The 121,896-nt window shown below is 39.6% G+C and overlaps 1 protein-coding gene across 2 annotated transcripts; it reads right to left on the bottom strand.

Moving 5' to 3' along the window:
- Nucleotides 1–3,909: 3,909 nt before the first annotated feature.
- LOC132823210 (polypeptide N-acetylgalactosaminyltransferase 10-like) lies at nt 3,910–100,898 on the bottom strand. Of its 2 annotated transcripts, none has more exons than XM_060836816.1 (12): nt 100,640–100,893; nt 66,216–66,321; nt 63,628–63,766; nt 45,868–46,034; nt 31,270–31,455; nt 30,241–30,424; nt 26,744–26,861; nt 24,661–24,768; nt 18,809–19,030; nt 15,275–15,391; nt 11,863–12,012; nt 3,910–5,829 (listed from the first exon to the last, which is right to left on the bottom strand). In XM_060836816.1, exons 1-12 carry the CDS (start codon nt 100,769–100,771, stop codon nt 5,665–5,667), a joined length of 1,794 nt encoding a protein of 597 aa, XP_060692799.1. In that variant the 5' UTR covers nt 100,772–100,893; the 3' UTR covers nt 3,910–5,664. The 2 variants fall into 2 exon arrangements, with proteins under 2 accessions (XP_060692799.1, XP_060692800.1); XM_060836817.1 differs by lacking the exon at nt 3,910–5,829 and adding an exon at nt 6,132–6,226 and having other exon boundaries at nt 100,640–100,898.
- Nucleotides 100,899–121,896: the final 20,998 nt, after the last annotated feature.

The raw sequence follows: 121,896 nt of genomic DNA, 5'->3' as shown, positions 1-121,896 counted from the left end.
GGCTTTCTTGAAGCCCAGATAGATAACATCCATTGACTCTCCTTGGTCTAACTGTTCATTACTTCCTCAAAGAATTCTAACAGATTTGTCAGGCATGACCTTCCCTTGATGAAGCTATGCTGACTTTGCCCTATTTTACCATGCACTTCCAAGTATTCAGAAATCTCATCCTTCATAATGGATTCTAGGATCTTATCCACGACCGAGATTAGGCTAATCTGTGTAATTTTACATCTTTTGCCTTACTCCTTCTTTAAACCAGGGTGTCACATTAGCAATTTTCCAGTTCTCTGGGACCCTCCCTGATTCTAATGATTCCTGAAAGATCATCACTCATGCCTCCACTGTCTTCAGCTATCTCTCCCTTAGAACTCTAGGGTGTAGTCCATCTGGTCCAGCTGATTTATCCACCTTCAGGCCATTCAGTTTTTCCAGCAACTTCTCCTTGGTGATGGCCACCATACTCGTCTCTGTCCCCTCACTCTTTTGAAGTTTTGGGATATTACTCATCTTCCACTGTGAAAACTGACATGAAGTAAACATTTGGTTCCTCAGCTATTTCCTTGCTCCCCACTCACGTCTTTTTCCAGCAGCCCAATGTCAACTTTCACCTTTTATATATCTAAAAAAACTCTTACAGTCTTCCTTTATATTACTGGCTAGCTTACTCTCATATTTAATCTTCTCCCTCATTTTTTTTTTGTTGCCCTCTGTTGGTCTTTTGAAGCTTCCCGATCCTCTCATTTCCCACTGTTGTTCACATTATAAAATTTTCTGTATTGCTTTTTTGCTATACTGGACATCCCTAGTCGGCCACGGTTGCCTCATCCTCCCTGTACCAGGCTTCTTTTTCCCTCCGGATGAATCTCTGCCATGTCTTCTGAATTACTCCCAGAAACTCCTGCTATAGCTGTTCTACTGTCTTTCCTGTGAGGCTCCTCTCCCAGTCAATTCTACCCAGCTCCTCCCTCATGCCTCTGTAGTTGTCTTTATTCAGTTGTACTACCATTACAGCTGATTCTATCTTCTCCCCTCAAATTGTGGAGTAAATTCAATTTATATTATGATCGCTGCCTCCTAAGGGTTTCTTCATCTTAAGTTCCCTTATCAAGTCTGCCTCATTGCACAACACTAAATCCAGCATTGCCTGTGTCTGATTGTGCAAGGATGATATTGACTAGCAAGGCTTAGTAACTGGTGGCTCTTAGTGGTTCAATGGACAAAAAAAATGGAAGATGGAAACAGAACATCAGTCAACCTGTATTGTGAACTGGCATACCAATCTGAATCGACTGGTAAAATCACTGCTTTTATTAAGTATTATTTCCCTTGAAAATTTGCTTGTGAAATAGTTGGTATGGGTCTTGTAACTAATCTGGTCAAGTAACCTTTTAGATTGGCTCTTTCAAACACAAACTATAATTGTAAGGGTGTTGGATCTTAAAATTAAAGTTTAAAAAGCGAATCTGAAAATCTTACAAAGTCCATTACCTTAAATTCACCCACTTACATGGTCTCTTGGATAAGCAAAACTCCAAATCTTAAAACTCATCTTTATTTTCAAGCCCTCACATGACCCTGACATTTTCACCAACCCCAGAACCTCATAGGGTAGTTGCAGCACTCTGGTTAAAGTCTCTTGAGCATATCTTGTTTAAAATGTTTCACTGTTGGTAGCTCCACCCTCCATTGCCTAATCTCTATTTGCAAATTCCATCCCTGAACCACTTTCGCTCTAAGCTTCCTTTAAGATGCTTCTTGAAACTTACCTCTTTGAATTATTGAGCAAGGTAATAGGACAGATTATGAAAAGCTTAATCATTGTCAAATTTTGCCTTATAATGTTTCTGAAGTGTCCTTGGACATGTTATTATGTTAAAGACATTGTGTAAACACAAGCTACTATATTTAACACAGGAATTATGTTTTCGAAACTTTAATTTGAAACATCCTTTAATGAAACACATTACAGAATTTACATTTCGTCCATCATTCAAGATTTTCCAGTTAATAAAACTGGGAGAAATTTAATTAAAAGTTGAAAATGATATTAGGATAAAGTGGTTACCTTAAAGGAAAAACAATTAGAATAATCTAGCAATGTAAGAAACATAATTGTGAACAGCTACTAGTCTTGCTCAGGAAAGCAAGCTCTGTACAAAGACTAGCACTCAGACCCCTTAATTCCAATTTTCTATTTAATGCAATGAGACTATTTATGGGCAAGAGACCAAATAAAAGGTTGGATTACCTCTTGTACAGTATTTGGTTTCTTCAGCCACTCAGTTTACATGGCTGGAATTCCATGGTAGAGGGCACCATTCCAGAAGCTCAACAGTGATTTTGTATTGGGGGGGGGGGGGGGGGAAGTTGGTGTCATTAAATGTAAAAAGAGGAAGTAGGCAGAATACTTAATACTTGGTTTCGATGCACTCAAAGGAGTAATGCTTGTTCTAATGTATATAGTTTCCTGAACAGACATCAAGATTAAAAAATGGTGGAAAATATAGACTTAAAGTCTGAAGTACTGAATTAAAATGGTTCATAGGCACAATCATTTTAAACAAGGAGACTTGGTCCACATTTAGGTTAAATATAGCATGAGTTACTGCGTCTACCCTGACCACCCCTTTTTTTTTCACTTTTCCTGTTCCGTGTTTGAGCCTTTGAGATGACAATAATGTAAATTAAAAATAAGACATGTAAGAATCAGTTGTAATGATAGGACCAATAATAATAGAATAAGATGAGAAGTGTTTGCTCTGGTAAACAGACTTGCTGAGTTCTTCACTGCTTTGAGTAATGGTGTTTAAAATGAGCAAGTTAGTACACTGGTAATGCAAGATCTTAGAACACCACTCAAAAGGATAGTGAACACAACCTACAAGCATGTATGCCATTTCCTTGGCTGAGCCAAATCTGAGGGACATGTCAAATGATTCCAGCATCTAAAGTTATGCAACATTATCATAACCATTACCAACAACCCATGTGTAAATGTTACAAAACAGCAGTAATTTTATGAAGTAATTTCAAAGACTAACAAATGTTGAAACTGAAGAACCATGTTTCATTTAATAGTACAATTTATGCCAATTTCCTCAGATGTTTACAATGAAAAAATTCATGCAAAGAAAAATTCTCAATGGAAAATACCAGAAAGTATTTACACAAGCTGTTTAGGAGTCAGTGGACTTTCAATTTGAGAAATGTATATTTGAACAGAAAAGCACTTTGTAATTCAAACATTGATTTTAAAAATATTTTGTCAGAATATATTCTGCAGTTGATACACACACCATCTTAAGTAACGAAAAAGTAACAGGGTTATCAACAGCCCAATTCAAATACACATTTTCTTACACATATAATGGTTGCATTCTCTTTGTATTGGTACATGTTAATGAGGCTGACTGATATACTTAGACCGTTCTCCTGCTCCTCGGATGCTGCCTGACCTGCTGTGCTTTTCCAGCACCACATTCTCAAGTCAGATATCTTGCATACATGTTTGATCCATGTGATATTATTGATTTTCCAAAGGCATTCTAAACAACAGACCAAAACTAGAAGGAAAATGTTTACCCAAGTTATGCTTATACAAATGGACTATTTGAAGTATCTACAAACCTTTAAAATTTATAAAAGCAGAAACTAGAGAATAGCTTAATATTTAACTCAGAGCAGTGCTTCCTCCAATAATTCTGAAAATAAAATAAATTCTGCTTATGGGAAAATCCAAAATTTGGGTCCATTAATAAAAGTTAAAAATGTGTTGCTGGAGAAGTGCAGCAGGTCAGGCAGCATCCAAGGAGCAGGAGAATCGATGTTTCGGGCATGAGCCCTGAGGAAGAAGGGCTCATGCCCAAAACGTCGATTCTCCTGCTCCTTGGATGCTGCCTGACCTGCTGCGCTTTTCCAGCAACACATTTTCAGTTCTGATCTCCAGCATCTGCAGTCCTCACTTTCTCCTAGCCCATTAATAAAAGTCAGTAACTGAAAAATCCAGTAAGGAATTCAAAAGAAACGTCTTTAGCCAAGAGTGCTAAGAATGTAGAACTTGCAACATACATGGAACAGTTGACACATTTAGTTGAATTGCATTTCAGGGGAAGCTATATAGGTACAGATGAGAGAAGAGATTTGGACATGTTGTTAGAATAAGACGAAGTATGATGGTTACAAATTTTGGTTCAGAGTAAACACTGGTCTGAACCTATTGGGCTCGGTAATGCATTTCTCTGCTTGAATTTATGTATATTTGTATTTTCATTGGACAAAAGTTCCATCATATGTGAACTAAGTATTTCAAAGAAGTTATTTCTGTGTAAGATCACTCACTATGGAAAAAAATGGTTGACTCATAAATCATGTAATTCCTATAATTATATCCTCTTTGTAATCCTGGAAAACACCTGATCATCTTGTACGGTGGTTGAAGGTTATCTTCTGCATAGACATAAATAATGAGCAAACTTTTAAATACTCCCCATAGCTGATCAAGTTTTTTTGTAAACAAAAAACAACAGTGCTTAATTCTTGCTCAAAGATTACCAGTTCAAACAAAAGACTTAAGCAACATTTCTCTGAGGGCATTCAAATTTTGTTACAGGCGTTGCATAAAGTTACTTGAATTCAGGTCCTTACACGTTCCTAAATCAGGTCTTTGCTAATAAACGCGAACCAAGGTTGGTTACATGTAGACAGTGTCATCTTAAAGTGCAAAATAAGACAGACTAGTAAACTCTGAATCCCACAGTAAAATGTAATACTGGTGTCAACATGAGAAACATACAAACATTACTTGATTTATAAAACCAGAAAATATGCAATCATGGAAGCAGCAGAGTACATTTTATGCTGTTCCATTTTATTTTAATGGAATTCTTCTAAAGGTAATTCCAGTAATTAGGCTAATTAAATTGTAAATAAATTATTGTAGTTTCTTTCTTTTTTGTCAAAGATCTTTGAAACAGCAGCAGACTCCACTGTGGAAAACAGAGCTTTATATAACATGGATACTTAGCCAGTTTGGAAAACATTGCAGTCACTTTTAATTGTTATTTTTCACTGCTTGGATCCCCTTAAAGTGCAATTAAATCAGCTAACTTAAATAATTGTTTGCAGGGAATTTAGCGAGATTAAAAGTTCAAGTCTCACCTATCCCAAAGGGATGTCATAACATGTCTGAACAAGTTGATTAAAAATAATTTAATTTCCTACATGACAAACGCGACTACATTTTGCAAGTACTTCATTGGCTGTAAAGCGCTTTGAGACATCCAGAGATTGTGAAAAATGCTATACAAATGTAAATCCTTCTTTTTCTTTAGTCAAATTAGAAAATGAATTGGCAAAAAGTAAGATGGCTAACTGGCCAGATGTTATAAGAACCATAGTGATGTGGGTACTCTCTGCCTTTCACCGGTCAAGGCACTAAAGAAGTAGCTCAAGTTTTATTACTTCAGCATACAAGCACTGGTGCACTGCAAGAGCACTTGATGACATCATTAACACACACCTGCTTATACCTGATCAGTCCTGAGATAAAACCTTTCAAAATACCATAATAATAAAAAAAACCCTGGATATAGCTATAAAAACATCCCTTAAAAACCACCCTCAGTAAAAATGATTACATCTCAATGCTTTAAATACAAGTCACTACAAGTTTCTGATGTTCATTTTTTCCAAAACTGTTGTATTTATATTTTCAAATAACCACTGTTGTGTAGGAGATGAAGGGTTACAGAGATTCATAAAAATATTTTTATCCGTGGCACTGCAGTCCAAACAGCTATTGCTGACTGGATGGTATAGAGTCTTGTCCTGGAAAATAAAACAGATGATAAATGGTTTTGGTATCAGCATGATAAAATCTATTATTTGTACATTACCTCTTGCTAACGTGATTAAACTATTTTGCTTAAGACAAATAAAAATTCCATAGCCTATGAGGGGAGAATGAAACCACCAATCTACAGTTCTTATTCCTGAACATTATTCTGTAAATTATGCTGAAGTGTGAACTTGCCTCAATGTTTGTCGAAGATACGACTGAGTACAAAACAATTGTATTGCACCTCCTGGCGAGAAGAAAATGTCAAAGGAGATCATAACTAATAAAATTAGAAATGATGGCAACACCGAACAGGTCATCAGCTAAAATTGTCCACTGTGGACATAAATTCTAAGATTCTTTTTGCTTTCTTCAACTTCCATTCACCTGCGAAAACAATTAGCCATTCAAACTCACATGCAAAATATTTATGAACCATAACATCAGAAAGCAGTTTTAAAAGTATTTAAAATGATGATTTCAAAAGGTATAGTTTCAGTGCATTTGATTAATACATCTGAAAACGGAGACAGAAGCATTTTTAATAAACAGTTCACCTGTGAGTAAGTTAAAATTACCGAAAATGGCTTTTACAAGTATACAAAGTTCCATTGGGGTACAATATCCAATCTTTAAGAAAATTAAATTCAAATGTTTCCAAAACATGCTTAGTAAAATCTTTGTACTCAAGGGCATCAGTTTAATTTATGACAGATTTAATTAAATTGAAATGTTAACTTTATTTTCTCCCCACTCTCCACAGATGCTGCCTGACCTGTTCAATGTAGAACAATGGAAACAGATTGTCCAGTGTTTTCCATTTTTGTTTCTGATTTTTAATACGAAACAAAAATATTATGTATGCTAATTTTTAGCACTTCCTTATAAGCATGGAATCAGTTACAAGTAGTGGAAACTTCCAAAAGAAATTCATTCCAGGGAAAGTGATTCATTTGGAGAAACATGTACATTGTAGACGGCGCATGATGAATTGCCATTTTCATGTGACTTCTGGTATCATTCCTATACTGTGTCGAGGCATGGAGACACAAGCCATGATAGCCAGCATACTGAACATAGTATCAGCAGTTTGCAACTGAAATTAATGTAGATTGTAAGTGCATTAACAGAGCTTGGTACTGTAAGAAGCAGAGTACAACTAAAAATCTCTAGTGTGCAACTTTATACCACTGGGTGAGTCAGTAAGGCTTTGAATTTTCTCATCCTTGCTCCTGTGGAGATAAAGGGTGATTTGAAACAGACTTGGAATTTTACCATTGAGACTGGAAGGTATTAAATAGCCAGAATGTTAAACAAAAAAACTTGAACAATTAGAAGTTACAACTTTGTTAACAATGCTGGGAAAAGTGTTTTACACCCTAGACCTGACTGAGCAGAAAAGTCAGACTGGAAAAATGTTGAAGGCTTTAAAGATCCGTTTTGAGATCTCTGCTAATGTTATTTATTAAAAGCATGTGTTTAAAATAAGAGTTCGGGAAGAGGGAAATATTAAATTTATTTTTACTGCACTTAAATGCCTAATTGAAAATTAACAGTTTGAACAATGAAAGCTTGATCTCATCAGAAATAGGATTATTTTAGTTATACGAGTACTTGTCATGAAAGCGCATCTGCTGACAAAAGACAAACTTATTCTTAAGAAAGCTATGCAAGTGCAGTGAAGCTCAAGTTGTCAAATGTTAGCTGGGGAGGATTAATGTGATCAGACTTTGCACTATATTAAAAGGCAGCTCAGGTCTGACAGGACCAAAGTAATGGAGAAAAGTGAGAGATATATACACACACACACACACACACACACACACACACACACACACACACACACAGTGTGATGAAAGCAGTGCTGTAACCACAAGGAGCTGAAGCAGTTTGCAAGAAAGTGTGTTGCAATGGCTGCTGGGGAAATGTCAGACAATTACTCTGCAGGAGTGCGCAACTTAGTTCCGATCAGTTGGTTATGCGATTGTTTATTTTGTCGATCACATACTACTTCCACTGTTTAGCATGTCAGCAGTCTAGTGTGGTAGCTTCACTAGGTTGACATTTTATTTTTTGGTATGCCTGGCATGCCTTCCCACACTCGTCACTGAATCAGATGTGGATCCTGAGCTGGAAGCAATCGCAAATGGTGCCAGTCCACAATGCTACCAATTACTGTCATCTACAATTCTGCTACTGGGACATGACCATACTCACAAATACCTTTTTTACTGGCAAAATCACTCTGTTGCTGGATTAGTCTTTCAAGAAACTCTCATAACGTTGGCACAAGCCCCCAAATCAATCAAATCTAAAACTTTAGCAGAAAAAAAACCTGTCTTGAGGTAACCAATATAAATAACTCAGCTGGAGCAGCCATGATTGATTTTGTGAATTTATACATGTTAAAAATGTTATATTAATATTATCATGTCAACTCATACCATTTGCATTAATTGTTTCAAATAGGATCTTTCTAACTGGTTTTCAACCATAAGTGCCCTCATAATGAAAAGATGGGAGTAGAATGGGAAGAAAAAAGTAAAATAAATTATTTTTGAAATTCAGTTCTTCTTAGAACAAGAACAAGTTTAGAATTGATAATGCTAAAAATAAGAGAAAGGAACAATAGGCAGAGAATAAATGTTTTTTATGGTTGAAATCGATTTGTAGTTTTAGTTATACAGGTAGTTCTTCTATAACGTGATGGTTGTGTTCTTGTGCAACACCGCATTATAGAAAAATCGCACTTGAGAAACAGCACTTAAAGTTTTGGCAATGTAATTGTGTTACAACCAACACACGTTTTAAAAGTTCATGCTTTAGAAACAGTACCCCCCAATTCATCAATTGCATTATAATTGAATTTGCATTAATGAAATGTGTATTATAGCAGAACAACCAGCATATATTTTAGGTTTAAGGTAAACATTAATGTAATAAAGATAGCTATTCTTGACATCTTCGTTATAATAGCCAAGCATTTATTTTGTTGCTAATGTGCAAACTGAGTTTTAATTTGGAAAATCACTAACTTGGGAAGTGCATACAATTATCTCAATTTGCTCCTAATCTAAAAATTAACATAAGTTTTATGCTGAAGCAAGCAAAACTTTCTCCATGGTAAAGTAATGCTTCATACAAAATGACTTTGGACGGTCTTCATTCAGCATTGCTATTGGAAAAAACGCAAATGTCTGTAATGGAGTGTTAGATGGAAAGAGTTTTATTTAAAAAGCAGCTTATACGTATTAAGAGTTTATGCAGGATAGATGCATGAACTACGTATCTCTGAAAATTAAGGAAAGGCACACTGGGGTTGGTGGTCTAGTTCTAAACACAACTGCCATAGAGGTAAATTGCACCACTCAGTGGTAATTTGAGAGTTTGCAGGTACAGTTGTTTACTTGACGGATTAGAAAATAACATAAGGCCAAGACAGAATTTTCATGCAGTTTCAGTGGGCACTTCCCAGTAGATGAATGTAGAATGGCTGTGTAAAATCCAAACCTATCTGTACCAGATACGTAATATGTGCTTGTCTGCTGTGGTATTATTTCATTATAAATGGCTTGTAATCAGCTTCTAGAATAAAAAGAATATCAATCTTTGTTCAATGTAAGAACTCAGTGACTGCTGAGTGGAAATCCAGGTAAGAATTAATCTAACAGATTAGATTAACAGGATGGGAATTGGAGATTTTTAAAATTAACTCATGGGACATGGGTGTCTGGCTGGGCCAGCATTTATTGCTCTCCAACCTTAATTGCCCTTGAGAAGATGGTGACTTGCCTTCATGAATCACTGCAGACTATGCCTGTGTAAGAATCCCACGTGCTGGGACCTTTGTAAATTCATTTTTTCTTTAAAGAGAATGAGAGAGGGGTACTCACTGCACTTTAATACAGGATTGGAGATTTTAGGATTGATTATAGTAAGTTCAGCTATGAACTCAGATTGATGGCTGAGTGAAAAAGACTTTTCACAGCTTCCACATTATTGTCACTTCTTCAGCTTTTAGCGACCACTTACTGACACAACTAGCCATTGTCACAACTAGCTTTTCGTACCATTTACAACCACCATGTTGTGTTTTTTAGGATTTTTAGCCCACAACACAAATGCCAGAGATCAGGTTCATGTTGAGACAGATGTCTTGAAGTATATTAACAGTACTAACAATGTACATGACTACAACACACAGACATGCACACAGTCTGGATCCTGTGCTAACTGATGTTACACACATTACTTGCAATTAGCTGACTAACTGAAGACATTATATCAACTCGACTACAGATCGAGAATGATTGAAGGAGAGACCAATATCATAGAACTGAGTTTAAGGTTCATGCCTGTCTGGTCTGGAATCTATGACATATTACAATAGGGTTTCTCATAAAAAGGATAGTGAGAGACCTGAAAAGCAAGGTAGTATTATCAGTGAACAAGTGGCAGATTACATTTAACGCAGATGAATATGGAGTGATATATTTTAATTGAAAAATTTAGGCCAAGTTTCAAATAGATTGAAGTTTGCAATTCCGGGCACCAACATTGTGGAATGTTGTCAAGCCTTTAGGGGGATGCGAAACTTCAAAGTCAGGGACAAATTAGGCAAGTAATTTACCCCAGACTGAGCTCTGAGATGACAAGACTGATGTATGATGAGAAGTTGAAACAGTTAGGACTATATTCACTGGAAATTACAAGATTGGGAGGGGATGTCTCTTTGAAACATATAACTTTCTAATAGGCGCAGAGAAAAAAATACAAGCAGGACAGTTATTTCTGATGATAGGGGAGTCCAGAACCAGGAATCATAGTTTAATGAGATGCAATAGGCCATCAAGGACTGAGGGGAGGAGCAATGTTTTCCATACAAAGAAGGGTGAGTTTGTGGAATTGTCTGCCATACAAAATGGTTAAGCTCTAAACATTGAATGCTTTCAAGGAGTTAGATATAGTTCTTAGGCCGAAAGAGATCAAAGGGGATGAGCAGAAATGGAGAATATGGAGTTGGATCAGCTATGATCATATTGAACAATGGAGCAAGCTTGAAGTGTTGAATGACTTAATCCTGCTTCTATTTTTTATGCTTCTCCAAGGCAATTCAAGATGAACAATGAATGCTGGCTAGCCAGCAATACTCTATGAATATGAATGTGAACAAGTCATTGGGTTAAACCAGACAATGGACTGTCTAGCATTCCCAATGCAAATATGCAGATAATTCCAAAATAACTGGTCCAAATCTCCACGCTATGCTCAGGGTTAGATATTCATGACAGATGCTGGATATCAGGGGATCATCAGGAGTTTAAACTTCATCGTAAATTTTATTGTGTCAGTGTGTCAGGCCTTCTACAGTGTGCTGACACACATCTCCCAACTCCTGTAAATGATTTGTACCATTATGTTTAAGGAAGGCCCAAGCACAAATACTTACAATAGCCCCTAAGATGTCAATTTAACTTCTTCCCTGTTCTCTTGCCACGAATAAATCCTCAATCCAGTTACTATATTACCCCCAATCTCTGCATACAAATCTTGTGTACCTACATGTCACTTACATTATGTCTTCTGAAAATCCAAGTAAACTATTTCCATAAGTTCCCATAGTATATCCATTTAGTTACATCCTCAAATATGTTAAATACTTTTTAGTCGTAGTTACAAAATACTATGCATTAATCAGGTACATATGACACACTTGAAAATGTGGCTCTTTGAACTGCGGCTCATGTGCTCTTAACAGACACGAGATCAATTCAGGTAATTCAATAATATTTTCATTTCATGTAGAATTACTAACAAAATTTGAGATTCAACTTCATATTCAAACTGTTCATTTTTTTCATACAATTTAAATGATCTAAACAGGTGATTGATTAATAGACAGTTCAAAGTTATATTCCAGGTCAATGTGGAGAAAAGATTCCCTGTCTGCAAATTTAACCTCTTAAATTTATTCCACATATGTTGGAAAAATTTCATTATGAATATTAATAAGTATCACTCACCTTTTTATACTTCCATAGCTGGTTTCCACGCATTCCATGACAATCAAATAATGTGACTGGACTATTATGTGAGACAGCATCAAAGCAAACTTTTCTCGTGTGCAAGGGATCTCCAGGGCGTATATCTTCTCGCCAACCCAATGTAAAGACCTGATGGGAGAAGTAAAATCAAATTTGAAAATAGTAATACAGAAGAACAACCATTTTCCATCAACAAGATGCCGACCATACAAATGAGTAATGTCGTTACATGAATTCAGTGCTGGCATGATTCCAGGTACATAGACCTTACATTCTCAACATATCAAGGACCAACAGTACTCAACCAGCCTGTGCTGACAAAATTTAGAACTTAGTGTTTAATATTAGATTGGATTCTGAAGTGGGTAGTACTTACACAGCAGTCCCAAGTATACAAGCAATTACCCGAATGATGTTGGCTTATTAGTTGGGCTCAAAGTGGCTCATTTGCATTTGCTAGAATCTACATATATGCAATAGTCAATCCACTACAAGAGAAACGACCTTTGGAATTTGTACTGGCATTGTATCTTTTTCAATTAAACTAAATCTTGGCCAACACATCTTGAAGATGCATCTCCCATGACATTAGTTGGAACGGACTTGCCTTTTTTAAGCTTTAAACAAAGCTTTGGATTAACTGTCCCCTGTGTAGTCCTCAAAAGCCTCAATCAGTCAGTATCCTGTCTCTTATGTAGAACAGATTATCATTGCCTTTGAAATCTAATATTCTTGTGTACAATCCTAATGAGAAGATTAAAAGCTTCAACAGTATTTTTTTTTCATTCCAACATTTCCCAGGTTTTGTACCATCAAGCGACTATTTGTACAAGTCTTCACTTGTGGCAGTTATTTCCACAAATCATGACTTTAAAAACCAGTACACAAGCCATCCTTAGATTCTGGAAGCTCTTTCTCAACAGAGAAAAATTTTAAAATATTATACCCTGTAAGTTTAAATACTTTATATTGTTAAATTCTTACATGTATAAGTGAAATTACTTTTAAAGTAAAAGAAAATTTAGCAATGTAGCAAAAAAAACTTTCTGCTCGCAGTATCTCCTACTCACTACCAAATCTTCTAACCAAGTCTCCTGCTTCCTGCAGACCTTACATTTCCTTGACCCCTTGACTTGCAGTCTCATCCTAGACCTTTCAATTTATGGTCAATCCCTTTCCCCAACTTGCATCTCTCTCTCTCCCTTTAGGAAAGGCATCCACTTATCAACATCCCTTTCCTGTGGTTTTGCACTTCTAAACATGCGTTTGCATTCAATATCTTGATTCAATACAGGAGCTCCAGAGTTATGAAAGCGAGAGTTTCGATGGTGCAGAAGTGCTGAGGCAAGGTTGTTATGATCCATGCTGCTTTTTAAAAATGATTGTTGAACTTGCTCTCCGTCATCATTCATCTTCAAAGCCCTCGTTCATAGCAAGCATTGAAGAGTGTGAAGCAGCAATGTGAGTACTTTAAAGGAAGATTATGATGTGGAGGAGCTGGTATTGGATTGGGGTGGACAAAGTTAAAAATCACACAATACCAGGTTATAGTCCAACAGGTTTATTTGGAAGCACTAGCTTTCAGAACGCTGGTCCTTCATCAAGTAGCCCTCAAAAAGCTAGTGGTTTCAAATAAACCTGTTGGAATATAACCTGGTGTTGTGAGATTTTTAAGGAAGATTATAACATCATCTGCTCAATAAGTCTGCACCATCGAGTCTCACATTTTCCTAACTCCGGAACTCTGGCACCAGGCATGATCTTCAGTGGGAACACAACGTTTAGGACTGGATGTGGCAAGAGTCTAAGTAAGGAATGGGGAAGAGGCAGCACGCTGAAAACGCAGGCAGGGAATGCGCAATTTCAAAACAACACCAATCAGGTTCATGTGGGGAAACAACATGAAAATAAATCTTGCCATTCAATTCAATTAAAGGCCTGATTAATTTAGCAACATTGTTTGATTTCAATGTTAGATATGGCAACAATAAATGGAGACTTAATGCATACAAAAGACTCAATGAAAATTTCTCCCAGTGTCCCTCAGGGATTTATGTGGGAGCCTCAATTAGTCACAATTTTCATTAAAGACTTGGATAATGGCATAAAAAGGTCAAATATCTAAATTTTGCTGACGACACAAAATTGAGCAGTATTGTAGAGAGTGTTGATGACAGCATAAAATTACAATAAAAAATTGATAGATTGGGTGAATGGGCAAAGCTGTTGCAGATTTTAATACAAGCAAGTATGACGTTATCCATTTTGAACTCATAAAGGATAGCAGGGTATATTTTTCAGAAGGTGCATAGTTAAATGTTGTGGATATTCAATGAGATTTTGGAGATTCAGGAGCATAGCTCTTTATGCCATGAATAGGGACAGAAAGTAGTCAAGGTGGCTAATGAAATGCTGGCCATCATACCTAAAGGACTGGAGTATATATGCAGATGTCACATAGCAATTGCATAAAATTCTAGGTTGGCCCCATTAGTGTATTAAGAACACAAATGGGCATCACAGCTCAGGAGGCTTGTTTTGGCCCTGGATGGAGTTCAGCACAGGTTTGCAGGGATGGTACGCAGACTTTAGGGATTAACTTATGAGGAGAGATTAGACAAATTTGGCCTTTATTTTCTGGAATGGTAGAAGGTTAAGGGGTGATTTTAATTAAGATTGTCAGGATATTAACAGGAAAAGACAAGGTAGATAATGATAAACTATTTCCACTGATTAAAGATTCAAGAACCAGGGCTCATAACCTAAGAATTAAAGTCAGGCTTTCAGTTGAGATGTTGGAAAGTACTTGTACATGCAAAGAGTAATGGAGGTTTGGAACTCTCTTCTTCAAATGATGAAGAATTCTTCTAATTCAATAGATGCATGAACAAGCAGACAATAGAGGGATACGGACTGCGTAGAAGCAAAAGGTTTTTATTTAGATAGGTATCATGTGTCAGCGCATGCTTGGTGGGCCAAAGGGCCCATTCCTGTGCTGCACTATTCTTTGTTCTTTAATTGTTAAATTTAAATCTGAGACAAACAAATTTTTATTAAGCAAGGATATTAAGGGATATAGACCAAAGGCAGGCATATGGAGTTAGGCCACACATTAGGAAATGATCTCATTAAATGGCAAAGCAGACTCCAGGGGTTCAATGGTCTACTCCTGTTCCTAAATGCAGCCTACAAGTGCTGGTGGCTCCTTTCCCACTACATCACATCATACCACCCACTATCCCTCTCTCACCCACAACAGAGAATGAACAGAGTTAATGGAAGAGGAAAACAGCAGGAGACGAAGTAGGACAGAGGAATATCAGCAACATACTGTAACCATCTGGTTCTTAGTTTGTTAAATGAAATTAAAGTACTGTTTCAGCTCACTAACCTGCTCGTGGGACCAGGCTCCATCTGCACCATGTTTGTTACAAACATCTAATTTCAGCTGTGAGCCAGAAGGCCCATGTTTACTGTCCACACACAATCCAATATGAACATTACGAATCTAGGGGAGAAAGTTGTTTACATGAACCACAAATCAACTCTTCATGGCTGCAAATAAGTGACCAAACACAAGAATAATTTTCAAGGTTGCATTTTTTTTTGACATGGACATTTCTGGTTTCTGAACTTTGCACAAAAAAATGGCCATGGACAATTCTGCATTACGTTGATTCAAATCTCCTTTTGAAAGTAGCTTAACCTCCTCCACATCTCTGTAACTATTACCTTTGCTCATCTACCAGCACGGAAGACAACATGAGGATACTCGGTCACCAGCACCACTCCTTTCATTGACTATATTCTATTAAAGTTTCTATTATTATTCTGTCCCAATTCAATGTTTCAAACTATTAACATCAAATCTTCAACATTTCCTTTCCCCCTTTCTTTGCTAATATTATGAATCTTCTATAAGCTATTTGCTTTACAGATTTTAAGATTCTTAATATCTGTCATGTCCTCAGCTAGCTGAGTAACAAGAAAAATCAGCAAAAATAAGAAATTAAGTCCTTTACAAAAAGTCATATTGGACTCAAAACATTAACACGGTTTCTCTCTCCACAAATGCTGCCAGAATATAAATGACAAAAAGCAGTGAACGCAGCACCGATCCCTGTGACATACCACGAGTCTGAAAAGCACCCCTCTACCACCACTCTCTCCCTTGCCCTCAAAGCCAATTGGATACAAAATTAACTTGAAGATAAGAGGCAGAGGATGGCGATGGAGGGTTGCTTTTCGGACTGGAGGCCTGTGACTAGTGATGTGCCATAAGGATCAGTGCTACTTTTTATTATTTAGATAAATGATTTGGGTGTGAATATAGGAGGCATGGTTAGTAAGTTTGTGGATGACTCCAAAATAGGTGATGTAGTGGACAGTAAAGAAGGTTATCTCAAAGTACAATGGGACCTTGATCAGATGGGCCAGCGGGCTAACGAATGGCAGATGGCACGTTTGCCTTCATTGGTCATTGCATTGAGAGTCAGAGGTGGGAGGTCATGTTGCAGCTGTACAGGACATTGGTGAGACCACTTTTGGAATACCACATATAATTCTGGTTGCCCTTCTATAGGAAGGCTGTGTTAAACTTGAGAGGGTACGAAAAGATTTATAAGCATGTTGCCAGTGTTGAATGATTTGAACTATAGGGAGAGACTGAACAGGATGGGACTTTGTTCCCTGGAGCATTGGAGACGGATGAGTGATCTTACAGCGTTTTATAAAATCATGAAGGGCATAGATGGGGTGAATAGCCAAGGTCTTTTCCTAGAGCGGGCGAGTCCAAAACTAGAAGGCATTAGGTTTAAGGTGAGAGGGGAAAGATTTAAAAAGGACCCAAGGGTGTACACGTGTGAAATAAGCTGCCAAAGGAAGTGGTGGAAAAAGGTAGAATACAACATTTGAAAGGTATTTGAATGGATATATGAACAGGATGGTTTAGAGGGATATGAGCAAAATGCTAGTAGTTGGGACTAGGTCAGATTGGGATGTTAGATCAGTGAGGTTGAATTGGACTAAAGGGTGTCTTTCTATGTTGTATGACTCCATGACTCTATGGTTTCATCAAGGGGAGGTCATGCCTGGCAAATCTGTTGAATTCTTTGTGGAGGTAATGAACAGGTTAGGCCAAAGATGTTGTTTATCTGGACTTCCAGAAAGCCTTTGATAAAGAACCACACAGGAGGCTGCTGAGCAAGAATAAGGGCCCAAGGTGGAAGAGGCAAGTTACTATCATAGATAGAAGATTGGCTGTCTGACAGAGAGCATAGAGTGGGGCTAAAAGGATCCTTCTCAGGATGGAAGCCGGTGACCAGTGGTGTTCCACAAGACTCAGTGTTGGGACCACACCTTTTCACTTTATACATTAATGATCTGGATGAAGGAACTGAGGGAATTCTGTCTAAATTTGCAGATGATACAAAGATAGGCAGGTCGTATTGAGGAGGTGGGGAAGCTGCAAAAAGATTTAGACAGGTCAGGGGAGTGGGCAAAGAAGTGACATGAAATACAATGTGGGAAAGTGAGAGGTCATGCATTTTGGAAAAAGAATAGAGGCACGGACTATTTTCTAAATGGGGAGAAAATTCATAAATCTGAACTGCAGAGAGACTTGGGAGTCCCTTGTCCAGGTTTCTCTTAAGGTAAATTTGCAGGTTGAATAGTTAGAAGGGCAAATACAATGTTATTCATCTCGAAAGGACTTGAATATAAAAGCAGGGATGTACTTCTGAGGCTTTAAAAGGCTCTGGTCAGACCACATTTAGTGTATTGTGAGCAATTTTAGGCCGCTTACCTCAGGAAGAACGTACAGGCCCTGGAGCAGGTCCAGAGAAGGTTCATAAGAATGATCCCAGAAATGAAAGGCTAAACGTACGAGGAAAGTTTGAGTACTCTGGGACTATATTCGACAGAGTTTAGAAGAATGGAAGAATGGTGGGGGAGAACTTACAGAATACTGAATGGCCTGGACAGACTGGACATTGGGAAGATGTTTCCATTGACAGGAGAGATGAGGACCCGAGGGGACAGCCTTAGAGTAAAAGAAAGACCCTTTAGAACAGACTTAAGGAGAAACGAATTTAGCCAGAGATTGATGAATCTGTGGAATTAATTGCCACAGAAGTCTGTGGAGGCCAGTTCATTGAATGTCTTGATTGTCAAGAGGATCAAAGGTTAGGGGGAGAAAGCAGGAAAATGGGCTTGAAAAAAATGATCAGCTATGATCAAATAGTAGGGAGCAGACTCGATGGGCCAAATGACCTAATTTCTGCTCTTATGTCTTATGGTTTTATAACTGATGAATTTCACCAGCATCTTCTGCTCTTATTTCAGATTTCCATCATCTGCAGTATTTTGCTTTTGGAAGAAATCACCATCTTTGGTGGAATCTTGTTTGCAATTTTATCTTCATATTCACTGTTAGAGCTCCACTGGCATCTGTTCAGAAAATAATTCCATCTGATATGTAACACTTTTGTCCTGCTTCACAGCCTTCTAACTCATCAATCCTTGTTTCTGTAATTCTTACACAAGGAAAACAGAAAAACATTTACCATACATTTCACTCTGCATCTATGTAACTATTCAGTTCCGCATTGCAATGGTTTACCTAGCCATCATCTGGTCTTCTATTACCTGTACTACTTCACTCAAATATTTTCTTGGTACCTATTACTAATCTGTTATTTCTTACCTAGTCACCAGTTCAGGAAACAATAATGTTACTGAGACAAAGGTTTCTACTGTCGAACTGCCTGCTGTGGTTATGCACACAAGGTGTATACTTATTGAGATACTTGTTTCCATTACAGTTATGACCTCACAAAACATCTCATACTTGTACTATCTTTTCTTCTCCAACACCTATTTACACCTGCCAATGATAATAGTCCTTTATAAATTTTTGCATACCCACCTCACCCCAGGCACTAGCTGGAGGTTCCACTGGTGGATAGAATTTAGGCAAATCCCATGCCACTTCAGTCATGAACCACTTAAAGCTTTTGCAATTAAGGGAAGTCCTCAGTTCTTTCTGTGTATTTACATCACCAGCAGAAATGTGTCTATACTCTGGTCTTCGTTGATAGAGATACTCTGCATATTCATCCATCCACACCTCAGCAACTCGTTTCAAATTCTATAATACAAACAAATTTATATGAACGACAAGTTATTGGTCCCTTCTTTGATTATGAAAATAATTAACTTGAAACATTGCAAATCCATTTGGTTAGAATTACTGCAGTTCAAGCAGGTTAGGAGATGAGAAGTTTTTATCAATGTGGATTGGTAATCAGTTGGAATCTGGAGTTTCTGTTTTAATGAGTCTTAATCAGTTAATTTTTTTGTTTCCTTGCTCTGTTATCATTTCTGTCCTTCAAGGGATCTGTTTGAGTGTACATAAACATGGACTGCAAACTACTGATGCTTTATAGAACAATGTCTAGTTTGGGAGACCTTTTTTTAAACTGCCAACTTCTTATCGAAAAGGTTAGACACATGGAAATACCTGAACATAAAGTAATCAGTCATATTGAAATTGAAGCTCCTCCAGCCCCCAATTTTCATCTTAATATAATATGTGTTAATCTGAAGTCCTCACCAGTAGCTTGTTCTGGATGCAAACTTCAATTCACCCAACTATGACTGCTGATTGATTTCAAATGTAATAATTGGTAAGCACAAACATTTTGTTCACAATGTGATTCAGTCTCACACAGAGATGGAAACAGTTAAATCTATTCCCATTATAATCATTAAAATTCAATAAAATGTGTTTAAAAATCCCAACAAGGGTCTTAACTCAAAATAAGCCTGAGACTACATCACTGTTGAATTCTATTCTTTGAAGTATACAAACATTTAAATTATATATGTGACTTCTATATTTACAAAACAAGCAACATAAATTTGCTCAATTTATACTTGAAAACTGGGTTTACAATTCTACTAACAGGGGAAAGGAAACCTTATTTAATAATTAACTTCAAACAGAAAAGGACATGGAAGATATAGAATGTAGGGAAATAGATGGTGACTTCTGAAAAATGTTCATATTACAGAGGAGGAAGTGCTGGATGTCTTAGAATTTATCCACACATAAAAGTGGATAAATTCTAAGGACCTGATCAGGTGTACCCTAGAACTCTGTGGGAAGCTAGGAAAGTGATTACTGGGCCCCTGGCTGAGATATTTCTATCATCGATAGCTACAGGTGAGGTGCTAGAAGACTGGAAGTTGGCTAACATGGTGCTACTATTAAAGAAAGGTGGTAAGGACAACTCAGGGAGCAATAGACCAATAGGTCTGCTGCTGGTGATAGGCAAGTTATTGGAGTGAATCCCGAGGAAGAGAATGTACATGTATTTAGAAAGGCAAGGACTGATTAGGGATAGTCAACATGGCTTTGTGCGTGGGAAATCATTTGTCACAAACTTGATTGAGATTTTTGAAGTAACAAAGAGGATTGATGAAGGCAGAGCGGCGGACGTGATCAATATGGACTTCAGCAAGGCGTTGACAAGGTTCGACAAGAGAGACTGATTAGTAAGGTTAGATCTCATGGCATACAGGGAGAACTAGACATTTGGATACAGAACTGGCTCACGGTAGAAGACAGAGGGTGGTGGTGGAGGTTTTTTTTAAGACTGGAGGCTGTGACCAGTAGAGTGCCACAAGGATCAGTGCTGGACCCACTACTTTTCATCATTTACATAAATTATTTGGATGTGAGCATAAGAGGCACAGTTAGTAAGTCTGAAGATGACACTAAAATTAGAAGTGTATTGGACAGCGAAGAAGGTTACCTCAGATTACAACAGGATCTTGACCAGATGGGCCAATGGGATGAGGAGTGGCAGATGAAATTTAATTTAGATAAAATGTGTGGTGCTGCATTTTGGGAAAGCAAATCTTAGCAGATCTTATACACTTAATGGTAGGGTCCTAGGGAGTGTTGCTGAAAAAAAAGAGACCTTGGAGTGCAGGTTCACAACACCTTGAAAGTAGAGTTGCAGGTAGATAGGATAGTGAAGGCGGCATTTGGTGTGCTTTCATTTATTGGTCAGAGTATTGAGTATAGGAGTTGGGAGATCTTGTTGCGACTGTATAGGACATTGGTTAGTCCACTTTTGGAATATTGTGTACACTTCTGGTCTCCTTTCTATTGGAAGGATGTTGTGAAACTTGAAAGGGTTCAGAAAAGATTTACAAGGATGTTGCCAGGGTTGGAAGATTTGAGCTATAGGGAGAGGCTGAACAGGCTGGGGCTGTTTTTCTGGAGCGAAGGCTGAGGGGTGACCTTATAGAAGTTTATAAAATCACGAGGGGCATGGATAGGATAAACAGACAAAGTCTTTTCCCAAGGGTGGGGGAGTCCAAACTAGAGGGCATAGGTTTAGGGTGAGAGGCGAAAGATAGAAAAGAGACGCAAGGGGCAACTTTTTCACACAGAGAGTGGTACGTATATGGAATGAGCTGACAGAGGACATGGTGAAGCTAGTATAATTGCAACATTTAAGAGGCATTGGAGGGATACGGGCCAGGTCCTGGCAAGTGGGACTAAACTGAGTTGGCTTGGACGGGTTGGACCAAAGGGTCTGTTTCTGTGCTGTATACCTCTGTGACTCCATGAGTTGGTGTTCAACCCAACCTATTATCATAATTATATTCGGAAACATGTGTTCCACTTTGCACTTTCTTGTGACACATCCTCTGCCATTACAAATCCATCATGCCAAACTGATACGTAGGACGGCACAAGACTTAACAGGGACCAGTGCCGAACCGAACTTGTTCTCATCCTTTAATTTGGATCTAAATGGACTTGTTGACCAAAAGAAAAACATACAAGATAGATGCCTCTTCAAAGATTGTTGTTAAATGCTTAAGCTGATTACCACTTGTGCAGACAGCCAAAGGCAATTTGAAGAGTTCATCGGTTGTTTTTATTACAAAATACAAGAGATGGTGTTTGTGCCCATCATCTGTGGTGAAAGCAAAGTAATACAAATTATTTTAATGTTTGAGGAGTTGCGTCATCAGCTTAAAAATGTACTGTCAATTGAAGAGAAATTCAGGAAGAAATTTTAATACCTGCCCTCAGCATTTTTCAAATGTTAAGGTGGTAACTAAAAAAAAAATGAGGCAGTAAGAGTTTCCTGATGAAGGGAAAACTGGCTTGCCATCCGTCTGATTTTCCTCATTACCAAAGCAGAAAGAGCTGGAGAAATTCAGGATATCTAGCAGCATCTGTAGACAAAGAAACAGAATTAACATTTCTATTAGAACCCAAGTTCTTCTTCAATGCCGAAGTTGTTGTCCTGGATTTGAAATGTTGATTGCTTCTGTAGTTTGATATTTGGTCTGTATGTGTTTTCCTGTTGACGCTGGTTTGAAGTTCCACATCGGCTGTTTGCTCTACTGTGACATCTAGGAATGGCAGTTTGTTGTTGTTTTCCCCATCCAACATGTTTTCCAACATCCACAAATGAATTATCAACAGTGCTTTGCCCAGAAGCCCACTGAAGATATTACCTAGTAGGGTGACGAAACATCTGGAAATGACCGTTCCAGCTCAGCGAGCAAACCTACATCTAGAACCTCAACCTGAATTACAAATCTTCTCAAAACTCGTTGAAATGTTAATGTTTTTCTCTCTGCTGCTGGTGTCAGATCTGCCCATTTTCCCAGCACTTCGTTTTTATTTCAGACCTTCAGCATCTGCAGTATTCTGTTTTATTTGGTTCTCCTTATACCTTGTACAGGAATAGAAAGGTACCACATTTTCCACAATCCTTATGCAACATCCTCAAATTATGGAAACAGGTCATTCATGCTTTAAGTTTTTTTGAGTAAAGTAATTGGCTTAGCTCTCTTGGCTTGTCTTTATAAGCCCTATAGAAAAAAAAAAGCCCTCTTCTAGGAACAATCTAACTAAATTTTAAACAGAAACTTTGCACTCTATAGCAACAATAGTTTATGGTTAGAATCTTATGTTCCCTTAGTTTTTTTTTTAAATACATCTCTTTAATTCTTCTGTGATTATCTTAAATTTGTTTCTTCTTGTTACAATCTTCTCAACTGATATCATAAGCCCTATGCTTCAAATTTAAAATCTTCACCTTTGGTTTAAATCTCTTCATGACTCCATCTCTTGCTATATCCAAGAGTTCCAAAGAAGAGTCATTAGATTCAAAACATTACCTCTCTTTCTATCTCCACAGCTGCTGCCAGAGTTTCTCCAGTACTTTCTGTTTTAGTTTAAGATCCTCTAGATGTATAACCACCAAACTGACCAGTCCCCCTTGCCATTATTCCAGCAAGAATTAAATGTTCAATTTCACTGATCCCAGTCTCCAAAGCTTATCCATGATCCACAATCAGGAGTGTGATGAAGTACTCTCCACTTGTCCAGATAGGTGCAATCCATCAAAACTCAGGAAGTTTGATATCATCCAAGACAAAACAGATCACTTGATTAGCAACCTACCCACTGCAGCGATAACAGTGTTTAACATCAACCTGATTCACTGCACCAACTTTCTGAAATAACTTGACAGCAACCCTTCAAACCCATGACCTTTACCACCTCGGCAGACAAGGACAGCAGACACATGGGAAAGTCACCACCTAAATGTTTCCTCCAAGCCGCATATCATCCTGATTTGGAACAATGCAGCCATTTTTTCACTGTCACCAAGTCAAAGTCCTGGAACTTCTTTCCCAACAGTATTGTTGATAAACCTACTTCCCTTGACTGTCGTAGTTCAAGAAAGGTGGCTCATCATCACGTTCTCCCGGGTAATTTAAGACAAGCAAAAAGAATGCTGGCCTAACCCCGTGATTCCAACCTCCTGAGAATGAAAAAAAAAAGCTGTGACTGAAATAATTAATTTTCTGATCAATGGCAACCCCCCCCCCACCCCCGGATATTGATGGTTAAAGGGTTGAAGGTCACAAGTGGGTAGTTGAATTCTCTCTTGTGGAGATAGCTATTGCCTGGCACTTATGTATTGCAAATACTTTCTACTCCTTATCAACACTGGCCAAAATGTTGCCCACGTCTTGCAGCATGTGGTTTCACTATCTGTTTGAGTTGCAAATGGAACGAAACATGGAAACAGGAGAGAACATCCATACTTTTGACCTGGAGGGAAGTTGTTGATGAAACAGCTAAAGATGATCATGCATAGAACATTGCCCTCATGAACTCTTGCAGTGGTGTCCTGTTGCTGATATAATTCAGATATTCAATCTATGTTTGGAACAATACTGTAATCAGAGCTAGAGTCAAGTGGTTCTGGCTCTAAATTGAACATCTGTGAGGTGGTTATTTGTGAGATAGTACTGCATTATAATCCTACAGATGACATCTTTCATCAATTTGCTGATGATCAAGCAAATGTTGACAGGATGATAATTGGATGATTCCGTTTTCTCCACTTCTTCTGGACATGATGGGCATTTTTCCAATTTGTTAGATAAATGCCAGTGCTGTAACTGAATTGCAAAAGCTTGGCTAGATGAGGAGCACAAGCTTTCAGCATGGAATCATGTGTTTTCAATGCATCAGCCAATTCTTAAGTTTCTTAATCTTGAATACTGAATTAAATTATGGAATTATTTTATCAAGTGCATATCAAACATACCTGGGTTTTAAACAATGTAATATCATTTGGTCTCAACTTTCTTTTAAGAGAAAAGCAAACAAGCTACAACAATAAAAATTTAAAAAGTTAACAGACCTGTAAAATGAAAATTACTTACTCTGGGCAAGCCAAATCCACTTGAAATCGTGTAAGGAACATGCTTTCTGTAGATGTGTCCTACCCTGGAGCAAGGGATGTCTTCCATCTGCCCACCACACATCCATACCTGAAACCCCAGTCAGAAACAACATACTAATCATGTAAATTTAAGGTAACCATAGTGAAACCTGTAACATAACTGCTTTGCAGAACACCTACGTGCCACTCACAAAAATTACCAAGCTTCCAGTTGCCTGCCAAATCTGTGTCTCAGACTTGCTGCAGTGCTCCAGTGAAGCTCAGCATAAACTGGAAGAACACCACTTCATTTTCCACTTGGAAACCCTGCTGCTATCTTGACTCAAGATTGGGATCAATGACGTTAGGGCCTGAGCACCTTCGCCCATAGTATTATCCCAACCCCTACACACCAGGCCTTGTCATCACATGGGCTGTGACTACACAACCCGTTGTCAGTGACTAAAGCTCGCCATGAGGAACGATTTATTCTCCCAGATTGACCTTTACCCATTCCTTTGTCTGTCCGACTGTTGTTCTCTCTCTGAGCTCCTTCTTCACCTAACATTTACTTTCCCCTTCCCCTCAACACTTCTTTTCATTTATACCAAACTTCTCCTAGCCACAATCAGTTCTGAAGAAGTGTCACTGGACCTGAGATGTTAAGTCTCCTATCTCTATACAGATACTGCCAGACCTGCTGAGATTTGCCAGCAATCTCTGTTCTTTTTTGCCTAATTTACACTATCACTACTTTAAAATGATCTAGCTAACAAAATGTCCTTCAAGAATTCAAGTTTATATAACACCCCATCATATTTCATACAGGCGTTGAGAATCAAGAGTAATCTTCAGACAGAGCAGAGTTGAAATGCAATTAATTTGGTCCCCTTTTCATTATTTTACATTCCAATATTATTTTAATATAATCCAGCAAAAACGTAGTTAACATTTACAAAATAGGCTAATGAGAATTTGCAAAAGGATTTTTAGAGGGTGAGACAACAAAGAGAAAATGCAAGCATACAGATGGAGATTAATATTTGAAAGCAAGCATAGAATGCAAGTGTTTACCGCTGCCAGGAAAGAGACCGAGAGAGAGTACAAAGATGCAAAGTGAGAAAACATGCATAATGTCCCACAATCAATGGGAATAAAAAGAGGAAAGAACTACAAATGGGAAAGGTTGTTGGGTGATGAATCAGCACTGACAAGGACACATCAAGTGCTGTGAAAGCACCAGAAACTAAGAGATTGAGGAGGAAACACAGGCCTACTGCCAAATTCAGAACCGAAGGAGAGGGACAGGAGGGGAAATGATCAGAGAGAACAATCCATAAGAATGCAATGACTTTGCCTTCCACTCGGTCTTTAGAACTGGAATCTCAGTGAAATAGATGGTTACAGTTGAGTTAATAGTAGTTATCAGATAGTTGAATGGACTTTGTGGTGCAGAAACGTGGCACCATTGGAGCCTTTTGTTCACCCTTCTTCATCTAACTATCAGCTTCTTCCTCACATACCTATTCAGCTTTCCTTTAAATCTATGTACTCTAGTCACCTCAATTTCCCCATGTTGTGGCAAGTTTCATATTCTTACTTAAATTTATTAAAGAATTTTTTTTTAAAATTCACATCTTGTTTTGAACTTTTCCGAAAGTGAAAATGTTCCACCTCTACTTTATTAAAATTCTAAAGATCTTTCATAAGTTACAATAAAACCTTCATCTAATAGAAAAAAATCCATCCTGTGTCGTCTTTACTGATAATGAGAATCTGTGCCAGTTATGTAACTCAATATTCTAGACATCAGTTGCAAATGAAACTTATAACTTGAATATTTTAGAAGAATATAAATCACAGAGATGAAAATTGCTGACATTATGCTCCAAAATACTCAATACCTTGGGAAAGCTGAGCCATTTTCATTAACTATGAAAGGTTTCTAATTAAGGTAGAATAATATTTAATCCTTATGAGATTTGGCAGCTTAATGTGTGATACCAATTAGAATTTTAGTGATACTATATGACCCTGAAACTCAGTTGAGAATGCTTTGAATGTATCCACAATATGCAGCTTACCTTGAATGATATCTCATACTGTTCTCCTCCCCAAATTTCCAAACCAGCATCATAACCACCAAGCGTCCAGAACCACTTTTTATCAACAGCAAACAAACCTCCAGCCATGACAGGTGATCTGGAAGGAAATAAGTAGAGTGATAACTTCTATAACAATGCTCTAACTAAAATATAAACGTAAACAGGAAGTGTTGGGTCAGGCATTTAATCATTGATATAAACCATGAGAAGAGGAGAATGTACAGAATGGAATTGGAATCAAGGTCATTTCTTAAAAAAAAAGAACAATTTGAAGGCAAGGGGAGAGCTGTCTATGCAGAAAAACCAGAGTAGAATGTTGGAAAGCTGTTGAATTAAGCATGCACCAGTTGTGAAACAGAGGGATGAAACAAGATTGAGATGATGTCTAATGCTAGAGATCACAAAAGAAGAGGAAATTACTAAGTCAGAAGGGTACAGCCAGGCTGGAGATTCGAAAAGGAAGGAGTAGAATTTTGAACTCTCATACAGGGCAGACATGACACTTCCTTTTGTGAAAATACAAGTTGCAGTGTATTCGCTAAGTTCACGCATATATTATTGAGGGCAGGAAGACCAGATAGGTCAAATCTGAAGCTGGAGAATGGATGGGCCAACACTTCCAGCAAGAATTAGGAGGAGAAAGAAGCAGAAATGGAAAAATGTAATTTTAGTAATGGCTCACATTAAAGGTCAATTAAGGAAACCAATTTTTGACATTTCCTGACAAATGTTCAAACAGCTGGTTAGGATAATGGAATAAAAACTGGTGGCAGTTAACAAAACATTTTACTCATCCAGCTCTTGAAATTAAAAAAAGCAATTTTAAAGTATGACAATAGTCTTTGCAGCAATTGCAAAGACAGAAAGGAAGAGCATTCTACTATCAACAAACATGTGCTTTTCACTTCCAAACCTTCCTGAAAGGGACTAAAGACAGGGGTACAGATTTCTGGGTATGGATACAACCAGGTCAGCCAGGAGTACAGCATGTGCTATCTGAAGCTAGCACGTGTAAATAATTCATGTGAGGGGAGTTAGAGTATCTGTTGTCATATGTTTAAATTCCCTTCACCAGAGAATTATGACAATGATGCCTTAAAACATATGATATTCAATATAAAACTGAAAATACTCGCATTGGTCTGGAGTCCAGTGGTGTGAAAGACATTGGCACACGGTGGCACATAGCTGGACACCACTGGACTCCAGACCAATGCGAGTATTTTCAGTTTTATATTGAATATCATATGTTTTAAGGCATCATTGTCATAAATCTCTGGTGAAGGGAATTTAAACATATGACAACAGATACTCTAACTCCCCTCACATGAATTATTTACACGTGCTATCTTCCTCCACCTCAACAGACTTAAACACTTTCTTTATTTGGAGATGCCAGTGTTGGACTGGAGTGTACAAAGTTAAAAATCACACAACACCAGGCTATAGTCCAACAGGTTTAACTGGAAGCAGTAGCTTCCGAAGCGCTGCTCCTTCATCAGGTGCTTGTGGAGTATAAGATCGTAAGACATAGAACTTGTAACAAAAGTGTGATGTATCTGAAATTTTATATTGAAAAAGACCTGGGTTGTTTAAGTCTCTCATCTTTTAGAATGAACATGTTGGTTTCCGTGCTTTCATATATAAATCGTAGAACTTTCTAAAAGTTACATTCGCAAGTGAACTTTAATAATTGGTGTCATGTCAACCCAGATAATGCATTCATTGTGCGATGCCCTGTGTGAGACGGTCTGTGCCACAATGGTCAGACTGATTCTAATCTAAAAAAATGAATATACAGAATCTTACATGGATTCAGACAGTTTTTGAGCAAAATAAAATGTTATTCTGCAAATACAAATTAAGCCAACAAACTTTTGTGTGTGTGTGTGTGCGTGTGTGCGCGCGTGCGTGTGCAGCGTGGGGTTATGAGTGTCTGTGAGAGAGTATGTGTTTGTGTATGAGTGAGAGTGTAAAGGAGTATATGTCTGTGAGAGGGTGCCTGTGTCCGTGAAGGTGGGAGCGTATGCGTGAGCATATGAGAGAGAGCTTGTGTGAGACAGGGGGTCTGCATAAGTGTATGTGTCTTACATACACGTTTGGGGGGTGAATTTGTACTTACAGAATTACATTTTATTTTGCTCAAAAACTCCACAAGTTCATGTAAAATTTTGTAAATCCCTTTTTTAAATTAGAATCAATCTGAACATTGTGGCGTAGACAGTCTCACACAGGGAACCTCACAACTTCAATGCATTAGCTGAGCCGACATGATAAGTTGACTTGAGAATGTAACTTTAAAGAAGTTCTGCAATTTATATATGAAAGAATTGAAACCAACATGTTCATTCTAAAAGATGAGATACTTAAACAATCCATGTCTTTCTCAATATATAATATCAGTAACATCACACTGTAAACTTTTGCTATAAATTCTGTGTAATACTCCACAACCACTTAATGAAGGAGCAACCCTCTGAAAGCTAGTGCTTCCAAATAAACCTATTGGACTATAACCTGGCGTTGGGTGATTTGAATTTTAACTTTCTTTAACTTCCTTAAATTTTCCCATTCTGTTAGGCAGCTGCTGAATTAAACATACACCCTCAACCTTTAGCTTTCAATTATTTTATCTTCTTGCTGAAATGAGGTGCAAAATGCTTACTGGTAGGCCTCGGAGGATGCAACTCTAGCTTTAAACCCTTGACCATCTTTAAAGGGGAGTCCATAGACTTAGCAGGCAAACATTATGTTCTGTCGAGGGAAATGGCAAACTTGACGAGATCTTGCTGGTGTCAGGTTAATGACTGAATATTTACATCGTCACACTCCCATCCCATGAAGAGAAGATTCTAAACCATTCTCTGTCTTACTGATTCCAATTTAATTATTCGTACTTTTATTCCTTACATCTCATAAAGAAATAGGCGTGCAGCAGAAGGAACATGATGATGGAAACGAAGAGGAGAAGGTGCTGAGAAGATCCTAGGCCCAATTGAATGGCATTCACTTGTCTGCCTGTATCTCTCAGAACAGCAACAAATCAGGCCCCTCACCTCTGCACCATGGTGGTCAAACATGGAAAGGGAAGACCGGGGTCCCAGGGACGCAACCAGAAACCAGCTGCCCTCAATCTGTATAACATCAAGAAACCCAACTTGTTGCAATTCAGGTCTCGGGACAGCACTTAATAGGAGCCGAGAACCGTTGAAAGAAGAGCATGTGGGAGCACTTCAGGCAAGCACGGTTATAAAAATGAATAAGATGAATGTTTGCATTTGTAACGATTGTTTTAAAATGGATCACACTATTATTGGTGTGTTGATAATGGAGGAAAGGCTGCAGGCAAAATAAATTCATCCTATTTTTAAAGAAATAAGTGAACTGACTAGGACAACAGCTATCAAAAATCTTTATTCACTTAACAACAGCCTTATCCTTGTTGATCACCAATGTTTCAAATGAATTAAACTTACTCAAAAGGGTCACTTGGATCTGGTTTACGAAGCTCTACTGGTATTGGAATACGTTTATAATACATTTCCCAGTCAAATGCTCCTCGCATGGCATCACCAGCCTGCGTCTCATATCCAAAATGATCATTGTCAATAACATCGATCATAGGACACACAATTGTTTTGCGGTTCTGAGCAATTCTATCTGAAATATTGAAGAGGATTCAATTGAAAGACATTCATAATATGACAAAATATACACCACATTCAATGAAAAGCAAAACATAATTCAAATAAAATGAATGAATGAATAGATCCAAGAGAACAAGGACTTTGAGAAGAAGTAATCATACTTTTGAGCAAGCCTGGACACTGCACTGTGGTGAGCTGTTTACCTTGTCCTTATTTCCACAAACCCTAAACTTGTTTGCACATGTACTCTTATATTAGGGATCAGCTGATATCACTTAAGGAGACTAGACCAAATGCCTTTCCTCCTTTCCAGGTTGGGGGGGGGGGGGGATCATTGAGAATTTGGGTGTAGAGTAGTTACAAATTTATAAAGGGTATTGTGGGAGTATGAAACCACAATCTTTTTACTCCCCTTTTACAGTTTATATTTCCATCTTTCCTTTCAGTTTCTCTGCATGCTTATTCAATTCCCCTTGGACCCTCCCACTTAAAAATAATATACTTTTCTGCTTCTCAAGTCCCACTGTGAACAAATTTCAAATTCAGTCAACTTAATTTCACGATCATTAGTACACAAAGGTCATTAGAACATGATACAAAAGATGAAGCATTAACTCCGAGATACCTAGTTTTGATGTTACCTAATTTAGTACTGCACTAAAGAGACAAATTACATATTATTAATTTTTTTAAAAAACCTACCATAGCTCAAATTAAAAAATAATGATGGGGTATATGCAATTCAAAGGATCATGTTGTGGAACATCTCATAATTTAAAACTGTGATTCATAAATTAATAAAACCAACGATCACAACTTTTCTCCAAGGATGATAAAACTTATGATTTTGCTCCTTACCAAGCAATGGGGGCAGCCAATTCACATTTGCTTCACAGTGTGAATCCAAGAAGGTTATGACCTCTGCTTTTGCCACTGTGGCGCCCAGTAGACGTGTTCGAATTAAACCTTCTCGTTTCTTGGCCCGTACAATCCTGACCTTTGGAAATCGTGCCATATATTCTTCCAAGCGTTTTTTCAAATATTCTTTTTGGAAAAATTAAATAAAAGTAAGTGCAGAAACTATTGGTTCTGATCAATGTTTCTGTTCTATTTCATAACGAGATCTGAAATAACTTAGAATCATGGAATCCATGCTATGCCATTTGGCCCACTGATTCTGTACCAACCCTCTGAAGAGCATCCCCCACAGACTGTTCCCCCATCCATCCCCACAATCCACTTTTACAATGGCTAACCACCTAGACTGCACTTTGAGTTAAACGGAACGGAAACTGGACCGAAGGGTCTATCAGTCCATGCTGAACATAAACCCAAACTAAACTAGTCCCATCTGCGTGCCCCTTCCTGAAACACTACTGACAATTTAGCATGGTCACTTAACCTGCATATCTTTGGACTGAGGGAGGAAATTGGAGCTCCTAGCAGAAGGGCACATAGACACAGGGAGAATGTGAAAACTCCACACAGATAGCCACCCGAGGTTAGAATCAAACCCACGCCCCTGGTGCTGTGAGGCTGCTGTGCTTATCACTGAGCCACCGTGTCTCACAACTTACATGACATCATTCCCGACTCAGGCGACTGACTGTGTGGAGTTTGCACATTCTCCCCGTGTCTGCATGGGTTTCCTTCGGGTGCTCCGGTTTCCTCCCACTGTCCAAAGATGTGCAGGTTAGGTGAATTGGCCATGCTAAATTGCCCGTAGTGTTAGGTAAAGGGGTAAATGTAGGGGAACGGGTGAGTTGTGCTTCGGCGGGTCGGTGTGGACTTGTTGGGCTGAAGGGCCTGTTTCCACACTAAGTAATCTAATTAAGCAGGACCAGACTGATATGTTCTAAAGCACAATATTTCTTTATTCCTTTCAATATTCCTCATGATGAAAATCAATAATCCTGGATTCTTATTTGGAACAAAATAGAGTGCCACCAACATACCCAATAACAATTGAGTTTAGTCCTAACCCAACAAGAGCATCTGATACTTCATCAATATACTTTCCTGGAAGAAGCCTGCAAGTCTATCTTGCAGCATTGCACTGAGTCAGGCCTTTACAAACAACAAGATTACTTTTCCCTTATTGGTATAAATGTAGTATAAATTCATTCATTCTGAACTAAAAATGTGATTATCGTAACTAATTAGGAACTTTTCTTAAAAATACTGAAATCGATTGAAAATACTAAGACCAAAACTACCATTGATTACTTCATAAAATTTGGCACATTGCTAAACGTACAAAATCCAACCATTTAATTTACAAAGTGAATGTGAATGCCAAATCACTTGTGTTTGAAAGGAGATATGCAATTTAATCATTCCAAAGTGGATTTTATGAGAGGGAGAAGAATAGAATGCAGATATCAAGCAGCTAGATTTTACATGTCTTTGCAGAGTATGATTTTTAGCAGAAGGGTACCTAAAATAGGCAGGGACCAGCCCAGCACCAGAGCATGCCTTCTGCATGGATTCCCCGCATCGACTCTAAAATCCATCACTCCATCCCCATGTCCAAGAATGATCTAGCCCTCCCTGCATAATGTCGCTTACTTATCTTGTCCCCAGGTTTTGCTGAGCCTCATCCTTAGCACTGGCTGCAGACATAACAGCAAGCAGTGTTGCGAGAACTGTGGAACTGTCAGCCATTCGTATTGGTCAGCAGCTCCAGACAGCAGCACATTATGGCTGTGGAGCAAGGGTTTCTTGCTGGCCTGTCAGCTGGCCAACTTAGTTCCTCCATGTAGGTCTAAAATTCTGCCTAGGTTCTCTGGCATGGGTATGACTTTGCCAAACTATCTGACTCAAAGGCTGTCTAACATTCCTTAAAAATATTAGTTTTTCAATATTGTGTTGTTTGATTTCAATAATAATATCAAAATATCTCTTGTAGTCAGAAACAGGGGAAGATATCGTGGGAAACAAAGAAATCGAAGACCAATTTGACACATATTTAGGTTCTGTCTTCACAAAAGAGGACAGAATAATGTTCCACGGGATCTAGTCAGAGGGAGGAACTAATGGAAATCAGTATTAGTAGAGGAATGTTATTGGGGTAATTTGTAGGATTAAATGCAAATAAAGTGCACCCAGAAAGTGGATGTATAAGTGACCAACTTTCAAGATTCTACAGATGCCGGAACACTTCCTATGAATTGGAGGGATTCGAATGTAACTCCACTATTTGGAAAAAGTGGAGGACAAAAGTGAAGTATAGACTGGTTAGCCTAACATCGACAGTGGGGTAAATGCTAGAGTCTGTTATAAAAGATTTATCAGGAGAGCAATTGGAAAACAGTAGCAGAATCTGAGAATGAGCATGGATTTATGGAAGGGAGATCATACTTAATTTAGAATTTTGAGGATGTAACTAGTAGAATTGATAAAGGACAGCCAATGAATGTGGTTTACTTGGATTTTCAGAAGGCTTTTAATAAGGCTCTACATGGAAATGGCATGTAAAAATAAAGCACATGGGTTTGGGGCAGTGTACTGACATGGATAGAGAACTGGTCGGCAGACAGGAAATGAAGAGGAGGAAAAAATAGGCCTTTTGTTTTCTGAGCAGCAAGCAGTAACCAGTAGGGTACCACAGGATCAGTGCTTGGATCTCTGCTTTTAACTGTATTATTAATAATAAATGAGGGAACTAAATGTAAAATCTCTAAGTTTGGAGGGTAAACTGAGGAGAATGTTTCAGTGTGGTTTGGACAAGTCTAGTTAGTAGGCAAATGCAAGGCAGGTGAAGTACACTGTGGATAAATGTGAAGTTATCGACTTTGGTAGCAAAAACAAGGAAGCAGATTATTATCTTAATGACGATTGGTTGGGGAAGGGGAAGGGTCAACAAGACTTGGGTGTCCTTGTATACCACTCGCTGAAAGTTAGCCTGCAGGTACAGAAGGTGGTGAAGGCAGTAAATAGCATGTTGGCCTTCATAGTAAGAGGATTCGACCACAGGAACAGGGATATCTTACTACAATTGTTCAGGGCCTTGATGAGATCATATCTTACCTGAGACGATGGAGGCAGTGCAACAGAAGTTTATTGGTCTGATTGCTGGAATGGCAGGTTGACAATATACAAAGAGACTGGATTTCTTAGGATTATATTCACCAGAGCTTTAAAAAAAAAGGTTCATCTCATGGAATCCTATAAAATTCTAGGAGGACCAGACAGGGTAAATGCAGGAAGGATGGTCTCATGACCAGGAAGCCCAGACACCATATAGGACTGATAGGAGGAGAAGTTCCTTCACCCAGCTAAGTCTGTGGAATTCTTGGCAACAGTTAGATATAGATCCTAGGGCTAAAGGGAGAAAGCAAGAACAGGGTATGTAAATGCTTGATTCGCCATGGTCATCTTGAATGGCACAGCAAGCTCAAAAGGGCTGAATGGCCTACTCTTGCACCAATAATCCATGTCAATAATATTGACATATGTAAGTATGTCAGACTTAATTTTGTCAGCATGTGCTTCAGAAACAAAAACTATTATTCTGTGCTGTTATTCCCTGACCAAAAACAATAAACTTATTGGATTTTAATTACTGGTGCTTTCAGAGCAGAGTATTAAAATATTGGAATGTAGGTCAGTTATTAAATCTTTAGATGTATTTCATTCCCTGACTCTGGCTGCTTAATCTCTCCAATATAATTTCAGCAAAACATGCATAATTTAATAAGATCTGTAAACTCAACACTTCTCCCCCTTCCTTAATCTCCCAAAACTAATCTTAGTCTTAGCAGACAACTGAAAATGGTCTCACATTTAACCCAATATCAAAATCTAGCTTTCTTTCAAACTGCTCTGAAAGCCTTAGACAAACTGTTTGCCACTAACAAGAGGAGGATGTGGTTCAGTGATTTCTTTGGAGTTTTTTCACTCTCCCGCATTATTCCCTTTACTCAGTAATCTCTTCCAGTCAACATACAGGTCTATTTTCTTTTCTTGATATTCTATTCCACGTTTGTGAGCTTCCATTCCAATTACACAGGGTGTCTATAACTTTCCATGATTCTAGTCCACTGGCAAAAATCAGTATCTTTTGATTTCTTTGAATAGATCTTATTTATCCTTCAAAAGGTGATTTATTCTTTAGGTCATTAGTATCAGCCATAGTTTCATTGGGAACACTTGCAACTCAAAAGATGACGGTTGAGACCAATTTTTTAAGTACATCCCTGAAGTATCATGCTGGATTACGTGTTCAAGAAGTTTACGTTTGTTGGAGGCACTAATTTTTAGATAAGATGCTAAATTGGTAGAGTATCATGAACAAATAAAAAATTAAACTTGCCACCTAATTTAAGAGGAAACAGAAAGAACAAAAGATTAAACCATCAACAAAACAAAATGCTGAAAGTGGTCAGTGTCTAAAAAGAAAAGATTTGCTGGATCTATTATGCATTTCTAGCATTTTCTAAATTTTTTAATTAAATAATTATTACAAACACTGTCAATGATCAGGCTAACCTTTATCATCTTACAGTTGTATTACACACTAAATAATACTATTTTCTTCCCTATACACAATCTGTTATGTCAGCAAATGAGTCAGATACTTTTCCATGAAGCTGGTGGAGTACTGCAGAGATCAGGAGGAAGATCAAAAATAGAATTAACCACTTCTGCATGCCTTTCATGTACATAAACACTTGTCAAAATGCAAATACAGAGCTAATAAACTATCTTGTTTCAAAATTCTAACCTTTAGCTTGATGAAAATGTAAAAATCTTGAATGCATAATCATGTCATAAGGTAAAAGTGAAACACAGGTATCACTTTCATATATAACGAACACAATGTCAATAATATTCAAAATAGTAGCTTAATGAATCTCATTAGGAATATAATTAAGTCAAACATGGATAAATTCTAACAAGAAATGTTGTTGAGTAAAGTAATGAAATGTGCTGCAGAACTTAATCAGAGTTAATGGAGCCACTAGAACAACAACATGAGACCATAAGACACAGGAATGGAACAGACTTTTTGGCCCAAATGTCTGCTCCACAATTCAATCATGGCTGATATCTTTATCAGCTCCATTCTCCTGCCTTTTCCCAGTAATCCTTGATCCCTTACGCAGGGTAGCATGGTGACATAGCAGTTAGCACTGCTACCTCACAGCATTAGGGCTTTGGGCTTGATTCCAGCCTCACACGACTGTCTGTGTGGAGATTGCATATTCTCCGTGTCTACGGGAGTTTCCTCCCACAGTCCAAAGATGTGCAAGTCAGGTGAATTAGCCATGCTAGATTGCCCATAGTGTTAGGTGCATTAATCAGAGGGAAATGGGTCTGGGTGGGTTACTCCTCAGAGGGTCGGTGTGGACTTGTTGGGCCAAATGTTTCCATACTGTAGAGAATCTAAACTAACTAACCAAGAACTTATCTCTTTCTAAAATACGCACAATAACGTGGCCTCCACAGTCCTTTGCAGCAATGGGTTCCACAGCTTCATTATCTTCTGGCTGAGGAAATTCCTCCACATCTCACTTCTCAAGGATTGTCCCTTCACTCTGAGGTTGCATCTTGTCCTCATCATCTCCCATCCACTCTTTCAGGCCTTTCAATGTCCTGTAAGTTCCAATCAGATTCTCCCCTCATACTCCTGAACTCAAAGTACAGACTCCGAGTCCTCAAATGCTCCTCCTATAACAAGCCCTTCATCCCCCAGATTGTTCTTATAAACCTCTTCTGGATCACCTCCAAAGCCAGGAATGGATATGCTATCGTACAGTAGCAATCGGCCTAGGTTTATCATGTGGGAACAAAGATTAAATGAATTCACTGTAATTTTACAATTTGTCCTTGAGGAATGGAAGTACTAAAGCGGAACTTCATCTCACATAAATTAAAGAAAGCAATTTGTACAGAATCTGAAATATTTTTCAACTTGAAAGGCTGAAAGACATTTACACATTTCATGTTTTTGTTCTTAAACCTTAATGAGATTTATAAACTTTTGGCATTTAGAAATCTGATTTAACGAACTTGATCTTGGTGTCACTTACTGCAGCAAAGATTGGATTTGCATGTATGCTATTCCAATATTATCTAACATTCTTTCAAAACTCAAAGAGTGTAACCTAAATTATGTCAGATGCAGTTTTTAGTGAAGACTCCTGAAGATTACAATTTTCTTGGAGGGTATTATCATATTTTATAAATAGACATGCCTTTATTACAAATATGCCAACAACATAAGGTATTTACGATAATGACCTAAATAACTGCTGTGTACATATAGAGACATTGTATAACAGAGGAATTCTTCAGAGAATGCCTCTTTGCTATTTGTCATAAATTGAGGAAAATAGGACTGTTATTAATAATGTAAGTTAAATCCATTCATCTATTCTTTTGATTTCAAATTGCAAAGGCTCATCAATTTAAGTAAACAAAATTCAGTCTGGCTAATTAAAACAATAATTCATTTTTGTCCCATATAATTAGTCTGGCTAATTAAAGCAATAATTCTTCTTTACCCCATAAGGATTATACCCTTTGTGATGCAAAAAAGAGCAATGCTATTTCAAGTGATGAACCTCCCCACTGAAACTGAACAATATTGTCCTAATCTATCTGCAATACTGGATTCACATTTAAAACATAAAACACTTTGTTCCTTTGAATCGGAATGCAGTGCCATTGTTCAAAAAGGTGACTGTTAAACCCATTCATAATTCCACAGACATTTGCTGCAAAGCATAATTTTCAGCCAAGCGATCAAAGTCAAAAGTTGAGGTGAGTTAAGCCAGAAACCTCAGTCACAGACGATGATGAATGGAATACTATCCTTTATCATGAGAAAGAATTGAATGTAAAGGTAGGGATTTCTGGCAGCATCTGTTCAGAGAGAAACAGAGCTAATACTTCAAACCGAATATGACTCTTCTCCAGAACTATCCTGAAGCAGTTCTGAAGGGGTCATATGGGACTTAAAATGTTAACTGTTTCTTCTCAATAGATGTTGTCAGACTCCTGACCCTCTCCAGTATTTTCTATTTTTATTTCAGATTTCCAACATCTATAATATTTTGTTTTATATAAAGGGAAGGATGTTCTGCTTCAGTTATACAGGGCACTGGTGAGACCATGTCTTGAATAATTGTGCAATTTTGGTCCCTTTACTTAAGAATGGATATAAATGCTTTGGATGGGCTTCAGAGGAGGCTTACTAGTTTGCTACCTAGTATGAATGGGTCATCTTATAAGGAAACAGTGGACAGCCTGGACTTGTTTCCACTGGCATTCAGAAGAATGAGGGGTGACTTGATTGCATTATTGAAGATCTTGAATGATCTGAACAAGTGGACAAGAAAAGAATAAATCTTGTAAATAAGTCCAGAACTAGGGAGAACCACTTTAAAAAGATGGGTCATCCTTTAAACACAAATGAGGAAAAAAAAGTTTTTTCAGGGTTGTGCAACTTTTTAAACTTTCTACTGCAGAAGATGGTGTTCCCTTGCCTAACAATAATCTAAGCTTATTGGGGTAAATAAGAACATAGAATTCAAAACAAAAATAGCTCATCCATGATTTTAGTGAATGATGAAGCAAGTCCAAGCTGCAGAATGGCCTACTGCTGGTTCTAATTCTACATTCTGTGCATGTTATGGGTTGTTTGATTGTCTTTAACTGTACGGTTTTTGATGTCTTTAGTCAGTCTGCTTGGAACACAAGGGAAGTAAGCAACTCCAGGTTTAGCTAATATTTGTTTCTCTTCACAACTCCTCTCAAACATTCCAGGAATAAATCTTGTATGTTTCCTGCAAAGCAAATCAATTCCTAACTTACAAATACTGTACAGTCATCAGAAATTTAACAGGAGGCATTTATTCTCCTGTGAAACGGACTTTGGTGCACAAATAAAAGAACCACTACAGGGCATTGACTCACTGGACTCATTAACTCACAAACTAATTCTGACATCTTTGACTTTAAGTAATTTGTAACTTCTCTTTTCTTGTATGTGTTTGTATTAGAGTGGATGTTATGAACCATTCCCATGGGTTTTGAATACAGTAATACATTCTACTTTGTTTTAAGTTAACATATATTATTCAGAGTCATTTTAAAATTGAACTTCACAAACAAGGTTTTGGAAAACACACCTGATTAGGTTCAAAAGGGAAAATGAAACAAAAGAAAAATTTAAAACTCTGTTATGGATGGGAAAAAGGAAAGTAAAAATAATTTAATTCACCCTCTCCCTCTTGTCACTGACAGAAGAAAAAGTAAGGTGCAATTACATTGCTTAGTGTAGTCTATTCAGTCACCAGTGGAAAGGATATAGATAAACACATCTGTGTGGAAATTACAGAGAGGTGCAATTGTAGTGTAGTTATGATAGACAGAATGCAGATTGGGACAAATGGAAAAGAAGAGGAAGACAAACATTCTGATGAAGGGCTTTTGCCCGAAACGTCGATTTTGCTGCTCATCGGATGCTGCCTGAACTGCTGTGCTCTTCCAGCACCACTGATCCAGAATTTGACAGCAGTATATGTCCAGACCAACAAAAAAAAGGAATCACTGCTAGTCCTGAACTTTGGGAATGATGTGGACCAAGTCGATCAAATGTCAGTGAGAAAATATTTTATGGACTGTGATGATTGTGTTACAAGATTTAGGATGACAGTAGAAATCCAGAGTCACAATAATTATCTGGGGACGATTGCCTTGAATAGGGCAAATACATAGATGGACTGGATAGACTGAAATCAAAAGGTTATGGACAGGAGGGTAGAAACTGTAGATGAACAATGGATTATCTTATCAGAAGAAATGGTTCAGGCACAGTTAAGGGATATTCTCTAAAAAGGGAAAGTAGGGCAAACAAATACAGAGATCCACGTAACAAAGGAAACAGAAATTAAGATAATGAAGAAGAAGAACTGGGCCCATGATAGTTGTCAAGTTAAAAACTACAATTGAGAGGCAAGGTTCAGAAAAGAGGTGGAAAAACAAGTGAGAGAAGACAGGAAGAGAGAAGACACTAGCAGCTAACATAAAAGGAATTCCAAATTTTCTAAATGTAGATAAACAGAAAAAGCGTAGTAAAAAGAGGTGTTGTGCCAATTAGAGACAAAAAAAAAGTGAGTGATTTGCACATGGAAGTATAGAATGTCTGTAATGTGGAAACAGGCTATTTGGCCCAACAAGTCCACACCCATCCTCCGAAGAGTAACCCACCCATACTCATTCCCCTAACCTATTACTCTACATTTACCGCGGGTTGTGAGTTCATGGAATGCCCTGCCAGTAGCAGTGATAGACTCTCCCTCTTTATGGTCATTTAAGCGGGCATTGGATAGGCATATGGAGGTTATTGGGCTAGTGTAGGTTAGGTAGGGTTTGGTTGGCGCAACATCGAGGGCCGAAGGGCCTGTACTGCGCTGTATTTTTCTATGTTCTATGTAATAATGCACCCAACTTACACATCCCTGAACAATCTGGGTAATTTAGTATGGCCAATTCACCTAACCTGCACATCTTTGGATGTGTACATGGTTGAGGAATTAACTGAATATTTTGCATCTATAAAAGGATCTTGTGGCACAGTAGTCATATCCCTTTCTTTGAAGTAGGAGATCTGGATTCAATAATTACCTCCCAGGGTATGCAATAATGTCCCTAAATAGGTCAATCAGAAAAGAAAAGTATTCAGCAACAGAAAACAATTGCTGGAAAATGTCAGCAGTCTGGCAGCATCTGTGGAGAGAAATCAGAGCTGACATTTTGGGTCCAGTAACCTTTCTTCAGAACTCAGAAAATATTGTTTTTTTTATGCAAAAGATAGGGTGAGGGCATGAGGAGAAGAGTTAATGATAGGTAGAGATACAGCCCAAAGAGAGACAACAGTTGGACAGACAAAGGAGCGGATACTGGTCCGCCTAGGAGAATGAATAGCTGCTAATGGGGGCTAATAATGGGTTGAGCGTAATAGCAGACCACGTGATGACAAGGTCTGGTGTGTGGAGGTTGGGGTAAGGTACCTCAAGCACTAAAATTGTTGACCTCAATATTAGTCCAGAAGGCTGTAGAGTTCCCAAGTGGAAAATGTAGTGCTGCTCTTCCAGCTTGTGCTGAACTTCGCTAGAGCACTGCAGCAAGCCAGAGACAGGGCAGCCAACTGGAAGCTCAGGGTTTTTTCTGCAGATAGAACATAGGCATTTTGCAACATGGTCACTTAGTCCACACTTGGTTTCCCCAGTGTAGAAGAGACCACATTTTGATGCAAAATGCAGTAGACTAAATTGAACAAAGTGCAGATAAAGTGCTGCTTCACGTGGAAGATGTGTTGTACTGGGATGAAACACTGCTCCTTTGTCATGTGATTTCAAATAAACCCATTGGACTATAACCTGGTGTCATGTGACTTCTGATTTTGCCCAGAAATAGAAACAGAGATACCAAGTATGGGAAGGGAGAAGTCAAAGATAAACCAGGTGAAGGTGAGAGCAGGGTGGAAGCAAAATTGATAAACTTTTCCAATTCCAGACAAGAGAGAGAAGCAACATCTATGATCTCATAGATGTACTGGAGAAAGAGTTGTGGGTGGGGGCCAGAGTAGAACTAGAACAAGGAATATTTCATGTACCTCACAAAGAGATAGGCATAACTGGGGCTCATGTGGGTACCCATGGCCATCCTTTGACCTGAAGAATAGTCAAAGAGGAGTTAAAACAGAAGTTATTCAGAGTGAGGACGAGCTTGGCCAAGCAGAAAAAGGTTATGGTTGATAGGGACAGTTCAGGCCTTTCCAGGAAGAAGAGAGCCCTGAGACTATCTCTATGTGGAATGGATATGTAAAAGGATTGCACATCCATGGAAAAGAAGAGGCAGCTGGAGCCTTTGACTGGAAATTCTGAAGCTGATATAAAACGTCAGAGGAATCCATAAGTGGAAGGGACTGGACAAGGGGAGGAAAAAAATATTGAGTCAATGTAGGAGGAGATGAGTTCTGTAAGGCAGGAGCAGGCAGAAATAATAGGTTTGTCTGGATAGTCCTGTCTGTGGACCTTGGGAAGAATATAGAAGCGAGCTATGTGGGGTTGGGAGACTATTGCTTGGAGGCACAAGGTTATGGGGATTTATATTTTGCAATTGTCTTTATTTACTAAGGAAATAGATGTTACCCAGGCCATGGTGACGGAGAAGGAATTTCATTAACTGGAAGGGTCCAAAATTGAAAAGGTGGTATTGGATAAGCTGTCTGTATGTAAAGTTGATAAAACACCAGATGAGCTGTGTCTCACAGTCCTGACAGGTGTAAGAGTGTAAATTCTGCAGGCATTATTGACCATTTTTTAGTTTTCATTGCATTCACAAAGTGCTGATGACTGGAAAATTGCAAACATTATGCCTTTGTTAAAAAATGATGCAAGAATCAGCCCAGTTAACTTTGTTGTTGGGAAACCTCTCGAAACAATAATTCAGGATAGAATTAATAGTCACATGGAGAAATGTGTGTTCAGGAAATTCAATGTGGTTTTCTTAAGGAAAAGCATGCTTAAGTAACTTAGGAGTTTTTTTTGGACAAGCAAACCGAAACATTTCACAAGCTGTTAATGGACTTCCGAAAGGATTTGATACAGTGCCACACATCAGTCTTGCGTGCAAATAAAAGTGACAGAAGCAATATGGATACAAAAAACAGGCTGAGGGATACCAAACAGGGTGACTGTTCATGGATAGTTCTCAGCTTCCAGGAAGATTTATAGTGGAGGTTTCTGGGTTTGCTGTTTTGCTGCTATATGTTAATGATCTACAGTTTTGGTGTGAAAATTAAATTAAGTGAAAAATTAAAAGGTTTGCAGACAATACAAAACTTGGAAGCCCAGTAACTGTGAAGAGAACATGTGGAGTTTCACAAAAGGGGCATTGGCAGGTTGGAGGAGTGGACAGTTGATGACAGATGAAGTTCAATGTGGGGAATTGAGAGATGACATATTTTAGTCGAAAGAAAATGGGGAGTCAATGTAAAGTAAAAGGGCACTACTCTAGAATGTGTGCAACAGTAGAAATGTCTTGGTGTGTAAGTGCACAAATCATAAAAGGTGGAGAGAGCAGCTAATAAAGCATTAATAATTATTAATAAAGGCATAGACCACAAGAACAAGGAAGATGCTGAACTTGCAGAAGACACTAGTTATATCACAAATGGAATATGATATATAATTCTGAGCATCACATTTCAGGAAGGATATCAATGCAAAGGAAAGAGTGCAAAGGGATTTACAAGAATTTGTCCAGGGATGATAAATTTTAATCACGAGGACGGAGTGAGAGGTTGGGAAAGTTTTCATAGAATCCCTACAGTGTGGAGAGGCCGTTCGACCCATCAAGTCTGCATCCTCCAAACAGCATCCTGCCAAGATCCAACCCCCCCCTGCCATAACCCCACACTAACTATAACTAACCCATCTGGCCTGCACATTGCTGGACACTATAGGGCAATTTACTATGACGAATCACTTGCACATCTTTGTCTGGTGAGAAGAAGGCTGAGATGAAATTTAAGACCAGTTTTAAAATGATGAGAGATTTGCACAAGGTAAGTGGGGAGAAACTGTTCGTACTCATAAAAGGATAGAGAATGACAGCACGTTACTTTAAAGTAAATGCAATGTGAAAAAACTTTCACGCAATGCATGGATGGAGGACAAGTGTACCAACAAGTGTGGTGGTTCAATTGAAGCAAATTCTGCTATTTGAGAAATGTTAGAAATGAAAATATGCACCTTGTGAAAAAAAAGGATCATGTCATCGCTTATACTAGTCTTTGCATTTCAAATTTACTTAATATATTTGTGACTGTTTGAGATTTCTATTAATGTCTACAATTAGAGACTTCACAATATAGCAATGTAATTTAAAACTCTACTGAAAAATGTACAATATAGTTCTGAAAGATTTCCAAGTAATCAAGACTACTTGTCAAAGACAAAAATTTTTTTTGTCTCAGAATTGGAAAATTGTGGCCAGATCCTCTATTTCCTTTTTACTCTTCTCAGCAAATAACAAGGCAGCCATCTAAATCAAGTGATTTTATTTTTGAGTACTCCCAATACTTTTAAGTATGTGTTCTTCATCCACAGATTCCATCCTGAATATTCTCTATTTTCTCCTTGTTTTGTGATATTTATAACACTTGTCTATTTAAGTGAAGACAAATGGGAAGTGTTCAGCACCTCAGTTATGACTTCTGCCTAAATAAGAGATGATCTTGCTGATTTCCTGATTACATCCAGTCTTCCTTTAACTCTACTACAATTTTATCTTCATATAAAAATTAATTTTTTTTGCTAACCACTAATCTATTCTCACTCATCACCCTAACTTCTTTTTTCAATTCTCTATTATGAACTGGAGAAGTGTACAATTTCTAATATTTCTAGAGCGTTTGATAGTGACTAGAGAAAACTGTAAAGAAACAAAAAAATTGAATATTACAACAACAAAACCTTAAGAGGGGCTATTAGCATAAAAGGCCTCCACACTCATTATATTACTATTGCATGGCTTTAACCCATATGTTGTTATTTATGTGAGTTCAAGTTCAGATAATGTGCAACTGAGGCAAGAATTAGAAGGTAGTATTATTTATGCAGATTTTGCCATTCTCAACAGGGGTCACAGGAGAAGGAAATGTTTACGGTTCTCCGGGTTTACAAGGCCAGCATTTGTTGGTCTTCTCCACCTCCTTCTAGGTGGTGATGATCCTGCCAAAATAGCCTTGGGCATACTATGGCAGTGCAAGGTCAGTATCCTATTTACTGAGGCTACATTGCACCAGTAAAAGATTTATCAATTTTCATATCAACTCTTAAAACCCAGAAATCAAATTTTTACAGTTCCAATCCAAAGATAAATCGAACATTCACGTAATTAAATTGTTTCTGAAATGGTAATAAAATCTACATTAAATCTTTAACTTCTGAAGGAAGAGAAAATTGTGACAAAACATGCTTAGCTCATGACTGAGCAAGAGAAAAAGCCAATCCCATGAGATATAGTGTATTAACCTTTAAAAATAACTGTGTATCCAAACAAAATTTATGACTCATTAAAAAGTCTATTAAATAAATTCCCATATTCGGAACTAGCCAAATAGTTACACCCTTAGTTTCCTTGAATGGTACCTTTGGGATTTGAATATTGTGCTCCATATTGAGGATTACAGCTAGCTGTCTGAGACTGAAAACAATAACTGAGTTATGTCAAGTCCAAAAATGAGAACAGCCAAGCCATAGCAACTCAAATTTTATTGAAACCACATTTCTCATCATTTAGAAAATAGAGCAGGCAGTTGTATTTATTGGTAAAGCTAGTTTGAAAAGTCAAAATGATTGAAGATTTAATTAATTTAATCCATAACTGTTCCACAATTTAAAAAAAAGTTAAGTTCAACCTCAACTTTTCGTTTACCTTTATCACTGAAGTCATCGACAAGTATGATTTCTGCAATGAGCTCTGGTGGCGAGCGATTTAAGACACTATGCACAGTTCGAAGGAGCGTGGACCAGCCTTCGTTGTGGAATGGTATAATGATACTGGTATTTGGAAGCTTCTCCAAATAAAGTTTGTTCTTGCAGCTGTCAATTAAAGAGGTACTTCATGGTTATTTTGTGATCATGGCTTTCAGGTTCTATAACAGTCAACATAACAAAATATAGCCCGTTATTTAGTGGTATTTGTTTTCAAATGCACAGTTAACAGTCATCAGCTTATGGCTTCCCTAAACAAAACCAAAATGAACTAGGAACAGAAGGAGGCCATTTGGTTCTTTAGCCCTGCTCCACCATTTAACAGACTTTTCACCCTGGAGGCTCCCTGCCTCCATTCCTGATGAAGGATTTTGCCCAAAACATCGATTTTCCTGCTCCTCGGATGCTGCCTGATCTACTGTGCTTTTCCAGCATCATTCTAATCTAAACCCCACCATTTGATAAGACCAAGTTGATCTCATTTTAATTTCAACTCCACATTCCCACCCATCCCCAGTGACCCTTCTGATATCTGCTCAAGTATCTACCTCTGCCTTAAAAATATTCATGGACTCTGCTTCCACCACCTTTTCAGGAAGAGTCATCCACAGACTCATGACTCTCAAAAACAATTTCAGCTAATAATATTTGCTTCAAATGGGCAACAACTGATTTTAAAACAGTGACCCTGAGTCCTTGATTCTCCATATTCTTGCCATCTACCATTTCAAGACTTCAGAATGGATACAAGCCTATACAGTCTATCCTTTCTCATCAGACAACCCCACTTATAGAATCATAGAATCCCTAGAGTGTGGAAACAGGCCCTTCGGCCCAACAAATACACACCAACCCTCCGAAGAGTATCCCACCCAAACCCATTCCCCTACCCTATTATTTATTCCAGTTATTTGTTTTGTAAACATTCTCTGAACATCCTGCAAAGCCTTTGTGTCCTTTCTTAATTAGAGAGATCAATATTATTATAAGTAACTCGTATAACTGAAGCATAACTGCCCGACTTATAAATTCAATTTCCTTTTATAACAAATTAAACAGTCGATTTGATTTCCATGTTGCTTCTTCAAAGGACTCCAATAAACCGATTCCTCTTTCACAATGGTGTTTAGTTGCATGGAAAATTATGGCCATTTAAGGGGAGAGAGTTCAGCAGAGGTTAATAAAGTTCACTGAACAAGTAATAGAATAGAGTATGGAAAGGGTCAGGAATCTAACTTCAGGCACAGCAGATGAGGGGACAACAATGAGAAGGAGGCAGTAACCACCAAACTGAGAATGTTGTACTTAAATGCATACAGCATACAAAACAACAAGGTGTGCCACAAGGATCGATGTCATTTATATAAATGATTTGGACCTGAACAAAGCAAGAATGGTTAGTAAGTTTGCAGATGACATCTAAATTGGAAGTGTAGTGGACAGCAAAGAAGGTTACCTCAGAGTACAATGGGATCTTGATCAAATGGGCCAATGGGCCAAGGAATGGCAAATGGAATTTAATTTTGATAAATGTGAGGTGCTACATTTTGGAAAAGCAAATCAGGGCAGGACTTATATACTTAATGGTAAGGTCCTGGGGAGTGTTGCTAAATGAAGAGACCTTGGAGTGCAGGTTCATAATTCCTACAGAATACTAAAGGTGATCCTACTTGCCTTTGTTGATCAGTGCATTGAGTATAGGAGTTGGGAAGTCATGTTGCAGCTGTACAGGACATTGGTTAGGCCACTACTGGAATACTGTGTGCAATTCTGGTCTCCCTGTTATAGGAAGGATGTTGTAAAACTTGAAAGGGTTCAAAAAAGACTTACAAAGATGTTGCCAGGGTTGGTGGGTTTGGGCTATAGGGAGAGCTTGAATAGAATGGGGCTATTTCCCTGGAGCGTCGGAGGCTGAGGGGTGACCTTAGAGAAGTTTGTAAAATGTTGAGGGGCATGGGTAGGGTAAATACACAAGGTATTTTCCCCAATGTGGGGGTGGGAGACAGTGTCCAAAACTAGAGGACATTGGTTTAAAGTGAGACAAGGAAGATTTAGAAGGGATCTAAGGGGCAACTTATTCATGCAGAGGGTGATAAATGTATGAAATGAGCTGCCAGAGGAAGTAGTGGAAGCTACTACAATTACAACATTTAAAAGGCATCTGGATGCATACATGAATAAGGCTTTAGAGGGATGTTTTCCAAATGCTGGCAAATGCAACAAGACCTATTTAGGATATCTGGTAGTCGTGGATGAGTTGGACCAAAAGATTCGATTCAGTGCTGTATATCTCTATGAATATGAGCTTGCAGCGTAGATTGAAATTGCCAGATATGATATCATGGATATTACAGAGACGTGGCTGCAAACTAAATCTCCAATGACACAGGCCCTGTTGTCTGGACAGGCAGATTGGCAGAGGTGTGGCCTGCCTTGTTAGTAAAATGAATGAAATTAAATCAACAGCAAGAAATAATATAGAGCCAGAAGGCTTGGAAGCTGTGTGGGTAGAGTTAAGGAACCACAAAGGAGAAAAGACCATGATAGGAGTTATATACAGGTCTCCGTCAGGATGTAGGGAACTAGGGAATTCGGAATTCTGGTTTTGGTGATAATTTGTAATGAGACAATTGATTAGGAACCTTAAGGTGAAGGAACCCCTGGGGTAGTGGCCATAATATGATAGATTTCATCCTGCAGTTTGAGAAGGAAAAGAATGAATCAGATGTAACAGTGGTGTAATTGAGTAAAGCTGATTGCAAAGACATGAGGGAGGAGCTGGCCTGAGCTGATTGGAAAGGGAGTCTAGGAGCAATGACAGGAGTTTCTGGGGGTAATTCAGGAGGCGTAGCATCCCAGAAGTTCATACGAAGGAAGAAGAAACATGCCACGAGGAGGATAAGACAACCATGGCTGATGAGGGAGGGTCAGGAACAGCATAAAACCAAAAGAGAAAGCACACACTGGTGAAGATTAGGATATGTCTAAAACAATCAGATGATAACAAAAACAAACAAACAATATGGGGAGAGAAGAAAGCTGACAGTAAGCTAGCTAATAATATAATTGAAAATTGCAAGAGTGTTATTTTTTTAAAAAAAAGACTATCTATAAAAGGTAAGAAAGAACAAACAGTAGACATTGAACTGCTGGAAAATGAGGGTAGAGAAGTAGTAATGGGGAACAAGGACATAGAGGAAGAAGTGAATATATGCTTTGAGTCAGTCTTCACAGTGGAAGACACCAGCAGCATAGCAGAACTTCAAGAGAGTCAGATGTGACTGCAGTGACCATCACTAATGAGAAGGTACTGGGAAGCTGAAAAGGTCTGAAGAAGAACAAATCACCCAAAACAGAGCAACAACATGCCAGAGTTCTGATGGAGATAGCTGGGGAGATTGAGGAGATGTTGATGTTGATCATTCAGAAATTACTAGAGTGAGGGAGGGAAAATGGCTAATGTAACACCCCTGTTGAACAAGGGTGTGGATGGGAGGGAGAAGACAGGAAACTACGGAATGGTTAGCCTGACCTTGATTGTTAGGAAGGTTTGAGAGCTCTTTTTTTTAGAAAGGAGAGATTGCAGAGTATTTGAAAATAAAATAGGGCTGAGTCAGCCGCAGCTTCATCAAGGGGAAGTCAAGCCTGACAACTCTGTTGGAATTCTTTGAGGAGGCAATGAAGAAGTTAGACAAAGGAGAGCCAATGCACATGATCAATTTGGATTTCCAGAAGGCCTTTCACAAAATGGCTGCAAAGGAGGCTGCTAAAAAAGATAAGAGCTCCTGGTGTCATGGGCAAAGTACTGGCTGGAGAGAGGATTGGCTGACTGGCAGAAAGCAGAGTGGGGATAAAAGGATCTTTTTTCAGGATGACAGCAGGTGAGTGCTGGAGTTCCACAGAGGAGTCCATGTTGGGACCACAGCTATTCACATTATATAATTATGGTGTGAAGGAGATACTTAGGCCATTTTTGCTCAGTTTACAAACGACCCAAAAGTAGTCAAAGGGAACAAACATTGAGGAAGCAGGGAGGCTGCAAAAGGATTTGGACAGGTTAGGAGTGTGGCAGATGGAGTACAATGTGAGAAAGAGAGTGTTTATGGACTTTGGTCGGAATAGAAACATAGACTATTTTCTAAACAGGGAAAGGCTTTGGAAATCTGATGCACAAAAGGGACTTAGGAGTCCGACTTGAGGATTCTCTTCAGGTTAACATACAGGTTCAGTTGGCAGTTAGGAAGGCAAATGCAACATTAGCAGTCATTTCAAGAGGGCTAGAATACAAGACCGGAAATGTATTACAGAGACTGTATAAAGCTTTGGTTAAACCATACGTTGAATATGGTGAGCAGTTTATGGCCTCTACCTGAGGAAGGACATACTGATATTGGAGGAGGTCCAGAGGTGGTTTACCAGAATGGGATGAAGTGCTTGTCAATGAGACGTGGTTGAGGACTCTGGGTCTGTACTCAAAGGACTTTAGAATGAGGAGGGTGGGGCTCTGATTGAAACTTGCAGAATACAGAGGAGCTTGGATAGAGTGGATATGGAGAAGATGTTTCTACCAGCAGGAGAGACTAGGACCCAAGAGCACAACCTCAGAGTGAAGTGACTCCCCTTTAGAATGGAGATGAAGAATTTCTTCAGCCAGAGAGCAATTAATCTGTCAAACGCGTTGCCACAGAAAGCTGTGGAGGTCACATCATTGAGTGTATTTAAGACAAAGATAGATAGATTCTCAATTGGTAAGAGGCCAAGGGTTATGGGGGAGAAGGTAGAAGAATGAGGTTGAGAGATATATCAGCCATAATTGAATGGTGGAGCAGAGTCAATCGGCTAAATAGCCTAATTCTGCTCCAATATATTATGGTCTTGTAGTTTTATGGTCTCATATGCCACCTCTTAAGATTGTAAGATATCAACCACCAGATTGGGTAAATTAGAATTCCATAAAAAATTGGAGCAAAAGACTGTATAACCTGTTGGTGTGCACTGCTGATTGTCATACAAAAGCCATCGAGTTCACTAATATCCTTCAGTCCTTACCTGGATTGGACTATAAATTAACTCCACACCTAAAGCATTGTAGTTGACTCTGAACTGGCCTAGCAAGACACTCTGGGTAATTAAAGATGGCTGTAGTCCAGCCAATGACACACATATCTAATGAATAAATAAAATTTTGCCCAATCACTTGGTTTGCTATCTATCTTTGCATTATATGTTTATTCTTGATAATTACAATGATAAGCAACTAGAAGCTTAGCATCATGCTGGTGGACTTAATGGAAGTGTTCCACAAAGTAATCACCCGATCAACATTGAGAGACCCAAACATAGATCAGATTGCAATGCAGCAACAAACACTTTACTAAACGCCTATTCTCCAGAGACAGAGTTTGACAGTGAAGACATAAAAAGGCTGCTGTTGCAACTGCTATGTTGGCATGAAAAGGAAAAAGGGTGATTGATATATGAAATACTGCCTTCCGATTGGTGAAAGAGAAAGGGAGGGAAATGTGTTTGTTAGTGATAATGAGGTGGCAAAAATGATGGAGGATGATTCAGTGAATAAAGATGCTGGAGGAGTTGAAGGTGCCAACAGAGAAACCCAAGCATGCCTCTTCATGAAGAAGGAGCATATCAGAGAAGTAACAGCAAGATGGGTAAGAAGAAATGTGTTTAAGATTGCTTTCAGAGTGGGTAAAATTGATAATCTATTACCTTGACAGAGCATCAAAAAACAAAAAGGAAAAAGAGCGCAAATGGATCAAGAGAAGTTCAGGAAATGTGACAAAATGTGCCAGTTAATGTAAGAACAGGAAGTAGAACTAGTTCAGTCATCAATGTAACAGAAAAATAATTAAGAAAGTTGAGAAGACAAGGCAGCAAAAGAACACAACCAAAATCAGAATCCTGGAACTGCCTTACTAATAGCATCGTGGGATACCTATAAACTAAGGACTGCACAGTTCAAGAAGGCAGCTCACCATCTTCTCAATAGCAATTTGGGATGCGTAATATATGCTGACCCTGCTGGTGATATCCCATGAATCAATAAGTACCAAAAAGAGAGGTGAGGATTCGGGGACCCCACAGTCACACTGACTTTCACAGCTGACTCAACCGTTGCTCTTCAAACCCCACTTCCTGCCAGTACTTCACTCCAGCTTACCAGTTTCTCTGATCTATTCTAAAAAGATGTATACTTCACATCATTTATATCGATGCCAATCTGCTAAAGCTATAACACAGGACTACTTGTTGCATGTCAAACAATGAAAAGCAGCATGTAAAAGGTTAGCGCTAAGGCATCCTAAGTGAATCAGAACTTATCTCCTCATACCTTGACTCTGTCCTATCCCCCTTATGCCAGGAACTCCCCACATACATTCGAGATACCGCCCACACCCTCCACCTCATCCAAGACTTTCGTTTCATCTTTACTATGGACATCCAGTCCCTGTACACATCCATCTGCCACAGTAAAGGCTTCCAAGCCCTCCATTTCTTCCTCTCCTGCTGACGTAACCAGTACCCCTCCTCACCCTCAACAACTTCCTCAAATCCTCCCACTTCCTTCAGATCAAAGGGGTAGCCATGGGCCCCAGCCATGCCTGCCTCTTCATCGGATAAGCGGAACAGTCTTCTGCAGTTACACTGGCACCATTCCCTACCTTTTCCTCTGCTCCATTGATGACTGTATTGGTGCCACCTCATACTCCCATGCGGAGGTTGAATAGTTCATCAACTTCACTAACACCTTCCATCCTGACCTCACGTTCACCTGGACCATCTCGGACACCACCTTCCCCTTCTTGGGCCACACTGTCTCCATTTCTGACTGACTCAACACGGACATCTACTGCAAACCTACCGACTCCCACAGCTACCTGAACTACACCTCCTCCCCCAACCTCCAGTATAAATGATATCCCTTACTCCCGATTCCTCTGCCTTCACAGTATTTGCTCCCAGGAGGAGCAATTCCACTCCGGAACATCCCAGATGGCCCCTATTTCAAGGACTGTAATTTCCCCTCCCACGTGGTCATCAAAGCCTTCCAGCACATCTCCTCGACTTCCTGAAATTCCGCCCTTGAACCCCAACCCCGCAACCACAACAAGGATAGAACCCCTCTGGGTCCTCACCTTCGACCCCACCAATCTCCGAATACATCCTCCACTGACAATCAGACCCCACCAGAGATATATTTACCTCACCATCTCATCAGCATTTCAGAGAGACCATTGCCTCTGCAACTCCCTTGTTTAGGTGCACACACTCCACAACTCACCATCCACACCCAACACTTTCCCTTGCCACCACCAAAGTGTAAAATCTGCACCCACACCACGCACCCCCCTCACCTCCTTCCAAGCCGCAAAGGATCCCTGCACATCCAAACACAGTCCTACTGTGTCTGTTGCTCTCAATGTGGTCTCCTCTACACTGGGGAGTCAGGAGGCCAACTTGCAGAACATTTCAGAGAACACCTCTGGGACACATGCACTAAACAATCCCACCACCATGTGGCCGACCACTTCAACTAACCCCTCCCACTCCACCAAGGACATCCAAGTTCTGGACCTCCTCCACTGCCAAATTCTAGCCACCCGACAACTGGAGGAAGAACACCTCATCTTCTGCCTTGGGATCTTCCAACCACATAGCATCAATGTCGATCTCATCAGTTTCCTCATCTCCCCTCCCCCCACCTCATCCCAGATCCAACCCTCCAACTCAGCAAGACCCTCTTGAGCTGTCCACCTGTCCATCTTCCTTCCCATCTATCCACTCCACCCTCTGCTCTGAACTATCACTATCACTTCCCCCCCCCCCCCCCCCACCACCTGCATCTACCTATTGCCTTCCCACCTACCCTCCCCCCAGCCCCACTCTCATCCTCCTATTTATCTCTCAATCCACTTCCCTTCCCACATTCCTGATGAAGGGCTTATGCCCAAAATGTCGATCCTCTGCTCCTCGGAGGCTACCTGACCTGCTGTGTTTTTCCACCCTTTTCAATTCTGATCTCCAGTATCTACAGTCCGCGCTTTCTCCTATACTGAATCAGATTCAAGCTCTGCAGTCTTGCCACATCCAGTCATATATGGTACAGGACAATTAATCAAACAAACAATAGGAGGTGGAGACTTCACAGCTATCCTTATCCTCAATGATGAGGGAGCCAAGCACACCAGTGCAAAAGAGAAGGCTGAAGCTTTTGCAACTATCTTCCACCAAATGGATGATGTATCTTGGCCTCTTCCGTAAGTCCCCAGACATAGAGATGTACAGCATGGAAACAGACCCTTCGGTCCAACCCGTCCATGTTGACCAGATATCCCAACCCAATCTAGTCCCACCTGCCAGCACCCGGCCCACATCCCTCCAAACATGTCCTATTTATATACCCATTCAAATGCCTTTTAAATGTTGCAATTGTACCAGTCTCCACCCCATCCTCTGACAGCTCATTCCATACACATACCACCCTCTGCATGAAAAAGTTGCCCCTTAGTTCTCTTTTATATCTTTCCCCTCTAGTTCTGGACTCCCCAACCCCAGGGAAAGGACTATCCATGCCCCTATCACAAATGCCAAGCTTCAACTTATTTGATTCATTAATTAACTAACTTGATATCCCTTTGGTGATATTAAGAAATGGTTGAAGGTACTTTATACTGCAAAAACTATGGGCCCTGACAACACTCCAGCGATAGGATTAAAGACCTTCACTCCAGAATCAGCTGAACTCCGAACCAAGCTGTTCCAGGGCAGGTGCAAAACTGGCATCTGCCCAATAATGTGAAGAATTAACCAGGTATGTCATGTCCACAGAATGGAAGACAAATCCAGATCACCAGACCAGCCTATTTCAATAAAGTGATGAGAGGGGACAACAGTGGCACACTGTGTGCAGTTTTGGTCGCCACACCATCAGAAGGATGTGGAAGCTTTGGAGAGAGTGCAGAGAAGGTTCACCAGGATGTTGCCTGGTCTCCAGGGCGTTGGCTATGAGGAAAGGTTAAAAAGATTAGGATTGTTTTCACTGTAAAGATAGAGGTCTACAAAATTATGAGAGGCATAGATAAGGAGGATAGTCAGGGTTGAACTTTCAGTTACAAAGGGGCACAGGTTCAAGGTGAGGGGAAGAAGTTTAAGGGAGATTTGCGAGAACGGTTTTTCACACAGAGTGGTGGAGCCTGGAATGCTCTGCCAGAAGAGGTGGTGGAAGCAGGCATGTTGGCAAAATTTAAGAGGCATCTAGATGGTTACATGAATAGGGAGAGAATACAGGGATATAGACCAAATAAGGGCAGGTTTGTTTTTTACTTTAGTTAGGGTATGATGATCGTCACAGGCTCGGAGGGCCGAAGGGCCTGTTCCGGTCCTGTACTTCTCTTTTGTTCTTTGTCTTTTGTTCAAAACAACACTTGCAAAAGAATAATCTGCTCACTGACACTCAGTGTGGGTTCCGCTAGGACCAGTCAGCTCAAGACTTCATCACAGTCTTGATTCAAACATGGCCGAGATAGCTAAACTCCAGAGGCGAAGTCAGAATGACTGCCTTCAACATCAAGACAACATTTGACCAAGTATGACATCAAGGAGCCCTCATAAAACTTAAGTCAATTGAAATCAGGGATAAAACTCTCCACTGGTTGAATTCATATTTAGCACAAAGGAATATTGTACGGTTGTTGGTGATCAATCATCTCAGTCCAAGAACATCAATGCAGGAGATTGGCAGGACAGCAAATGGCGCAATCAATCAGTTTCAGCTACTTCAATGATCTGCCCCCGATCATAAAGGTCAGAAGTTGGGACAGTCACAGATGACTACAGTGTTCAGTACCAGTTGACTCTTTAGATGCTAAAGCAGGTGTCCAAATTCAGCAAGAACCACTAGCATCCAGAGTTGGTTGATAAGTGACAAATAACATTCACACTATATAGTATCTTACCATTTCCCCTTGATATTCAAATGGCACTACCAACATCATATACCCGCTAACATCATCCTGGGGATTAACATTGAGCAGAAAGTGAAATGCACCAGCTACAAAAGTGCATCAGAGACTGGAAATTCTGCAACAAATAATTCACTTGTTGTCATCCCAATACCTGTACACCATCTATGAGTAGTGTGATGGAATATTCTCCACTTGCCCAGCTAGGTGCAACTCCACTGAAGCTTAACACCATCCAGGAAAATGAAAAAAAAAATCAGCCTGTTTAATTGGCATCTCATCCACCAACTTCAACATTCATTCTGTTCACCATCGATACACAATAACTGCAGTGCATATCATCCACAAATTTCCCAGTAACTCACTATGGCTCCTGAGACAGCACCTTTAAACCCATGATCTCTACTACAAGGTCAAGGTCAGCAGGTGCATGGCAATGCCACCACTTGAAGTATCCTCTCTAAACCACACTTATCCTGACTTGGAACTATATCCTAGAACGCACTACCTAACAGCACAGTGTATGCCCTATATCATAAGGACCAGAGTATTTCAAGAAGGCAGCTCATCATTTTCCCCAAAGCAAGTAAGAATGGTCAGTAAATGCTGGTCTAGCCAAATCATGCCCAATCTCTCAGATAAATAGAAGCAAAACTGCAGCTCATGTTTTCTGTATTCCCAACCGAGTACTCCCTCGCAACCAAACATACAATTGTTGACAGAATCATTGACTCTGTTCATTCCATTTTCAGAGTTCTGCTCTTCCCCGTCTCCATGAATCAAAAGGGGCAGGGACATAGAGAAATTGGTTGTTGATGGTGAGAGGTGGTGGTCAGGGCCAGGAAACTGGAAACTGTTAAAGTCACTAAGACTTTGGAACATCTGCAAATGCAGATGGAAGGAGACTGGACAGAGGAAAAAAAGAGGGAGAGAGAGAGAGAGATAGAGGACCAAACCTAAGTTTTTCTGGTGGGTTTAGTCTGTTACTAGTAGATAAGTACTGCAGCATCATGCTGTTGCATTTATTTTACAGGCAAGTCTAATTAGTGAGGTATCACTATTTCACAGCCTGTAGAGGGGTCAAGTAATTCAGAATTTGACATTTAATTGCACATGTGCACACACTAGAGGTTGCAGTCCAAATTACTCAATAATAAGTTAGTACTGACTGCCTCACCATGACTACTAATGCATGTTATGAGCACGGATCACATCTGGTTTAGAGCAACATTATCTGGCAATGCTTCTGAAACAGTTTGAGAACCTGTTGTCATTCTAAAAGTACATAAAAAGGTAAAGTTGCCATAGCCATAATAGATACTAGGGCTGCTCCCTCATTAGAGAAAAACAACTGGTGGTGGTTTAACCCAAAGTTCACCATGCCTCAGGCGAGGGGACCGGTTGCGATGGAGAATCCTTCATGATGACCTTAGCTGATGCAGGAATTGAACCTATGTTCTTGGCATCACTCTGCATCACAAACCAGCCGTCCAGTCAACTGAGTTAAATCGACCCCTCCTAAATCCTACTGTGGCACACTATGTTCAGATACAAGTACGTTTAAATTTATTTTGTAGTTAACCATTTTATTCTACTTAAAATAAATTGGATTTTGTAAACAAAAATATATACAAAAATGAAACGAAGGTAGCATTCTGGCAATTTCCAAACGAAGGGCAGAATATACATAAACCTCAGTGATGTGTGTCATAGCATTTCAGAATCCAACCTTTTGTACAGAAACAAATTGCATAGAAAAGGCTATGGTGAAATTAAATGTCACGGATGGGGTTTAAATGCAAAACAAAATACCACATCATTTTTCCTTAACATTCTCCTCTTCCCTTGAGTAAATGACTAATCCTGAAACTTCTGTTGCTTGTAGAGTTTGTTAGTTAGAAATGTACAGCCACCTGTTTTGTCACCTTTATGTCACAATGTGCAGTTGTGTTAGGCTGCATGCCAACAACAAACATATATGAAAGTAGGGGAGAAGTATGGGAAATGTGAAAATTTGGACGGGATATTGAAGGAACAGAGTTTAACTACTTTAAACAGAATTTGAAAAAATATGTAATGCAAAGGAATCTGGCCATAGAATTGCAGTGCTTCCCCCCAAGTAAGTGCCCACTTATATTAGAATGGAGACTATGAAACATGAGGAAAAATCCTGTGTCGGAGGGATAGAGAAGAAACGGAGCCAAAACCAGAATAAAAGAACTGGACGGGTTAGTTTATTTTCACCCACACAATCGCACAGGATCCACACATCAGGAAGCAAACACAATACCACATACCTCATGCAACATGAAAGCAATTTCAAACAGAGTCAACATTAAGTAACTACAGATAAATTATTACATCTCAACTGTGGACACAATCAACTGCCAGTAGACTTCTGAGTTAGCTTTCGAAGCTAGTTTTTCTGGTAAACTGTTTTGTTCAACCAGACAAAAGCAGTTACAGTAAAGATTAATAGACCTTCACTTGAAAAAGATTTGACTCCATAATCTGCTGATTTTCTGTTCCCTGCTCTTAGCGGCATTTAATCCTTACTGGCCTCTGGCATCTAGCTCAAACAGTCAATGGGTTGGATTTCACTCAATGATGAAGCAACAACACTCTCACGCCTTGAATAAAGCCGTCTGCAAACATCCTATGACTTCGGACAATAAATCAGTATGTCACAACTACACAATTCCTTCACTTCTAATTGTAAGACTTGACAGACAACATTGCAAATGAATGTGCCACAGGCGCAGGATTATGGCAGAAGCTAAACAAGAAAAATAAAATGCATTGATTCTCAATCTGAGTTAGTGGAATTTCTGATCATGGAGATAATTAATGGTCAACAAAGAAAGTTACTCTTTCAAGTTCAGCAGTTCTTTTAAAAAAATTATGAAGCTAGGAGGCTATTAAACATCCAATTGTACCTCATACAATGATATGCAATACTTTCAAGTGTATTTTACTTTACAGGCTGTTATAGTTGTCATCAATTCAATGATTTCTAATATGACTATAAGACAGAGGAACAGAAATTAGGCCATTCAGCCCATTGAGTCTGCTCAACCATTCAATCATAGCTGATAAGTTTCTCAAACCCATTCTCCTACTTTCTCCCCATAACTCTTGATCCCCTTAACAATCAAGAACCTATCTCAGTCTTAAATATATTCAACGACCTGGCCTCCACTGCCTTCTGTGGCAATCAATTCCATAGATTTACCACTCTCAGGCTGAAGAGGTCTCTTATCTCTGTTCTAAAGGCAACACCTTCCCAACATCTATTCTGTCCAGATTATTCATTATTCTTAAAGTTTCAATTAGATTCTGCCCTTATCCTGCTAAACTCCACCTCATGAACATCCTCTGAACACACTCCAGGGCCAATACATCCTTCCTGAGAAACGGATTGCAGTCTGGGGATCCTAAACAGAATCCTCTGGAGAAGTCAAGTACAGGCAGAAATTTCTAGATTTCCACTTTCAATACAACAATTTCTGGCATTTGGACGTGCTATCGGATGCAAAGATTATAGACAGCAATATTGTCACTCACACTGCAAAACCTAAACCAATATTTGAGGGCCGAGAAGAATATTAGCTAGACTCTTGATTACAGTTCAGCTGGATCCTGTTCTTGCCTAATATTTATCAAAGTTTGCGCTGAGTTGAAGTTGCATGTTTGTGCAACTACTGTGCAATTACAAAATTGAATATCATCTAATTTCAATCCTTCAAAAATTGTAAAGACAGTAGCTCTTCAATTACAAGTTACCTCAATTTGTATTTTTACAAGTTCCAATGAGAAAACTCATTCTGCCTATTTCAATTTGTAGATATTAAGTGTTTAAAAGAAGATAAGATTCCTTAGGGATGAATGGGGATATCTAGATATGAATACTGAAGATATGAAAGAGATATGGAATATTTGCTTTTGATTTTAAAGAAGATTAAAAGATCTAAATGCTCAATTTGTGGTATTTGTGCAATTAACTTTTACAACTTCAAAATTCAGTGTTAAAAATCACACAACACCAAGTTATAGTCCAACAAGTTTAATTGGAAGCACACTAGCTTTCGGAGCGTCTCTCCTTCATCAGGTGGTAGTGGAGGGCTCAATCCTAACAGAATTTATAGTAAAAATTTACAGTGTGATGTAACTGAAATTATACATTGAAAAATTGATTGTCTGTTAAGCCTTTCATCTGTTAGAATACAGTGATAGTTTCATTTCCTTCATGTGCAAATCACTAAACCTTTTTTTAAAAAGTTGCATTCTCAGGTTAGCTGTTAACATTGGTGATAGATAGACAATATGTTGAAGGTGTTAGCCCCCATGTTCTCTGTCTATGCCATGATGTTTAGATTGATTCAAATCTAAAAAGTGAGAAAACGGAGTTTTACATGAATTCATGCAGTTATTGAGCAAAGTACAATGTAACCCTGCAAGTACAAATTCACCCCACAAAATGTGTGTGTGCATGTGGGTCTCTGTCTGTTGTGTGTGTGTGTGTGTGTCTGTCTGGGTTGGGGGTTGAGTGTGAGAAAGTGTATGTGTGTGTGTGTGTGTGTGTGTGTGTATAGTGAGTGCAGAGTGTCTTAAGGCTGTGAGGGGGTGATGTGAGAGTGTGGGAGTGTGTGGGTGTCTGTGTGCACGTCTGTGAATATGTGTATAGGAGTGCCTGTGTTTGTGTGTGTGTAGGATTATCGGTGTGTGTGTGTGTATATAGTGTAATGGTGCCCGAGCAGAGGCTGATAGCTAAGTTTGGTACTCATAGGGAGGGCCTCAACCGGGACCTTGGGTTCATGTCACATTACAGGTGACTACCATTGCACTATACACAACACCCACACACATATTTTGTGGGGTGAATTTGTACTTGCAGGGTTACATTGTACTTTGCTCAAAAACCACATGCATTCATGTAGAACTCCATTATCTCACTTTTTAGATTCAAATCTATCTAAACATCATGGCAGAGACAGAGGACACAGGGGGCTAACACCTTCAACATATTGTCTAGCTATCACCATTGTTAACAGCTAACCTGAGAATGCAACTTTTTAAACTATCATGGTATTCTAACAGATGAAAGGCTTAACAGACAATCAATTTTTCAATGTATAATTTCAGTTACATCACACTGTAAATTTTTGCTATAAATTCTGTTAGGATTGAGCCCTCCACTACCACCTGATGAAGGAGCGACGCTCCGAAAGCTAGTGTGCTTCCAATTAAACCTGTTGGGCTATAACCTGGTGTTGTGTGATTTTTAACTTTGTACACCCCAGTCCAACACCGGCATCTCCAAAAAATTCACAGTAACTTTGAATTGTCGCTATCATCCTGTACATTACAAACAATGAACACATATAAAAGTATTTTCTGTAAATTGCTTTGTGATGCCCTAAGGTAGTGAACAGCATAAATGAAGGAGAACAAAGCACCCACCGATTCACAACAAACATCTACCAACAGAGAAATAATAACCTAAAGACTGGTGGTAATGGTCAATGGATAGGTATTGGACAAAACATTGAAGGAGAACACACAGTTCTCCCGAAGAGCTATAGTGATTTTACATTCATCCATATATATCTTCAATTTACTGTACTTCTGAAAGATGGCAGCTGATAATGTAGCACTGACCTAAAGTGTCAAACTGTATTATGTTACCAAATCTTGAATAAGGTTTGAAATCACACCCTACATTAGTCACGTGTTTACCCACTTAACCAAAACTAGAAATTAGGAAGTCAGTATACTAGAGATGTGGAAAATTAATAAGAAATAAATGGGAAATTTGATCTAGAATCTCTTGCCAGAAGGAAATAGCTTCTCTACATCTACTTTTATTAAATCATTTCATAAATTTTAACATTTCAATTATATCACCCTCAATCTGTTGAATTTAATGGAATACAACATAAGTTTGTGCAGTCTTCCCTCAATTTAGAAGGACATAGGCATGCCTGGAATGCAGTTGTACTTAGATTCTCTCCACCAGGGTAAACACACTTTAAGGAATTGCAAAAGATGACCAAACTGTTAGAGCTCCAATTTTATCTGAAATGAGTAAACAGGGAATTAACAAACTGTGAACAGTTCGTTGAAATTATTCAAGGACTTGTTTGCCTTGTTAATGGGCAAATACAGAATAACAAACAACAACAGAAATTAGTAGACATACTCAGCAAGTTTCAGCATCTGTAAAGACAGACACGGAGTCAAAACTGAAAACAGTTAAGCTTTGTGTAGGTGCATGGACAGGGAAGGATTTGAAGGGACCACCTGTGTTAGGATCAGGTTAAGACAGGAGAGATGATGGAGCAAGGCAATTGCACAAAGAAAGAATCAAAGACAGATCTAAATGAGGTGTAAAACGACAATAAGAGAATCATCTGTCTGCCTTGCGCTATTATCTCATTTGCCATTTCATCTCTTCAACCTCACTGCTTGACTGTTGTTCACATTGCCAACAAACCTAATCATTTGTGGGATCAACACTGAATGTGATAAAACAGCTTTCAGTTTCACTGAACAGGGTGCTCTGTGAAGCAGTCCAAAATGAAGGAAAGTCATTCATTCATCCATGGCTTAAGGATCTGGGACATGGTGATTTAATGGTCACTGTTTAAAATAATAAAGTGATTGAAGAGCTTAAGTGGATTATATAACCATGGTAACTGATTCGGGCGAAGTCAATACAGTTTAAAAATCAAGCAACAGGACAGAGTGAAGAAGCAGTCAGGAATCCTACTTAAGGTATGGCAGGTAATGGCAAGACTATAAGAAGAGTATTGATTAAACCAGAACAGAAAATTAATAAACTGATGAATAAAGCAGAAGTGCTGGTAGACAAGTTGGAGTGTATGGCCCAAATAAAAGAATTTATATATGAATGCATGGAGTTTGATAAATAAATTAAGTGAGCTGCAAACACATTTTTTTTCAGTTCTATTCAAAGAACAACCACCTGAAATGTTAAATCTATTTCAATTGCTGCAGATGATACATGACCTGCTGTGTACGTGCAGCATTTTCTGCTCTTATGTCAAATTTTTGACATCCACAGTATTTTATTAACTATAAGATAACTATTTCTCAAACTGCTCTAAATAGTTGACATGCACAACAATTAAGAGTTCCTGGTAAACTGTACTGCTTTCACAAAGGAATTCACCAAATCATTGCCACAGTTAAGGCCAAATAAAGACTCTGCAACATTTTGCGCTGATTTAAAGGAAACATTGCAGGAAGACAGGCTACCCATAATCTGATCCTCACACTCAATTAATCACTATGACAAAAATCTACGGATTTTACATTCAGCAAAGCACAAATGAGTCTGAGCAGAAACTAGAACAACCTTACAACTAGTGCAATCTGCACTTGGATCACCATTTATACCTAAAGTAAAACATCTGCCTGAAACAGCACCAAGTGCCATCTTTGTAAACCACTCTGATGAAAATGGCAAATGGTTAACACTACATGTGTATTGCCATTGCCCATGTCATGGATGTTATACGCAGTAGGGACAGTCATGTTTAAGTTGCAAGGCAAAGATGACCTCTATAAAAATCTTATTTTAAAAAAACAAGCAAACTGTAATATAGTTGGGCACAGTCAATTCCAAGCTTGATAATAGCTTTAAACAAATAAAAATAAACTTAATCAATTGCAAAATGGAAAGAAGCAGCTTCACTCACTTTGGATGCCGAATGTCAGGTAGGCTCCGATTCAGAGAGATTTTATCACTCACGTAGATATTGAAACCATTTTCCCGATATGCTTGGCTGCTTTGATCTTCATCAGTCAATGGGACAGGTTTCCCTTGCTCTCCAATTCCTAATAGGATAAGGCAGGTCAATATTGAAATATTTATTCACTCTCAAAAGTTAATATTGGAATATACCAAATTTACAACTAAATCACCATTCCATCCTCATGGTTTTCTTGCAATCTTTCATTATCGCTTCAAGCATGTACCAAGCAATCATTGGACAAAGTTAAATAAAGCTTATGACATTAAAGAAAATAGATCACATTGCCAAATCAATAGGGTCACAGTAGCGGTGTAGCAGGTTCAAGAGGCCAGAGGCAGGTCAAAAGCATTAGACCTCCCAGTGAGTGCCTTCAATGAACCAGGAGATGCACGTATAAGGCTCCTCCAAGACCCTTTTTTGACAAGCAGTGCACACAGCTAAATATATTGGGTTTTCTATATAGTGTGCGCCACCCCAGCTATGTGCAACAGACAGATGTGGGAGCAGGATGAAACCATTGGTTGGACCTTTAAAGGGCCTCAATAGGCACCAAGACCCCAAAACGGGCAGGCTGCATAAGCCCTCCTCTGCGTCCTGTAGAATTTCAGACAAGTTAGCAGAGGGTGGAGGTGGGGTGTTCGGGGACATGACTTGAAGACTACTGGCTGGATTTTACGTGTGGTGTGCCAGCTGGGAAGTCTAAATTCTACTCCTTTTGAATGGAAAAGGACATTTTCTCTGCTGCCCAGTCCTCCCGTAACTTTCATGTGTAGGAAAGGCTTTGAGCATTCCTGATGACGTTAGGGTTGATTTTGGGAAGAATATGGGATTTGAGTAGAGAAAATGCATTTGTGTGTGTTCTACACTGCTGTGAGCAGTTTCATTCATTGCTTTGCTGTAAGGAAAAATACACTGGCATTGGACACAGTCCTATGTTGATACAGTATTGTACTAGGGCTAGTACTCATTGGAGTTTAAATGAATGATTGGTAACCCTATTGAATCATTCAAGATTCTAGAGGGCATGACAGGCAGATGTGCAGAGGTTGTTACCCTTGTGGGAGTGTCTTGGACATCAGCAACTAATAGATTCACTAAGAGTATGCATCACAAACAACACAAAATTCAACAGTACCAAGAGTGCAAAAGTCACAGATCACCAGCATCTTCACAGGGCCATCTGTTGGGAGATTTTTGAATGGAGAGAGTATATAAAACAAAGGGTACTATTCGAAAGGGTGTGGAGGACCAGAGAGACTTAGGTGTACATGTACATTTAATTTGGCAGATAAGTAGAGAGAGCTAAACATAAAGCATACAGAACTCTAGGCTTCATAATAGTGACATACAGTACAAGTTATGACAAAATTATGAAAGACATTGGTTAGATTTTAGCCACAGTATTCTGGGCACCACACTATCAGAAAAAGTGAATGTACTGGAGAGAAGGTGCAAAAGGGGTTTACGAGCATGGTTCCATGGGCGAGACATTCAATTATGAAGGAAGACTGAAGAAGTTGGGACTGCTTTCCTTGGGAAGGCGAAGGCTAGGAGAAAACTCGATAGAACTTTACAAAACCATGACAAATGGATAGGAAACAACTACTCCCATTAGTGAACAGATTGAGAATCAGAAGTCATGGTTTAAAGTGTTTTGCAAAAGAAGCAAATGCAAGGTGAGAAAAACCTAATGCATTGCTGGGAAGTGTAGTGGACAGAGGTTCAATTGAGGCATCAAAGAGGGCATTGTATTGTTATTTGAACATAAATAACATGTCAGATTCCAGGGAAAGCGCAGGAGATTGACACCAAGTTAAAATGCTCAGACAGCTGGTGTAGATATGAAGGGCCAAACAACCTTCCCTGGAACATAAAGGTTCTAAAATTCATCACCATTTAATGCCCTAGAATTTCGTAGAGGATGGGAGGAACAAACACACTTCCACCTCAATCTCTTCTGACCCGAACACAATCTCAAGTTGCAAACTGCACTTGAAGCTGCCCTTTGCTGTAAACTGGATTCACAGTCAGTCTGGAGGCTGCAAGAAGGCCCAACTCACATTTGCACACCCTCATGTGAAATTTCAGGCCAATTATCATGACTCCTGGCTAATGCATCAAGCTGTCATTTGTTTTATTTTTCAAAATAAAATTCATAGCCCATACCTTTAGCTCTCAAACTCTTCATTAATTCCAGTCAACTTTCGTTCTACCACTTTATTTCACCTTAACTCTTTTCATTTTGGTCTGTTCTTTAATCACAAATTGAGTCATTTTCTTTTATCCAACCCACCTACTATTTCCAAATTTCCCCTTTTTCTGTCAATTCATAATCAGCTCTTATAATGGCTGTGGGCAATGTCATGAGAGATTAACAAGTAAAAAAGGTAACTTGGCTTAAATACACATTTATTACTAAAATTATTTAAAAAGGGTTAACTTTACAAGTAGATCTATTAAAGCAAATCACTTAAACATAACCATGCTTTCTTTGAACAACAGTAAGAGAACCTCTATTTAAAAATTCAGACCTGATTTGGCTGCATCAGCTCGAATTGCTTGGTGGTCATGCCAATCTTTCTTCCTCAATCTATCTTCGATGAAGAAAGTATCTTGTCTTGGCTTGATCGGTAAACCCTATTTTTAAAATAAATTTTTCATCAAAACAATGGTATAATGATAAAGGGTACCAGTGGTATGTTTAACGACTATTAAAATTTCATCGTGAAAAACAGATAGGAAAACGTGCAAGAAATCCAGCTATTCCTATATCAGGCACAAATATACACTTTTGTATCCTGCAGAGTGCAAGTCTATTGATCCCTCTTTTTGCCAAGATTTGATTTATTACTTTTGCTGTGTTTTTAAAATATGCCATCTGCTAACCGGGCAGAAAGAGTTAATACTCATTGATTTGTTTTGCTTTATGAGAAAGCTATCTTACTGAACAATTTTATCAAGAAATAAAATTAGAAATTTAAATGGGGTATTATTTGAAATGCACTACATGAAACTTCTCAGAGTGACAATCTGACATTCTAGATTCATGGTCTGTAATCACTCTAAATAATACGATTTAAATATTACTGTTAAATTAGAAAAAGATGTGCAAAAATGTTTGGGAACTATACAACAATCAAGTGCATTTATATTTTCATAATAGTGCCAGCACCAAGGAATCATGAAGATAGGGGGGAAGAAAAAGTCAGTTTCTTGGTTGCTTTTAAGATTTATCTCAGGAGCGAAACCAATGCAAAAATCCCTTAAAGATTCAAAACTACAGAGTACCAATTGTTCAAGTGAGAATCTCAAACTACAGTTCACATTGAAAGCAATTTCAATCTGCTATAAATTCTACATAAATACCATGATTACTATTATGAAGTTTGGATGTACACACCGATTAAAATTATTTAATTTGAATACTTATACAAAAATACAGGTCACACCTTCCTAATCTGATACACACTCTAGTACCCACAGTACATCAAGTCGTCCCAGAATCTTTATTTACGTTAATTTTTCTTAAACTTTGTGTAGCCTGGACACTCTGAACCCTATTTTTGGTGTGTGATTGTAAAATCATTCAACCATTAAGTATCTGAACAATATAACTCAAGGTGAAGTATTTACTTTTTAAAAGTGTTTGTGCATTGAATATACTTAATCTCCTGTGGTTTGGCAATAAACCAATTAAACTTATATCAGAACTGAACAATGTCGTTCCACATGGAAAGCCAGTTATGGCCTTCTCATGGCCATTACAAACGCCAAGAGGCAATACCAAACTAAGGAATTAATTAGGAAAAAGTGAGGACTGCAGATACTGGAGTACCAGAGTTGAAAAAAGTGGTGCTGGAAAAACACAGCAGGCCAGGCAGCATCTGAGGAGCAGGAGAATTGACATTTCGGGCAAAAAAGAAGAGCTTATGCCCGAAACGTCGATTCTCCTGCTCCTCGGATGCTGCCTGGCCTGCTGTGTTTTTCCAGCACCACATTTTTCAAATCTAGACTAACCACATGGAGACGCATCGTTTATGGCACGGCACACAGGGCATAACTGCTACAAAGAAATGTCGAGCAGAAACATGGGCAACAGTACATCCCTACCCAACAACTTCAATGCTCATTTTGAACAGAAACAATATCACCTATCCTAGTCTCAGGTGTACCTATACCCACAGTCATTGCCACAGACATTAGATCAGTCTTCTTGAGAGTGAACTCATGGAAAGCCACTGGCCGATGGAGTCCCCGGCTGTGCACTCAGATCCTGTGTGGTCCAACTGGTAGGAGAATTCGCAGACATCTTTAACCTCTCCTTTGTACAATCTGAAGTCCCTATCGGCATCATCACAGTGCCAAAGAAAAGTCATGCAGCATGCCTCAATAACTACAGCCTAGTGACTCTGGCCTCCATAATTAACAAGTGCTTCAAGGGGTTAATCATGGCTAAAAACAACAACTCCAGCCTCCCAGATTGCCTTGATCCTTTGCAATTTGTCTACCGGTGCAACCCTGGCATCATCCCTGGAAAATGTGGATAACAATGAGACCTAAGTCAGGCTCATAAATATTGACTACAGTTCTGCCTTCAACACCATAACTCCAAACAAACCCAGCTGTAAACTGCAAAACCTAGGTGTCGGCTTCGCCCTCTGTAACTGGATTCTCAACTTCCTGAGCATTAGACCACAATCTAAGAATAGGTGACAACCCTCCTCCACTGTTATCCTCAACACTGATGCCCTGCCAAGTTGCGCATTCAGTCCTCTACTGCACTCCATATACACTTACAACTGTGCAGTCAAATTCCACCCCAATTTTCACTTAGAAGTTTGCTGATGACACCACCATTGTAGGGCAGATCTCAAACAATGTCAAGACAGAGTGCAGAAAAAAAAAGAGATTGCATGCTTAGCAGCATGCTATAAAGGCACTAGGCTCTCTATCAACATCAGCAAAATGAAGGAGCTGGTCATCAAGTTCAGGAAGTGGAATGGAGGGTACACCCCTATTAGCATTAACGGGACTGAAGTGAAGATGGTCGAGAATGGCAAGTTCCTGGGAGTATTGATCACCAACAATCTGTCCTGGTTTACCCACATTGACACAATGGTCAGGAAAGCACAACAAGTCTCTACTTGTATGGAGTCAGCTATTACAAGGGGGGATAGCTTTAAATTAAGGGGAGGTATGCATAGGACAGATTTTAGGGGTAGATTCTTTACTCAGCGAGTCGTGAGTTCATGGAATGCCCTGCCAGTAGGAGTGGTGGACTCTCCCTCTTTATGGGCATTTAAACGGGCATTGGATAGGCATATGGAGGATAGTGGGCTAGTGTAGGTTAGGTGGGCTTGGGTCGGCGCAACATCCGAGGGCCAAAGGGCCTGTACTATGCTGTATTTTTCTATGTTCTATGTACTTCCTCAGGAGGCTAAGGAAAGTCACAAGGACTCTTAACAATTTTTACAGATGCACCGTAGAAAGCATTCTATCTGGATGCATCACAGCATGTTTACCTTCCCTACAATGAGGACATTGCATTCTTCTCTCTGTTCTGTTACCCTAATGTATTTTGTATGGTCTGATCTGCCCGTACATACACAAAACCTTTCACTATAGCTAGGTACGGGTGACAATAATAAATCAAATTAAAGAAATCAATGTGGAAACCAATCCAGGTACACATGATTGTGTGAATTTCACCTGAAAGAGCCATCATATACCCACAAGTACGAGTTAAAAGCGTAACGTTCCAAATGTCCATAACATGATATTAATGTAACTATTTCTTAAAATATACTTGGATCAAATTTAATTTAGTTATACCATTTGGAACCAAAAAGATAAACTGTATTTGGCTTGCCAGTTTCCTGATATCCGGACTCCCAAAAGGAACTTTTTTCTCCCCTGGATGGTGACCTTATAGAGGTTTATAAAATCATGAGGAGCATACACAAGGTGAATAGTAAAGGTCTGTTCCCTAAGGTAGGGGAGTTCAAAACTAGGCAGCGTATTTTTAAGGTGAGAGGGGAAAGGTTTTGAAGGGCCTGAAGGGCAACACTTTCACACAGAGGGTGGTTCATATGTGGAATAAACTGCCAGAGTTATAGTAGATGCAGATACAGTTACAACATTTAAAAGACATTTGAACAGGTACATTAATAGGAAAGGTTTGAGGGATATCAGCCAAATGCAGGCATGTGAGACAAGTTTAATTTGGGAAACTTTGTCAGCATGAACAAGTTAGACCAAAGGGACTGTTTTTGTGTTGTATGACTCCATCATTGTCATGGCTTTGCAAGGAAGCTTGGCCCCAATTTATACACAGCAAGATTTCACAATGAGAAGAAGAATCAATTAATCTTTCTCAGCAGCCTTAATTGCAGGTTGTACACTGTTGAGAACATGGGAAGAATTCCTTATTTTTCAATCAAAAAGTGGAATGGAATCCTTTGCGTGCAGAGGGTAGCACAATGGTCAACTGCAACCAAGAAAAATTCTGACTGTTTTGGGAGTTTTGGTTCCATGGTTCACTAGGAAGTCTGGAAGGCCTTCTCTCCCAGTTGCATACAGGAAAACAAACAGATACAGAAATTTAATGCCAGCAACAAAAATTTAGACTGTGTGGAATAATAGAATTGTTTTAATTAACTCAAGAAAGAACAAATACAAATTCAATTTAAAAAGTGGCAGGTTCAATATTTTGTATTAGTCTATTATATATTTTGATTTAATTTCATGAATCTAATCCTAACTTTTGCCCTGCATGGTAATTCAGTTAAAACAGCTCAATAATTGGATTTGTTGTATCAAGTTGTTTTTGTATGTTCTACATTCAGGAACTTCAATAAAGCACAAATGCAAAGTCATGAATGTATAAATAGCTTGCAATTTGGTTCTCTTTTAATACTCCCAACATATAGTTAGTCATTAACAAAATGTACTCAGACTATTTACATAGTGTACCCAAGGGAACTTCCAGGTCTAAAGCCTAACTCTAAGTTTGAAGATTACTAAGAATAAGACCTTGAAAATGTAATAATGTTCCACTTTGACATAACAAGTGCCTCTTAAAAAAAAATCCATAAGTTTCTGATTTGTGGGGTTGGAGCCAATGCAGAGACTGTTAAACTGTGGGAAGTTATTTATTGATATGCATTACCAGCAGTCAGAGGATATTGTCTTTGTCAGCCTGATTAGAGCTAACCGCAGGATAGTGGAAAGCATTGGCTCCTCTGTGTGCGCCTGAAACTAAACTCCATGGAAGTGATTTAAAATAAATCCAGCAGTATGTCACACAGCTGTGATTCTCAAAATGCACAAGATCCAAAAATAAATGATAGTACTGATCAGTAAATAAATGGTGTTTAGCTGCAATGGGCAAAATCTTTCTTTCTGAATTCAATTTGTTCCCAGGGAAATGGTTGCAAAGCTTATCTTGAGTCCTTTATTTTGCTTTAATCAGAATGATTTACTGCATTTTGAGAATGATAAAGAGGAAATATTTGCACCTTTTCAATAAGAGGGTCAGTTTTCATTCAAACAGACTTCAGCTTTGTCGTCTTTCCCTCTATTTACAAAAGCTGGTGAGTGAAGTCAGTAGTTCAAATACTTCATTTATTGCTCAGCAGTTAGCACTGCTGCCTCACAGCAGAATTGACCCAAGTTCAATTCCATTCTCAGGCGACTGTGTGCAGAGCTTGCACATTCTCCCTATGTCTGTGTGAGTTTCCACCGACAGTCCAAAGATGTGCAGTTTAGGTGTATTGGCTATGCTGAATTGCCCATAGTATTCCTGGATAGGCAGGCTAGGTGCATTAGCCATGGGAAATGCAGGGTTATAATGATAAGACCGTAAGACCATAAGACATAGGATTAGAAGTAAGGCCATTCGGCGCATCGAGTCCACTCCGCCATTCAATCATGGCTGATGGGCATTTCAACTCCACTTACCCGCATTCTCCCCGTAGCCCTTAAATCCTCGAGACATCAAGAATCCATCAATCTCTGCCTTGAAGACATTTTGCATCCCGGCCTCCACTGCACTCTGCAGCAATGAATTCCACAGGCCCATCACTCTCTGGTTGAAGAAATGTCTCCACATTTCTGTTCTGAATTGACCCTCTCTAATTTTAAGGCTGTGTCCACAGGTCCTAGTCTCCTCGCCTAACGGAAAAAATTTCCTAGCGTCCACCCTTTCCAAGCCATGTATTATCTTATAAGTTTCTATTAAGTCTCCCCTTAATCTTCTAAAATCCAATGAATACAATCCCAGGATCCTCAGCCGTTCCTCGTATGTTAGACCAACCATTTCAGGGATCATCCGTGTGAATCTCCGCTAGACACATTCCAGTGCCAGTATGTCCTTCCTGAGGTGTGGGGACCAAAACTGGACAAAGTACTCCAAATGGGGCCTAACCAGAGCTTTATAAAGTCTCAGTAGCACAACGGTGCTTTTATATTCCAACCTTCTTGAGATAAGTGACAACATTGCATTCGCTTTTTTAATCACGGATTCAACCTGCATGTTTACCTTTAGAGAATCCTCGACGAGCACTCCCAGATCCCTTTGTACTTTGGCTTTCCGAATTTTCTCACCGTTTAGAAAGTAGTCTATGCTTTTATTCTTTTTGCCAAAGTGCAATACCTCGCATTTGCTCACATTGAATTCCATCAGCCATTTCCTGGACCACTCTCCCAAACCGTCTAGATCCTTCTGCAGCCTCCCCACGTCCTCAGAACTACCTGCCTGTCCACCTAACTTTGTATCATCAGCAAGCTTCGCTAGAATGCCCCCAGTCTCTTCATCTAGATCATTAATATATAATGTGAACAGCTGTGGCCCCAACACTGAACCCTGCGGGACACCGCTTGTCACCGGCTGCCATTCCGAAAAAGAAACTTTTATCCCAACTCTGCCTTCTGTCAAGGTAAAAACAATGACTGCAGATGATGGAAACCAGATTCTGGATCAGTGGTGCTGGAAGAGCACAGCAGTTCAGGCAGCATCCAACGAGCAGTGAAATCGATGTTTCGGGCAAAAGCCCTTCATCAGGAATAAAGGCAGAGTGACTGAAGCGTGGAGAGATAAGCTTGGACAGCCAATCCTCAATCCATACCAGTAGCTCACCTCGCACAGCATGGACCCTCACCTTGCTCAGCAGCCTCCCGTGTGGCACCTTATCAAAGGCCTTTTGGAAGTCTAGATAGACCACATCCACTGGGTTTCCCTGGTCTAACCTACTTGTCACCTCTTCAAAGAATTCCAACAGGTTTGTCAGGCATGACCTTCCCTTACTAAATCCATGTTGACTTGTTCTAATCAAACTCTGCTCTTCCAAGAATTTAGAAACCTCATCCTTAATGATGGATTCTAGAATTTTACTAACAACCGAGGTTAGGCTAATTGGCCTATAATTTTCCATCTTTTGTCTTGATCCTTTCTTGAACAAGGGGGTTACAACAGTGATCTTCCAATCATCCGGGACTTTCCCTGACTCCAGTGACCCTTGAAAGATCTCAACCAATGCCTCCGCTATTTCCTCAGCCACCTCTCTTAGAACTCTAGGACGTATCCCATCGGGCCAGGAGATTTATCAATTTTAAGACCTTTTAGCTTTTCTAGCACTTTCTCTTTTGTAACCGCAACCGTACTCAACTCAGCCCCCTGACTCCCTTTAATTGTTGGAATATTACTCATGTCTTCCACTGTGAAAATTGACGCAAAGTACTTGTTAAGTTCTCCAGCTATTTCCTTATCTCCCATCACTAGACTTCCAGCATCAGTTTGAAGTGGCCCAACGTCTACTTTTGCCTGTCGTTTGTTTCTCATGTATTGAAAGAAACTTTTACTATCATTTCTAATATTACTGGCTAGCCTACCTTCATATTTGATCCTCTCCTTCCTTATTACTCTCTTTGTTATCCTCTGTTTGTTTTTGTAGCCTTCCCAATCTTCTGATTTCCCAGTGCTCTTGGCCACTTTATAGGATCTCTCTTTTTCTTAATACATTTCCTGACTTCCTTTGTCAGCCATGGCTGTCTAATCCCTCCCCGGATAATCTTTCTTTTCTTGGGGATGAACCTCTGTACAGTATCCTCAATTATACCCACAAACTCCTGCCATTTTTGCTCTACTGTCTTCCCCGCTAGGCTCTGCTTCCAGTCTATTTTTGTCAGTTCCTCTCTCATGCCCTCATAATTAACTTTATTTAACTGTAACACCATTATATCCGATTTTGCCTTCTCTCGTTCAAACTGCAGTAAAGTGTGGTGGTAGGTTTGAGTGGAATGTTGTTCGGAGGGTCAATGTGGATTTGATGGGCTGAAAGGTCTATTTCCACACTGTAAAGATTCTATGAAATAATATCTTTGGAATCACTTATTGAATTTTCAGCATAGGTGAAATTATTTTCTCCAATTTGACAGCTAATGTATAAACAACTGCATTGACCTACAACAAAGAACAGTACAGCGCAGAATACAGTAAAGGAAGTTGTATTTTCTCTTTTTCAGTTTGACAGTATGAAGCCTGTACTTGAGTTTTTTTCCCCCAACAGGCCTTTTTAGTCTCACAATATGATCAACACCCTTAACAACAGAAGCATGATGGCATATGTCAAACAACCCAACAATTATATACCAGTTTTTAGTTGCCTAGCTACAGTAATGGTAAGAATTTGAGGAAAGTGGTAAAACCTAATTACAAGGAAATAAAATAGGCTTCAGAAAATATTGAATACAGTGACACTGATTCTCACAATACCAAAAGTGTGCCTTGGGAAGGAAGGCTGCTGATTTCGAGTGCTTAACAAACACATTAAATTGTTCCAATCTTAATGGGAGACAATTTAGTGTGTATATTATAAATGAAGTATCTATGTAAATTACAAAGTAGAGATAATAACTGGCATAAAATTCTAAGACTATAAAGAGCATTCAAAGCCAAGAGCATTGCCACCAGAGGGCACAGTAACTGCAAGACGATACTGTATCATTTATTGACTAAAAGAAACAACTTAAGGAGGGTAAAGCAAATCATAGAACATGCTAAAATAAGGCATGCTTAACCCCAGTTATCTTTAATAAATACACAGTCACTCAGTCTTGCTTTTCATTAGAGCTGATTTGGGATTTGTTCTATTTCTCCTTACTTGACCAACAGTATTAACTTGCCTCCCACACCAAGATTTATTTTTAAAAGATATAAATAAAAATGAACTTTGTTCAGCTCCTCACTCCCATTGTTGCAGTGAAACAGCATCTCAGCAAAACTTTAAAGTATTATGTTGGGTTGTAAGTCATTGTATTTTAAACATTTGCTTCCAAGGTGAGAGTTACAACATTGAACAATACAGTACAGTACAGGCCCTTCGGCTGTCAATGTTGCGCCAACCTGTGAAATCGGTCTGAAGCCCATCTAACCTACACTATTCCATTAACATTCATACATTTATCTAATGATCATTTAAATGCCCTTAAAGTTGGCGAGTCTACTACTGTTGCAGGCAGGGCATTTCACACCCTGACTAATCTGAGTAAAGAACCTACCTCTGACATCAGCCCTATATCAATTACCCCTCAATTTAAAGCTATGTCCCCTCACACTAGCCATCACTATCCAAGGATAAAGGTCTCACTGTCCACCCTATCTAATCCTCTAATCATCCTGCATATCTCCATTAAGTCACCTCTCAACCTTCTTCTCTCTAACGAAAACAGCCTTAAGCCCCTCAGCCTTTCCTCATAAAGCCTTCCCTCCATACCAGGCAACATTGTGGCAAACCTCCTCTGCACCCTTTCCAATGATTCCACATCCTTCCAATAATGCAGTGACCAGAATTGTATGCAATACTCCAAGTGTGGCCCTACCAGAGTTTTGTACAGTTGGGAATTCAGATGTAGCTAATCAACATTTTACCAGGATATATGGCTTGAGAGATCCACATCATCAGAGAAATAGACTGAGACCAAAAGATGTATAAACAGAAGTAGGCCATTCAGCCCATCGAGTGTGCTCTGCCATTGAACAAGATTATGGGTGATCTGATAATCCGTAACCCCACTTCTTTGCCTTTTCCCCATAACCCTGGATTCCCTTACAAATTAAAAATCTCTCATCCTTGAATAACTCAGCCTCAACAGAACCCTGTAAAGAATTCTACTGATTCACTACCATCTGAGAAAGAAATTCCTCACCTGGTCTTAAACATGCAACCACTCATTCAGGAATAACCCTATAGTCCTCGACTTTCCTACAAGGAGAATCAACCTCTCCGCATCTGTCCTGTCAAGTCCGTTAAGAATCTTGTTTGTTTCATTAAGGTTACCTCTCATTCTTCTAAATTCCAATGTGTATAGGCCCCAATCTTCTTAACCTCTCCTCATTAGATTCTCCCCTCCATAGCTGGATATTCCTAAAAACTTAAAGTTAGTTTCCCACATTACAGGGAAAACAAAAACAAAATAAAAGTATCTATATTTCAACATGCAGAAATGTGGGACTGACCAGACAGAATTTGTGAAGATGTAAAGATTTGCTTTCTTCAAACAAAAGACACAGGAGCAAAAAAATGCAATTCAGAACATTTGAGTCTGCTTCTCCATTCAATGAGATCATCGTTGACCTGATAATCCTCAACTCCACTTTTATAAATTTTTCTCCATAATATTGTATTCCTTTACTGATTAAAAATACATACACACAAAAAAATCACTTTCTCTCATCCTTGAATATATTCAATAACCAAAAGTCAATAACCCTCTGTAGTAAAGATTTCTACAGATTCATTACACTCAACAGAAGAGATTCCTTACTATTTCTGTCTTAAATTGGCAACCTGTTTCTCTCAGATTACGCGGTATGGTTCTAGATTCTCCCAAAAAGCAAACCAACCTCTCAGCATCTAGACCTGTCAAGTCTTCTCAGAATCTTGTATACATTACTGTGGTCACCTTTCATTCTTTTAAACTCCAGTGAGTACAGACCCAACCTACTCAATCTCTCACCACAGAATGTCTCAGTAGCAGTAATCAACCTAATGAATATCCTCTGGACTGCTTCCAATACCACTTTATCATTTCTTCAATTAAGGGATCAAAACTATTCACAGTACTCCTTGATTTGATTTGATTTGATTTGTTATTGTCACATGTAACTAAGTACAGTGAAAAATTTTGTTTTACGTGCAATACAATCAGATCATAAGGTGATTGAACAGAGAGAAGAATATAAAGTTACAGCTGCAAAGAAAGTACTAAAAAAAGATTTGAAATTTGAGAAGTCTAACAGCTGGGAAGAAGCTGTTCTTGAAACTGCTGGTACATGTTTAAGCTTTCGTATTTTCTACCTGAAAGAAGAGGCAGGAAGAGACTATAATGAGGGTGAGAGGTGTCTTTAATGATGTTGGCTGCCTTTTCGTATCAACGGGAAGTGTAGACAGAGTCAATTGTTAAAAGGTTGGTTCCAAGTATGGTCTAACTAGTACCTTTCATTCAAGCAAGGTTTCCCTATTTTTCTGTTCTATTCCCTATAAAATAAAGGTAAACCTTCCTCCAAACTAAATCTGGATGCTAGCATTTTGTGATTTATGCATGATGGCCCCCAAAATCCCTCTGTGCTGCAGCTTTCTACAGTCTTTCTCCATTTAAATAATATTCAGCTTTATTTTTCTGCCATGAGGTCCATAACCTGTTTTCCACATTATATTAAATTGGCCATGTTTTGACAACTCACCTCACCTGTCTTTGTCCCTCAGCAAGATCTTTATGTCATCCTCACCAATTGTCTTCCCAACTACTTTACATCTGCGAATTCAGTGATATTACTTCTCATACCCAAGTCATTGATACATATATTATGAACAATTGGGACCCCTGCATTGATCCCTGTGGCAATCTATTAGTTACAGGTTGCCATGCTGAAACTTTCCCCCTTATTCCAATTCTCTGCCTATTATTTAACCAAAACTCATCCATGTTACTATACTGATGTAACAGCTTCCTGTGAAAGACAATTGAGATGAATTGCTGAGAAAACAAAATATCAGAGGAAAATCCTTGGAAATTCAGAAATATCATTTAAGTTCATCTAAAAGGGACAACATAGAGTACATCTGTGAAGTACGTGGTCATTCAAGCTAAAAGTTAAAATAGGGGAAGTTTGTTTTGTGTTTTAAAGTATAAGTTGCCTGAAAAAGGAGTGTTCAGTCAATAACATTCTTATAGTAAGGATATTCAGATCCAAGATGGCAGCGACCCAGCAAGTCTGAGTCTGTAGTGCTCTGCCAAAGACTCAGGCAAAGTGGGCTGCCCGCCTCCATCACACCTGACAAATCATTCAAAATAACTTTTATTCAATACAGTTAGTCATTTTGCATCAAACTTGAGTAGTTTGGTGCTTTGTTAAAATGACTAAGGGAAAGAATGCCCGCAGCTCACAGCAGGCGGGTACCCCACCCCCACCCTCCCCAGCTGCAGCAGAGGCGCCTGCAGCCACCCCAGGGGACTTACCTACAGTGGAGAGCCTTGTTGCTGTAATTACCAAGCTGGAAGAGAAGATCGACGTCTTCATAGAGAGTCCAGAAGCAGGTGGGAATCGCCCTCGGTCGTGCTGCAAAAGCACGACCGAGACATTGAAAAAAAAATCGAACATCGAGTTGGAGGGGCGGAGCTAAAGATCACTACCTTCGAGGCTGCAAATATCATCTCCGGGGTGGTATGGAGGGGGGCTTATTTGTTCTCCACTATGTGATTTTCTTATGTAGGCCAGGCGGTCTAGTTGATTCAGATTGGGGGGGCGGGGGGGGCATCTGCCTTGTCCTACCTTATCTCTTTCTTTTAGAGTGGGGTTGTTCCCCCCTTTTATTTTGTGTTATTATAATTAATTATTACCTGCTGAGACTGTAACTTTATAGTTTTACGGTAACTATATAGGTTTTAGTGGTATTAACATTGCTAAATGTATCTAGGTGTTGGTGTGGGTGGGGGGTTAGGGTACTCACTGTTAACTTTAGCTTTATAGTACACTTGAATTTTTCTATTTTATTATGGGGTGCCTGGGTTGAGAGTGGGGCACTGGTTGGGAGAGGATATGATGGGTTTTCGGAAAGGAAGTAATGCCCCCTGGAAGCAAGGGGGAAAATCTCCTTTTAAATATGTTTTATGTTTTGTTTTATTTAGAAATAGTTTTTTACTAGATTGGTGCGAGTGTATTAAAGAATCTCTATTTTTGTGAATTTTCTATGGTCTATGCTCAGGGTGTTTTGGATGGGGTTTCTCCTCCCGGGGGGTCTCGGACTTGCCTGGGCGATTATGGTTAGTTATTCGATTAAATGGTGCACCTGGAATGTCAAGGGGAGTAATTCGCCAATCGAAAGGAAGAAAATACTATCAAACCTCAAAAAAAGGGTTGATATAGCTGTCTTCCAAGAGACACATTTACTGGATAAAGAACACTTGAAATTACAACAGGGTGGATTTGATCAGGCCTTCTTTTCATCTTTCAGTTCAAAAAAGTAGGGGAGTAGTCATTCTTATTTCGGAAGAATCTCCTTTTCAAATCCTAAGTTAGATAAAAGATTAATCTGGACGGTACTTACTGATTAAAGCCCTTATAAATGGAGAGGAATATGGGATTTCGAATCTGTATTATCCCCCGGCACATCCTTTTAAATTTATAATGGAAGCTTTCTCCAAACTGATGGCTCTTGGGGCTCGTCATACAATTATAGGGGGAGACTTTAATTGCATTATGGACCTGGAGATAGACAGGATACCCAAGAGTACTGCGGGTGTATCCCCCAGATGCAGGCAATTGGCGGATTTGAATAAAGAGTTAGGATTAGTAGATGTGTGGAGGTGCCTCCACCCGCAAGGCAGAGATTTCTCTTTTTATTCTAATCCACATAAATGTCACACTAGAATTGATATGTTTTTTGCCCCCTCAACCTTTTTGAATTCCATACTATCCTGCAAAATAGGTCATATAGTCATTTCTGATTACGCTGCAGTGTTTATGGAAATCAAGACTAGGAACAATGAGACGGCCCCCTGACATTGGCGTATGGATTCTTTCTTAATGAAGGATAGTAAATTTGTAAGATATTTCTCTCAAGAATTCAAAAATTTTTTGGAAATTAATTCAGGTACGGCTAGTAACCCGTCAATGATGTGGGAGACCATTAAGGCTTACGCACGGGGTCTGATTATTTCATCCTCAGCAACCCAGAAAAAACTAATGGGAGAACAACAGCATCGACTCGAGGCTCGCTTGAAGGCAGCTGAGACAGCGTATGTTGATAGGCCCTCTTTTGCTAAATTACAAAGAATTACGGCCCTTAGGACAGCCCTGAATACCGTGCTTACCCAAATAGCAAAGAGGGAAATATTATTTGCAAAGCAAAGTTTATATGAATTTGGCGATAAGCCTGGTAGATACCTAGCATTTCTCGCAAGGGAGAAAAAGGCCCCTCAAGCTATCACGTCCATTAGGGAAAGTGCTGGTACTCTGACTCACGATCGTAAAAGGATCAACACAACCTTCCGAAATTTTTACTTTGATTTGTATAAATCGCACGATTGTGAAGATAGAGCCAGGAAGATGCAGTCCTTTTTTAAAAGCCTGGCCATTCCAGACTTAAGCCCGGAACAGGTGTCGGTCCTGAATGCTCCCCGAACAACCCAGGAAATACTTGACACAATCGGCAGCTTCAGAGCGGTAAGGCACCTGGCCCAGATGGATTTCGGGTTGAATTCTACAAAGAGTCTACAGGAGTATTAGCTGGTCCACTTATGGACATGTACAGCTACTCATAGTCAGAGCTGCCTTCCGCCTTCGTTGAAAGAGGCGAATATCTCCCTCATTCTCAAAAAAAGAAAGGACCCAGAAGATTGTGCATCATACAGACCAATATCCTTGCTAAATGTAGACTTTAAAATTAACTCTAAAAAATTAGCATTGAGGCTGGAGAGGGTATTGCCATATATCATAAAAGAAGACTAGACAGGATTTATGAAGGGCCATAAATCATCTAATAATATTAGAAGGGTTTTGAATGTGATTCTAGTCTGCCATCAAGAAAGAATACCAGGATTGGTAGTCCCATTGGACGCGGAGAAGGCATTTGTCAGGGGTAAATGGTCACACCTGTTCTATGCATTGGAAAGGTATTTGCTAAATGGGTCTCAACACTGTATAATGACCCCAAAGCAATCATGATCACCAATGGCTTAGGCTCGGATAGCTTCAGTGTGGGTAGGGGCTGCCGTCAGGGATGTCCTCTCTCACTGTTGCTATTCACGCTAATAATTGAGCCATTAGTGGAAGCTATACGGGCTGACTCTAATATAACAGCCCCGAGGGTTGGCACAGGTATATATAAAATTACCCTTTAAGCAAATGATGTTCTTCTTTTTCTTAGTAATCCTTTGATGTCCGTGCCCCGCCTGATCCAGGTTATTAATTTATTTAGTACATACTCAGGCTACAAAATTAATTTCTCAAAATCAGAGACCACGCCAATGGGTGGTCTCGTTAGTATGTCCTACTTATTGGACGGATCTCACTTTCCCTTTCGGTGGTCTCTGGAGGGTTTTTTATATTTAGGTATTTTTAATCACCCCAATATTTGGCCAGCTATGCAAGGTCAATTTTGTGCAATTACTGGAAAGGATAAGACAGGACCTTCAACGTTCGGTTGTGTGTGGGGGGGGAATCTTCCAATTTCCTGGCTCGGTAGAATAGTTCTAATTAAAATGAATGTCTTGCCCTGTCTCTTATACATATGAGAATGCTCCCGGTGATGCTGCCAAAGCCGGCAATGTGCAAATTGTATGGTTGGCTTGGTTCTTTCATCTGGAATCATAGGTGGCCCCTCATTAAGTTAAAGAAGCTACAGCTTCCACAGGCAAGGGGAGGGATGGATTTTCCAGACTTTAGGAAGTATCAACTGATTTCCCTATTAAGCTACATAGCCGATTGAGTCTTGACTGACCTGCAATCAATCTGGCTGGACATCGAGGCTTCTCAATTAAAGTGCCCACTTATTAACCTCTTATTTTTAGATAAGATGAAAGTCATTATGGACCATAGTAAAAACTCTATAGTATTAAACACAATTAAAGCCTGGAAGATAATGCGGCAAAACTAGGGTAATTCACATAAAACCTCCCCTTGTACTCCTATAATGGGGGTATGGGGTTTTGAACCAGGGCTCACAGATGCCACATTTAAATCCTGGAAGTCCAGGGGTATCTCCTGTTTAGGGGATCTGTTTGATGAGAGGGTCTTGATGTCTTTTGAACAGCTGCACCAGAAATTTGGACTCCTAATGGAGACCTCTTTCGATAATTCCAAATTCGAGATTACATACAGAAGACGACTACATTACTAGATAGCCTTTATAAATCTGATAGAGAACGTAGTGTGTTGTGGCCAATGGGTTTACCCTCAGTCAGCACCCTCCATCATTTATTACATAATAAAGTGTCGGAAGACATGGAACGTTTGCTTCGAACATGGGATCAGGAATTGGGGTTGGAAATATCCACACAAGTGTGGGATGACATCTGGGAAAATGCCAGAAAAATCTCCATCTGTAATAGAACCCAGGCCATTCAGTTAAAGATGCTCCATAGGACTCATATAGCACTGGAACGATTGGCAAAATTTAGGGCAGGAGCATCTCCAATGTGTCCCAAATGTAAAATTGAAGTGGGCACTCTCTCACACTGCTTATGGAGATGTCACAAGATCCACAAATACTGAGTCAGAGTAGCAAACGCTTTGACAGAAATCTTGGGAATGGAAATTAGAGCAGATCCAGTATCTCTTCTCCCGGGTTTTTTGAGCTTGCCTTCCCTGGATATGCACAGGAGGAAATTATTTTCCATTCTCTCCTTGTATGCAAGGAAAACATATCTTAGTAAACTGGGTGGCTGAGGGCTCTGCAGGACTTCCAAATTGGCCCAGGTTAATCATGGGATGTATTCCCCTTGACTTCCTTACAATTATGGTGCACCAAAAAACTGAATTATTCTATAAGATATGGCAGCCCTTCCTGAATTACATAGATACAGATATTTCGGCCATTTTGTAACTTGAGGATTGAAGTGACGTGCAAGGATTAAAGACTAGAAGGTAATTCCAAAATTAAGTGTCCAGAGCATGAGAGAGGAAGTTTTAGATTAGACTTACAGTGTGGAAACAGGCCCTTCAGCCCAACAAGTCCACACCGACACGCCGAAGCGCAACCCACCCATACCCCTACATTTACCCCTTACCTAACACTACGGGCAATTTAGCATGGCCAATTCATTTATTTGTGGTAGCGGTTCTGGCTGGTCTGGGGCCCCTTGGGGGAGGAATCCCGCCTGAATATGGCTTTTTATTATGACTTGATGTTAATTCATTCCGAGCATGTACTTCTATTTAATTACTATGTTATCCTTTTTTTCTCTTGAGTAATGTAAGATACTTTATTATATGCTCTGGTTAGTTATAGGTTAGATTAGTAGTTAGTTGAGTTTTGTCTTTTTTTTCTTTATCTTTTCTTTTCGTTTATTATTTATTTAATATTTAATTGTATATTAGTGTTTGTTTTTGTGTTTTTTATTTTGTTAGTTTGTTAAAACGTTAAATTTTCAATCAAAATATCTATTAATAAAAATAGTAAGGATATTCAAACATAAAATCTTGATGTGTCATTCTTTTGGCGGTTATGTGGAAGTCTGAATTTTCGCAGATTTTAACATTGCTTGATGGGTGGTTGTTTATACCCAGCTATAATTCACTACATTTGAAAATTAGGAGCAGCATTGTAAAGGGATAGGCAAGTTAGCATCATGTACCCTAGACTACCTTTGGGATATACCATGTAGACTTTACCAATATAGATTAAATAAATGGTGACTGGCATCTCCGCATCTTCAGACTGACTTAGATACTGTCATACAAGTTATACAGAGTCATCAATAGTCTGTACATAGATCAGATGTTGTAAGAAGACAGGTCAGACTATATGAACCATTCGTTTAATTCTGAGAAGGCATAGTCCAATTCCTATTTCAAGACTGCCGGCAACTAACTTGAGGATTGAAGTGACGTGCAAGGATTAAAGACTAGAAGGTAATTCCAAAATTAAGTGTCCAGAGCATGAGAGAGGAAGTTTTAGATTAGACTTACAGTGTGGAAACAGGCCCTTCAGCCCAACAAGTCCACACCGACACGCCGAAGCGCAACCCACCCATACCCCTACATTTACCCCTTACCTAACACTACGGGCAATTTAGCATGGCCAATTCACCTGACCCGCACATCTTTGGACTGTGGGAGGAAACCGGAGCACCCGGAGGAAACCCACGCAGACACGGGGAGAACGTGCAAACTCCACACAGTCAGTCGCCTGAGTCGGGAACTGAACCCGGGTCCCAGGCGCTGTGAGGCAGCAATGCTAACCACTGTGCCACCGTGCCGCCCATAACGTCCAGAAGGAAAAACTAGATTGGCTAAATACCCTTCCTAATCCTTTTTGATATTTAATAGTCTTATTGTCCAGGATAGAAGTGAATGAAATCAGAAACATAAAAAGTGATGCATAAGGTCTATGGCCTCTTTAAAGTTTGATGAGGGCAGTTGGGAATGGTGAAGGCAGCAAAATAATGCTCTTTGGAGAATCAGTGTGGATTTGACAGGCCGAATGGCTTGTGTCTTTCAGTTTCAGTCATTTTATTCAGAGAATTTTAAAAGTCAATCCTCCAGTATAAGATACTCAAAGTGTGTGCTAGGTTTACCCTGTAACTCTGGGTTGAGAGCTCTGTAATACCCTACCAAATCCCTAAAAGTTAGAGTAGCCAACCCCCCGAAGGAAGTCACTCTTCTGTTATTATATGCTTGGTAGCCAATTAAGAGAGAAAAAGTGGGAATTTGCCCCACATCAGAGACCTGCTAGCCAGAGATTACTAGCCCTGAAGGTAGTCACATTGCCTGTGGAAGCAGACCAGAGAACCAAGATAAGGTACACAATGTCCTCAGAGAGTGATTCTTCATGGATGATGCCGCACTAACATTCTATACTAAAGGAACACCTTCATGGCACAGGAACAACTCTCATGCCTGTAAAGAATTTAGTTTGACCGTTAGTATCAGGAAGACAAATGTCACAGCCTTGAACTTTGCCATTTCCCATCCAAAGTCATGACAATGTGGTGCTGGAAGTTACTGATAGCTTCACATGTCTCAGCTTCACAGTCACCAACACTGAAATCAACATGCATTACAAAGCTTTAGCTGATAGGTCCAGCTAAGTAAGGGTTTAGGATAACCACCACCTGCTTGAAGACACAAACTGCAATTCTACCAATCCCATAGACTTCCTCACCAGCAAATGCACCAGAGAATGTCACGCCAGAGTGGGAATTCTGATCCACACCAGGTGATGCTTCATACAGAGTTACCCACCATAAAGGATAGAGAACAGTGCTTTAACGCACATTTCTTCAATGCGAATTGACTATCATGCAATTGAAAAGTTTAGATCATTATTTGTACAATGAGAACTTTCCTTACCTGTACTGGCTATAATGTGATTCTGGTACTGCTATTGTGCGATTTTCTTATAACACATGTGAATGGAACTATTGCATTATATCCAAAAAGACTGTAGAGTCATAGAGATGTACAGTACAGAAACAGACCCTTCAGTCCAACTCATCCATGCCGATCAGATAGCCCAACCCAATCTAGTCCCACCTGCCAGCACCTGGCCCATATCCCTACAAACCCTTCCTATTCATGTACTCATCCAAATGCCTCTAAAATGTTGAAATTGTACCGGCCTGCACCGCTTCCCCTGGTAGCTCATTCCATACATGTACCACCCTCTGCATAAAAAAAGTTGTCCCTTAGGTCTCTTTTACATCTTTCCCCTCTCACCCTAAACCTATGCCCTCTAATTCTGGACTCCCCCATCCCAGGGAAAAGACTTTGTCTATTTATCCTATCCATGCCCTTCATGATTTTATAAACCTCTATAAGGTCACCCCTCAGCCTTCGGCGCACCAGGGAAAACAGCCATAGCCTATTCAACCTCTCCCTATAACTCATATTCTCCAACCCTGGCAACATCCTTGCACATCTTTTCTGAACCCTTTCAAGTTTCACAACATCTTTCAAAAGGAAGGAGACCAGAACTGCACACAATATTCCAACAGTGGCCTAACCAATGTCCTGTACAGCAGCAACATGACCCCCAAGCTCCTGTCCTCGACGCTCTGACCAAAAAAGGAAAGCATACCAAATGCCTTCTTCACTATTCTATCTACCTGCAACTCCACTTTCAAGGAGCTATGAACCTGCACTCCAATGTCTCTTTGTTCAGCAACACTCCCTAGGACCTTACCATTAAATGTCTAAGTCCTACTAAGATTTGCTTTCCCAAAATACAGCACCTCACATTTATCTGAATTAAACTCCATCTGCCACTTCGCAGCCCATTGGCCCATCTGATCAAGATCTCATTGAAATCCAAGGTAACCTTCTTTGCTGTCCAATACATCTCCAATTTTGGTGTTATTAGCAAACTTACTAACTATACCTCTTACACTCACATCCAAATCATTTATATAAATGAAGTAGTGGACCCAGCATCAATCCTTAGGCCCTCCACTGGTCATAGGTCTCTAATCTGAAACAGTCTGAAATCTGCACTGGTTAATTAATGGAAAAAAAAGAGTTTAGAAGAATAAGGGAGAATCTAATTGAAACTTACCGGATACCAAGAAGCCTAGACAGAGTGGATGTGGAGAAGATGTTTCCATCAGGACAGGCTAGGACCCAGGGCACAGCCAGGGTTAAATCACAGTAAAAGGACAACCCTTTAGAATAGAGATGAGGAGGAATTTCTTCAGCTAGAAGGTGGTGACTTTGTGAAACTTGTTGCTGCCAAGGGCTATGAAGGTCAATTCATTGAATTATTTAAGACAGAGAGATATAGTTTCTTGATTAGTAAGGAGATCAAGGGCTATAGGGAGAAAACAGGAGAATGAGATTGAAAACAGATCAGCCATGATTGAATGGAGAAGCAGCTTCAATGGGGTGAATTCGTTAATTCTACTCCTACATCTTATGGTCTATGCTCTCTCAGGAACCAAGACTCACTGCAGTGGTTCTTTCTTTTCCTTGTGATATACTTGGAGATGTTTTACTAATCTGTTTATATATTTCTTACTAATTTTATCAGATACCTCAATCTCTCCCTCTTCATTTATTTTCAGTCATCCCTAGCCAGTTTCTAAAATCTTCCTAATCTTCTGGTCCACTAATAATCTAGCAGCATAGTATGTGTGTTATTTTTCAATTTGATACTATCCTTAATGCTCGTCGTTACCCACAGATGGAGAATCCCTCTGGCTGAGACTTTGCCATTACTTCTCTACCATTTTACTATTTAAATTCTTCTCCCAAATCAATTTAATGAATTCTCTCTTCCTACCCTCAACTTCTCCTCATTTAAGTTTAAGACATTAGTTTGAAATCCATATTTCTAACTCTCAAACTGAATGTTAGATTCTATCCTGTGATGATCATTCTTACAGAGAGGATCCTTTCTGACAAAGTCATTAATTAATCCAATCATATTACACATTAAGTACAGTTCAGTATGCTACCATCTGGAGCAACTAATGTCTTTCCCCACTTGATCAGTCCTCTACAGCCATGGTTAATTTAACCAATTCTCACCGCAGTCCCTGTTCTTATCCACACAAACTGCAAGATCATCAAACCAGTTTACAACAGGAAGGCTGGGACTCCTCCATTGCTATCTTCTGGATTTCCATGTCTGCTTCACTCACAAGTCGCATCCTATTGTTCCTGATCATGGACCAAAATTTAAGAACTTAGCCTCAGGTGCATGATTGTTTAGTGGAACCAAGTGTGGAAGTAACCTCCCCATTCCCCAAAGCCTCACAGCATCTCATATTCAGATTGCAACTCAATAACTCAGAGCTGACATTTGCATTTACAAACTTGTACCAGCGACGTGGCTGCATTAGATCACACAGGTGTCAACCAGCTCCTGCAACACAGCAACTACCGTGCCACCTTTATCCTATTTTATTTAACTAACTAGGTTTCAAACTGACAATTATAGTCAATGATTATCTGTATTTATATTATGTGATTTAATAAGGAGTTTAAACTGCTAATAAATTATTGTCCCAATTTACAGAGGGATAAAAAACACAAAGCATAATGTGGGGAAGTGTTGGCCCAGCAGTATCATCACTGAACAATTAGTCCAGAGACCTAGATAATGTTCTGGGGACCAATGTTCAAATTCCACCATTTGGATTTCAGAATCTAATGATGACCACAAATCCATTGTCAGGAAAAACCCATTTGGTTCACTAGTGTCCTTTATGGAAGGAAATCTGCCATCCTTATCTGTTCTGACTTACATGTGACTTCAGACCCACACAAGTGTGGTTGACTCTTAACTGCCTTTTGTTTTAGGGATGGGCAATGAATGCCAGCCTGCCATTGACACCAACATCCTGTGAATGAACAGAAAAAAACTCACAAGAAATATGACCAGGAGTAGCTCATATTCATAGGCCAAATCATCATGCCTGTTTCACCATCCAATATGGCCATTGCTGACCTTTCACTTTAAACACAATTTCTGGTCCATTCCTCATATTCTTAGGCTCCCTAACAGAATGAAAATTTATCTATCCCAACTTTAAATGTATTCAATGATGGAAATGCCACAATTCACTGGGGTGTTAACGTTTATATAATCATATTGTTAAGTTTGCTAATGTATTTAAAGCTAAGAAGGAACAGGTGACAGCTGCTAATGGTCTGAGCACATATATAATGGGGGCCACCTACAAACACTAGGGGTGGAAGGAATTAAGAGATTGCATAGTAAATAAACACTATCCACAAAGTAAGGTGTCTTGGTTTGGTTTTGCTTCACTGTCTGGCTTGGATGCTTACTGACAGTGGTAGCAGATCATGGCTGTCTAAAGGTGAAGATAAAATAAAAAGAGTCATTTTCAGAGAGAGATGATCATAATTTAAGCTATGTTTGAAAAGAATAGCCAAAAGTTAGTGTAAGAATTTAGAATGTTATTTCCCACTCTTGTTCTGTGAAGCTGAATCTTATGATCAAGGGAAAATTGAAGTGGATATGGTACACAGAATGCATTGTTGCCAAAGGAAAAAGCAAGGTGTTGCCTTGACAATCTACTTCTTACTAAAAGCAGAATCAAGTGTAAAATATTCAGAGCTAGATGTTCAAGATTTGGTACTGAGGAAGGGTTGAATAATCTATTAATACGAATGGATGACTTTTTAAAATAATTGGTTGAATAAATGAATATAAGGAGAAGTCAAACTTAAATTTAGAAAGCAGGATGGAAGTTCTGTAGAGTAATAAATAATGGAATTCATTAAAAAAAAATGGAATTTCAGACAATATGCAAGACTTCAAAAACTCTATTCGGAAATTCCTAATTAAGCATTTGCCTTCAAATTGGTGGATTGTGTTAAGGGGTCAAACCTTAACTCAGTAATAATCAGAGTTGTGTTTACAAAAAGAACAGATCTGTTTGGAACAGATGTCAGAAATCTTAAGAATATTTCAAAGGAAAACATTTTCAGTAACCTAGGCTCAATGGGATTTTCAGCTCTAACACACAGTATCTGTGGAGAGAACTTTTCAAGTCCATATGTCTCTTCTTTAAAACCCAAGGAAAGCTAATAAGACAGCATCACAGCCCAGAGAAAAATACTTTAACAAAGTTGTAACATAGAATTGAAGGTATGGAAAAAATAAAAACTTTCCATCTTGTACTTCATATACATGGAAAATGAATTTAGTCTGTCTACAATAAGAATGGACAAGGTAAGTGGAGAAATGGATAGCCTCCAGACTGAGAGCAATAGTTAAATTCCTGACAATGTGCAGGGGTTGGGGAGCTTGTCAATGATGAATTTAGGGATGCACCATATGTGAACATGAGAGTAAATTGTCCCTTTCGCTGATGAAAAGTGTGAAAGAAATCACATAATAAGACGAGATGTTTCACAAAAAAATCAGCAGATCAACTGAGTTGTTAGTTAATACCTGCCCTGACAGTGGCAAGTAAAGAACTCACTACAATTAGCTGGGCGCAACAGTCCATATTAATTGGCTTTGTTAGAAATCTAAAGATTCCCTCAGTAATGAGTGATTAATACCTGCCTTGGGGAGGACTTTATGAAAATATTCCACTTCTTCTGAGCACTTGAATGAACTGCATCAAGGGAGAACAGCATTCATTCAGGCCAAAGGTTCACAGAACATGTGGCATTGCCCAAAGCCATTAGGAACAAATGTTAATCCAAGGGATGTACTATGTTGCAAAAGAGAAGAGCAGAAAAGAGTGCAAAGGTCTCTACGAGTTTAGGTAGCAATGGAGAACAGTAATTTTACAGACTGGCAACCAAACAATAAGAACATATTCCGTGAGGTTAATTAGCACTGACTGCACACTTCAAGAATCTGAACAAGCCATAGAAAGGGATAAGTTCCCATGTACTCTGTGCACCTAAATGTTGCACAATTGAAATTACGGGAGATGAAAAGCCAACTGAATAGAGACAAAATGATACTGAGACATAGGACAAAGCTATTTACTTCCAAGGAAAACAACCTATAGTCACTAAAGATACATTCATGCCAGAGGGAGCCAGCTTCGTTTTTAATTCATTCATGGGATATGGTCATCACTGGCTGGGACAGCATTTATTGCCCAGCCCTAGTTGCTCTTGAAGTTGGTGGCGAGCTGCTTTCTTGAACTGCTGCAATCCATTCAATATAGGTATATCCACAATGTCATAAGGAAAAGGAGCTTCACTCTGTTTGACCCCATGACACTGAACGTTCGATGAACAGTGCAGGAGGGCAAGCTGGGAGCAGCACCAAGCATACCTGAAGAGGAGGTGTCAACTTGGTGAAGCTACAGAATAGGACTATTTATATGCCAAAGAGCATAAGCAAGTGACAGATCGAGCCAAATGATTTAACAGATAACAAATCAGATGTGTGCTCTGCAGTCTTGTCATGGATAGTGATGGAGAATTAAACAATTCACTGGAAGAAGCGGCTCCACAGTTATCCCCAATCTCAATGATGTGGGAGTCAGCACATCAGTGTGAGAAAGGCTTATGCCCGAAACGTCGATTCTCCTTCTCCTTTGATGCTGCCTGACCTGCTGTGCTTTTCCAGCAACACATTCATCTTAGCCTCCTCCCATGATCCCCAGTATCACAGATGCCACTCTTCAGCCAATTCACTTCACTCCAAAATGATACCAAAACAAAAAGAGACTGAAGACACTGAATAATGTAAAGTCTAAGGGTGCTAACAACCTTCCTAAGATAATCCTGAAGACTTGTGTTTCAGAACTTGCTACATCCCTAGCCAAGCTGTTCTACTACAGCTACAAGCCTAGCATCAACCTGACAACATGGAAGATTTCCTAGGGATGCCCTGTCTGCAAAAGCAAAGCATACCCAACCAGGCCAATTACCATCTCAAGTCTGCTCTTGGATCATCATCAGCAAAGTAACAGAAGGTATCATTAACAGTGTTATCAAGCAACACTTGCTCAGCAGCAACCTGCTCACTGCTGCTTAGTTTTGGCTCTGCCAGGGCTATTCTGCTCCAAATTCTTGAAGTCTTCATTCAAACATGGTCCCAAGGGCTAAATTACAGAGATGAATTCACTGAAGTGAAAGTGACTGCCCTGGATCAAAATTGGAGTCAAAGAAAATCACAAAGAAAGCTTTCTACTATTTAGAGTCATAAGGATGATGATTGTGGTAGCTGGAGCTCTGTCATTTCACTTCCAGGACATCTCTGCAGGAGATCCTCAGGATAGTATCCTCGGTCCAACCACCTTCAGCTGCTGCATCAATGAACTTTCCTCTATAAAATCAAAGTGGAAATGTTCACTAATGATTACATGATGTTCAGCACCATTTGTGAGTCCTCTGATACTGAAGCAATCATTGTCCACATGTATCAAGGCCTGAAAGAGAATCAGCCTTGATCTGACAAGTGGCAAATGACATTCACTCCTTATAGTGTCAGGTAATGACCATCTCCAACAAGAGGAAATCTAGCCATCACCCTTAAACATTCAATGACATTAACTTCACTGAATCTCCTGTCAACATCCTGCCAGAAACCGTAGTAAGAGTGGACCTGGAAACGTAATGAAAGGAATTCTGCTCACAGAACAGTGAGATTTTAATTATAGTAACAGTAGTATTTCAGAATGAGACAGGAGGCCAAGTTAATATCAAAGTTTGACAAGAGCAAGGTCCATGGAACAAGCCAGGTACACCACAAGTTTAAGCCCCTTTGATCAAGATGTGCTTGTGACTACAAACTGATTAAGCTAAGCTGAAAAAGGTTGCAGACTACTACATAAGAGTGTACCAGCCTTATCACATGGATGGATATGCACAGAAAAACAAAAGTGTTTCCTATGGGATGTACAAGGCTAATGCTGGACTAATGGCTCAAGGTTTTAATGAAAAGCTCAATGACCAAGATGTTAAGAATGGCTCTCCTACTGCAGGAACATGATCTTGAAAATCATACCTCTGAGCAAAATAATTCTGGGAGTAGAAATCTGTCTATGTAAAAGCTGCATTTTGCAACTTTAAATGAGAATTATTTTTTAAACAACTTAAAGGACAAGATGATCTAGAAGGGAAGCTGCGGAAATTTAATAAATGTTTCTTTGGGTTGAATAATGCAGTGAAAGTATAGTACATCTCAGTTTGGTCATCCTGCTGGAAGGTTCCATTCACCTTAAAATTGGACTCAAAGTTTTACTGATATCACAGAACCGAGACAGCCCTCTTTACAATGCAAGTTGATGATTTTCTGTGGGGAGGGTCTGCAGCATTCAAACAGACAAAAAAACATTGGAACTTGTCCTGATTTGGAGATGCCGGTGTTGGACTGGGGTGTACAAAGTTAAAAATTACACAACACCAGGTTACAGTCCAAAAGGTTTCTTTGCAAGCACTAGCTTTCAGTTGACAACCACCTGATGAAGGAGCAGTACTTCGAAAGCTAGTGTGCTTTCAAAGAAATCTGTTGGACTATAATCTCATGATGTGTGATTTTTAATATGGGAACTTGTGATTGGCAGTAATGTTTCAGCAGCCTTTAAATGTATTGGATTACCTAGCAAATTGAACAAATGAGAAAGGTTTTGGATCAAAAAATCTTTCCTGGAACAGATTACTTACATCCCATTTAATTGGGCTGGGTCCTCCCCGAGAAAAGATCCTGTATTCAAGGTAGAAAATAGACTAGTTAACAAGTTTGTTTCTTCGATTAAGCTGATTGTAAGACGCAAGGGTAGATGTGCACCATTCAATGAGGTCCTGGTTTTTTTTCCATCCTCAACTCCACTTTATTGCTTTTACCCCATAATCCTCAATTCCCTCATTAATTTAAAATCTCTCAACCCCGGATATAGTTAACAATTCTACCTCTACAGTAGAAAATTCCACAGATTTGCCAGCCTCAGATAAGAAATTCCTCCTCATCACTGACTTAAAAAGACAACAGCTTATTCTGAGGTTATGTTTGTTGGCCTTAGACTCTCGTCAAAAGGAAACAACCTTCCCCAATCTACCTTATCGAGTTACTTAAGAATATTATATGTTTCAAGAAGGTTGCCATTCATTCCTCTAAAATCCAATGAGTTCAAACCTGACCTTCTCAACTTGTCCTCAAAGACAGTTCCTCCATTACCAGGATCAATCTTCTCTGACTGTCTCCAATATCAGTATATGTTTCCTTGGATAGGAGCTGAAAATGTGTTGCTGGAAAAGCGCAGCAGGTCAGGCAGCATCCAAAGAGCAGTGGAATCGACGTTTCGGGCATGAGCCCTTCTTCAGGAATTTAGCCTGACCTGCTGCGCTTTTCCAGCAACACATTTTCAGCTCTGCTCTCCAGCATCTGCAGTCCTCGCTTTCTCCTTGGATAGGGGATCAAGTTCACAGTATTCCAGCTGTGGTCTGACCAGTGCCCTGTACAGATTTAATGAAAGTTTCCTGCTTTTATAATCTATTGCCTTTGAAATAAAGGTCAACAATCCATTTGCATTTCCTATTCCCGAGACGTTATGCTAGCCCTTTATGATTTATGCACAAAGACTTCTAATCCCTCTACAGCTTTCTGCAGTCTTTGTCTATTTAAATAATATTCAGATGCTTTATTCTTCCTGCCAAAGTGCAAGACCATACATTTTACCATAGGTTCCATCTGTCAAGTTTCTGTCCATTAGGTTAATCTTTCAAAGCCTCTGTAGATATTTTTGGCATGCTCAGCACTTGCTTTTCCACCTATTTTTGTACTATCTGCAAACTTGGTTATTGTACATTCACTCTATTCATTCAAATCAAGCCATTAAATTATATTGTAAATAATTGTAGTTGCAGCACAAATCCTTGTCGCACTCCACTAGTTACAGATTGTCATCCTGAAAATTCCATCCCTTATTCCAACGCTGTCTTTTATTAGTCAGTCATTCCTCTATTGTAACATACTACCTCCAATACATTGAGCTCTCATCTTGTTAAGTTATCTAACAGATGGTATCTTACCAAACACCTTAACTCATCGAAGTATATTACATCCACTGCTTTCCCCTATCTTTCCCATTACCTTCCCAAAGAATTCTTAGAAATTTTTCAGGCAGTATTTCTGCTTCATTAAGCCATGCTGACTCTGCTTGACCATATGGTGCATTTCAAAATGTTCTGCTGTTACAGCTTTTGTAAGAAACTCTAACATTTTCCCCAATGACAGATGTAAAGCTAATTATCGTACAGTTCCTGTTTATCATTTCCTTTCCATTTTAAATGAAATAGAGTCAAACAGCATGGAAATTGGCCCTTCGGTCTAACCAGCCTATGTTGAACATAATCCCAAACTAAACTAGTCCCACCTGCCTGCTCCTTGCCCATATTCCTCTAAACTTTTCCTATTCGTGTACTTATCAAAAAGTGTCTTTTAAATATGGTAACATTTGCAAGTTGCCAATCCTCTGGGACTTTTCACAAATCTAATGTTTCTTGCAAAATTACCACTGTAACTATCATCATAGTAGCTACTTCTTTTCATATCCTTGGATGCATCCCATTAGGTCTAGGGGACTTATCAGTCTTTACTGTAACTAGTTTTTTTGGTACATTTTCTCTGTTGATAGCTATTGTGTTTAAATCTTCTCCTTCTTTTGCCCCTTGAATATTTAGTATTTTTGGGACACTATTCGCATCTTCTCCTGCGAAGATTGGTGCAGAGCATCATTCGACTCCTCTGCCATTTCCTGTCTTCCCACCATTATTTTCCCTTATCATTACTTCATCGTATCTTTTCTTTTAATTTGATGCTATCCTTAACTTTTCTGGTTCACGGTTTGGCTTATCCCCTTCCTAAAATCCTCTTTCCTTACTGGAATACGTAATCCATGAGCTCTCTTTGCTGCTAAACTCCTTTACCAATCCACTGCAGTTAACTCTGTCCTTGCTACTTTGAAATTACTCTTGTTTATGTTTCTGACCCAAGTTTCTCCCACTCAAACGGAATGCTAAATTCTACCACTTTACAATCATTCCGATGGGAACATTTACTCTGACATCACTTATTAAAGCTGCCTCATTACACATGTTCAGATCCAAAATAGTCCGATTCCTGTTTAGATTCACAACATCTAGTTCCAGGAAATTGTATTTTCTTCCTCATGGCTACCCTGGACAATCGGACTATCTCAACCTACATAAGATTAAAGTCAACCAAGCTTAACATACAGCCTTTTTATTTAAAAAAAATGCCCTCACTATCTCCTGATTTCTACTCTGTCACACCATATAGCTATTGCTGGGCTACCCTGAGGCATTGCCATCTTTTTATTTCTTACCTCCACCCTCATGGATTCTACATTTTCTGATCCAACGTAACTTCAAGCCATTGAACATACCCTATCCCATCCTTGCTACCTTACCGTTCTTCTTGACCAACATTTTATAAAGTTACAGATTGCTGAATATTTAGTTTCCAGCTTTGATCTCCTTTTAACTATGTCTCCCTAATGACTATAACATTGAACTCATCAACCTATGCCATTAATTAATTTTGTTCTGAATACTACGTGCACTCAGATAATGGGCCATTAATTTCTCATTTTTACCATCTTCCCCCTTTGTAACTATTTATTGCTGTTTTTCTATATTTGTACACTCTTGTCACTTCCTGTATTACTGAGTATCGTACACAAATAGCCACCTTGTAATTCAACCATATTCTTTTGCTTTGTGAGCCTACGCTTACCCTCTCCAAATCCTCCCTACCCCTAGAATTATAGAATTTTACAGTACAGGAGAAAGCCATCCATTCCATTGTGTTTATACTGGCTACCAAAAGAGCTACCCAACCAGTCCCACTCTCCAGCCCTCGCTCCACAGCTTTCTAAATTCATCACTTTCAAATACATATCCAGCTCTTTTTTGAAACCTGCCTCCACCACTTTCTCAGGTAGCATATTCCAAATCCTAACAAATCTGAATAAAGAAGTTTACCAGCTGACTCCTATTGCTCTTGCTGACAATCTTCAAATTGCACCCACTTGTTAGTTTAAAGCCCTCTCTAAAGCCCAACTTATTCAACGTGTCAGGACACTAGCCCCAGCATGATTTAAGTGAAGCCTGAACTCCCACCAAAATTGCTCACTTCTGCCCCAGCACTGGTGCCAATACCTCACAACCTGAAACTCAGATTGGTGGAGTAGCAGATAGTGAAGGGGGCTGTTAGCAAATGCAGCAGAGTGTAGATAGATTGGGGGGTTAGGCAGAAAAATGACAGATGGAGTTCAATCCCAACAAATGCGAGGTGATGCATTTTGGAAGATCCGATTCAAGAGTGATCTACAGTAAATGGAAAAGCCCTTAGGAAATTGATGTACAGAGAGAGCTGGGTGTTCAGGTCCATTGTACCCTGAAGGTAGCAACGCAGGTCGATAGAATGGTCAAAAAGGCACAGGGCACACTTACCTTCATTGGACAGGTTATTGAGTACAAGAGTTGGCAGAAAATAAGCAACAGGTTTAAGGATCTGGATCGGCGCAGGCTTGGAAGGCCGAAGGGCTTGTTTCTGTGTTGTAATCTTCTTTGTTTGTTCATTTCACCCTCACCAATCATCAACTTTAACTACCCTTTGCTAGGGTAGATTACTGCCCACAGCAGTAATTTAGAAGTTATTACACTGAAGGTTCTGTTGTCTAAATGACCCTTCTAACTGCTCAAAATCTTTCAGGAGAATCTCCTTTCCAGTCCTATTCATGCCATTGGTATGAATGTGGTTGACGACAACTGGATCCCTCCTCTCCAGTTCTTTCCCTAGCCCAGAGATGTTCTTAACTCTTGGCATAGGGCAGGCAATATAGCCTTTGAGACTCCCACTCATGGCTGTAGAGAACAGTATCTATCCCTTAACCTTACTATTCTCTACCATTACTACACTGATGTTTTCTACTTCCATTTGTACACCTCTGTACAAAAGTTCTGTGGTCAACTTGTTCACCTTCTCTGCACTGCCCATTTCTGAGCACACAAGTTGCAAGAACTTTGTTGAGTGGAGCCAAGGCTCCACAATTGCAACTCTCTAGCTTTCCATACCCACCTCAACTGTAGTCACACTCTTCTGTTCATAATCACAGACCAATTTTGAATTACCTCTTCTGAGCAAAACCAGCTCTGGAGTCATTTGGAACAAGGTAATGTGCCCCTTTCTGATGTATGCGATGTCTACCACTCCTCCACGCTGATTTGGGATTTCTTGAGCTGCAAACACTTATCGCAGATGTAGTCACTCTGGATCACACTGGCGTCCAGCAGTTTCCATACAATGCAGCAGTAACACATCACCTATCCTGCCATCACTATTGTATTTGATTTAATTTATAAATTAATTACTCAGAAATGTAAAAAGATCAGGGAATATAATGATTAGATTAGATTCCCTACAGTGTGGAAACAGGTCCTTCGGCCCAACAAGTCCACACTGACCCTCCGAAGAGTAACCCACCCAGATCCCATTTGACTAATCACCGAAGACTATGGGCAATTTAACATGGCCAATTCACCTGACCTGCACATCTTTGGATTGTGGGAGTAAACCGGAGCACCCAGCGGAAACCCACACAGACACAGGGAGAATGTGCAAACTCCACACAGACAGTCGCTGGAATCGAACCTGGGTCCCTGGCACTTTGAGGCAGCAGTACTAACCACTGAGCCACCATGCATGATACTTAATGTTTATTATTTAAATCACCAGTATCAATTAAACAACAATTTTAAAATAGCAAAATAAAATGCTGGACACCTAAACATAAATTGACGATCTTACATTTACTTTAAAAGACTAGAACCATTCACCAGTCATATTCTCAAATCAGCATCTTTCCCTGCATTTGTGTCATGCTGTGATTTGTGACATCAACGCAGGTAAGACTCTTGATGCATGCCTTTTATCTTCTTTTCCATACCTCTCACTCTGGAGAGACTGCTCCTTGCATTCAACATCAGTTAAAGCACCACCCCCCGCCTTTGAACTGAATTCCCACTTGAACAAATTTCCTGTAGTACACTCACTCATCTTGCATCTCACTTCACTCAAGTCTCCTGCATATTGATAATGTTCCGTACTGACCACGCGAGGCAACAAAACCTCTTTCTTATACAGATCTGCTCAGTATTAGCTTATTTCTTAGCCACAGTGAGCAACACTTCATTTAAATAAAAAGAACTCAAAATGGTTGAACTCTAATTGCCACATCAGGCCTACTATAATTTGATTATTTTACTTAAAAAGTTATTGCCCGAACCTGACTTTAACTCTAAAATTGGACTTGAAAAGGACATACCAGTTGAATTCCCACTCAAAACAAATTCCCACCAGTACATCGCTTGTTGTTTGTGTCACTCCACTGAAATCGCCAACACACTAACCTGTGTCTAACCATCTAGTTTGGATCCAGATTGACAAGTGTAGACAATATCAAAAGATTCACAGTTCTCTAGTGAAGAAAATTTTTCTCAGTCCTAAATGATTGGGAGAAAATTTTTAAATGTCATAAGAAAGTAACGATTAATTTATACAAGTCACTGGTTGGACCTCTTACGGTTCTGGATGCCACACTACAGAAAGGACATGAACGTATCGGACAGAATGCAGAAGAGTTTTGCAAGAACAGCTCATTCAATTAGAAGTTGAGACTGTTTTTCTTGGAGAACAGATTTAATTGAAGTTTTCAATATCCAAGAAGTCTGGACAGAGTAGACAGGAAGGAACAGTTCACACTCATGACTGACTTGAGAACAGAGGGCCCAGTTTTGAAGTGTGTTGCAAAAGAAGCACACAAGGTGAGAAAAAAATGTTTTCCATACAGCAGGAAATAAGGTATGGAATGCACTGTCTGGCGCATAGTGGTGGCAGGTTTAATTAAGGCATTTGGGAGCATTGGATAATTATTTAGATAGAAATAATACACAGGGTGGACAGAAAAGGTAGGTGGGTCGCATAATGTTAAAGTTATAAGAAAGCAACACCGACATGATGGGCTGAATGGCCTCATGCTGCACCTTAACAATTCTGTGAACTGCACAGTGCATTGTTAGACAATAACATTACTTAAAGGAAAATCAACTTTGGATAGATTTACATTATTTTTTTCTGAAGAGCAATCAAATTGAATTCAAAGTAACCTAATGGTTTTATAATATTTCTAAAAGTGTTTAACTGGCTGTGAAGAAAGTTGACCAGCACAAGATCATAAGATACTGTATCCAAGTCTTTTGCAGCACAAACGTTCCAGATAAATAGTTTGGGTTTCACTCATCAACGGACTGTCTATCAGAAGTGTGAAACAGTTATCAGATGAATGAAGGGGCACTTTCTTTTCAAATTATTGCAAAACAAACTAATCGGTAGTACCTTGTGATGGCAGTCAGCAGAAAATACACAATATTAATCTAAAATCGCTCTGCTTATTGAAGAACGAAAAGCTATTTCAGGAGTCGTCAATTCTGATAATACTTACAGTGCCACTTTCACGTCTGTAGGATGCAATTTAATTCCACAAATGCAAAACGAGATTCTTAGAAGGGCTAGTTTCTCACTACTTCAATTTGACATGGTCATTAATTATTACTCCAGTGAACTGCCAAGTGAGGTTTAAAGTGTCTCCAAGCTCCTTAGCATGCACTCCTCCACGTCTTCGAATGAACGTATATTTATTTAATTGTCGAAATGTTTAGAACTGTTACGCACACCATCTTAACATTTAACAATTGCATACAGGGGGAGAAAGCATTCCTATACAGAACAATCGGCCCGCTTATTTGAACAGGCGTCTGGCTAACTGAATTTTCCAGCACCACTCTGATCTAAACTCTATTCTCTAACTGGATCCACACAGCGGTTCTTATCTGAGCCGATTCGCTGCAGTGTAAATATAGCATCGAATATCAAGGAAGTAAGGAAGCTGACAAAGCCCCTCCTCTGGAGTCTATACACAGGAACAGAATATCGGGGATTTTAGAAGTTCCTTAATTGTACATCGGTGACCCATACCCAAAACAGCTGCTCTCAAAAAACGTAAACAATCTAAAATCAACATTTTAAATCTCCCTCTCTATATTTTATAAGCAACCGATACATCAACACATTTTTAGGCACCACAACAGGTATGAAATCATACAAGTTTGAGTTCATATCATAAAGGTAAATAAGTGCACGACCCTGATGAATAATACTTGCACCACAGCTGGTCCCAGGTATTAGAACTCAGCTGGGAATGTGTGATTTCATACCTGCACCACTTCAGCTGGGCTCTCTAACTGCTTCTCCCTGTACAGAGACCACAGCCCGACGTTCGGGAGGAAAACTATGGTTAGGAGGATTAAGCCGGCCACCTGAAGAAGTCTCTTTTGCCTCCGCCTCATCTCCCAGTGTCTGTTGAACAAGAGACTTTGCTATCAGTAAGAATGTATCCAACTTTCTCCCTGCAGCTCCTCGCAGATACTGAACCAGGGACTTCCGCTGGCTGGTACCATTATCCCGATGGGGGAGATTTCTAAACTCAGAACATCCAGTCACCAAAGTATTCGTCTAATTCCATTTCAGCTCGACATATTTCTTGTTATTGTAGTTATTGATTATCTATATTTGAACAATTTAAATTTAAAGGTATAACTTTGGTATTTTTGTAACTGTATCATTCAGAAAAACACCCTCACGCGGTTTCAATCGCTCCTCCGAGTGGGTTGTGACTGTAGAACCCGGAGTATCACTGAGTCCCAGGCGAAGGCAACGTGTTCAAATTGCTATTTGTCAACTTAAGACCCATAGGCTTCAGCTTCAGACTTGAATTCAAACGCCGGGAAAGTGCGACTGTATTAATTCTGAATATATGTACAGGGAGGGAAAGTGTTAACGTTGTCAATAAACGCAGGTATTTTACACGCGAAGTTCAATGTCCTGCCACAAACAATTCGTTCCAGTCTTTGCATTTAACAATTGCGAACCCAAGGCAATAATGATTTTGGAATATAGTAAATAAGTCAATTGGTTGCGGTGTTGTAAGCATAATTTACATCTCGGTCATATAGCGATGGCGCAATTTAACTCACATTCTTTATAATTTCAAAAGTTTCAGACAATAATCACTGTAAATATATTGGAATAACTGAGGACTTGTTCTGTTGCTTTGAGGTACTGTTGCCAAACCTACCTTGAAATAGGAGTCCAGGTACTGGAGAGGAGCTGCTCTTTTACAGAAGCCGTTGTACCATATTGTGGCTCGGATATATTTCAATCCGTCCGCCTATAGATTAAAAAAAGACGCCAAATTTTAGTGTTTACAGACTAAAGCAAGGAAGCGATTATGTATGTATAATCAAGTATATTTATATTTTATGCTGATGCTGCAATTATATCCGGGTACAAAAATGCTGCCAGAATAATTGAACTCAGACGTCCTCATATTACGGAGTAGGCACTTTAATTTTGTTTGTCGACTTCATTTTTATTTCTTCACAAAACTTCATGGTTAATGTAGTTGTTCAAGCGGCCGACAGGTGGTTCACTTGCACCAATAGAATTCGAACCATTGCTTCCTCAAATTTACAAGATCAGAGGAGGGTGAAGGAAGATTTATTTTATCTCCAAAGTCAGTATCCGATATAACCATTACATGGTTGTATCTTGTTTTATTTCATTACAGGGTTATGCCTCTATGCTGTCCTGTCTGGGAGACCATTCTAACTGTTGATCGCTCGGTATGCAGAAGGACTTCCTGCTATCAATCGTTAACCTTGAGCAAGTGGTTTCTCTAGGACAGTACCTCCAGGTCGAAAGCGATTTCCTTTCACTCTGGTGTTGTGGATTCTGAAGTGACTGGATCTGCAAAGTCTGCCAGGAGTGGGGAAGGAGCTCGCTTTGGGAGTTTGATGCCAGGCATTTAGATAATGTGGCTCATCCAGTCAGGACTCACTGCCTCAGTGCTGGGAACGTTGGCCCAGAGAGGACACTGATATTCGAGTGTCTCTGTTGCTATTGGATCCGCATGAGTTTGTGGAGTCACTGGTGTTTCTCTAGGGAGTTATTTTTCTTTTATTTTATCATACTGTACAAAATACAAACAAACAGTTAACAATGAACAGCAGTTTACAAGGAACAGCAGTTTACAGGGGAAAGGGGTGGCAAGACCAGATCCCCAAAGCTCACCGTACAAACAGTTCACAGGGAAGTAAGGATGAACACTAAATCCAATCGTATTTTACCAAAAAGGAGACAGTACAATCAACCGAACAATAAAACAGTGCAGATAACACAGACACCCCTAGCAAACCCAGCAAATGACCAGTCCCTCCCACCATCCAGCTACAAGATAGCCCACCCCTTCACCCCTTCTGGTTCTGGGTCCAGTTAGGGATTTTCAAGTGTCAATTATGCATTGAAACGTGGACCAGAAAGAAAAGGCCTGCAACATTGTTACCTTGTAGACCATGAGCTTGATGCCAGGATTTAGGTGGTCTTCTTCGAAATACACTGCTGCATAGACAGCCAAAGACTGTGCTGGCACATTTCTAGCAATGTTGAATTTCACCGTCCATGCCTACCCTCCGAGAGAGATCTTCAGAAATTTTCCCTGAAATGCTAATGAAAGTACACAAACAACTTGGAACTAAGTTAAAAATCACACAACACCAGGTTATAGTCCTTCAGGAACATCGCTCCGAAAGCTAGTGTGCTTCCAATTAAACCTGTTGGACTATAACCTTGTGTTGTGTGATTTTTAAATTTGTACACCCCAATCCAACACTAGCATCTCCAAATCATAACTTGGAACTAGGCTCTGATTTTGCATGTACACAAGTATTATCTGCATTCTGCAGCTGAACAACAAATATTGGGGAGATATTCATTCTGGAAAGGAGATGATATAGGTTGGACAGTTTGCTACATGTACTGTAGGGAAGCACCACTCCAGCAGAAAGCTTCATGGACATGAAGTTGAGCAATGATGATAGAGAAGAGAGTTGGTGCAATGACCTAGCCTTGCACATTTATTAGGCCCATGGTAGATCTGTTGCTAAGGGTCATAGCTTGCATTCCAATGAATGCAGCAGCCAGGAATAGTGATGAATTTCTGCAGGCATTGCAGAGGGTTCTCTGTTGCTCCCGTTGCTAGAATTGAAGATTTTTTGAGGTCAAAGTAAAGTCATGTTTACAATTTGCTGCATTCTGAACTTAAATTTATTTGTTGTGTTGTCCTTCTTGATGGATGGAATTTGCATTGTGACGACTAGGAACTTTTCAGCCAAAGGGAGGAGGAAATTTCATTCCAGTGTTTGTTTTGAAATAGTACTGAGGATGAGCCTTACTTTATCACCTAATGCTCTTTCTAAGATCATCTCCTTCAAGCCTTCTTGACACCATTCCCAGAAAATTGTGTTAGATAATTGCAATTGAGTGAAGTAGTAAAAAGTTCCCTTAAAAAGAACACTAAAACATTATTGACATTCAGCTATTGAAAGAAAATACAGGAAACATGTCCAGAATCTTGCTCAGGTTATTTTAAGGAATATCTTTGTAAAAGAAAAATGAAAACTGAGACTAATAAGGAAGAAATTCCAGAGATTCAGGCCAAAATAGCAGAGATCATGACCATTAATGGAATGATTAAGAACAGGAATGAACAAAAAAAACATAAATGGTGAGCGACAGAAATTGAGAAGGCTTTGAGTGGCTGAGGGAAGTCATAAAAATTTGGAATTGAGGCTATGAATGCTTTGAAAAAAGAAATCAGGTGCTTTTGAGCCAGAGAAGATCAGTTAAGCACAGTGATTATGGGGGTTAGGATATAGACAACAGAGGTTTGCATGAGCACAAGAGTAACGTAGAATAAATCATCCTGATGAAGGGCTTTTGCCTGAAATGTCAATTTTACTGCTCCTCGGATGCTGCCTGAACTGCTGTACTCTTCCAGTACCACTAATCCAGAATAGAATAAATCATAGAATCCCTACAGTGTGGAAACAGGCCATTCAGTCCACACTGACCCTTCAAAGAGCATCCCACCCTGTCCCTGTAACCCTGCATTTCCTATGGCTAATCTATTAGCCTGCAAATCCCAGGACACTATGGGCAATTTGGCATTACCAATCCACCTAACCTGCACATCTTTGGAGTGTGGGAAGAAACCAGAACACCCAGAGGAAACCCATGCAGACACAGGGAAAATATGCAAACTCACACAGACAATTGCTCAAGGATGGAATTAAACCCTGGTTGCTGGTGAGACAGCAGTGCTAACCACTGAGCCACCATGCCACCCTATGGAGGGAGGAAGTTGGGAGGCTGGCCAGGACAGCACTGATGTCTATGAACCATCTACCAATGCTTCATACTATGCATTGTTATTTGTTCCAGTCTTCCTATCTCAACCCTCAGACACATTTACTCTCCAGAATAACTTGGCCATAAACCAGAGGAGAGTGCACTGTATTTGCTACAAGGAACAAGTTAGAATATGAAAATTAAGATTTTGCTGATCAGATGTTCATTAGATAAGAAATAAAAACTGAAAGAACTGTGGATGCTGTAAATCAGATAAAAATAGAAAATGTTGGAAAAGCTCAGTTCTGAGGAAGGGTCACTCAAATGTTAACTCTGATTTCTCTTCACAGATGCTGCCAGACCTGCTAAGCTTTTCCAGCAATTTCTATTTTGAACAGAAGACATGCCTTGACTAAAGATCCTAAGAATTCTGATCTCAAAGACGGTGCTCTTATGAAAAAGAAAGGATTTTGTGGAGCATCAAGATTATATGTTGGCATTTGGATCCAGTAGTGTCCAGAGGAGGGATGTTCAGGAGAATAGTATGTACACATCCATGAACATTCCACATCCAATCATGAATAGCAGTGAATGGTTAGACGACAGATTGGAGAACCTTCACAAACATCTCTGCCCTTAATGGTGGGGAGCCCAGTACATACGTGCTAAACAAAAACTTGAAGAAATGATTTCCAGCCAGAAATGTCAAATGGATGATTCATCTCAGCAACTCTAAGGCCCTCCACATTACAGATGTCAATATAATTCACTGCACGTAATAATAAGAGGCTGAAAACCCTGGCTACTGAAAAGGCTCTTTCCAAATCAGAGTATGGATGGCATACTCCAGAAATGGTTTTGTCCTTTGCCAGGCTGTTTCAGCGCTGCTCCAACAGTATTATTTTCCCAACAATATGGAAAATGACTCAGGTAATTTCTGTCTTCAAAAAACATAGCAAATCCAATCCATCTGAATAACCTATTTCACTGAAGTTTCGCTCCGGACGCACAGCTCCACATCTTATAACAACCTAGGTCCAGACATGGACAAATGTGTTAAACTCAAGAGAAGAGATCAGACTGAGTGCATCTGACATCAAGACAGCATTTAATCAAGTATGACATCAAGGAACCCTCAAAATTGAAGTTATTGGATTTTTGGGAATCTCTTCTCTGATTAGAATCATACCTATCATAAAAGGATGATGGCTGTTGAAGGCCAATCATTCTGATCCAAGAACTGCAGAAGTTCCTCAGGCTGGTCTCCAAGATGAACCACTTTCAGCTGTATCAGTAATGATTTTTCTCCTATCATCAGTTCTGAAATGAATGTTCATTGCGTGCACAGTACCATTGCCAATTTCTCAGATGCTGAAGGATATTGACATTCTGTGAGATAGCAACATTCAGGTTAGAGTTGAAGACTGGCACACAAGTGTCATGCAATAACCAATAAAAGAGAGAATCTAACCACCTTCCTTTGGCATTTAATGACATTACCATGTTCAACATTCAGGAGATCATGACTGAACAAAACTTTAACTGGACTGGCTACATAAATTCTCTTGTTGTAAAGGAGATGTGGAGGCTAGGAATTCTGTTGTGCAATTCATCTCTTGACTCAAAAGCTTGTCCAGTATTGACAAGGCCCAAGTCAATAAGTGTAATGGAATACAGTCCACATGCCTGGATGAGTGTAGCTTCAATAGCACAGAAGCTCACCATCTGATTTGTTGCATTCTTTTGCCCAGATCGCAACCTGTCCATCAGAATTTATCTCACCTGTAAGCTGTCCAGAATTCATCCAGCTCTGGCAGTTCATAAATCACAATCAAAATTGACTTGACCATGAAAACGTTTCTAATCTATCATTCATTCACTAAACTTTTCTGAAATTGCCAAGTCTGTCACCTCTCCAATCGAGGTTATTTACAAAAATAGGGTTTTTTTTGTGAAAAGAATCCAGCAGATTTCATACAGTGCGGAAATTCCTCATGCTGTCAATTCTTCCTTTCAGGTTCGACGGCTTAGTGCAAGCATCACAAAACTTGACATTTTAGATACGGTATATATCCCTTGGGTATCAAAGTAATATTAATAGTAATCTGCGATGACCTTTAACAACTATCAGCAATAGAGATCCAGATGCTTCAAATGTTCTTATATGTCCATTGTGATGAATGATAAAAATCAATGGTCATCACAGTAAAATTGCTCTGCTCAGATTTTGGAAAGTGCAATTTTCACTAGCCATTCCTGAAAAAGTTGCAGGTGTTTGGCTTGTACCAAAAATCTTCCAATGATAACCTGGAATAGCTACACATTGTAGCTGTGAAATATAGATATTATCTCACATCCACTGACAGAGAATTCGTTGTGGTAGAGGTAAACATCAATTTACTTGTAGCAAATGATAAAAAGGACATCTCTCTTCAGAAATTAAACCTCCAAAAGACAGTATTTCGTACAAGTTTCGTACAATCATTGTGGCTATTTACTGCAGTGTTGGGGCCAATAAACTGTTCATGGCACGTTGTTTTTCACACGTTATTTTGCTTTATCTTCTCATGCTTTCCATTGAACCCAGAGCTTGGATTAATCCTTTTATTTGTTTGTAATGTGTTTAGTATGTGCCTATCTCATTTAGATATCTATTGCACTTGGTTTGCTGACTAGTTTGCATTTTTCTGACTTGTTTCCTGGGTTATATAATTGACAGGAAATTTTTTAAAAATGCATAAAGTTATATTTAATGCAAAAACACAGATTTTCTTTTGCATATTATTTATTTTGTTTTTGTGTGGTAAAACATCGTGCTCCAAAGATCCAAGCTAATAGGTATTTATTTTCCTACAAGTACATTTTTGGTGCAGAATCATTCATGTTGAAAATTAGTTTTCTTCAAATGTCATTTTTGAGAATTTACATGCAAATATTCTGAATATGTATTCAGACACACACCAAAAGAGCCTTGAATAACTAATTGTCCCAATTTACAATTGCTGTATTAATTACAAAAATAATATCTGTGAACTGAAGTAGACATTTTTTGTAACATAAAAACCCCAAAAGAACTATGAATGTTGTAAATCAGAAACAAAAACAGAAATTGCTGGAAAAGCTCAGCAGGTCTGGCAGCACCATTGGAGAGAAATCAATTAGTGTTTTGGGTCAAATGAACCTTCCTCAGAACTGATGGTAGCTCAGAAAATTTCAGTTTACATTCAGAAAATAGGCTAGGGGCAGGGTCTAAGGAGTAAAATGAGAGAGAGGGATAGAGCCCAAAAGAGAGGGAAAAATAGTTGGACAGATAAGGGAGTGGATAACAATCCAGCTAGGAAGGTGAATAGCTATTAATGGTGACTGTTCGTGGCTAACAATGGGTTGTGTGGGATAAGAGACAATGTGGAGAATATGAGGACTGTAGATGCTGGAGATCAGAGTTGAGAGTGTTGCTGGAAAAGCGCAGCAGGTCAGGCAGCATCCGAGGAGCAGAAGAATCGATGTTTCAGGCATAAGCCCTTCATCAGGAATCTGGTGGCGGGCTTATACCCGAAACGTCAATTCTACTGCTCCTCGGATGCTGCCTGACCTGCTGTGCTTTTCCAGCACTACACTCTCGACATAAGAGACAATGTGTCAACATGGCCTGGTGTATGGGGATTGGGGTAAGGACATTAGAGAAAGTGCCTCGAGACCTAAAATTGTTGAGCTCAATATTGAATCCAGAAGTTTATTGAGTTCCAAGTGGAAAATGAGGTGCTGCTCTTCCAACTTGCACTGAGCTTCGCTAGAGCACTGAAGCAAGCCTGAAACAAAGATGTTGGCCAGGGAACAGGATCATGTGTTCAAGTGAGGAGGCAACTGGAAGCTCAGGTCTTTTTTGCAGACCGAATGGAGTTATTCTGCAAAACAGTGTTCCAGTCTACACTTTGTTTCCCCAATGGAGAGGAAACCACATTGTGAGCAGCCAATACAGTAGACAAGATTAAGTAAAGTGCTGCTTCACCTGGACAGTGTGCTTGCACCCTTGGATTCTGAGGAAGGGAGAAGTAAAAGGATAGGTGTTACACCTTCAGTGGTTGCAGGGAAGGTGCCGTGGGGCCGGGGTGGGGGAGGGGATGTCGGGTGGGGGAGCGATGTTGGGAGTGAACAAAGACTGCTTTATCAGCACTTTTCCTCAGTTTTCAATTTAAATTGATAATTAATTCTGGATAAGTAATCCGGAGGCTCACTGAAGATGTTAACTAGATTAGATTAGATTACTTACAGTGTGGAAACAGGCCCTTCGGCCCAACAAGTCCACACCGATCCGCCGAAGCGCAACCTACCCATACCCTTACATTTACCCCTTACCTAACACTATGGACAATTTAGCATGGCCAATTCACCTGACCCGCACATCTTTGGACTGCGGGAGGAAACCGGAGCATCCGGAGGAAACCCACACAGACACAGGGAGAACGTGCAAACTCCACACAGTCAGTCGCCTGAGTCGGGAATTGAACCCGAGTCTCAGGCACTGTGAGGCAGCAGTGCTAACCACTGTGCCACCGTGCCGCCCACAAACTAGTGTGGTGACGAAATGTCTGAAAATGAACCTTCCTCAGTGAGCAGACCTACATCCTGGTAATTAACTTTTTAAAGAAGATTTTCCATATGGACCATAAGACCATCAAACATAGCAGACGAAGTAGGCCATTCAGCCCATCAAGTCTGCTCTGCCATTCTGTGAGATAGAGTCATAGAGATGTATAGCATGGAAACCAACACTTTGGTCCAACTTGTCCATGCCAACCAGATATCCTAAATTAATCTAGTGCCATTTGCCAGCACTTAGCCTATATTCCTATAAAGCCTTCCTATTCATATACCATCCAGATGCCTTTTAAATGTTGTAACTGTACCACACTTCCTCTGGCAGCTTATTCCTTTGTGTGAAAATGTTGCCCCTTACGTCCTTTTTATAGCTTTCCCCTCTCACCCTAAACCTAGGCCCTCTAGTTCTGGACTCCTCCACCCCAGGGGAAAAAAACCTTGTGTATTTACTCTACCCATGCCCCTAATGATTTTATAAACCTCTTTAAAGTCACCTCCCAGCCTCAGACGCTCCAGGGAAAACAGCCTCAGCCTATTAAACCTCTCCCTATAGCTCAAACTTTCCAACATTGGCAATATCCTTGTAAATCTTTTCTGAATCCTTTCAAGTTTCACACCATCCTTCCTATAGAAGGGAGACCAGAATTTCACACAATATTCCAAAAGTGGTCGAAACAATGTCCTGTACAGCTGCAACATGACCTCCCAACTTCAATACGCAATGCTCTGTCCAGTAAAGAAAAGCCTACGAAATGCCGTCTTCACTATCCTATCTATATGTGACTCCACTTTCAAGGAACTATGAACCTGCACTCCAAGGTCTCTTTGTTCAACAACACACCCCAGGACCTTACCATTTAGTGTATAAGTCCTGCCCTGGTTTGCTTTTCCAAAATGCAGCATTTCACATTTATCTAAATTAAACTACATTTGCTACTCTATTGCCGCCTGGCCCATCTGATCAAGATCCCATTGTACTCTGAGGTAACCTTCTTTGCTGTCCACTACACCTCCAATTTTGGTGACATCTGCAAATTTACTAACTATACCTCCTATGCTCATATCCAAATCATTTATATAAATGATAAAAAGCAGTGGACCCAGCACCGATCCTTGTGACACATCACTGGGTCATAGACCTCCAATCTGAAAAGCAACCCTCCACCACCACCTTCTGTCTTCTACCTTTGAGCCAGTTCTGTATCCAAATGGCTAGTTTTGCATGCATTCCATGTAATCTATCATTGCTATCCAGTTTACCATGAGGAACCTTGTTGAACGCCTTACTGATGTCCCTATAGATTATGTCCACCCCTCTGCCATTATCAGTCCTCTGTGTTACTTCTTCAAAAAACTCAATCAAGTTTCCCACACACAAAGCCATGTTGACTATCCCTAATTAGTCCTTGCCTATCCAGGTACATGTAATTCCTGACCCTTAGGTTTCCCCCCCAACAACTTGTCAGGCTCACTAGTCAATCGTTCCCTGGCTTTTCCTTATCACCTTTCTTAAATAGTGGCACCACAATAACCAACTGCTAGTCTTCCAACACTTCCCTGCAACTATCAATGATTCAAATATCTCAATATAGGGCTCAGCAAACACTTCCTTGGCTTCGGTATGGTCAGTATATACAATATTTTTGCCCATTGGAAAATTAAATAAGAGCAGCAATTTATTTACATTTAAGTCTATGATTTACATATTTAGAAGTATTTAGGACATAATTGATAACATTTTTCACAATACCTAATTGGTTTCCTTCTATTCTTATATTAGATCATCACCAAGTTAGGCAACAAGAGTCATAGAGATGTACAGCATGGAAACAGACCCTTCGGTCCAACTTGTCCATGCTGACCAGATATCCCAACCCAATCTAGGTCCCACCAGCCAGCACCCGGCCCATATCCTACCAAACCCTCCCTATTCATATACCAATCCAGATACCTTTTAAGTGTTTCAATTGTATCAGCCTCCACCACTTCCTCTGGCAACTCATTCCATACACATACCACCCTCGGCGTGACAAAGTTGCCCCTTGGATCCCTTTTATATCTTTCCCCTCTCACCCTAAACCATATGCCCTCTAGCTCTGGACTTTCCCCATCCCAGGGAAAAGACTTAGTCTATTTATCCTATCCATGCCCCTCATGATTTTATAAACCTCGATAAGGTCGCCCCTCAGCCTCCGACACTCATGGAAAACAGCCCTAGCCTATTGAACCTCTCCCTGTAGCTCAAATCTTCCAATCCTAGCAACATCCTTGGAAATCTTTTCTGAACAATTTTAAGTTTCACAAGATCTTTCTGATAGAAAGGAGACCAGAATTGCAAGCAATATTCCAACAGTGGCCTAACCAATGTCCTGTATAATCTCAACATGACCTTCCAACTCCCATACTGCTATGAACCTGCACTCCAAGGTCTCTTTGTTCAGCAACACTCCCTAGGACCTTACCATTAAGTGTATAAGTCCTGCTAATATTTGCTTTCCCAAAATGCAACACCTTCCAACAATTTATCTAAATTAAACTCCATCTGTCACTTCTCAGACCATTGGCCCCTCTGATCAAGATCCTGTTGTAATCTGAGGTAACCTTCTTTGCTGTCCACCACACCTCCAATTTTGGTGTTCATCTGCAAACTTACTAACTATACCTCTTATGCTCACATCCAAATCATTTATGTAAATGATGAAAAGTAGTGGACCCAACACCAATCCTTGTGGCACTCCACTGGTCACAGGCCTCTAGACTGAAAAAACAACCCTCCAACACCATCTTCTACCTTTGAGCCAGTTCTGTATCCAAATGGCTAGTTCTCCCTGTGTGCCATGAGAACTAACCTTGCTAACCAGTCTCCCATGGGGAACCTTGTCAAATGCCTTATTGAAGTCCGTATAGATCACATCTACCACTCTGCCCTCATCAATTCTCTTTGTTACTTGTTAAAAAAACTCAATCACATTTGTGAGACATGATTTCCCACGCACAAAGCCATGTTGACTATCCCTAATCAGTCCTTGCCTTTCCAAATACATGTATATTCAGTCCCTCAGGATTCCTTCCAACAACTTGCCCACCACCAATGTCAGGCTCACTGGTCTGTAGTTCCCTGGTTTGTCCTGACCAGTTTACTTAAACAGTGGCACCACGTTAGCTTCCAGTCTTCTGGCACCTCGCCTGTGACTATCGATGATACAAGTATCTCAGTAAGACGCCCAGCAATCACTTCCCTAGCTCCCCACAGAGTTCTAGGGTATATCTGATCAGGTCCTGGAGATTTATCCACTTTTTGCTTTTCAAGACATCCAACACTTCCTCCTCTGTAATATGGACATTTTTCAAAATATCACTATCTGTTTTCCTACATTCTATATCTTCCATGTCCTTTTCGACAGTAAATACTGATGCAAAATACTCATTTAGTATCTCCCACATCTCCTACAGCTCCACACAAAGGCCACCTTGCTGATCTTTGAGGGGCCCTATTCACTCCCTGGTTACCCTTTTGTCCTTAATGTATTTGTAAAATCATTTTAGATTTTCCTTAACTCTATTTACCAAAGCTCTCTCATGTCCCATTTGTGTCCTCCTGATTTCCCTCTTAAGTATACTCCTACTTCCTTTATACTCTTCTAAGGATTCACTCGATCTATCCTGTCTATACTTGACATACGCTTCCTTGGATGTAGGTCTGCTCACTGAGCTGGAAGGTTCATTTCCAGACATTTCGTTACCCTACTAGGTAACATCCCAGTGGGCCTCAGGCGAAGCATTCCTAAAAATTCCTGCTTTCTATTTATATGTTTGGGTTTCTTTGGGTTGGTGATGTCATTTCCTGTGGTGATGTTATTTCCTGTAGTGAAGTCATTTCCTGTTCCTTTTCTCAGGGGATGGTAGATGGGGGGTCTAACTCGATGTGTTTGTTGATAGAGTTCCGGTTGGAATGCCATGCTTCTAGGAATTCTCGTGCGTGTCTTTGTTTGGCTTGTTCATAACGGATATGTTGTCCCAGTCAAAGTGGTGTCCTTCCTCATCTGTATGTGAGGATACTAGTGAGACAGTCATTGAGTCATAGAGTCTTAGAGATGCGCAGCACGGAAACAGACCCTTCAGTCCAACCCGTTGATGCTGACCAGATATCCCACCCCAATCTAGTCCCACCTGCCAGCACCTGGCCCATATCCCTCCAAACCCTTCCTATTCATATACCCATCCAAATGTCTTTTAAATGTTGCAATTGTATCAGCCTGCACCACTTCCTCTGGCAGCTCACTCTGTACATGTACCACCCTCTGTGTGGAAATGTTGCCCCTTAGGTCTCTTTTATATCTTTCCCCTCTAACCCTAAAACGATACCCTCTAATTCTGGACTCTCCGACCCCAGGGAAAAGACATTGTGTATTTACCCCATGCATGCCTGTCATAATTTTGAAAACCTCTATAAGGTCACCTCTCAGCCTCCAACGCTACAGGGAAAACAGCCCCAGCCTGTTCAGCCTCTCCCTATAGCTCAAATCCTCCAACCCTGGCAACATCCTTGTAAATCTTTTCTGAACCCTTTCAAATTTCACAACATCTTTCTGATAGGAAGGCGACCAGAAATGCAAGCAATATTCCAACAGTGGCCTAACCAATGTCCTGTACAGCTGCAACAAGACCTCCCAACTCTTGTACTCAATACTCTAACCAATAAAAGAAAGCACACCAAACACTTTCTTCACTATTCTATCTACCTGCGACTCCACTTTCAAGGAGCTATGAACCGGCACTCCAAGGTCTCTTTGTTCAGCAACACTCCCTAGGACCTTACCATTAAGTGTATACATTCTGCTAAGATTTGCTTTCCCAAAATGCATCATCTTGCATTTATCTGAATTAAACTTTTCTGCCCATTGGCCCATCTGGTCAAGATCCTGTTGTAATCTGAGATAAGCTGTCCACTACACCTCCAATTTTGGTGTCATCTGCAAGATTACTAACTGTACCTCTTATGCTCACATCCAAATCATTTATGTAAATGACAAAAAGCAGAGGACCCAGCACCAATCTTTGTGGCACTCCACTGGTCACATGCCTCCAGTCTGAAAAACAACCATCCACCACCACCTTCTGTCTTCTACCTTTGCGTCAGTTCTATATCCAAATGGGTAGTTCTCCCTGTAGTCTGTGAGATCTAACCTTGCTAATCAGTCTTCCATGGGGATCCTTGTCAAACCCCTTACTGATGTCTATATTGATCACACATCTACCACTCTGCCCTCATCAATCCCCTTTGTTACTTCTTCAAAAAAACTCAATCACGTTTGTGAGACATGATTTTCCATGCATAAAGCCATGTTGACTATCCCTAATTAGTCCTTGCCTTTACAAATACATGTACATCCTGTCCCTCAGGATTCCCTCCAACAACCTGCCCACCACTGACATCAGGCTCACTGATCTATAGTTCCCTGGCTTGTCCTTACCACCCTTCTTAAACAGTGGCATCACATTAGCCAACCTCCAGTCTTCCAGCACCTCACCTGTGACTATCAATGATACAAGTATCTCAGTAAGAGGCCCAGCAATCACTTCTCTAAATTCCCACAGAGTTCTGGGATACACCTGATCAGGTCCTGGGGATTTACCCACCTTTTGACGTTTCAAGACATCCAGCACTTCCTCCTCTGTAATTTGGTAATTTTGCAAGGTGTCAACCTGTATTTCCCTACAATCTATATCAGGGATGGGGAACCTGCAACTTTAAGACAGCGTGTGGCCTTCAAGGCCATTGTGTGTGGCATTTTGAATGAATCCAAATTTTGCAGAACAAATTTTTTATTATTTATTAATATGTTTTTCATCCTCTATTATTTTTATTTTAATCTTAAAATGAATGTTTTTAAAACACCAGCGAGTAAAAGAAAATTCAATGAAATAATCCTTACAGACTGACCGCCACATTTTAAAAAAATGTGAATTTTGAAGAGTATATAATTGAAGTTTCTTGGATGCGGCCTTATTAGATTACAACTAACATAATGCGGCCTTCCAACATGAAAAAGTTCCCAAACTCTGGTCTACATCTTCCATATCCTTTTCCACAGTAAATACTGATGCAAAATACTCATTTCGTATCTCCTCCATTTTCTGCGGCTCCACACAAAAGCCGCCTTGCTGATCTTTGAGGGGCCGTATTTTCTCCCTAGTTACCCTTTTGTCCTTAATGTATTTGTAAAACCCCTTTGGATTCTCCTTAATTCTATTTGCCAAAGGTATCTCATGTCCCCTTTTTCCCCTCCTGATTTCCCTCTTAAGTATACTCCTACTTCCTTTATACTATTCTAAGGATTCACTCAATCTATCCTGCCTATACCTTACATATGCTTCCTTCTTTTTCTTAACAAAACCCTCAATTTCTTTAGTCATCCAGCATTCCCTATACCTACGAGCCTTTCTTTTCACCCTGACAGGAATATACTTCCTCTGGATTCTTGTTATCTCATTTCTGAAGGCTTCCCATTTTCCAGTCATCCCTTTACCTGCAAACATCTGCCCCCAATCAGCTTTCGAAAGATTTTGCCCAATACTGTCAAAATTGGCCTTTCTCCAATTTAGTACTTCAACTTTTAAATCTGGTCTATCCTTTTCCATCACTATTTCAAATCTAATAGAATTATGGTCAATGGCCCCAAAGTGCTCCCCCATTGACACCTCAGGCACCTGCCCTGCCTTATTTCCCAACAGTAGGTCAAGTTTTGCACCTTCTCTAGTGGGTACATCCACATACTGAATCAGAAAATTTTCTTGTACACAGTTTTTGTGGCTAGTTGGTGTTCATGTATCCTGGTGGCTAGTTTTCTGCCTGTTTGTCCAATGTAGTGTTTGTTACAGTGTTTGCACGGTATTTTGTAAATGACGTTAGTTTTGCTCATTGTCTGTATTGGGTCTTTCAAGTTCATTCGCTGCTGTTTTAGTGTGGTTGGTGGGTTTGTGGGCTACCATGATGCCAAGGGTTCTGAGTTGTCTGGCAGTCATTTCCAAGATGTCTTTGATGTAGGGGAGAGTGGCTAGGGTTTCTGGACATGTTTTGACTGCTTGTTTGGGTTTGAGAAATCAGCAGACTGTGTTCATTTGGTACCCATTCTTTTTGAATACACGGTATAGGTGAGTTTCCTCTGCTCTGCATAGTTCCTCTGTGCTGCAGTGTGTGTTGGCTCGTTGAAATAATGTTCCTTCTTTTTCTTAACCAAACCCTCAATTTCTTTAGTCATCTAGTATTCCCTATACTTACCAGCCTTTCCTTTTAACCTAATAGGAATATGCATTCTCTGAAACTCTTGTTATCTCATTTCTGAAGGCTTCCCATTTTCTAGCCGTCCCTTTAATGCAAACATCTGCCCCCAACCAGCTTTTGGAGTTCTCGCCTGATACCGTCAAAATTGGCCTTTCTCCAATTTAGTACTTCAACTTTTAGATCTGGTCTATCCTTTTCCATCACTATTTTAAAACCAATAGAATTATGGTCACCGGCCCCAAAGTGCTACCCCACTGACACCTCAGTCACCTGCCCTGCCTTATTTCCCAACAGTAAGTCAAGTTTTGCACCTTCTCTAGTAGGTATATCTAGATACTGAATCAGAAAATTTCATCTAAACGCCTATCATTATGACAATCCCTGTATATATTTGGAAAGTTAAAATCCCCTACCATTGCCACTCTATTATTCTTACAGATCACTGACGTCTCCTTGAAAATTTGTTTCTCAATTTCCCTCTGACTATTAGGGGTCTATAATTACAATCCCAATAAGATGATCATCCCTTTCTTATTTTTCAGTTCCAACTTCCCTGGATGTATTTCCAGAAATATCCTCCCTCAGTACAGCTGTAATGCTCTCCCTTATCAAAAACACCACTCCCCCTCCTCTCTTGTCTCCCTTTCTGTCCTTCCTGTAGCATTTGTATCCTGAAACATTAAGCTGCCAGTCCTGTCTATCCCTGAGCCATGTTTCTGTAATTGCTATGATATCCCAGTCCCATGTTCCTAACAATGCCCTGAGTTCATCTACCTTCCCTGTTAGGCCTCTTGCATTGAAATAAATGCTGTTTAATTTATCAGTCCTACCTTGTAGTCTGCTTTGTCCCTGCCTGCCCTGACTGTTTGATTCACTTCTGTTCTCAACTATATCAGTCTCAGATTGATTTCTTTCTTCACTATCTCCCTGCTTCTCACCCTGCCCCTCCTAGCTCCCCCACCCCAACTTTACTAGTTTAAATCCTCCCAAGCCCGTAGCAAATCTCCCTGCCAGTATATTAGTCCCTTTTCAATTTAAGTGCAATTCTTGTACAGGTCACTTCTACCCCAAAAGAGTTTCCAATGATCCAAAAATGTGAATCCTTCTCCTATACGCCAGCTCCTCAGCCATGCATTCATCTGCTCTATCCTCCTATTCCTGACCTCACTAGCTCGTAGCACTGGGAGTAATCCAGATATTACTACTCTCGAGGATCTCCTTTTTAAATTTCTGCCTAACTCTCTGTAATCTCCCTTCAGAATCTTAACCTTTTCCCTTCCTATGTTGTTGGTTCCAATGTGAACAATGACCTCTTGCTGGGCCCTCTCCCCCTTGAGAACATTCTGCACCCTCTCTGAGACATCCTTTGTCCTGAAACCAGGGAAGCAACACACCATTCTCATTTTTCGTTGCTGGCCAGAAACCTTTGTCTGTACCTGGATTAGAGAGTCCCCCAACGTACTCCTCATTGCATTAGAGCCAGTCTCAATAACAGAAACTTGGCTGTTTGTGCAACGTTCCCCTGAGAATCCTTCACCCCCTACTTTTTCCAAACAGCATGCTTGTTTGAAATGGGGATAGCCACAGAAAACTCCTGCACTACCTGCCTACCTCTCTTACCTTTCTTCATGTTAACCCATCTATATGATTGTATCTGAGACTTTCCCCCTTTCCTGAAACTGCCATCTATCACAGCCCCTTGCACTTGTAAATTCCTCATTGCCTCTGTTTCTCCAACCAATCCATTGATCTGATAGGATTCGCAACCAACGGCATTTATTGAAGATATAATCCTCAGTAACCTGTAAATTCTCCCTAAACTCCCACATCCGACAAGAAGAACCTTTCACTCCACTAAATGCCATTTTTGCTTCTTTCAATCTCCAGACCCAGAAAATAGCAGTGTCTTATTCCTCTACAAAACACTGCTCCAGGTTAAATTAGTACTTATGGCTTATATTTTAAGTTTAATCAAGCGACATGTCTCAATAAAATATATAATCAAGAAAGAACCCACTCTCCTCACTATTGTAGACTTACTGAAAGGCTGCACTTAAAATATTCACTTTATTACTTATCTGTTTCTGTGCTGTGACCTCTCCCAAACAGGTTCCTCCAAGATTAGTTGTGAATTTCACTGTTTGCCAGACGCACTCTGATATCCAGTGATCCATGAATTCAAACAGCAAAGGCAGTAACTGAGCAGGTTCACTGCTGTGTCAGTTAGCACTGTGGGTTTCTTTCTCTCTCTCCCTCTCTCTCTCCTGCACTGACCTCACCATGTCCTTCCTTTGTCTGTTCCTCTCCCTTTTAAAAATGCTCTTTTATCTTTGGCTTAACATAAAATGGTGTCACTTAATTCAGTTATTTATTGTTACAATCCTGTCAGTGACCTTCAATGTTAAGTACCTACAATTGACTGATGACACAACACCATAAGATTTCAGAAACAAAAATAGAAATTGCTGGAAAAGCTCAGGTCTGGCAGCATCAGTGGAAAGAAATCAGAGTTAACATTTAACTCTGAAAGGTTAAATCTGAATTTCTCTCCACTGATGTTACCAGACCTGCTGGGCTTTTTCAGCAATTTATATTTTTATTTCTGAATTACATCACCTTCAGTTTTTTCACAAAATTTCATGTGTTTATATTCAAACTAAAACAAAGACTGGTAACACTATAATTTGCAACATATTATGCAGTCTTAGTTTTTACTTCCCCCTCCAAAAGAGTTTCCTTACCTCTCAAAACCTTGAAGATTCATTCACGTTTCAAATGATCGATGAAGTATATTCCACAGCCATGCAGAATTTAACTTTATTTCTCCTCCAGGTCAGCATCCAGGTATGAATTTCATGGTGAGCCTTCCATTGGTTTCTGCCTAAAGACAATTGAAGAATCAATTAAAGATCTCAACTGTGGACTCTTCAGTTTCCTAACTTGGCTGTGGACACATTGCACTTTTTATTAAATTGTCTGCTGAAACAGATTCTGTACAACCTTTTCCAAACTAATAGTTTGAGCCGATACAAGGCCCCATAAAGACCAGAGTCCTTCCAGCTGCCTTTTCCTCATAAAATCCAAAATAAGAATGAGCCCACCCAGATTACGCACAGTGAATGAAGTTAGTACTTTCTATGCTTGAAGGACAAGACTAACTGATTATCACCCCCCTGTGGGCTTTCAGTTCAGTGACAGGAAGTCTTCATAAAACAATGCTACAACTATCTCTTTCCCAAATTGAACGTCTTGCCTTTGTCAACAAATGCACACTGATCAATTAAAGATAATAGCCTTCTGACCAAGGCTCCACCTTGAAAACACTATCTCTGACAACGTTGCATGTTTTGGGATGATTCAAACAGAAACACAAATGATTTATTTTACCTTCAACACAACTAATTGATTCAGTCATCGCTATGACTACTTTCATTCTGAGTTAAGATTCTCTTTGCAAGAACTGCTGGTTTTAGCTTCTTCTGTGGAGATAACTAGAAACACTTTGTCCAGAATTTCAAGTTTTCTTTCATAATAAACTTTGACCTTCAAGATAAAATTAGATTTACTTTTACCCATAATTCACTTCAGGTTTGTATGAATTGCATTTACTCGAGTTGCTTCTCGGTTTCTCGAACGCCCAGATTTACCTACAGTTAGCACTTTACTCTCCAACCTGAACCTGATATTCCTGAAATCAGAAGTGATAACCTAAAATGTATGAATAATGAACCTGATTTTGACAGTCATGTCTCACCAGATTGTTAAAGCTAAAGATCTGTTTTCACTGAGGAAGAAACCAAATATCTCCCAAAGTAAAGATCAAAGTGGCTTGAGTAAATGAGAAGTAGCTTTACACTAAAACAGTTGATATATAAAACTAAAATAGGTGGTATTTGACACTAAAATAGTGATATCATGGATATGAGGAAGGTTATCAGAAATTGCAGCACCGACCTTGATCAGGTGGGAAGTGAGGCAAAAAATGGCAAATGGAATTTTAAATAGATAAGTGCATTTTGGAAAGTCAAACCAAGGTAAGACTTTCATGGTGAATGGTAGAGCCTTAAGGAGTATAGTGGAACAGAGGGACCTTGGAGTTCAGGTGCACAGTTTTCTGAAAGTGGGGTCACAGGTCGACAGGGCAGTGAAGAAGGCTTTTGGTACACTGGCCTTCATCAGTCAGGGCATTGAGAATAGAAGTTGGGAAGTAATGTTGCAGTTGTACAAGACTTTGGTGAGGCTGCACTTGGAGTATTGTGTTCAGTTTTGGACACCTTGCTATGGGAAGGATGCTATTAAAGTAGAAAGAGTTTAGAAGAAATTTACAAGGATGTTGCCAGAACTCAAGGGTCTGATTTATAGGGAGAGATTGGACAAGCTAGGACATTTTTCTTTAGAGCGTAGGAGACTGGGGGTAGATCTTATAGAAGTGTATAAGATCATGAGAGGCATGGATGGAGGCACTCAGTCTTTTTTGTCAGGGTTGGGGAATCAAGGACTAGAGACCATCAATTTCAGGTTAGAAGGAATAATAGGGAACCTGAGGAGAAACCTTTTTACACAGAGGGTGGTACACAAATGCAATGTGCTGCCAGCAGAAATGGTTGAGGCAGGTATACTAACAACATTTAAAAGGCATTTGGACAAATACTTGAATAGGAAAAAGTTTAGAAGGATACCGGTCAAGTGTAGGGAAATGGGGTGAGCATGGATGGACATTTTAGTCAGCATGGACCAGTTTGAGCCAAGGGGCCTAGAAGAAAATTAATGTTAATAACAAGACTGTACTGGAGGAATTAATGGGGCTGCCAGCCAATAAATCCCCAGACTTGATGGTCTACATTCCAGTGTTGAACAAGGTGGCTGTGCAGATACTCTACACATTGGAATCATCATCCAAAGTTTCATAGTTTCTGGAAAGATTCCAAGGGTTTGGAAAATAGAAAACGTCAATCCATTATTTAATTAATAATAGTGGAAGACACTAGAAACTATTATAAAGTTTGAAATAAATAGGCCCTCTGATTGATAATCTAATTTTGGCATAGTTAATGTGGCTTTGCAAGTGATAAATCATGTAAAATGAACTTGGAGTTTCTTGAAGATATTACTAACAAAATTGCAAAAGCAAAGTCAATGGATATAGTATACACCGATTTTCAGAATGGTTTAGATAAAGCCCTATACAAGAGACTGGTTAGAAAGAGGAGAAAGTGAGGTCTGCAGATGCTGGAGATCAGAGCTGAAAATGTGTTGCTGGAAAAGCGTAGCAGGTCAGGCAGCATCCAAGGAACAGGAATTTCGACGTTTCAGGCATAAGCCCTTCTTCAGGATTCCTGAAGA

Source organism: Hemiscyllium ocellatum, chromosome 16, assembly GCF_020745735.1.
Source record: "Hemiscyllium ocellatum isolate sHemOce1 chromosome 16, sHemOce1.pat.X.cur, whole genome shotgun sequence".
In the NCBI taxonomy this organism is placed as follows: domain Eukaryota; kingdom Metazoa; phylum Chordata; class Chondrichthyes; order Orectolobiformes; family Hemiscylliidae; genus Hemiscyllium; species Hemiscyllium ocellatum.
The sequence above is the reverse complement of the archived record's forward strand: the minus strand, read 5'-3'. Positions and strand labels throughout refer to the sequence as shown.

Bases quoted from the DNA above. Each gene is read 5' to 3' on its own strand.
- LOC132823210 (XM_060836816.1), bottom strand. From the start codon at position 100,771: ATGAGGCGGAGGCAAAAGAGACTTCTTCAGGTGGCCGGCTTAATCCTC. The intron at 31,456-45,867 runs GTAAACGAAAAG...TTTTCCAAAAAG, and splicing joins CGATGACTTCAGTGATAAAG to AATATTTGAAAAAACGCTTG. The intron at 12,013-15,274 runs GTTAGTGAGCTG...TTCTCCCATCAG, and splicing joins GAGCCTGGTCCCACGAGCAG to GTCTTTACATTGGGTTGGCG.